Here is a 123,722-nt window from a genome sequence, read left to right on the forward strand (position 1 = left end):
TAGATAGATAGATAGATAGATAGATAGATAGATAGATAGATAGATAGATAGATAGATAGATAGATAGATAGATAGATAGATAGATAGATAGATAGATAGATAGATAGATAGATAGATAGATAGATAGATAGATAGATAGATAGATAGATAGATAGATAGATAGATAGATAGATAGATAGATAGATAGATATGTATAACATCAGTCATCAGACGTTTTCAGTGGCCTGCAGGACAAATCCCTTGAACCTTTGAGAGACATGCTGATATAAGATTTGCAGGATGTTGTTGGTGTCGTTTTTCTGAAAGAAGCAAAATGTTCTATTGTTGGTTTGTCAACATCTGTTGCTTGATATTTAAATATGTGCACGTATGACATTCTCTAAGGATTGGAGTCTGTAGTGTAGTGACTGTTAAAATAAAATCAGTAAATTTGCAACTATGCTTCTCTGGATGACTGATCATCAAAGGAGGAAAAAGCTCTTCAGGCATTCATGCTGACTTCTTGGACCTGAGGTGGGGGGACCGGGGCCTCACTCCACGATCTGGTGACATAACAAGGAAATGTGAGAGCTAAAATGTGTCCTCAGTTTATGTTCTTGGAGGCTCCCTCCCATCAAACAGAGCTGTGCTGCTGCAGCAGGTTCATCCATAGAAACTATAAAACAGCTGTCAGCAGTGTCACAGCTGAGGTTGATGTTCACAGCACATGTGATGGAAGTGTACGATGGGAAAAGGTCTTTCTAGTACTGGTCACGAGTCCATCACCAAGAAAAAGAAATACAGAGGTGTTGATGGGAGGAACTGGTCTCAAACAAGTACATATCCAGCTGCAGTCAACTAATACCAGGAAGACAGCCCGGAAGACAGGTGGAAATGTTTTGAAGTCAGATGACACCAAAGTTAAGCTTCTTTTTAAATTAGGAATCATTGTGTTTAGAGATAAAATGACCCTGAATCAGTATGTGAGACTTTATAGATGGAAACGGTTCAGGGTTTCTGTTCTTCTTCGTTAGTGCTCCAGTCTTCTGTTTTGTTTTAGTATTTCATTTAACGTTCTTCTTTTGTTTTTCATTGCTCTAATTCCCCTTTTTCCAACTGCTCTCAGTTTGTAATGAGCTCACCTGTTTTCTCTCAGTAATTCCTCCTCACAATCCGTGGCTCAGTCAGTTGTCAGGTCCTCCTGTTGTGCCTCGAGTATCCGTGCTCCTGTAAGTTTTATGTTGCGCCAGCAACGTGTTATTATAATTATTATTATTACTATAGCTTTGCTTGCTCTTGGAAATGCCTCTCTAGTCTCATTTGGGTCTTCACTAGTCATCACACCTGACATACAGCACTTGAATCTATTTATGTTGTCTTTGTAGCATGGTGGTGGTGGCTTCATAGTTTGGGGTTCTGAGTCTAAAACAGACATGAAGCGGCAGCAGTCAACTCTGGACTTGGCTCAGCTTAGACTAGTCAAAATCAAACTTTATTTCTCCAAAATGAGGTCCCTCAAAGAGCTATCTATAACAGGTAAGATGTTTATTGTAATTGTTTGTTCTTTATATTTATACTGCTTTGAAATATCTAAACTATAACTTCAATTTAACCTATACATTGAATGACCGTGAGGTTAAAAAAAAGTAATAAAACTTTAACTTTTTTATTGTAAAAACATGAGAATGATCATCTTACTCTAATTCCAAACAGAACAACACAACTTCTGCACAACACGTGAATCCTCAAATACATGTCTGCATCTGGATGTAACCTTCAAGCCTCAGAGCAGTTCCTCCAGCGGTCCTCCCCTACAGGGTGACACATCTATGAAGGTTCCTGAAAGAACATTGAAATCTTGCTGTTGTGTCATGGCTGCCTGCCTTCATGCCCACTGCACTATTTATATCAGAGGAACACAACTGCTGCTGTAGGTACGGTTATAGGAAGGCACATCATAACCCAGCAGCCTCTGCTAATAATACAATACACACTTCATACGCACACTGCACTGATAATGCAGCTATTGGTCCTTAGCGTCCTGCCTCAGTGTGCATCCATCACACTGATGAGCTGACGGGTCCACCGTCCACAGCCAGCCCTCACACACTGATTACATCATGAATGAAGTCCTCACCGCCACAATCGTTTCATAACAACAAATGTGAGCAGCAGGTAACAACAGAGGAAGAAACTGGTACATCAAATGAATAAACAGGAGCGATAAAGGGACAAATGCTGTGATGGGTTGGAGAAAGTAGCTGAAGAAATCAGGCTTCAAACAAAAATATAAAAACGTTTTTACTTTCAACTCTACACCTACTAAACTTTTTAGTTTTCACAGAATGATGTTAAAAATCATGCCACAATCGTTGTCTGAACATAAAAAACCACACAAACTCTTCCAAATATGTTCATTTATTGAACAAATAAGTCTCAGTTTTTGTTTAAATTTTATATAATGATTTATCATCATGAAAATGGAGTTTTACCCTCTAGATCAGGGGTCTGCAACCTGTGGCTCGGAGCCACATGTGGCTCTCTGGTCCCTCTGCAGCAGCTCTTTCAGGCTTTGACCAAAACTAAAATAAAACTGAATCTTATTTAAGTTATTGCCAAAAATGAAAATGGCTAGTTTTAGCAGATTTCCTGTCATTTTTCAAGTTTGTCAAGAATAGTACAAATACAAGGTGTAAAACATGTGGACTACATCATACTAGTAGTAGCTTAAGACACTGTGAGTTGACTTCCAGTCTCACAGCGTGATCTTTCTCTCAAAACCACCAGAATGTTGTGGAATATCTTTAAGACAAGCTGCTGAGAAGGAATATTTGACACTAAGAATAAAAGACAACAAAGTAAATAAAGTATTCAGCTTCTTTCATCTTCCTTGTGCAAATTTAAACTTTTTTCCCAGAAACTTTCAGCTGTTTTGTGCTCCTTTCAGCTTCTTTCTGCTGACGACGACATTTTTCTTGTGCTTCCAACTTCTTTCTGTTAATTTCAGCTTGTCATGCTCCTTTCTGAAAGTTTCAGCTAATACTTAGCTGTTCTATGCTAATTTAGCCTTTTCAGCTAATTGCACATTTTTAGCTCATTTCAGATCTTTCCGCTTCCTTCTAGTAGTTTAAGCTTCTTTCTGCCTTTTCAGCTATTGTTCAGCTACGTTTTGCTAATTTCAACTTTGTTTTAGCTAATTTTCTAATATGTGCTCATTTCTGCTAAATTAAACATAATTTATAATTAAAATATTCAAAAGTCAAATATGTGTTCTTTTGCCTCTCTTCTACTAATTTAGGCTTGTTCTTCCATTTCAGCTACAAATTGTACATTTCAACATGTTTTAGCTAATTTCAGCTGTTTTCCAAGTTCTTCTGCAATAAGCATTTACACCGCATTTCCACAGGAAATGTAATTTCTCTAGTTTTAATTTAAAAATATAACTGGATATCCAACAAACTGGCCTAATTTTATCCAGTCTTTAGCTTTATGCTTTAGGTAGGATACTTACTACTTCAAGAGAACTCACATAAACCTGCAGAGTTCAGTGTTTTCAATTTTATAAAATTGTTAAAAAATAATATGTGTTTTCTTGTTTTATATGAATCTGGTCTTGTCTTTTGTATTAAAATGTAAAAATATGAATAAATGTTAATAATAGTTAGACATTTTTTGTTTTATAATATCACCCTACTGGCCAGGAATGTCATCTCCAACAAACTTGAAGTGGTCCACAGTCCACCAGTTGACAGGACATAGTTGTAGCAGGTTTTGTGGCTCCGAGCATCGTAATTAGTAAGCAAAGTGGAAAAAACTGCTCTTTTTATCGCTAAGGTTGCAGATCCCTGCTCTAGAGTTAAGATTTAAGTTGGCATTCTTGATTTTAAATCAAATATTGAACTTTTCTTCATTCTTCATTCATTCTTCTTTATTCTTCATTATCAGTTCTGTTCAATTCAGTTGATTTTAAATAGTGCCAGTTCATATAATCTCTTTACAAATGCAAAAAGGAGTCCGAATAAAAGCACCAGCTTAGATTAATTTTATTTAATCAAAACACTGTACACTAGTCTGCTAATAGTTTTCATGTCAGGATTTTTATTGCTGTATTTTTCATGTAGAAAGTGATCATATATTTGTTGTTTTCATCTTTTATCATATTTTAGGATTTGATGCATTCGTGTGTTTAAATTAAAGCTAAACGGCAGCATGGTGGACTCTCAGAAAAAAATGTGCTGCTTGGAGATGGTCTTAAACCTTTACCCTTCAGTGTGGTTATCTGTAATCACTTGTTTTGTATTCTCTGCTCCATGTTCAAAATGGTGAACATCAAAACACCAAACTGCCCAGTAGCTGATAGTTCACATAAAAAGCTTCAAGACAATAATTAAGACCAAACAGTTTGTAACGTAACAAAATGCAAAGAATAATATTGTATTTTCCACCATACACGTTGCAGTAGTCCAAATTTGTCTAATAAAGTGGAAAAAACATAAATAAGTCACTTCGCCGTATAAGTCGCATCTATTATGCGTCACCGCTGACAACATGGAAATGTGGGCCAGTGTTGTGCCAAAAATCGAATGGCTGCCAAATGGCAGCTGTGGGAATGTGCACGGGAGGACTTGAACAAGAAATTAACAAGATTAACACTTAAAAACAATTATTTGTTTGCTCAACATTATAGCAAAGGTGTGTCTCAGTTGAACTTTTCCTTAATAAGTGAACTTTAATCGTCAAATCAGCTGCATTTCGCCTGGGCGGCAAAATGCAGCTGATTTCATGTTTGCTCCAGGAGTTCCAGAGCGAGACGAAGGTGGCTTTGTATGGCAAGCCAAGTGTCTCATTAATAGCCACTTTTACCTATTAATGAGACGCTTGGTTTGCCATATTAGTCGAGGGCCCTCTAGTGGCTGAAAATTGTAGTGTTCAATATTTTCCATGTCAGAATGAATGAAATCGTCAGATCTCAGCCAAAAATTGGGTTATAAACATGGGAAAAAACAAATACGTCGCTTCACTGTATAAGTCGCAGTCATGCTGATTTATGCAAAAAACTGTGACTTATACAGCAAAAAATATGGTAGGCTCTTTTAATGTGCCAACAAAACATGTTTATGTATAATAAATAACAAACTATTTATTTTTTCAATGTTTTGCTTATCTTATCCCATTCCAAAGGCGTGTGCTCATTAAACCTTTGCTTTTTACTGAATCCCTCATGAAAAATAAATTTGCTTCAGTGGACTAGAAGAGTAGCAACAGGTTTGTCCTCGGCTGTAAAAAGAACAAAACAGCATAAGCACGGGCCGACTGCAAAGCAGAGACATGTCAACACCGAGGACATCCTCTGTCATTATGACTGTGTCCTCCCTCCTGTTATTATTAACCCACTAGCATAAAGCTAACAATTACAACATGGAACATGACAGTGAATGCACCTTGAAATGATGAATTTACAGCTCGGGCACCAGGATTCACCATCAGCAGCTACGACATCAAAAGCCTTCTTATTTTTGTGTTTCAGGAGTTGATGATTCATAGCTCAAAAACACTAGCTTGAGTTTTGCTCGTGTGTGTGTGTGTGTGTGCGTGTGTGTGTGTGTGTGTGTCCGTGTGTGTGTGTGTGTGTGTGTGTGTGGTCTTATCACCACTGTGCTTTATCAGCATTAGAGCACAACATTTAGATGGGCTGCAGTAACCTGATCCCTGCAGGAGATTGAGCTAAATGTCAGTGAGCCACCTTCAGCTCGTCCGGTTTTACAACAGAGAGGTCCAGAACAGAACAACGGTTCAGAGGCAGAGCAGATCTTAAAAACATCTGCCACACAGCTTCCAGATGTTTACTTCAGCTCTAGAGTTACAGAAACCTTCATCAAAACAAGAACAGGCTGACGAGAACGACACCAAACAGACAAGTCGTCGAGTGTTTTCAGGATCAACATTTGCTCTGATGTGACCAGCTGCACATGACAGGATGATAAACTGATGAGCAGCTGTTTCTCATTTTTAATCTTTGTTAATATAATTTTTAAAAATCCAGGCTAAAAGTATATTGTAGCAGAAAGATTTTCAATTGTTTTATTGCAGCGATTCAAACTCTTGAATTATGGGCCGGACCTGCAGTTTTCAGATAAATACGGGTACTCCAAGTCCTACCTAAATCCATTTTATTATTAATTAAATTATTAATTTAAATTAATAGATATTATTCAATTACAATACGTTGGTTTGTTCTGTCCGTGGTGTCCACCGGCTGATGCTCAGTCATTGCCTGAGATCAACACCAGCTCCCCGGAAAGAAGAAGAACTACATCTTTATTTAAAAATTAAAACTTAGACCTAGTTTTAATACTTATTTCAATATCTTGAATCATTTTTATGTTTAATGTTGACACAGTGTTGTGCAAAAGTTTTAAATCACCTCTGACTTCTTTACTTTTGCCTCTAAGTGTCCCAGATATATTGAAATTTTAAGTGGTTAGAGTTTGCAGTCCTGGGATGGACTTGCGACTTGTCCAGGGTGTCCCCCGCCTCTCGCACAGTGATGGCTGGACATGGGCACCAGTGACCCCCGTGACCCAAAAAGGAAGAAGCGGGTAAAAGATGATGGATGGATGGATGGAGTTTGCAGGCTTTTTAAAGAGTTATTAGCTTCTTTTTTTTTTTTACTTTTACTTCTTTTACATTACACCATGGATAATTTCTATCGAGTGGCTCCAAGAATGCAGTGAACAACTAGAAAAAAAAAACTTTTTTTTTTAAACAAACAAAACAAAAAGCTGATGTGGCAGCACAGTTCACCTGAGGACAAGTGCTAGAGCTAGACGCTGCTGGTGAGTGAAGCTGAGGGACTGAAAGGACGGAGATGACGAGAGAAGGAGAGACACCTGAGCAAACTGACAACTGAGAACAGGTGTAGGGGGCGTGGCAAGGCCGAGGAGCAGAGACCAACTGGAAAAAATATTAATGAGGAAGGTGCCGCTTGTGGCCCGGAGGAAAACACAAAGGCTGATCCAATTCAAACACAAGTAACAGAACTAACACAGAAAATAAAACATAATAACCAAAAGGGAATAAAGCTAAAAATAAACACAACAGAATAACAAAAAGTAGCCTCAAAACAGATCCCAACAATTTCTGCTTCAAAAAAAATAATAAAGGTGGCAGAAACAAGAAGAAGAGCTGCAGAAACTAATAAATCACCTACAGTAGATGAACATTATCTGAAAGCCATGTCTTCAGGAAATAAACAAGTGGGAAAAGGTCCAAAAAAGAGCTGAAACAGAAGCGGAGAGATGCACCATCCTTCAGCTGATTCATCTACTGAAACAGCTAAAAGCTCGGCAAGGTAAGTTTCAGCTATCGGGTCCGTGTGGACCCCTTTGTTTCGTGCTAAAATGCTGTTTTATATGTCAGACTGTTTACTTTGGTTATCTTTATTGGTTCAACTGTAGAAATTGGAATATTTGTGTCTTTGAAACTGGCTGCAAATTGTTGCAAGCTGCAAGCTAAAATTAACAAAGAAGTAGCTAATATTAATAAAAGACTAGGTAGAACCTAAAAGTAGCAAAAGCTGGCTAAAGGCTAACTGTAGCAGAACAGCACACAAAATTTCTCGATTTGTTTCAACGTGGAAAATGTCTGTATATAAAGTTAAATATTTTAAAAAGTATGAAAGTTATAAAAACAACAATGTGGAGCCCAGCCCATGGATGAGCTGATTGTTTACAAATGTAAACAGCTTAAGTAGCACAGCAGACGAGTTAGAGGGCAATAAAACATGAAAAAAGGGGAATCAATAATGCAGGTTCAATTCAACTGGTGGCCCGAGGGCCACAGCAGGTCCACAAGTGAGCTCAGTCTGGCCCACCAATGAATTAATCTGAAATCAAACTAAATTTAAAAATGTAAATTAAATTACAAAATGACAATAATTGTAGGATTCCTGGCCCCTGAGCTGCTGGCTTTAGTAAATGTGTTATTCAGCTGAATTATTGTCTCAAAATGTTCAGGACTGAAAGTGAGTGGAAAAAACAACCAAAGTCCAAAAACAAACCAGGGAAGCCTGAAGATGTTTGATGGAAACCACTTTAGAAGAGCATCAAGATATCAGAGATGACTGCCGTTGGTAAAAATAAGCACCTTTCCCTCCAAGAGTCTTCTCGCTGGCCCGAGCGTCCATTTGTCTACAGACACGTGAGCCCACATGTGCATCAGTGTCCCTGCCTGTCTTCTTTTTGTCCTGACCGTGCACGCTCTCTTCATCACATCTTATTTCCAGCTTGCCGAGCTGCTGGATCCCTCTGCAGTTGTTGCCCTCGCCCACCCCACTCACCTCCCTCTCTTCCTATTCTTCCCCACAGGGCACCCCCTGCCCACCTGTTTGCAGCGAGCCCGTCCAATAGGAAGTGAGAGCCATGGGGAGCGCGCACCAATGAGGCCAGTTTTTCGTCTGTATAAAACTTTTCAGGAAAGTTTGCCGGGTCGCACTTTCTGGAGGAGAGCACCAGCCCAGAGAGAGTGCAGGCGTGGAGGGGGGTCACCAGTTTTTTAATCCCAGTCCCACACTGAAGAAAGTGGTGGGTGAAAACTGCTTTTTTTTTTAATTTAGACTTTTCTAGTCTCAGTTTTATCATCAGCTTCTCAGATTGATGTGAGAGTTTCTGTTTTCCTTCTTTTATCCCTTTCTTCTGAAGCCTCTCCGTTTCTGTGAGAATGGAGAACTCGCACACCAAAGAGTCGGCCGACGTTCTGGCCTACTTTGGGGTCACCGAAGACACCGGCCTGCCGCCTGAGCAGGTGAAGCAGAACCTGGAAAAGTATGGCTACAACGGTGAGGGAGAGCAGGATGGATGGATGGATGGATGGATGGATGGATGGATGGATGGACTTAGTTTGGAATGGATGGATGGACTTAGTTTGGATGAAAGATGTGAGAGAATTGAAGCACAGAGGGATGAAGAGGAGGAAGAGAGAAAAATTGTAGGATTTGAGGACTGTGTGTGTGCGTTTGTGCGTGCATGCGTGCGTACGTGCATGTGTATGTGTGTGTTTAAGGAGTAAATGTGTTGTCCAGTTTCTGGCGACTGATATAGGTTTTAGATTGAGCATTTCTGAAGAAAAGGTGAACTTGTTATCAACAGATGTTTCCAGCAGCACTCTCTCTGCAGAGTGAGGAAGTAAAATGTAAATAAAACTCTAAACTCATTCTGAATCCAACTAGGTTTAAACAAACCAAACATTATCGGCCTCATCTGTTTAGCTTAAAAGCCATTCCCTTCCAAAGCACATGAAGTCTGAAAATAACTGGCGTAAACAGCACAATTTAAGTGAAATGTGGAAAGGTTACGAACAATTACTATCTTACCTGTCGTAGATAGTTCTGTTTGGAGAAATATAGTTAAATGCTGACCAGATTGATGGGCTAACAGCTAGTCTGAGCAAAGTTGAGTCCGACGTGGATTACTGCTGAATTAAAACATCATTAAAAAAATATTCATAACAGTCTGAGTGGACAATAATTTAAAAACCTTAACACCGCAGTGAGTTCTGCAATACGTTGTTTTCCAGTGGAAATGAAACACTTCTACAGGAAGTGACCCAGACTGCACCAGGAGTGCTACAGCTAGCTGCTGCTTCCACTATTTGCGCCAGAAAACAACTAAAATAGACATAAAAGACCGAACAACGTGAAACAGAAGACTGTGTGAAGGTTAATTAAGTATATTTGCTTGAAAAACTATGAGTTTTTTAGAGTGGAGATGTTTTAAATCAGCAGCCATTCTGTTCGGTCTTGGTCTCGCTCGGATTAGCCACCAGCTTGTCAATCCGATCAAAATTTCTCCAAACTGGGTTCGTTCAAAGAGCTATCTACAGCAGGTAAGATATTTACGACTCATAACCCTGACACAGCACCCCCCAGATTAACAGATCTGAACGCCCACGTTTTGTTTTATCACCTTTTTGCTGCGTTAGAACACGACAAACCTGCAGAGGCTTCATTAACTCTCTCTCTCTGTCTCCACCAACAGAGCTGCCAGCAGAGGAGGGTGAGTCCTGTCACGCACCTGCCCGTCACTTACTGCATGTCCATCAAAGTTCATCTCTCAACACCGAGCCTCACGGACACACCTGCTCCACTCACTTCCTGTGTTGACAAGCGACACGGACATTTGTTTAACTCCCGTCATTGGCTTCTTGTTGTGCTGTTTGTGTGACCCAAACTGCTAATAATAGGCTCACATCACACTTTGCTCAAGAAGAGGCTGTTTGTGCCCGTTGATGGGAACAGAGATCACTTTTTAAAATCCCAAAGAGCAAAGTCTCAACTAACGGGACGATATGAGCGTCGTTACCCTGAATTAGTTTGCACGTAGTTTTTTAATAACTTTAGGATTTTAACACCTTCGTACAAACCAGGTGAACACGTATCATTTGATGTTTGCTTTTGTCTCAGGAAAGAGCATCTGGGAGTTGGTGGTGGAGCAGTTTGAGGACCTGTTGGTCAGAATCCTTCTTCTGGCTGCGTGCATCTCCTTTGTGAGTCTTTTGTGCCCATTTGTGTTGACTTAGTACAAGGAAGGCATCAGCAGGGCTTTTATTTTAAAATTCATCTCGTGATGTTTTATTTAGTCTCTGATCTGGAGCGAAACATCATGCTCCCTGATATTTATTAATCTGAGCTCCGTTAGTTTCCCCTCTGAGCTTCCACGTTGAAACATTACAAACTTTGCTAAATCGTGGAATGGTAGAGCTATTTGTTCCCAAAAGAAGCATATTCCAAAGCGATTACTAACCCAAATTCAAGTTTAAGAACGTCAGGGTTCGCCTGCAGAGCTGTAGCTTTATTTTTATACACATACATTTTACCACAGCAACATACAAGCTGGCGTTTGAGCCAGTCTCTTACTGTGCTGCTACTCCTGGAGACTAGCGTGTGACTCAAAATTGTGAGAAAATTGCAAAACAAATAAGAACATTTTCTGTTGCAGTTTTTACATGGCCACAGAAATCACAACCCATGCTTCTCAAGCATGGCTTCAAAGCTGTAATCTAGGCCGGGGGTCTGCAACCTCTAAGCTCAAAAGAGCCATTTGTACACCTTCATTCATTAAATTTAATTAAGTGGGAGCCGAGATGGAAAGGTAGGGCAGCCCACTCAGGACCAAAAAGTCCCAGGTTCAATCCCAAGTCATGCCCACTTGTTGTGGTGTCACATCTTGTATTGTCTCTGAGCAAGACACCCAATCCCCATTTGCTCCCTGGGTGCTTACATAGCTGCCCACTGCAGAGAACCAATTTTGCCATTGTATGGGAACATACAAAGATGACAACACATAGCACTTTGCTTTAAATGTGTCCAGACAACAACCTGCTACAACTGTGGTTATCAACTGGTGGCCCATCAGACACTTTTTGCTGGATGGGGCTTTTGTGGCCAGTAGGGGTGACATTATAAAGCAAAAAATATCTAATGATTTTTAACATTTATTAAAATAAAAGACAAGATTATTTAAAAGACGGGGAGGAAAAAACATTTTTTACAAATTTTTTAATAAAAAAAAATCTATAAACTATGCAGACAGTTCTACATATAAAGAAATAAACCATCAAGTTAAAATATGTGCTACTTCTTGTACTCATTCCAATGTTCACATATTTGCAAAAGAAATGACAGGAAAACTGTTTGAACTCATCCTTTTTTGTTATTTGTAGAACAACAAATCAGTAAGATTCAGTTTTATGTCAGTTTTGGTCAAAGCTTGAGAGAGCTGCTGCAGAGGGACCAAAGAGTCGCGTGTGGTTTCAGAGCTGCAGGTTGCCGACCCCTGATCTAGACCATGAACCATATTTCAACACCTGCCTTGTCCTGAAGTACATGTTTGAAATGAAAAATAGGCAGTTTTACACCTGTATTTTTAAACTAATTAATGGGCACAGTTGTTAGACCTGGACATGCGGGGCTGTAGCTCCAGATGTTTCCCGTCACAATAGAGTTCCTATGCAGCTCTAGTGCTCAACAAATGGAGGTGGGTTAGAGATGCCTGCAAGAATTTTTTTTGAACATGTTCATAGTTCAAGACTGCAAGCTGCTGCGACTCAGTGAGGACCCTTGCAAAAACATTTCAAGACAATTTGGAGGAATCCCTTGCAAAAAAAATTTCAAGACAATTTGGAAGAATCCCTTGCAAACGCCAGATAGTTGTTAAAAGTTTCAGCCCATACTGGCTTTGGCACGAATGTACCTTTGTTCGACGATCCATGCCGTGCAGTAGTAGATGTGCAACCAATTATTTCCATCCTGTGATTCCGGAGTTGATTTTTTTCGACAAATCAGGTTGATATTAGAGCCAAAGTTGTCAGCAAAGACCTCAGCGCTCTGTCCAAGCATTGCTTTCTTCTGACGAGCCGACAAGCTCCACCATTCAAATGGCAGAGCTGAAGGTGCATCACTGAGTACATGTTTCTCAAAGCTGTTGATGGTTTTAAACACGTTGACATATGAATATAATTTAGAAGAAGAAACCTGATCATTAAAAAGACAGATATGTTCTTGGACAAGAAGGGAGCTGTCAGTGAGTGCACGGACACGAGGAAAATACTGAATGAATTTCGGAGAAGCTCTCATTTGTCTGTGTCACTCTTGTCCCTACCGGCTGCGGTTTTATTAAGAAGGACACGTTGCTCACATTGTCTTAATCCTCAATCTTTGCCCCCCGGTCTCCATGCACAGCTGTCACTGTGGCCCTAGAAGGCCTGATGGCTGTGTGTGTTAAAAAGAGAGAGAGAGAGAGAGAGAGAGCAAGACAAAGAGAAAGACAGTGCGCAGGGGCACATATGCATAGCACAAGTTTTATTTTAAGAAAGTCTCAAGCCAGGACGAGAAACTGTATCCTTGGACAAAGGTCAAGGATGACAGGAACGAGGGATGGCTTGTAGCAGCAGGGCACACAAAAAGACAGGGGGCAGAATGGAGGACGGGGGGTGCAAGGATTGAGTTGCACAATGGCTTTTGTTTGTTACAGTGACAAACGAGCAGATTCAGAGTGGTATATGGTTTCACTGAATGCTGCAGATACATGCTCGTCCTATTCATACACACAGGAATGCTGCAGCACGGCGACGTGCTGACAGACTCTGAGCAGATCGATTGTGTCTTTGGAAGAGGAGCAACACAAAGACAGACTGAAGGGAGGCAGCATTTGGGCCTTATCTAAAAGAAAGGGTGAGAAAAGATGAGGGATGTAACAAATGGAAGGAGGATTACGATGCGGAGGGAGACACTGAAGTGCTCATGAGGATAACGGGACGACTCTTACTCTTTTTTCCCCATCTGTGCTTCGCTGACCTGCAACTAATCTGTGTCGGTGTCAACACAGAGCCTTTCCTGAACAGATCTGCCTTTGTACGGAGGGACTCGGTCTCACAGGGGCGCCCACGTGCCGAACTATATGGAGAAGAGGCACTGAGCCACCGATGGATCGCACTTCTCATAAAAACTGACTTGTCGTAATAAATTTATGTTTTAGTTTGCAGTAAAAGATAAAAAGTCACATAGAGGAACAGGTGCAGCATCAATTTAAAGTAAAGAGCTAATATAAGCCATAAAAGACCCACTGTTGGATCCAAATATTACAAAAACAGACTTAAACTAACAGTGACAGTCTATTTAACTCTACCAATACATACATATATTATATTACATATACTGGGTGTGCGCCTGAATGACAACCTTAGCTGGGGCAACAACACCACCAGCCTGATCAAGAAAGCTCATCAGAGACGCTACTTCCTCAGGCGGCTGAGATGAGCTGGACTGTGAAGCTCAGTCCTCACCTCCTTCTACAGGTGTGCAGTGGAGAGCATCCTGTGCTCCAGCATCAACGTGTGGCATGGAGGCTGCACAGCTGCAGAAAGAAAAGCTTTGCAGAGAGTGGTGAAGGCTGCACAGAAGTCTGTTGAAGTCAGTCTCCCCACCATCACAGACATCTACACCTCCAGATGCAGGAAGAGAGCCACCTGCATCATGAAGGACCCCACTCACCCAGCACACACACTTTTTGCCCCGCTCTCCTCAGGAAGTAGATTGAGGAGCATTAATTTGATGTCTGCAGGCCAGTGATTGGCCAGAGAGTGACATCATGAGTTCATCTCCTTCACAAGAATCCAACACAACTTTTTAAAATCCTTGCAACCACAGTATTCATTTTAGTGTTTCTCTTTTTATAAAATATCCATTAAAATGGCAACACTATTCCAGATGTTTCTTTGCGTTTCGGCTGATCTCAGATGGAGTTAGATCAAATGGACTTGATTTACTGGCGAAGAAATAAAAGTGGCATCAACTTAGCCACAGCATTTTTGAAAACAATGGTAAGGAATGTTGAGTGTTTTTGACTTTAGTTCTCTTTTATTTAATTGTTGTTGGTAAGTTTCGAGTGGCTGAGCTGTGACGTCCCGCTTACTGGTACATCAAATAAAGCCACTGACATCGTGAACAACCTGGTCGGGTTGAAATAGAGCAAAGGGTGCTGAGACTGGACGATGCAAAAGCAGCAATGGAGTTTAATCCTGACCAGATTAAAAGAAACAAAAACTAAAGTGGGTTGCCGTCATTTTAACACAACTCTGAACTAGAGATTTTAATTTCAAAACGTTTTGCACATTTGTCAGTTTTATGTCACACGATTAATTCAACAGAAATGTTGGGATGTTCTTGTTGAAAATGTCCCAGGTTGCACATGCAAACTATCATAGCATTCTATAAAAAATACACATGAAATGCAAACCAGGATGTCATGTAAAGTTTATGAAATAGCCGTTGCAGCGTTTCGAGATGACAACAGTCCACTTTTTTTTAAATTATTATTATTTTGGTTAAACGCCGTTTCTCTAAATGGTAGACATTTGAATGTTTGTCTACAACAGGTGGGATTTTATTTCCTCAGGACCACAATTTTCAACCATTTCTTGTACTTGAACTATTAAAAAAAATAGTTTTTTTCTTAAAAAAAATATATATATATATTGCCAAAATTCACTTTTCTTCAAGTCTTGTTAATAATTTATCTCTGGTTGAACTGATACAGACAATTGTTGTTTTAATCAATAATGATCAGTAATTAAAAGTTTTCAGATTACAGTAGTTTGTTACATTTCTAATGAAAGTATCAGACATGTCACGCCAACGTTTCAAACAAAATTTTCAAATAATCCACTGGTGCTTGAAGTATTTAATGGGAATAACTCTGAACTACCACCACACCAGATTTTAGCTCAATACCTGGAAGCTTCCCTGAGTTAAGAGTCATTATTGTGTTGGCTAATATCCATTAGCTGTGACGGCCATCTTAAATTGGGTTAAACCACCTGCAGACGTACATGTAATGATTACTTTCTTTAGAGTTTCATAAAGATTGATTCAATTTTTCATCAAACATTTTGCAAACACACAGATAAATATATGATTGTCCACTTCTCCTGCTGCCATAAAGGACTAATTATCTATGGTTTTGTTCTAAAATAAACTTTGTCTGTGTGTGTGTGTGTGCCAGGTGCTGGCTTGGTTTGAAGAAGGGGAAGAAACCGTCACTGCCTTTGTGGAGCCCTTCGTCATCCTCCTCATCCTCATTGCAAATGCCATTGTTGGAGTGTGGCAGGTCAGTGCTCATACACACACGTGTGCAGACGCACACACACTTGTGCAAAGAGGAACAATTGCGGACACAAGGACACGCGGCGGCCCGTACTCTCTGTATTGTACGCACACACTTAAATAGACTCTCAAACTTAGTAACAGTCACGCACAATAAATCACAAACGCCGTGACCTGCTGGAGCCTCGTGTCCTTCTGCAGAGCACACGCTCCCACCGGAATGACAGGTTTGACATAGGTGCAAGGTGGGAAGGTCAAAGGTTAAAGGCAAGTGGAGGAAAGAGAAAGGCTGACGAGCTGCAGCCTGAAGATTCAAGTAAAATGACAAAAGGACAATCATGCAGATTTGAGGTGTGTGTGGGGGGTGGGACTGATGACGGGGGCTATGTGTGGGGGGGGGGGGGGTGCGTATCAACCATTAGTCATTTGGAAACTATGCACAAGGATTCACACATTGAGGGTATGGAGGAGAGCGGAGAGAGGGAGGGCAGCTGGCATAAGTTGGGCTTTACACTTTGAGGCGGTTGGGGGCAGCCTTGAAGAAACCCCCCCGACTGAACCGAACATCAGTCCACCATCACAGTCTGACGCTTCCACTGGTGGTCGTTTGTAAACTTCAACTCAGACTGGTTCTTTTGTACTAAACCAGTTCATGACAAAAATCACATCGGGGAAAATAAAATGGAACCAGGTCCAGTTCAATTCAGCAGTTGTGAACCAACCCAACCAAAACAGTCTGTGTCAAAATGGACAAAAGACAGAACTGTCATCTAACCACCTCTGCACATTTATTTAAAGATTCAGAACAAGCAGGGGGCAGCAGGTGACAGAAAATCTAACTACACGTGCTCAATGAATGGACAAGCTTCTGTTCCACGAACTGTAGGCTGATGGTTGTATTGTGGTAAAAGTATCATGAAAAGCTGAAACATTGTGGTAAATGGCATGAAACAGGACAGGGGATCAAGCAAAATGTAGTCATTGGCAATTTACACAAAAAACAATGTTACTTATAGGAAATAAAAAAATCCTGGAATAATAATGACCCATCATGAAACTTATTTTTGCAATGGATTTGCTCCATCCTTATCCATCCATCATTATATCATCATGACTACACAACAAACATTGTCAAGTTCACTGAATTATACACATTAGACATAAAAAAAACCTCAGTGTTTTCTGTGTGCATTTTTTGTTTTGTTTCTTGCAACAGGAGCGCAACGCAGAGAGCGCCATTGAGGCCCTGAAAGAGTACGAGCCCGAAATGGGAAAGGTTTACAGAGCAGACAGGAAGAGTGTGCAGAGAATCAAAGCCAGAGAGATCGTTCCTGGGGACGTGGTGGAGGTTTCTGGTAAGATTCTTGCTTTTTAAACTTACTTTTTGTATCTTTACCTCCTGCATTTTGCCTAAAAGTTGTGAAAACGTTCCTAAATGTTCCTGTAGAGGAGGCAGAACAGTGAGTAGATGACTTCCAACAACTCCAAATAATCCCACAGTTAGAACATGAATCAGGTGTGTTGGAGCAGAGAAACAACTAAAACATGCAGGATGGGGTTCCTCAAGGACCAGGATTGAGAACCCCTGAGTTAGAGCACGAGTCCCAAGAGCTGGGTCAGAACCCCTCTGTGGGTCATGAAACACCAAGGCAGGGGTCTTCATTTGAGCTTTACTTCAAATATAAAAGCAGAACTCAGAAATAATGAATGTTGCATGTTTTTACTGTTATTATATTCATTCAGTCTGCATGCACAGCAGTCTTACAACACTGTTTAGTCCGTTTGGCAATTTTAAACAAAAATAATAAGCAAACATTATCAACGTCTGTGATATTAAGCATTTTACTGGGATTTTTTTTTTTAACTGAGGAGACATTATAACAAAAAATGTCTGAAACAAAGTTAATTTTATTAGCTCATGCTGAATAGTTTACAACTTTTATTAAAGATTCACAAATTCTTAACAAATGATTGTTCAGACTAATTAATGACTCCTCTGATTTTACACAAGACAATAACTAAGAAAAACAAGCAGAGATTGTCGTTAGCTTTTTTTAACTCTAAACTTAAAGTTTCAATGTGAAATTAAAATGTTTGTTTATTATATTTATTGAACTATACATGGCTTACACACCTAAACGTGTCCCAGTATTCATTAAAAAACACATTGAAGGTGCCTTCAATGTGTTTTTAAGAGTAGAAAGAAGCTAAAAGTTTAATAATGCTCATTATTTATGCTGCAGTTTGATAAATGAACTGATTTAGTGTCTAAAAAATAGATTTTTACAAATTCCAAGTTTAGGTTTGTTGCAGGTGACCAGTCCAGACCGAAGTTTGGACAAAAAGACCTCATGAATGCATAAACATAAATAACTTTTTGCTCATATTATCAGTGGAACTTTAACATAAAACAGCAGGATGCTTTTCTTTCAGTGTTTTATTAATTAATTAATTAATTAATTAATTTATTTATATTTTGTCCGATCCCTGTGACAAATCACATGGGTTGTTAAGTCCGTGAACATTGACACCAGTCTTTTAGCATTCATCCTGCCCTCAAGGCCAAAAGGTCTCACTTTTAAAACTGAGACCTTGCGGGTCATTTTGACCCAAGGGCAGCAGGAGGATTAAAGCAATCACTTGAGGAAAAGGGGTGTTGAGTGCAGGAGAGAAGAGAAAAAGGCCTTGAAGGCCTTTTATGTGGACTTAGTCCTCTGTTTCTCCCCGTTCCACCTGTTCTTCTCATTTCATGATCTCCCCAAGGCCTCCCTTTCCCTCCAACTCTCACTGCGGTGTCAGCTTTCAACAACAACACCATCCATCCTGAGTGATAAAGCCAGTCAATCAGCCCCGCACCCCTCCATCCGCCGTCCAGCTGTAAAGCTGCTGTCACATTGTTATGAACTGTAAAGCTGCAAAAGAAATAGATCAAATCAAAACGAGTCCATGTGGTTTAAGTGAATAAAGCGTTTGATTTTGTGCCTTTATCTGTGCGCTGTTGTGTGGACAATAGTTGGTGACAAAGTGCCAGCTGACATCAGGATCATCTCCATCAAGTCCACTACTCTGCGTGTGGACCAGTCCATCCTGACAGGTCTGTTTTCAACACAAACAGGAGACCGTGTTTCTGGTGTCTTGTAGTCTTCCCTGACCAATCCACCCAATCTCTCTGTCTGCAGGAGAGTCTGTCAGCGTGATCAAACACACGGATGCTGTCCCAGACCCCCGAGCCGTCAACCAGGACAAAAAGAACATGTTGTTCTCTGTGAGTCTCTGACCAGCCTCCTGCCCTCCTTTACTATCTCTTGACATTTTGATTGCCATCAAATCTGAAGAACTCGTTCAGGCTCCTGTGTGCATCTCCTTTTATTGTACACCTCCAGCTCATTTAATAACCATTACTGCAGCCATTTCATTGTGATTATAGTTATAAAACTGCAGGTTTTATTAATTAAAAGGTCTTTCTGACGTGAACTGATGAAGGATTGTGACAGTTGTTCATCAGAAAGGTGCCATTTAAGCTATTTTTATGTTATAACTAGTGGCGCACTTAGCCTCTATTTGGGGGTGCTCAAACACCCCTAAATTTTAACTCAGCACCCCTGAAAATAAAGAAACCATCATTACAGTTTTGTTAGGAAGCTCATTTCGCAAACCTTAGATTCATCAAAATATTGAATAAGTTTGGAATAAATGATGACAGTCTTAAACGGATCAGTAAAATCTTTTTTTTTTTTTTTTTTTTTGCACAAGTTGGATCCTCAACGCCATCTGTCAATCAATCCAGTAGGCTCGTCAGTAACTGACCAATCAGTGATCTCAATTTGACCCGAAGTGAAACGCCCCTTACCTGCAGGAGCTCCACCCCCTTTTCCTCCAACAACAATGGGTTTCGCATTGCAATGATTTTACACAAAGTGTTTATTAGGTTGTGTAATGAAAAGTGGAGCACTACGTCTGTAGAATCTTAGCCGGCGCTAGCTTAGTGCTACATTACTGCCGGTAGTTGTCAGGGTAGGACGTGTCAGAGAAGCGGCGCGTGCCCTGTTCAAACAAGGAGAGCCGTTGGTCAGGCTACTCTTTGTTGTAAACATAGATGTTTAACAACCCATTAAAATACACCAGTGTGTCCCCGCAACATTATAAATGCTTCTAACGCCAATGGCCACTGCGTTGTTCAAGCCAAGAACCATTCCAAGCACTGGGGACAGACTCTAGAATCGCCCCTGGTCATAACTGCTGCTACTCTCTGCTGTCGAAGGAATTTAGCAGTTCAATGTTATTTTTCTCACCACTAATGGTATTTAAAAGTACATTTTCTTCAGCAGAAAATGCTATAAAAATTTTCTTGCATTTTATGGCATATTAAATTGTCAGGTTGAGTAAAGTGCATCATCTGAGGAAATATTCATAAAGGACCATTTGAAAGTTGTACAATAGGCTGGTTGAGCTGTTTTCTAAAGGATGTCTTCTTGTCTGTAACTTCTAACCAGGGCACCAACATCGCTGCAGGTAAAGCCATCGGCATCGCAGTTGCAACTGGTGTCTCCACTGAGATCGGGAAGATCCGTGACCAGATGGCAGCCACGGAGCAGGAGAAGACCCCTCTGCAACAGAAACTGGATGAGTTTGGAGAGCAGCTTTCCAAGGTAGAGGAACACAAAACCTACCTTATAGTCTTAAAACTAATTTTATATTTTGCTAGAACAAATATATATTTATTTATGCAAGAACACGAAAAGAAATTGTGGAGATACTCATGCTGGGCCACGAGGCAGTAATAAAAAGTTATGTCAAAATGCAGAAGAACAACAAAGCATGGCTGGTTTTACAGCAACAATTGTTAGTTCTTCTTCTGCTATCATATATATTTTATGTTTCAGCGTACCTGTACAGATATCAGTGACAGATTGAAACAAATTGTTGCAGAAAATAAAATAAATAAGTAATAAATAAATAATAACAGCTCTGTTGTTTCTAGTGAATAAGGAAATAGTTGCCGTTTGTTCCCCAAAAACCTTTAAAACCTTTATACATACTAACCCATTACCCATTTTAAATATAACTTTTTTAAAAATAACAGTATCAGAGAAAATAACTAGTACATGTAAACATATGCTCATAGACCCCTCCCAAACAAAATGATGACCCTGTGAATTAATATTAAAAAAAAAAAAATTAAAAACCTATACAAATAAAACTAGACTCATGTCTGGCGTATTTCCTACAGGTTATCTCCCTCATTTGTGTGGCTGTGTGGATAATCAACATTGGCCACTTCAATGACCCTGTCCACGGGGGTTCCTGGATCCGTGGTGCCATCTACTATTTCAAGATTGCTGTGGCTTTGGCTGTGGCTGCCATCCCTGAAGGTAAACCCCAGAGATTAACGTCTGTTTGACGCAGCCCATTGGGTTACCTAACGGTGTTTGAAACTGTTGCTTATCACGTGCAGTCAACTTAACCAGAATCGTCCTGGCTAAATTACAAGAGGATAATTGAACACTTTAAATTAAAATGTGTTCTTTCATCTCTGCTGGGAGTGAGGGTTAGATGTCACAATTCTTTTAGCTTTAGAAGCACAATTTCTAATGTTTGACCTTTCCTCACCATCCCTGAGCAGTGTTGAAAGCATATTGTGCTCTGGTATTTCTTTCCATCACAGGCCTGCCTGCCGTAATCACCACTTGCCTGGCTCTGGGTACACGTCGTATGGCCAAAAAGAACGCCATCGTCAGGAGCCTTCCCTCCGTGGAGACTCTGGGCTGCACCTCCGTCATCTGCTCCGACAAGACAGGCACACTCACCACCAACCAGATGTGTGTCACCAAGGTTGGTCTGATCATCAAACGCCAGCTTTCAACCCAACTCTGAAATGATGAATGGCGACGCAGATCAAATCTGTAAACTGTGTCTTATGATCTGTTTCTCTGCAGATGTTCATCATTGATAAAGTTGACGGTGACAGTGTTGCCCTGAGTCAGTTTGACATTTCAGGCTCAAAGTACACCCCTGAAGGAGAAGTGTAAGTGACAAATCCACACTAAAACACCAAATAACTTTTTTCAGCAATACAATATTTTGATCCAATTTGAGTGCTTAAGTTTAATAAACTTTTTTTTTTTACTTTTCTAATTAGCACAAAGAATAATGCACACATGAAATGCGGACAGTTTGATGGACTGGTTGAGCTGGCGACCATCTGCGCTCTGTGCAACGACTCTTCTCTGGACTACAACGAGGTCAGCAGAGCATTTGCAATGTTCTATGCCGATGACACTTTGGTTTACATGCTGTCGTAGCGTCTTAGTAATACATTTATCTAATAATTTCTTTCTTTCCACGCTATAGTCCAAGGGTATTTATGAGAAAGTGGGGGAGGCCACTGAGACAGCCCTGTGCTGTTTGGTGGAGAAGATGAACGTGTTCAACACTGAAGTGCGTGGTCTGTCCAAGGTCGAAAGAGCTAACACCTGCTGCTCGGTAAGTTCATTAAAACAACTTTGAGCAGGATATGTAAGTTAACAGATCAGTTGTACTTTAAACTAACCCATTCATAACATAGACATTATTTATTTTTGGAAAAGGATCACATTATATAATTATATGAAAAAGCTAGACTTTGTGTAGGTATAAAACCAGCTCTCTGGCGTTTTTCAGTTCCAAAGAGTAATTCGGCATCGTTCAACACATTTTCAGGGTTTTACTCATTGGCCAACTTGATTTTCATGCACTCTATTAATCTTTACATCCCACTCCAGCAGTTGTTATTCTGTTTTTCATTTTCTTTTGTCAGAATTTTTTGATCTGGGAAAGGCGTTTCACTTAACTTGACTGTTTCAGATGCAAGTCGGAAAACTCATAGGCAATAATACTAATACAGGCTATATGATGCAGTATTTGTGACAGACAAGCAAATAATTAGTTTAGAAGCACAGCCAGTTATTTTGGTTTAAAATTTGTAAATCAAAAAATGAAGACTCATTTACATTTTGGCTATAACGCTGTCACAAATAAACTTTATTTACTTTGTTATGGTTAAGCATACTTTGTTGGGACATAAAAGTAAAAAGGAGTAGCATCTCCACCTAGCTTGTAGTAACTCGTGCTACTTGTTTTATCACCAAGCATTCACATTAGCTGTACAGCCTCTCTCCATCAGGATTAGATCCTCTATTTTTAATCTAGAACATATGAGCTGTATGAATTAACTTCTGCAAATTTCAGATTAAATCCACTGCTAACGCGGTGTGCTCAGTTTTTCTCATGATAGACTGATTAACACATAAGACATGATGGTTTATCGACATGTTACCAAGATTGAAAACTTGGGTTTTAGCAGAGGGCGATTTCATCTTATATTTCTTATGACTTTTCTACAGGTCATCAAGCAGCTAATGAGGAAGGAGTTCACCCTGGAGTTTTCCAGAGACAGAAAGTCCATGTCAGTCTACTGCTCACCTGCCAAGTCGGCCAAAGCTCCTGTCGGGAATAAAATGTTTGTCAAAGTAAGGACATAAAAATAAAGAATGGATAAAAAACTAGTAAAGAAACAAATTTGATTCGGAATGTTGAAGCTAACTTTATTGGTGAGAAACTCAAACTGTTGTTTTTTTTACATCATTAGGGTGCTCCTGAAGGTGTCATTGACCGTTGTGAGTATGTTCGCGTTGGCACCAATCGTGTACCACTGACTGCCCCAGTCAAAGACCAGATCATGTCAGTCATCAAGGAATGGGGCACTGGGCGGGACACCCTTCGCTGTTTGGCTCTCGCCACACGTGACACACCTCCGAAGAAGGAGGAGATGAACCTGGAGGACTCCAACCATTTTGTAGAATATGAGGTGGGTGAACTAGAACCAAGTTTTGAAACAGATTTCGCCCAGATTTGCATTTACTATTTTTGTTTCTTATTTCCAGACTGACTTGACCTTCGTTGGTTGTGTTGGCATGCTCGACCCCCCTCGTAAAGAGGTCATGAGCTCCATCGAACTGTGCAAGGCTGCTGGCATCCGTGTCATTATGATCACTGGTGGGTCTACAAGTCCACTCATCACACCTCAAACTAAACTAAAGAGACTAAATCTTTTTCTTTGTGCTCTCTTCCAGGAGACAACAAAGGTACTGCTGTGGCCATTTGCCGACGCATTGGCATCTTCTCTGAGGATGAGGACGTCACTGGGAAGGCCTTCACCGGCCGTGAATTTGATGACCTTTCTCCATACGACCAGAAGAACGCTGTCCGAAAGGCTTGCTGCTTTGCCAGAGTAGAGCCGTCCCACAAGTCAAAGATTGTTGAGTTCTTGCAGGGCTTTGACGAGATTACCGCCATGGTGAGAGAGAAAAAAGGAAAATAGATGTTTGATGAACCAACACCTTAAACGTTAATGAATTAATGATAAGTCTTTTCTGTTCCACTGTCCTTCTATGTTTTGCTAAGACCGGCGACGGAGTGAATGATGCCCCTGCCTTGAAGAAGGCGGAGATTGGCATCGCCATGGGCTCTGGCACTGCCGTTGCCAAGTCTGCCTCTGAGATGGTCCTGGCTGACGACAACTTCTCTTCCATTGTGTCTGCTGTTGAGGAGGGCAGAGCCATCTACAACAACATGAAGCAGTTCATTCGTTACCTCATCTCCTCCAATGTAGGCGAGGTTGTCTGGTGAGCACGTTATACCGCACTTTGCATGAAACACTCAAAAGAAACATTGTTGCCACAGGAAAGAACTCAAGTGACTTGATTTGTCTTTTCCCACTCCTTCAGTATCTTTCTGACAGCTGCCTTGGGTCTGCCAGAGGCTCTGATCCCCGTCCAGCTTCTCTGGGTCAACCTTGTGACTGACGGTCTGCCTGCCACTGCACTCGGCTTCAACCCTCCAGACCTGGACATCATGGGCAAAGCCCCCCGCTCCCCAAAAGAGCCCCTCATTTCAGGCTGGCTCTTCTTCAGATATCTGACCATTGGAGGTAGTCTCTCTCTCTCTCTCTTTTTTTGGGTGGGGGGGGGGTCCCATCCGTTGAAGCATTTAAGGCGATATTCTAATCATTCCTACTGACTTCTGATATCGCTTCCTCCAGGTTATGTTGGTGCTGCAACAGTGGCAGCAGCTGCTTGGTGGTTTTTATATTGTGACGAGGGCCCAGCGGTCACCTTCTACCAGCTGGTTGGTTTTAAAATCATTCCACAACTATTCTCCCATAGACAAACAGAACTGTTGAAATAGTTCAGTGTCAGTCTAGGCACCGTGAGAACTTAATTTGTTTTTGTCCCACCTGTTAGTCTCACTTCATGCAGTGCAGCGAGGAGAACGAGGATTTTGAAGGTATTCGCTGTGAGGTGTTTGAGTCTTCCCCGCCGATGACCATGGCTCTGTCTGTGTTGGTCACCATAGAGATGTGCAACGCTCTGAACAGGTAGGACTGTGCTCTAAACCACGCTGTATACCTGGGGTTCTTGTTGTTCTTTACAGTGTAGCTCATTAACTGGTGCTGTTAGGATCCAGGTGGAAATGTTGTGGAAGTGTGTCACTTCATTCTCCTCGTTTAAAAGTTGCAAGCTGTTTAAGTCTTTATCTTGAAGCGGTTCTGGAGCTGATTATGCTAAAGTTTCAGGTTATTATCTTGATGCATTGCTGCACTTTAGAGGTTAATTCCACAGAACATGTTCTCCAGGCCTCCATTTCTGCAGTCTTTTGTTATTTTAATTTTTCCTCACATATATTTTCACCTCCAAACAGACTTTTCTATGTGGTTTTGGACTTGTTCGTCCTACTTATACCTCCCTTATCCTCCACCCTCAGCTTGTCAGAGAACCAGTCTCTGGTGCGGATGCCCCCCTGGAGCAATGGCTGGCTGATGGGTGCCATGACCCTCTCCATGTCTCTTCACTTCATGATCATCTACGTCGACCCCCTGCCCGTGAGTCCTCAGCTTCAGCAGGAGCGACTCAGACATGTTATATTAGCGATCCACTGTTTCAGACTTTAATTTGAACATTTTAAATGTGAACACGCTGCTCCTCTGATGTGCAGATGATCTTCAAGCTCACTCATCTGAACGTGGAGCAGTGGATGATGGTGCTGAAACTTTCCTTCCCGGTCATCCTTCTGGATGAGCTTCTCAAGTTTGTGGCTCGCACATATCTGGAGGGTGAGCTCAAAGCGTGACCCGTGTACCAAACATTTCCCCATTGTTTTACTGGTTTTAGGCACATTATTATTTTTTTCTTCTTCTTTTAAGTAAAGTAACAAGCAGAGACTTGTGTAATCAATTGTTGCAGCTAAAAAAAACTGAACCAGAGCAAACACTTGTGGTAATCTGGAAGGGATCACGTTTTGTAATTTAACATGAAATTACATGTTAAATGTTGAATATTTCAGCTAAATGAGACAAGTTTTCATCTAGTTTCTACTCGTCAGTGAGTAATGCATTGAATAAAACACAAGTTTTATGCAGCAACATTAAAAAGCTGAAGTGAATTGATGACTGCAAAGAACATGATGTAAAATCGTATTTAAGATGAATGAATGAGGAAATACATGACTTTGTTCTCATTTAACATTTAAACTAGTTTATTAATAAAATGCTACAGATGATGTTGCCTCCCTATTAAATGCTTGTTAACCTCTCCCTCTTGTTTTGTTCCTGTCAGTTTTAATCATCTCCCACCTTCGTTATCTCTAATCTGTTTTACTTTGGTTTCATTTGTCCTCTCCTTGGTTGCTCCTCCTCTCTTTTCCCTTCATGACAATCCAGTCTAAACCCACCCCCCCTCCTCCACACCCCTATAACACAATAAGGTATCTCTCCTGACTCAGGTTAAAGGTTTCCTCTGCATTGTGCATCCATGCCTCTGGATCGGAATGCACAACAGCATTGCACACGTGATGTTTTATTGCTGGATGCAAGAAAATGGTGAATTAATCCCTGAAGTGACCTTAAAATTGGACTAAATCACAGTCAGCATGCTGCTGATGCTTTGCTTTGACATTTACATCCATAAAACCAACAGGGTGCATTTTACTAACAAGCATTATAACAATATTCCTGGACTAGTCCTAAAAATCAAACCTTACTGCGTTCAAACAAACACTGAAGCTTGACTATCGTTTTATCCTTCATGCATCATCAGAAACTAGAAAGAACTAACTAGTTGGACATTTTGGAATAATAATAAAAATCAAACAATCTGGTGTCTGGTCAACAACACACAAGAAGAAAAAGTGGCCTCGGCTAGTTGAGTTATATGGCAGGCCATTTAAACATATAATCAGACAACGCTCCTGTCTCTTGTTTTGCTTTTAGACATTAGTGGCACCCTTTCCATTAAAGACTAGTTTCTTATTGGCCAGAAATAAAAAGACAAATTCCTACTAGTAATAATGTCTACATAACGGACAGTACATTAAAAATATATTTATAGTTTAATAATAACGATCCTTATCCTTTCAGTGATCTTTTTAACACTCGACTGGACGTTTCACAAGTATCCATAATTCTCTGCAATAAGAAGAGCTCAGTTTTTTTCTTCTCCACAATCGTTTAAAACATCCTCTTAAGACAGATTTTCCCTTAAATTTTAATTTTCCCTTCGTGTGTATTGAAGCTACAGATATTCTCAAAATACCCTTCCTGTTTACAGTAAATGAACACTGTGGATACCCTAAACAAAAGTCTTATGAGGAGAAACAGACTTTTCAGACACTTTTAGTCGTTACTAGACTCGATTATTTATTTCACCTGTTTAAAGTTAAAATTATTCCTTTAAAGTTTCAGTTCTTTTTGGACAATTGTGATTACATTGTTGCTAGTCATTACTTCATATTGTTTATCAAAATTAGTTTTCTAGGGAATTTCTTGTACCAGTATTTCAAATTACAGTAAAAAAAATATCTGAAAGTTTTTTTTTTTTTTTTTTGTATCTTGAGGTGGAATTGACAACAAAAACAGCCTTGTAGATTTCAGCAAAATTGTGGACAGAATGAACAAAAATTAGGCACTTCATTTTGGTTTGGAAGAATTATGGATGCTAGCTTTGAAGATGTCTTATATGACTTGCTTGCCGTAAATCTTGGCAGCAAATAACTTGTAATCCCAAGCAGGAAAAAGTAATCCTGATTAAAAACTTCCAATAGTTCTGTGAATTACTGATTAAACAAAATTAGAAAATCTTGATTGAAAGTGGATTATTTTGTTTTTGTTTGCGAGTAAAGCTGTTCAGAACCACCTCAGGGATCAAACCGATCTCAAATCAGTAAAACTCAAACCACCACGTTCTCCACAATGTCCAACTTTATCTAACATCCTCTAAAATGACTCGAATTTTCACCCCAAACCCATTTTAATTATCAGTGGGGCTTTCAGGAGAGAACTGACAAGTCTTTGCTTTGTCCATCCAGGAAAGGTTTAAAGCTCGAGCGCAACAGAGCGTCTGAAGCGAGGCGAGACACAGAGGGCAGAGCGGCGGCGCTCCGAGTCACATGATCAAAACATCAAACACACAAAGCATCTGTAAATACACCCAAAACAAAAGCTGCAAACTTTTTTCTTTGTCTGTGTATGTCCAGAAAATAATATAAAGCTAAGGTATATTAAAGCTTTTCTGTTTATTCTATTCTTTAAAAAAATAAAAAATAAAGATGTGTATTAAAGAAACTGTGAATGCTTAATTATGTAATGTGTCTTGTTCAGTCAACACTCCAGAGTACTGGGCCAGGATTTAAGAACATGTCATAGCCTTTACAGGTATTTATGACCTTAACACTTAGGAAAAATAATGTGCGTTAAAATAAAACAAAAACCGCAGTCATGTAACCCTGAGGTTGCGGGTTTGAGTCCAGGTTTTGTCGGGAAGGACATCTGGTGTAAAACAATTCGCTCGTGGTGGCGACCCCTGAAGAAGCGAGCACCACAAAGAACATTAAAATAAAAAGATGTTCCTCCTTTTATTGCATATTTTGCAATTTGCACCTCATGATGCAAAACCCCCACATTTTAACCTGAAAGTTGTTATAATAAACACAGGAACGTTACCAAAACAAACATCATAACCATAATTACATATATCAAAAATACATAAAAATCCTAATTGAAAACAGTTAATTAGAAGAGTATCTGCACCAGTTTAGTCATTATTGCACTGAGTGCTGTTAGATGTCCGTCACAAAGATGCTGAGGATTACTGATTACATCATAATTATTAACTAGTTACAAAGCAGATTCAAGTGTTGAACAGGTCAGTGTTTTGCTGGAATCACGTCAGTTTTATAAACAAACTGTTTACGTTAGTATTGTACAGGAAGAAACGTGTTACGATGCAATTCAAAAGACAGCTTGAGAAAACTTCATTGGTAATTAAAGATTGCTTTGGTCATTAAAGGGAATGTTCAGAACTTTAGAAGTGGGGGGGTTTCAGTGAAGACAGTATCTTACCTGTAGCTCTTTAAATGACTTTAGTTTGGGGACATAATTAAATTCTCAGAAACAAGTGGATTGTTGAATTCCTTAAACTCCACTTTTAAAGACTTCACAGTACACGGTTTTAAAAGTATTTACATTTTCTTTGATTTCACATTTTATGGTAAATTACACGATTCCTTGCTTGTCTGCAAGCAGAAGCAGCTAGCCGTAGCACTTCCTGTGCAATGACGCAATGCAAAATTGATGGCAGTGTTAAGGTTGTTGTAAAGTGGCAGCTCAAACGAACCGTTAGATCATCAGTCCAGTCAGAATTCAGCTATTTCTCCAAACGAAGGTTGTTCAAAGAGTTATCTACAACAGGTAAGATACTTACTGTTCATAACCTTCCCACAGAATCCATATTCAAAAGGTCTGAACTGCTGTTTTAGGCAACAGTTTATGTGACTTGGATAAAACCGTCCTCTGTGACAAAGTGTCCACGAGTAGATCGAGTCATAACCCAAACTCCAGCAGCAGTGACTCCAATCATCGCTCACTCCAGTCATCGCTCACTCCACCGTCCCTGGATTTTGAGTGGTTAGCTGAGCTCTACTGGTCTCCTTCGAGTTCTTTAATATTGCTTCTTTGGTTCCTAAAACTCACGAGGCATCAGCGGGCTGAGAATCTGCTTCGCTGGCGCCGCCCTCCAGGATTTCCTGGACTTGTTCCAGACTCACAGCCTGTCGAACCAACTCCATCTTCACCTGAAAGAGGAGAGAGGCCACGTGTTTAAATTGATTTCAGGCTCCCGGTGAAGCTTTTCTCCATCGTTTCTTCCTGTACCTGAAGCGACTGGGAGAGCTGGACGAAGTCTCTCTGGACAGCCTGGCTGGTGTCGAGCTGAGAGCGCAGACTGATCACTTGGCTTCGCAGCTCCAGATGCTTTTGGTTTAGAGTTGCCTGACAGCCACACAGACATCGGTGTGAAAACCCACAGAGAGATTAAGCATGGCTGAAGTTGCATCAAATAAAACCTTAGAGCTACGTCTCATAAATTGGGCATTAGTCTAAATTATGTGTTAGAAATTTAATAACGATGAGTTTAAACAGGGTGCAGTCCAATCTATTACATTAGACGATGGTTTAAATACCCTAAAATAATGAAAACTAATCAGTTTTCCATTTTAGATGATAAATTTATCTCTAATTGAGTCTAGCTAACCACAAAGGCCTCCCATACAATCAACACTTCAAATTTGACCAATAGAAGGTGTATAATTTAACATTAAAAGAAGGGTAGATTTACTTTTTCAGCGCTGAGGGCTTTGTTGGTGTTCTGTAGGTGAGTGAGCGCCACCCGCAGGCCGTCCAACTCAGTGCGACAGGCCAGGAGCTGCGACTGGACCTTCTCCGTCTCCGTCCTCAGAGTGGAAAGCTGCACTGTGGACACAATCACATCACAACTTGATGATTTGTCCTGTTCAGAACACATTTGCTTACGTTGGTGTCAGTTTTAATTTCAACAAGGAATAAGATGTCTCCCGACAAAAGACTGGTTTAAAAGGTCAATAAAGTAGAAGTGGTTCACTCACCCTCTAAAACTTCTGCAATCGGCAGCAGCCGGGAAGCATGAAGGGGAATAATGAAGCACTTTCAGTGTTGAAGGCAGCCAACAAAAAAAAACATGCCGTATTTTTATGACTATAAGCGCATTAAGCGAACAAAACAGTCCGATAAGTCAAATTTTATTCAACTCATTCACAATAATCACAAAAAATTGGTTCCAGATCAATAAGCACAACCAGAATTAATACATAAAGGATTTTAAGTGCACCTTTTAGTCCAAAAAATATGGTAATATAAACTAATCCACCGACCGTTCTCCTCCGTCCGAGTGTCCAGCTGCTCCCTCAGGTTGACAATCTCAATGCGAAGGCGCTCCTCACAGTGCGCTCCCTGCAACATCGGATCAAACCGTGTCAAACCGTCTGTACCCGTCATTAAAACTCAGTTATGATTTAGTAAAACAAAAATCTTAAGCTGCATCAAGTCAGTATGTGAGAGGTTTCACTCATTTAAAGATCCCCTAATACCGTATTTTTCGCCATATAAGTTGCGCCTTTTTGTATAAATTTGCAAGTCCTGCGACTTATACACCCAAACGACTAATATACATTTTATTAACACCATATTTATAAACCAATTTTTGGCTGAGATCTGACGATATTCATTTTGACTTGAAAAATATTAAACATTACCATTTGTAGGCACTAGAGGGCCCTCGAGCCATATGGCAAGCCAAGTGTCTCATTAATAGTTAAAGTGACTATTAATGAGACACCTGGAGCAAACGTCAAATCAGCTTCATTTCGCTGCACCGCCCAGGCAAAATGCAACTGATTTGATCATTAATGTGCATTTATTAAGGAAAAAGTTCAACTGAGGCACCTTTGCTATAATGTCCAGCAAACGAACAATTGTTTTTAGGTGGTTATCTTGTTAAATTTCGAAGCAATGCTCAGCGAGTCTTCCCTCTGCGCGCTCCCGCGAATCGATTTTTGAAATGCAGCTGATTTGACCATTAAAGTGCATTTATTAAGGAAAAGTTAAACAGAGACACACCTTTGCTATAATGTTGAGCAAACAAATAATTGTTTTTAAGTGTTAATCTTGTTAAATTCTTTGTCCTCCCGTGCACACTCCTGCAGCTGCCATTTGGCAGCCAACCGATTTTTGACAACACCGGCTCATGTTTCCGGGTTGTCAGCGGCGACTCATAATAGATGCGACTTATACGACAAAGCGACTTATTTTTGTTTTTTTCCCACTTTATTAGACATATTTGGACTGATGCGACTTATACGGCAGCAAGTACGGTACTTAATAGAAACTTAAAGCAAAGGTTTTCACAGGTTTTGTGTTCATGTCTGCATTTCTCCTGTTTCAATCAACCATTTCAACTGTGTTACAATCTATGCAAACACTTTATTTTACAGAACCATATATTTTCATGGCAGCAGCTGTTCTTGAGAGAGGTAAAACAGTAACTGTACATGCAGTGTGGCTGAGAATGATGAGCTGGTGTCTGGTTCGTCCCCGTCCACCTCCTCTCCTTTCAGTTTGGACAAATCACTGCACATTTTCCGCTGAGACAGAGACAACTCTGCCTGGACGCACACACAAAAATAAGATGAATTAAACAAAATTAAAGACATAAGTCTGACGTTAAAAATTTTTTTTTGCATGGGAACAACAAACACAACCACAAAGACAAATGAGCACTGGTGAAAATAATTGTGCTCGAGTGTACGAGGTCTGAAAATAAGATTTTAACATGAATTTGTACATCTTTTTTTTTTTAACTGTGCAATAGTACACAGACACAAGCACGTTTGGTATTTCTCACCTTCACTTTTCAGTATTCACATTCAGTTGGGGGACATGGGACAATATTTGACAATATATAAATTGTCAAAAAGTAACCAGATTTACCTACTGGCAGTCTACATTTTACTATTTAACATGTAAAATCCAGTTTGTTGAACCTGGAACAACTTTATTAGTCTCATTTAGTGTGAAGAAGTGTCTTGTTGCCACTTACCAGCCGGCTCTGGACTGCGTTCTGAGACTGGCTGAAAGATTTCTGCAAATCCTGAAGGAGGGCCTCTGAAGCCTGAACCTGAGACTGGAGCATCGATACCTGAACAAACGATCAAACAGCGATCTGTGTTTACGATTCACTTCATCTAAAACAGAGTAAAAGAGCGCACACTGCGGGCAGAGTAGCCCACCTGTTGGTGTGTGTGGTTCGTCTGCGTGTCCAGTTCTCTCTCCAGCACTTCCTTCTCCGCCTGCAGCCGACTTACTTCCCCTCGCATCTCTGACAGCTTCAAAACAAGCGGCTACCTCGTTACCACACAAACTCAGCAGGAAAAGCTTCAACTGGAGCAAAACGCTCAAAATGTAAAAGTTCAGTGTTTACATATCAGATGAAGCATTCTGAAAGCTAAAGGTTTAAAGTATCCCGACCTGCGCGTTGAGCGAGTCCCAGTCGCTGTGAGTCACGAGCCGGTGTCCAGCCGGCGGCAGGTAAATGGCTTCAGGCACCAGAGTTCCTGTAGAAACCAGAGAGTCCGTATCTTCCTGAGCGAGGAGTTTTCTGGGCAGAGAGGGCGTGTCCAGAGAGAAGGAGGACAGCGAGGCCGAGTCGCAGTGCTGTAGTGAAAAATATCCCTCCGTCGAAAGCGCCGCTGGTTCCCCCTCTGCCGCTGCCTCCAGCTCTGCCGGTCGACTCTGCGTTCTGTGCGTTGACGCTTCGTCCTCCATTAAGCTGTTGACGACCGATGTTGGGGATTCGTTAGTGGAGACGTCTGGATCTACCCTGCCCTTCCTGTTACTGACCTAACAGAAACAAATGATGGGAGTTGAGTCCAAAATACACAAGAGTTGTATATAAAAAAGGAACGCAGGCGCACACTGACCATGTTCTGTCCACTGGATCTCCTCCAGTCCACAGGCTGGGACTGCAGCACAGCGATCCTGGCTTCATACTGAGCTGCTGTCTCTGGAAACAGTAAAGGATTTAAAAATATATACAACTAATTCAATTTTCTAACCTTTGGGAGCTATCACAAAGATTATCTATCAAATAGTTTTCTGGATTCTATAGATTCAACTTTTGCTAAGTTGACGTCTCAAAGAGGATATCCATTATCTGAAGGACCCAAAACACCCAACCTCTGACATGTCAATATGCTCCTTGAGTTTCCCTACAACTATCAGATTGGAGCTACCGCTGACCAACAACCACAGGCTGGTTGGAGACCAAACAGAAGTGGAAGATTTTCAGCAAAAACAAATATATGCTCAAAACCACTTTCTGGATTTTCTGTCTCAGCAAAGAATCTGAAAAGAAAAAAAAAAAAAAAACATTAACGTAGTCTGAGAGGACAGAGCAGAAGAGGGTTAAGTGAAGAGTACTCTAGCCGGATGGATTTGGAGATGAACAAACTATGAGTACTGTATTTTCTGGACTACAAGTCACACATTTTTTTCGTAGTTTGGCCAGTCCTGCGACTTATTCACGTTTTTTTCCATATTCATGACGCAACTTTTGACCGACGCCTTAAATGTTCATTCATATAGACATGAACCAAAGAGTCAACATTACCATTTGCAGCTGCAAAAGGGCCCTCTAGGCTTTTGACAACTATATGTTGTTCCTCTACCTCTAACACCCACTCCCCACAAACATTCACTTAAGAGACAAATAAGAAAAACTTAACACAAGTAAAATGTCCCCAAAAGGCAGAGTTGTTCAGAAGTGACAGAGGATGAAGAATTCAATGAATTCAGTGATGTGGAATGAGATTGGAGAATTTACTGGTAACATGCTTGTCAGACTCGTTGGCTTGTTATGTTAATTAAACCTGTTCAGGATCCCACGTATGTTCTGAGTGTTACTGTTATTTCAGACTAAATGTCTGTTCTTGCACTTTGTGTAATACACTTCTAAATAAATGTGACTTGTACTCCGAAGTGACTTATAGTCCGGAAAATACAGTAAAATTTTTGTGTGACAAGAACTGCAAGACAGCCGATTTAGGATCCAACAATAAGACAAAAATGCAGAAAGAGACGAGCATCAAATAAAAAAAAGCTTAACATCTGGTAAGAAATGAGACGGGTGAGCTTGGAAGAGCCGCTAAGTGTAGAGATCCTTCAAAACAGCCCGTTCTTTCAGTCATGAACAGGATTAAATGGCTTCACGAAGGAATGACATCAGAAGAGAACAAGGACAAAATACCGATGGCAACAACCAAAGAGGAAATGCAGAAAAAGCGTCAAACACTGTTCAAGCTTCAATTCAATAACTTTCCATGGACTATTACTGTAATTTAAACCTTAGAGTTTCAGCAGAACCAGCAAAGTCAAAGTGGGAATCTTCACATGTACTGTCTCTCGGATTTTGTTTGAGCAATGAACAAGTTGATAAAATCTGCTGAAGCAGAATGAAGAAGACCAAATTTTAGAACCAAGATCAACCGTCTATTAGTGCCTTTTTGAATGAACTGAACTTGACCACTGAGTTAGAGTTAAAAGGCAGGTGGATCATATAAAGGACTGAAGAAGTAGACAAGCTAGAATGTTGTAAAACACAAAACTAATGACCTAACTGGCATTAATAAACCAAACAGTAGAGAATAGATTTTAATTTTACATCTCTGAAATGCCAATCCCAACCTGTGAAAAGTCTTGGGAATGACTTTGACAGCAGCTTCAGCCACAGAAACCCGTGAGGAGATGGAAAGCCGGCTAAGAAATGCTGAAAAGACAGACCTTTTACTGGGTAGATTCAAAGCATTGATTTCCCTTTAAGGAATCATTATGATACAAGTTGCCAAATTGAACCATTTCAGACCTGGAAAGGGCATTTACTATCTTTGAAAATGGCTAGGATTAGAGCCCGACTGGTATATCGGTAGGGCCGATATAGGCGTTTGGAGACATATCGGTATAGGTGATAATTGTCCCACTATACGCTGATATAAATACTTTCACCCCTAAAACGCTGGGAACGAGTCATGTCCATGAGGCTCAATGAGAGTAACCTGTATAAATAAAGGTTGAATGAATGTCCTTACTTGCACAAGGTGCAATTGTATAATGTATCCAGCAGAGGGCGCATGTGGACTACTTTCAAGTCATGGCCATGAACTTTAACTCGGCACAGCCAAGCAGGGCACAACTAAAAACTGTGTGTAGTGTATTTTGCTGAACAGAGCATGGCAAGTTTATTTTAAATGATCTATTAAAAAAAAAAAAACTACAATAATAAATTCCCTTCAATCCTCCAACCCGCTTATCATTAGCTACATGCCTCTCAAGTTAGCAAGCTAATGTTTAAATAACCTCGCATATTGTATGTAAAACTTTCTCCAGAACAATAAATCTCATCTCGAGGTAAAATATTTCAGTGTTAGTTACATTATCGTTGTTGTTCTCAATGAAATGCATTGTTTGCCTGAAATCTTTGCTTTTTTTCAAAGAAATAGAAAAACCACTGCAGTTGATACTAATTAGACCTTCACCATACGAGACTGTGTTTAAACAACAAACAGGGATGGGCGTTTCTTTGTTTAAGTTATATTTTTGTAACACACTTGGTAACTATGATGAATAGTGGAGGATAGAAAATGTGAACGCACGTTAGGAAGACAGTTTCAAGACTTCAGGTGTTAAAACAGGTTTAAAAGTAGCTGCTTACTTAGATTCTTGGGGGTGGACAAAGCTAAAAAAAAAATTCAGCCAGTATATTGATTATCAGCATTAACCTTCCCCTCCCAATATTGGTATCGGCGATACTCAAAATTTCCATATCGGTAGGGCTCTAGCTAGGATTACTGAAGGGTTTAAGAAGCATAACCCTGCATGAAAACACTTCTAAACCAAGACTTCCCCACTAAATTTTATTGAGCAATTCTAAGTCTTGCGTAAAAAATAAAAAAAAAAGTGCAACAGCTTAGAAAATCAAGAAACCTATAATTTTCTTGAGCAAGACTGGTAATCGAGACTGGCAGGAAGTACATGATAAAAGGTTCTGTGAAGTTGAGACTCATTAAAATGTCATGGGGGCCTGGTAGGTGTGGTGGCCAGAGATCTGACAACATATTATGTCAGAGTCCATGCGAAACCTCGTCAAACTGGAGCGTATATTGACATGCATGAAACCTAAGCCTGGAAGAGATCAAAGTGTCAGGACTGTCACTGATGAGGCTGGATGGTGCTGACCAGTGAAGGTGGAGACCTGGGAGAAAGTCTCTCTCTGCAAAGTTTACACTGTTGTCTGTATCACATTAAGGATATTTTAAAAAAGTCATTTTAAAAGTAAAAAACTCAAGGGTCAAAGACCATGGAAGAATCCTGCTAAGGTGCAAAGCTAAACCCAGATGAAGATCAAATGTATCATCAGAAAGAAACTTTCTGATGCCCATAAGACTCAAAGCATCTGAATGTCACTGAAAATATACTCCAACACTGCATCAGAAAATTAATTTATAGGACGTGACATCTGAGAATGTTAAAAAAAAAAAAAGTAAAAAGTTGAACTTCTCTCAAGTTTTGTAAAATAAACCAGAAACAAAACTGATAGCCGTTGCTTTAGTTGCAGAAAATTACACAAAACTCATTTAAAGCTTGTTCACATTTCAGTAAAACTGTCAGATCTTACTTCGTGCATACAGTAAGTGGAACATGCACAAGCTTTGCATCAATGTTTATTCATATCAAAACCAGAGCTCTACAATAGTTCGAATGCTATTATGCTGCATATATTATTTTTCTGACTTAAAAAGAAAACCTAACTACTCTGGTGCATATGCATACTGAGAATGACATTTTGCACAATGCAACAACCACCACTGCTGACCTCTGAGAGCCTCCTGCAGGGACTGGATCTCTTGATCACATTGTTTTTGCAGCTCTGCCAGTTCCTCCTGTTTGCTCAGCTCACAGATTGTCGCCACACCCTGCCAGTGCTCGACCTGAGCTTGGCACTCGGCTAGCTGGGCTTGCAGGCTCACCTCTGAAAACAGCACACAGGTTGCAACGTTTATCCCTTCTTTCAGGATGTTTAGATGAGCAGGGATTACACTCAGTTGGACATAAAAGGTTTTGAGCAAGCTGCATAGTTTGTAAGTCTTTTAAAAAACTGCAGTACGGTAATAAAAATAATCTCTATTAAAAAGCACAGAGACTTTTAACTTCTAAAATCTAGTTATATTTTTGATTCATTTAGATTTATGTGAACTATTTAGTGCCTCTGTGTGCTCAGATTTCCACACTAATCTCCACAAATCAGTCCTATATGTGATTGTTAACTTGGTTACATAGATCACAACATTTGTTTTTGTTTGGATTTCTTCACATAAGAGCAATAATACATTCATATCTGAATTTGTACATATGTGTAAATGGGAAAGAGGATCAATCCGAGCTATTTATCTTTACAATAAAAATGCTGCCAGACCTGAAACTAAATTTACATTTTTGAAGTAGACAATGCCAGATTTATTACATTTTTATATGGTTTAACCCAATGAGATACAAAGGAGATCAGCATCAGGAAAAAAAGACTCAAAAAAACTCTGATTCACTCCATGAAAACAATTTCAGCTTCTTATTCAACCAGCAGCACCAAAACCTAAAATATTCAGTTACCAATAAATAAATAAAAGCTGATCACAATTCAGTTTGTGAGGTAACATCTCCAATAAGTGTAAACAGACATACTTGCACTTTCATCATGTCTTTTCAACCATATTCCATTTTTCAATTATCGTTTGTTGTAGCAACTTCAGATGATAAAATTACAAAGATTTTCAATCCATTACATCAACCCAAAATGCCACAGTTTTACTATACCATACCATACCATACCATTTTATTTATAGAGCACTTAAAACAGGGACAAGGCCAACCAAAGTGCTGTACAGACAAAACAACAAGTAACACACAAAGCAAAATACAAAATGAAGTAAATCAGAATATAGACATAAAAATGATGCAGATAATGATGACAAACCAGTGTGGAGCATACAGGTTCAAAACACAGATCATCTGGTGTTGAAAGCTACCGAATAGTAGTGGGGTTTTAAACGGGACTTGAAAACCGAGAGGGAGGGGGCCTGTCTGACAAGCAGAGGTAACTCATTCCAAAGTCTTGGTCCTGCTACAGAGAAGGGCCCTGTCACCTCTGCGCTTAAGACGAGTTCCTGGAACTGTGAGGAGCAACTGGTCCGCTGACCTCAGGGAGCGTGGTGGGACATACGGCTGTAGCAGATCAGAGAGATGGGGGTGCGAAACTGTTCAGTGATTTGTAGACATACAGGAGTATTTATACTAGTAACCGGTGCTCCAACAGGATTTTACCCTAAAGCACAATTTTTAAAATAACTTTATATTTACATAACAAGAGTAGAGTTTAAAGACATGTATGAGATACTTTTTTTAATTGAAAAAAGTTAAATGTCATAATACGTTATATTTAATCTCAAGCCCTTTGATAGAAACTTTCATTTTTCACCACTGCATTGATTTTACAGCAAAACCCAACTATTTCAGCTCGTAAAATTGACTTTATTATTCAAAAGAAGTGCAAAAACAGACAGGAATGGGTTCCAATTCATAGTAAAAAATGCTAATGACACGAATAACCTTTCAATAACATGTCAACTGGGTTATTTTCACTTTTGTTAACGAAACACAGTGTTTCTACTTATAACTCAGCAGATAAACATTTAGCGACACTTTTGGTCGTTTTGCGTTAATAAAAACTTTGAAAACTAAAACTTTATTGACATATTTTACAATAACAACCAGTGTTAAAGCTGTAAACAAGAAAATTAAATGTATTAAAATGAAGTAACAAACCCTAAAAAGTAATTTAAAACTAGTTTAGTTTGAATTTAAAGTTTGAGCTGAAGATTTGGACCGAACCGAGTTGTTAAAGTGTTAGCTTGTGGCTAGCAGCGCCAGTTCATTTCTCCGGTAAATAATGCTAACAGGCCGTTTATCCGTTTCAACACCAACAGGTTTCCCTGAGCAAAAACTTTATGAACACGAACATTTCAACAACAATCGGTTCGTAAAGCGCTCCACGTCGTCGTGCAGTCGCTTGTTGCTGTAAAGCAGATTAAAGTTTAACCTGTGTGTGTTTTATTTTTACTACCTGAGTCTTCCTTTAAGCTCATCCTCTCGTCAGGCAGCTCCATCGGAGCCTGGAGACCGGCGAGAAGAAAAGCGTTCACAAGTCCAGAAAATCCGCATTAGTCATTTTTTGTGTGCAAACACAATGGTTTGGTGTGGAAACCATCAACACTGTGAACTTCAGGAAGCAACTTTCCCCGGTTGAAGCCTGCGGAAAACACGTCAACCTCCTTCCTGTTCACCGAGTGCCAGCAGGCAGACAGGACGAAGTGGGAATTTAATACAAGAGATTAAAAGCCTAAAGTCATTCATTTCTTTATATTTTGCTGACAACAAGCCAAAAATTGTAGTAATTGTTCAAAGTAGTAGATCTCCAGGCCGTCTGAAGGGTTTTTAGTCATTTTCTTTGTACTTTTGCATCACAATTAAAGTTAAAAATTAGTATCTGGGTGCTAACTACTCTAACATCTTTCTGTTAGTGCCTCCAAACCTTTATTTAAAAAAATATGTATCATCAAAGTTCAATTCAATTTTCAATTGAATGCAGTTTATTTTTATAGTGCCAAGTCACAACAGAAGTCATCTCAGGGCACTGCACAGAAACAGTCGTATATAAAAACAAGTTCACAGAAACATTCATGTACATAAAAAGTAAGTTAATACCATTATTTATCTGAGAAACAGACTGCTTTGAGTTTAACGTCATCGCAGACTCTCATCTTGAGCAAGCACAAAGGCGACAGTGAAAAGAAAAAACTCGAGGAAGAAACCTTTAGCAGAACCAGGCTCAGGACAAGTGGTCATCTGCTTCAACCAGCTGGGTTTGAGAGGAACAGATACACAATGGCAGGTCAAGAATCACATGTTAAGATAGAAATAGTATCAAATGGAAACTACTCAATTTTAATAAGTAATTTAAAGAAATAAGGGCAATTTGTCCTCCATTAGTCTAAGTTCATAGCAGCATAACAAGCCAACCCTAACTATAGGATTTATCAAAAAGGAAAGTCTTAAGTCCAGTCTTAAAACTGGACAATGTGTCAGCCTCACGGACAGAAACTGGAAGTTGGTTCCATAAGAGAGGAGCCTGATAACTGAGAGCTTTTCCTCCCATTCTGCTTTTGGAAACTTTACTCTCAGACTGCAGGCTTACTTGCGGTTCCTAAAGTGTTCTGTTGGGAAAATATGGAACAATAAGATCTTGAATATAAGATGGAGCTAGGTTGTTGAGAGCTTTGTAGGTTAGAAGTAAGATTTTGAATTCAGTTCTGAATTTGACAGGGAGCCAGTGGAGAGAAGCTAAAACTGGAGGGATCTGATCTCGCCTACTAACTCCCATGCAAAACATTTCCTCTCTGGGGTCAACAGCTGCATGTATCTTTGTTCATGCTCAATTATCCAGGTAGAAAAATCCAACAAAGTTAAGTCAGGTCCTCTGGACGGTTTCTTTTTGTTGAAACGTTTCGTCCATCATCCAGAAGACTTCATCAGTCCGAGGAGCCACCACAACGAACTCGTCAATTTGTTTGTGGCTCCTCAGTCAGATAAGTCTTTTGGATGAAACATTTCAACAAAAAGAAAATGTCCAGACTTAACTTTGTTGGGTTTAATCTGAAAATACCATTTGTAAATATGTAAATGGACTATAGCGTCTTTCTGTCTCATGAAGACACTCAAAGCGCTTTCCACTACAATCTGTGTCCTCATTTACCCATTCATACAGCACTCTACTAGATCAAAGGGAACTGAACAAATCATTCTAATGAGACTGATCAGAGCTTTATCACATTCATACACCGATGGGAAGCACATCAGAGGCAATGAAGGGTTCAGTGTCTTGCCCAGGGACACTTCAGCATGTGACTGTTGGTGGATTTGAACCCCCAACTCTTGCATTGGAGGACGACTGCTCTAACTCAGCCACAGCTGCTCTGTGGATGTACTAAACCAAAGGAAGGAACATTAAAAGTTCATGTATGTGAAATATTTCCCCTCTGGGGTCAACAGCTGCCCATAGTCACAAGTCTTTGGTTGTCCCTTATTTCTTTGTATTTTGCTTCCATGGAGCAAGACATCCCTCCGCTGCTGCCCTCGTGTTAAAATGACCCAACAGGCCTCAGCAGCAGCGTTAAAGGGGTTGTTGTCAGTATTTATTGGACCTTTCCTGAATGGTTTTTTTTAAGTATTTTCTACGAACACCTACTTTAAAAAAAAAAAAAAAAATTTGTTAAATTCTTGTACTTGCCCATTTCTAGAGAACGTTTTTTTATTAAACCTTTATACATTGATCTTTTTCAAGCATGAAATCCTACCAGTTTCTCCATCTACACACAACTTAGTAAAAAAATAAAAGTACTCTTAGATTTGTTTATTTTTGTCACCAGCCGCCTGTCACAAAGACAATTTGTTACCTAAAGTCAGTGTAATGATAAATCATCACCTTTACAAAATAACATTACCCTCTGGTGGAGGATTACTGGTATTACTGACAAGTGTTTAAGATTTGCAGCTTTGGGTTAAAAGTGCATGAAGGCAACCAACAGGATGCTTCTGGAGAAGAGTAGATATTTTAGTTTTGTGCGCTTTAATTTTAAGTTTGCTGCAGATTCCAGCGAGCAATCATCGCTGCACAAGATTTAAGATGAACTGAATGCAGACAGAGGCTCTGTGGCTCGGGTGCATGGCAGAACTCTGCTCTGATCAAAACAACCACGGACCACCGAGCTACCACAGCCCTCTGCGTGGAGCAGGGAGCTTCCATCTAGGATGCCCAGGGGAGCAGATGGTGGGGGTTGAGGGCCTTGTTTGAGGGCCCAGGGTGGGGCAAATGAGGGTGCTTCACCATTCCCACCCACATTTTAATGTCGGTCTGGGAAGTTAAACCGGCGACCTTCCGATTTTCTCTAACCTCTGTGCCACCACTCAACCTTAAAACACAAGCTAAAAACGAAAATAAGCTAAACCCATAGCCAAAAAGTAGCAAAAGACCAGCTAAAAGCCAACAGTATCACAGAAGCTAAATGTATCAGTAGCTAAAAGTAAAGTATTGAAGGCTCAAAGTTTCAAAAGTCTGGCTAGAAGCAAAACGGTGACTGACATTTACACCCCATTTGAATCAAACTACAGGTAACTGATGAAAACAGAAACTTTAACAAACTAAAAACAAATAAAGGAAAAATTCAAACAAAAGAAAGAAAAACTGGACATAAATAAACCAAACTGACTCGTTTCTCATGACGAGATGATCGTAGTGTAAAAGTCTGGAGTCAGAATGAAGTTACTTGAAAAGCATTTATTCTCTTGTAACGAAAACATAATCTCAATAAAGACAAAGTACAGACAGTCGAGTTGGTCACTGATGCAAGTTCTAATTGTTGACAAACAACCAAACCTGCATGATTCGTGCACATAATTACATATTCATAAACCGACTAATTCATGATAGTTACAGAACTGGAAATCATTGTAGAAAATGCTGGTAAATGTCTTCATACAAAGTGACTCATGGAAATCAGTGCTTCGTGTTAGTATAAATAGTTGGGGAGCTTTTTTTGAAAAGTGGCATTTTCCTGAATTCCTTAGAGTTGAGCAGAGGCACAGGATACAAGTGCTAACAAGAACTAATCCGTAACAATATTCATCTGGTCTGCAGGTAGTGTTTGTAACAGCTTCAACATGGTCCAACAGGTAAACTCTGAAAACGATTTTAATAAAAATTAACAAATGGCTGGCTGGTTTTGTGCGACTTGTCATTTGGTGTAAAACCGTGGCTAATAAAGGTCCCAGATCATGGTGGGAATGTCCATCGTTTTCCTCACAAGTCCATGTCGTGATCGCTGACGCTCTGGCGTAAATATTCTTCATACAGCTTTTTCTACGGGGAGAGAACAGACCATTAGAAGAGCTCATTTCCTGTCAGAACCGTTTCAGGATCGGACACAAACCGCGGTACCTTTTTGCTCTTCACCACCTCCTGAACATATTCGAGCTTCTCCTGAAGCTGCCGCTTCTGTTTGCCCGAAAGAGTCGAGCGAGTCCTGTGAAGAATCAGAGTCACAAAGTTTGTTAAAGTCTGGAGAAAAACATGGAAAACACCCTAAAAACAGAAGGACTGTAATTTATTAGTGCAGCTGCTAAACAACAAACTATTTACAAAAAAATTAAGCAATTCTGAGGGAAAAGCCTTCGGATGCTTCTGTGATCTAAAATGTGTTACTGTGAAAAGCAAAGAGTAAAAGTGGTCTTCATTTATATGGGCTCCTGAAGGACTTTTATGGACCAACAGTTTGACTCCAGGGCTCATGTTTCTGGAAACAGTTTTTTTTTTGTTTTTTTGTTTTTTTTTACATAACGGACATTAAAAGTCACAAGCACCCAGACGCATTCTTTTGGTTTGTTTCCCTTTGTTTTAAATGGTTTTAAATACACAAAACACTAAATGTGTTTTCTATTAACTTTATGCGTATAGGACATTAAAATCCATTTCTTTTCACTAATTTCTTAATGCTCCCTCTGAAACTAAATGTTGAAGTCAACCCACATAAAAGAAGAAATATATATAAAAAAAAAGTTCACTTGGGAAGGACGGTAAAGTTAGGTCAGAGATAAAAACAAAAGTATCACAAATAAAAACGTGTGAGCTTCTGAGCAGACTGACGTCTCCCACCTGAAGGAGAAGCGTGCCAAGATGAGCAGGAGGAAGGACAAAAGGACCAGGCCGCCGCAGACGTAGAGCTGCTGCTCTCCAGTCAGGGACTCGTATACTCTCACTATGGGAGTCTGAGTGAAACAAAGGCACTTATTTTAGGTCCAATGCTTAAATAAACACAAGAGATCAGTACTGAACACTCACCAGGTAGAGTGAGAGGGCCTCAGTGCCTTCATGGCCCAGTGCCATCTCCAGAAGCTCCCGAGACACAGAGCCAAGGATCAGCAGAGCCAACAAAGCCAGAGGGACGCTGAAACCCAGCAGGGTCAGGAAGCAGCTCTTACAACGCGCTCGTCTGTTCTCCAAACTGGTCTGTCTGCAAGATCAAACAGTCGAGGTTATACTCTGATAGAAGCCAGCTTTTGACATTATGAATTAAAAAAAAAAAAAAAAAAAAAAATCAAGGGTGTGTCCATTATTCACCGGTCATTATTGAGTTTATCTGCGACGGCCTCGCCAATGAGCTCACAGTCCCTCTCCAGAGAGTTGAGCGTATTCTGAACCGTCTGGTTGATGGTCTTCTCGATCGTACGACAAACGTCCTCGATCTGGTTCACACAGCGGCTGGGCTACAAACAAAAACACAAAGGAAGGAAGAGGGAATGAACAGACAGCGACTTTAAAACGATCCACGTGGAGCTCCAAGACAGACGAACTCCTACCTTGTTCGGGTTGGGAATGTAGATGGTGGGCATCTCAAACCCACATTTGTTGAGCCCTGGCCGCTTGCAGAGCTCCTGCACAATCTGCATCATTACTCTCTGTGATGCAGAAAGAAGACAGTCATTTTCTCTTGTAGGTATTGAAACATGAATTCATCAACTATCAAAGAAAAAACAATTACAGTCTCAAGGCTCTAATGGACACAACACGGATGATAGTGTTAAACTTAAGTCAGATTGTGAAAACTAGACAGAATTTCTCACAATTTTAATCCACATTTAATTTTCCTAATTGACTTTGACTTTACACTATACTACAGGTGCATCTAAAAAAATTTTAATATTATTAATGGATAAAAATATCCTCTATTTAACTTAAATAAAAGAACCACGCTCGATGGCAGAAGATTTTTAACCAGTTTTACTTGCAAGAACTCATTCAAGACAGATTACATAGAGATACACAATGCATGGAACATGCCATGGAACGTCATTAGGCCTGTCACGATAACAAACTTGGCTGGGCCATTAATTGTCTCAGAAATTATTGCGATAAACAATAATATTGTTTGAAATTTGAGAGTTAGTAATTATTGTCAAATTTATTTCATTTCTTCTTAAATTTGACAATAATTACTAATTATTGTCAAATATAAGAAGAAATGTTGATTAATTTTGTGTGTAGTATCTTTTTTTGACCACTGGATGGCAGTAAAAGATTGTTTGAACCGAAGGATGGATAGTGAGGGAGCCAGCAGTGTGTCCCTCTAAAAAAAAAAATGGGAGGAAGGCCCCTTGACATGATGGCTGGCTCGCCTTCCTTTATTCGGTGCTCAAAATGGCAGGTGCTCAATGTGGTTTGAGCTCTTTAGCATAGCATTTTCACACAAAGCTTTTAATAAAAATAAATCAGTAAAGTTCTCAGCTTCGTTTTGCAGAGAAAAACAACTTTTTAGATGAAGGCACAGGTTTCAACCGTGAATTTTGGAACTACGACAAGACGGATGTTTTTCCCAGAGGTCGGTCTGTTAGCTTAGCTAAGTTAGCTCCTCAGCTTAGCTGCTTTTAACGATCCATAAATGTGATTTTGGCTCGTTAAAATTGATTTTAAAGAGAAAAGAGAAAGGGAGGGGTCAGTGAAGAGCACCAGAGTTGAGCCTTTTGTCGTCCAGTGTCTTCAGTAAAGAGACGCGAGTAAACGATAAAGCCGATAAACAAAAATTATGTTGATAATTTTCATTTATTATGAGATTAATTGATTTATTGTTTATTGTGACAGGCCTAAATGTCATTGAATGTGTCATGGAATAAGCATCAAACAGAGTTTGCTGCAGACTTTTATACAGCCGCAGAGTCTATAAGGCATTCTCCACTCTTCCTACAGACTCTGGGACTTTGATTTCCAAATGATATGAAAATTAACTTTCATCTGAAAATAGGACATTGAGCAACAGTCCAGTTCTTTTTCTCCTCGGCAGGTAAGTTGCTTCTGATGTCTCTGGTTCAGGAGCGGCTGGATTTGAGGAATGAGACACTTGTAGCTCAGGAGTTAACCAGCTGATTAGGGTGTGACACCAATTTACAATACAGAACCACCACACAATATTCTAATTTTCTGAGATGCCTGTTGTTCTGTTCCAACATTAACCAATCACAACTAAAGGTTGTTTCAGTCAGACTGATCTTTGCATTTATTTTTATCAATCTGTGTTTTTTGACATTTCCTTTCATCATTTCACAGTCTGTTTAATGAATCATTCACATTTTTAATTTGTGTTACGAAACAGAAGCACAACCAGATCTGTTTACCTGTCTGTCTGACTCTCCGCCGGCTTCATCAGCTTTGCTCAGATAAAAACGCAGTCGATCGCTGTGTTTTTCATTCAGGCTTTCGACGATGTTGAGCGTGCGCTTGCACAGGGCCTGACCCATGGGGTCAAAGAAGACCAGAATAAGGTCACAAAGGTCACCTGAAAGCAAGTCATGGAACAAGAATGTCAAACTTATTACCATTTCTTTCCCCCTTTTTTAAGCACATAATTTAATGAACTGTGACAAACGGATTCAGCTGAAATGATTGTTTTCTTTGGAAAAGAAAAATAGATGGTTCTGTGCTAAAGAAGATTACTGAGCAGCTCATACTCAAGTGGAGAAAATAGCAGTAGGTACACAAGTGTTTCACATCGACTTCAGCTAAATAAAATATAAAAGAAGTTGCCTTCTTTTTCTTTGGTAACATCAGCGCATCAAACAAACCGCTGCCTAAAATCTAAGTCTTAACATCACAGCAGTCAAAAAGAACAAAAAACTGCAACCCACCAAGCCACAGGATAACTTCGTCCACGTCAAATGGATATTTCATGTCACCATCTACCAAACCTGGGGAATCGGCAAACGTCACCAGGCTGAACCGTTTCTGTCGGGACGTGCAGATCTCTGTGCTCAAATACTCCGTTACACCTAAAAATTAATTCAGAGAGTTAAGAGCATGACAGATAAGCAGTGATCATAATAAGACAATTCATCTTTGTTGATTATAAAAAATAAAACACTTTAACGTCACATAATCAAAATATAATCTAATGCAACAAGAAATACTCGTCTACAAGTTATCCACAGTGTGACTACAACTTAAATCGTTTTGGTACATTATGAGTTCCAGTTGGCGCAGAACTGGAAAAGCAATGAGTGAAAAGTGTCAAGTTGTGTTGTTTTAAGTCTTTAAAATGTGCAGCTAAGAATAGGAATATTCCACCTAATTTCAGATTGGTGTAAGTCTAACTTAAAATGTCTCACCTTTAAACTCTTGCAGAGCCTTGAAGTGAGGATATAAGTGAAGTGTTGCATTTCCCTAAAGAAACCACCAAAACCACATTTTGTCAGAGATTGTGTGCAAAGCAGATGTTCAGTATAGAAAACAAGAAAAATAAATAAAAACATTTTAAATGACAAACTTGGAACAAAAGCAGTTTGAATCCCAGTTTAGTAATTATAACCAATGTTAAAAAAATAATGACGTGCTGCTGTGCTCACCGTGAGAGATTCTCTCTTGCGGCCACTTGTGACAAAACTGAATCCCTGGGTCTCAATGGCCACTCCAGTGCGCTGGATGTGCTCCTCCACGTACCTGAATAACCAAAACAAACAAGTACATAATAAATCAATATAAGTATATCATTGCAAGAGGAAAGAAACCAAAATAAATTTTGACATGCAAAAACAGGAATAAACTCTTGGGGATTGTCAAGATGTGCAGCCAGACTTCTGGTATAGCCCTACAGAACCTCACTGACCTACACAAGAGGTGGTCAGTGAACAAGGCCAGGCTGATTCTGGCAGATCCTGATCACCCACTCCATGGTGAGTTCAGGTTGCTTCCATCTGCACGCAGATATCTGCTGCCCAGATGTATGATGAACAGCGTGAAAAACTCATTTATCCCTGTAGAGATCAGGCTTCTCAAGGAATGATGATTTCTGTACTATTATTTTAATGTCTCAATGTCTTGTCTAGTATGGATGTTTTATGTGCCTACTGACTGTGAAACAAATTGTCCCTTGGGGTAATAAAAGATTCTTGAACTTGGAACAATTTGTACATGCTGTTCAAAACCATAAGCACGAGGGAGATAACTGGAATCTATAGGTCAATAAAGTTTTATATTTCCATCTTGGTGGCTGCAGTTAATGCCATGTTGCAGATAGTTTATTTACCAATTAATGAAGGAACTTTTCCCAGCCGAGTGGTTGCCCATCAGCAGCACTGTGATTTTTTTCCTGGGTGGTAGCAATTTCACACCAACAGATTCAGCCACTTGAATCAATCCTGCAACAAAGGAAACAGAAAACAAAGAATAAAACACTTCATGTACTCATTGTCCCATTTGTTTAAGAGTCAAGCTAAACTAATGAATGAAGAGGGACTAATTTTTGAGAGACAGATTTGAACTTCTCACCAAACAGTGACACAGACTCAAAGATAATTCAAAGGATAATAACAGAGGGTGACTTAACTTTGACAAATCATGCAACGTCAGCCAAGCCACAAAATCCCTGTTAGCTAACACTTAGCCCCCTGCGTTACCGCACCTGGTTAGCAAGCTAACATGTAGTCGATTAAATAAAACTTCAAACCTAAGCTGTATGTTCAGACTGACTGAAGAGTGTGTTTGAACCATTCAGCTCACCGCTCTCTGAATCCATGTACATTTGATGAATATCCCGTAAGATGCGCTCATCACAGGACACACCACCGGCTATACCGTCTGCGTTTGCGGCATTTCGGCTCTTCACCTTTCCCGACATGGTTACACCGTGAGGTAGTCCAAGTGTTTAAAATAAAATACTTGTTAGAGGCGTTTGAAGTCTAGAAGCAGCTTTAGTTTAAGTATAGCGAGTAGCGGGTTTGTCTGTTTGAATCACCCCGGTCTGTTGAAACCCGGTGTTTCAGCCACGTCGCCAGTTAGGACGTCGCGTTTTTGTCGCGCAGGCTCTTGGGAAATGTAGTTTAATGTGAACGCAGCCTCCAGACCAGCATTTTGGAACCAACCACTTTAAAATGAATTAAAAAGAACATAAAGTGGGTTTTCAATATCAAATTACAAAAATTATGATTTAAAAATCAAATCTACTACAGAAAACAATAGCGATAATGCAATAAAAATGTTTAATTATTTTTCTCAGTTGTTTAATTTCAAAGATCCAACAAACCGAGAACTCGATTGTTAAAAAATAAACAAACAAAAAATAAAACCCAGTTGTATGAGTAATAAATATACAGGCAGCCATGTGCTACAACATTAATGTCTAGATCAGGGGTCTGCAACCTTTACGATCAAAAGAGCCATTTCTGCCCCTGTGTTCACTAATTAAATGTGTCCAGAGCCACAATACCTGCTACAACTGGGATTCTCAACTGGTGGCCCACGGAGCACTTTAAGTTTGTTGGAGGGCGCTTTTTGGACAGTAGGGATGATTTTATAAAACTAAAAATATCTAACAATTTTTAACATTTATTAATATTTTTACATTTTAAGACAAAATAAAAGACGTGATTCTTGTAAAGAAGGACAAAATAACATAGATTTTGCCCAGTTTCTAAAAACTAAAACAATAAACTATGCATTATTATGTGATTTTTTAATTGTAGAAAAATTACATAATTCTACTTTGAAGAAATGAAGCGTCAAGTGAAAACGAGTATGTTTTACTCTTTGTAATGTTTCTAGTATTCATATATTGGCTTAATAAATTACAGGAAAACAGCTAAAACTGGCCCTTTTTTGTTGTTGTTGTTGTTATAACAACCAATAAAATTTAGTTTTATTTCAGTTTTGGTCAAAGCTTGAAAGAGCCGCTGCAGAGGGACCAAAGAGCCGCAAGTGGCTCCAGAGCCGCAGGTTGCAGACCCCTGGTCTAGATTTTGGCAGTGGAAGTCATGATGTAAGCTGCTTAAAATGAAAAACTGTTCATTTTATCATTTCAGTTTGCTACTTGTTTTTAACAAGTCACAACCTGCAATCAAACTACTGTACAGTATGTTCAGCTTTAAACTATTCTTTTGAACTTCTCTGTATGTTCTACTCATCTTTACAAATGCACAAACATTTTACTCAGTAACTGTTACTGAGACGCTGTGTGAAGAAAAAAAAAACTAAACTTATTGAAGGATTTAAAACAACTTATTCAAACTAACAAAAAACAGAGTACTAGTTCTGTAATGGTAAAAATCACATAATAGAACAGACTAACTTAACTTTATATGACTACAAATAAATTGAATTTGCTTCAGTAAAATCAAACGTGCATGAATTGTTTTTATTGACATGTGACACAGATTTCTACATCAGACATTTGATTAGATTTTTAAAGACATAGCATTTGGTTAGCACATACATCTGAAGGTTATTGCTTCTATGTTTAAATGTTAGACATACGATAAGACTATTTCTAAAGTAAAACTGGAACAAGAATGGGACTTTATAAATCACTGTACTAATAAATTAATACAACTTAATTTAACCCTCCACCAAAGAAGACATTCTGCCATCAAAAAGTCAGTGCAAGTTTAGGAAACATGTCTGAACTAATTTTGGCATCACACCCTATTTATAGTCACTTTAGTTCAATGAATGAAGTCTTAATAATAATTTAAAAAAAGATATAATCAGTTGACATTGACATTTCGTTTGTATTTTTGTCCTATTTCCCCAAAAACGAAACAAGTAAAATAACTTAAAAACTGCCAGTGTAATTAGAAAAACTCTCTTCCTTCAGGTCCCAACTAACATCATCTACTTCTAAAGTGTTTCTGCAGTAAACGCTGTTCTGGTGATTAAAAGACACTTCAATGCCATCTAATGGAGCTGAAAGTGCGGGTCGAAGAATAACGTCCTACCCTTTCATTGGTGCAGGGATCAAACCTGACATCGCATGAATTTCAAGTCATGCAGGCAAATCTTGTAGGCTGAGACGCCGCAAGAGCAAATAAAGAAGGCTGATTGGATTTGTGCCGCCTCCTTGGGACCGGCTCTAATTTAATTAGAGTTTTTCTTGTAAGAGGTTCCAACTTAATAAGCCCAATTACAGCCAGAATCTTCATCGCTTCCTGTAAGAGCCTCACTGGACACCCTCGGATTGAAAACAAAAATACATATTACTGCAAAAAAAAAATCTAGTTTTGGTCTGGAGATGCTCAGTCTGAAGGAAATACTGTGTAAAACAGTGATAAAGTGCAGGAGGACCAGTCAGACGTTGCTGCTTTCATGTTAAATTATTCTCCTGTTGCTATAATTTCAGCATATATTACACCCAGAATCACATAATTTGTTAATGCATTATAATGCTAATTTAATAAATGCAGATTAAGTGTCTAGTATTACATCAGATTATTATAAATAAGTTAGAGAGGAGGGTTCACATCCGAGTTCATGCTTACTACATACAAACGAGATCTTAAGGCTCTTGTTTGTGCGATTATATCAGATCCATCTTTTGCCTTTGGCTACCAGTGAGCGTTCCTCTCTTTGGCAACCAGCTGCAGGAAATGAGAGTGATTCGCATAGAGAGTGAAGGACGAGTCGATGTCCACCCACTGGACTTGGCCTGCGTCATCACCAGCTTGCAGCGGCAGCTCGCTCACACTGTTACCTGCAACAACACACACATCTCAGCAGTCGCGAAACAACTCGTGTCCGGATTTTTTATTATTATGCAATTGCCTATGCATGTGCGTCCACAGGCGTGTGTTTGTCTGTCTGTTAACAAAATATCTTGTGACCCACTGGATGAATTTTAATGAAATTCTCAAGAAATAATCATTGGATATACATCTACAACTGATTAACGTTTGGAGACAACCTGATTCAAGATGGCCGGCAGAGCTAATTGACATAAAAATGGTAGTTTTACAGATACTAAGCTAAATTTTGATGTAGTAGTAGCCGAGACATACAACACATACACTGATCTGCTTTTATAACTTTGTCGTATAAGGTGGCACAAATATGCATACCAGCACGGAATGCTACTGCCAAGCTTTAGAAAGAAAAGTGAACATGAGGTAAAGCAAACTGCAGGTAGAAAATACCTTCTTCATCATGAAAGTTGACAGCAACTGTCTCCATCCAAGCACTGTCAGTGTTTCTTGGATCGTCGACGTAGCCTTTAAATACCTGAAGGAGAAAAAAGGGAAATTTTACACAAGCTCAAAAGTTATCTCTTAAATTGCTTTTCCATATCATTTTTCAGGCCATTCGATTAACGTTATAAAATAAGAGGTTAAAAAGTCAGAAAAACCATGTATTTTGAAACATTTATTGGAATACACAGGCTGTGAGAGACAGTTGAAGAGATAACTTTAATGTTTTTTAAGGTTATTTTGACTGTGGCTCATTAAGAGAATGATGTAAAGATGCATATAGCATTTGATTGCTTTAAAATAAAAACACAGACAATCTGGACAATACAAAAAAAAAAATGCACGTTTGATGTCTGTATCAGCGACTGACCTGAAACCCTGGAGACTGGAAGAGTTTGGTGACGCGTTTGTGGATTTCTACTTTCTCTGCCTTTGCGACTGAAAGTGAGTTGAGAGCTTCCTCCGAGAACTCCCGCTGCAACGTGCTAGAAACCTGCTCCCCCGGATCCACCATCCCCTGCAAATCCAGCAGACAACGAATGAAAGCACAGGACCATGTGAGCGCTGTCTGGGATTTAATCACTGATTTCTGGTTAAAATCTGGTAAATCTTAGGTCTAAATAGGCCAAACTTCTTTTTGTCCTATTTTTTTCCAAGTAGATTAAATGCAGCCACAACGTGAACAAAGCAGCAGATTTGTTGGCACAGTCATGGAAATGAAAGAAGAGCAAAGTGATTAGTGAGAAACAATTTTATGTCAGAAAATGAAATAGTAGATACAATAAAAGCTAAAAAGCCACAGTGAAAGAGAACGTTTCACAAACAAGAGAAAAACAAGTTTAAATACACCCATATGTCAATAAATTATCCCAAAAAATGTAATTTATTCTGTTATTTATGTTTGCATTTCCCTTCAGTTTATAACTAACAATGTTTTCCCCCTCTTTTCCTTCTTTTGGTCATTTTAAAAAAGTATTTTAACTAAGCAATTGTACTGTAATGAGAGAGGGGAAAAAAAAGAAAAAATAGGCAAAGATGCATCACAAATACAAGAAAGCAATAACGTAAAAAATGCATAAAATTGTAACAATTTTTTTTCTTAATTTAAATATAAATTGTAAAATTACTAAACAATAAAGACAAACATAAATGTAGAGAAATAAAGAGAAAATTGATCAAATAAAATAAAATATTAAAATACCTTATTGTCACATTAATATATGATGGAGGCCTTTTATATACATTTATATTGCTACATGAATAAAGAAGTAAAAGAAACCCACCCCAGGAATGGCCCACTCCCCACAGTCCTTTCTCTTGATGGACACAAACTGCAGAATGGGCAGTTTGGACACTGAGTGATGGATCTTTGCTCCACTTCCATCTACCTTCCACCTGCCAGACAGAAAAATATGTCAACGTTCAGATGTTAATAAGAAAGCACACAAGCAAAAACTGCTTAGAGAAATTTGAAACTTGAAAAAAAGTGAGCATTACCAATATATCCCATACATTTACAGTAAAAATTACCTTGTGACGATGGGATCAGCTGCATGATTGGGTCCCCACCGTCCTAGAAGACCTCTTCCAGTCAACCCTGTGCGTCCGAGAGGATTTCTAAAGAACACAAAGTAAATCTGCAAACTTACATAACATACAGCTTTGAGAAGATAATTAATGAAGATGACAGAATTACTAAGAAAGGTGTAAATGAGCCTCAGGCACTATGTTGCAAACACAAAAACTATTCAGTAAAGATATCCTGATGCATGCTCAATAATCCAGGTAGAAAACTAAAAAAAAGTTCAATCTGGTCCTCTGGAAACTCAAAAAAACAAAACAAAAAAAAGTAGATACGTTTCGTCTCTCATCCAAGAGACTTCCTCAGTCTGAGGAGCTGTATTCAGCTCAGTCTCTTAAATAGCACCGTCTCAGGGTGGATCAACCAGTTTTGCTGCTGACAACCAAAACCAGCTGATCACATGCTCCAGAAGGACCATCAGCCTAACAATGGATCATTAGCACACTGATGGCTGTTTACTGTTCACAGAGAGCTGAGTGATACTAGCAATCACAGCATTGTAAGAGGGGGACAGTTGAACACGGAGGCCTCCACCCCTGTTTAATGATGGACGGTTTCTTTTCACAAAGATGGCCTCCTTTACTCCTCTCTCAAACCATCGTTCCTCTCTGTCCAGGATGTGAACATCTTCATCCCTGAAAGAGTGACCTCTGGCCTGGAGATGAGTGTAGACCGCAGAGTCCTGGCCTGATGATGTTGATCTTCTGTGCTGGCCCATCCTTTTGGCCAGTGGCTGTTTTGTTTCCCCGATTTAAGACTGATCACCCTCCTGACACTGAACAGCATACACAACATTACTCTGTTTGTGTCGGGGGACTGGATCTTTAGGATGAACCAGTCTTTGCCGTAATGTATTTTGGGGTTTAAAAGTCTCTGGGACATTGTGTTTAGAAAATAAACGTCTCAGTTTCTCTGATACTCCCTCAATATATGGAATGACCACTGGTCTGGGTCTGGGTTCCTCCTTTTCACCTGATGGCTGACTGGAGTCCTGTTTGGGTTTCTTCTCTGCTTTCAGGAAGGCCCAGTTAGGATATCCACATTGCTCTAGAGCCTGTCTTGTGTGGGATTTCTCCTTCTGCCTGGCTCTTGAGTTAGTGGGGACGCTGTCTGCTCTGTGGTACAGAGTCCTGATGACTCCTAACTTGTGCTCCAAAGGGTGATGGGAGTCAAACTGCAAATACTGGTCTGTGTGTGTGGGTTTGCAGTACACAGGGTCTTCAGTAAAGAGCATTGAGAGGAACAGCAAATCCTCGTTGTAAGGCTGCTTTAAAGAACAAGTGGCCACAAACTGCTCTGTTGTCCTAATGGTTTTGCACATTAATATTAAAAGACCCATTAGATGTTTACTACGACACTAATAGATAATCATTTATTATTTTAATATGCAGCTCTGTACAGTGCAAAAGCAAATTGAACAATGTCACAGACTTAAAGTGTTATTGATCAGAGGTCATAAAAAAGTGGCAAAATCAACTTTTTATTTTTGTAACTTACAGCGGCTTTCCATTTTCCACTCGATAGCTTCCCTCAAAGCTTGTCCTGTCCACAGCACCATCCACAGTGTTGAACTTTGGGGAGAAAGAGCTGCTAAAAGATAAATTTTCCCCAAAAATGTTATTATTAAACCCCTTCTCATTTTAAACAAAAGTATACAGACACTCTCAGATTTCATTGTTCAACTCCTAGTTTTATCAAAATGCACTCAGCCTGCATTAAAGCTCACCCAATATCAGGATCTGCCCAGACTGGCTTCTTCAGAACTGCAGGGTCTGTGTAGTTGACTGGATCATACTCGGCCCACTTCTGACTCCAGTCCACCTTGTCATCAGGTACAGGGAAGCGCTTGATGCTGGACCCTGGATACAGGGGGCCCCTGGACTTTACATGTGGAGCTTTTGAAGATGGCATTGTCCTGGCACTGGTCGTGTAAAGGCTGCAGTAGCTGGCACTGAAGGGTGTGAGGTTTTCACAAGTTCTGACGGAATCAGGAACTGAACAAGAGAATCCAGGCCTGAGGAAGAAAAAGAAACAGGATGGACGAGCCATTAAAACTCCACATATTTCAAATGTTTTCCTCCATGCAGCTCCGTGGCTCATTTTCCAACAGACATTATCAGCTCCATGCAGACAAATACCTATATTTTATAATACAAGTGTATGAAGCTGAAAAAAACAAAACATAAAATGTACAGCTTAACAGGGTCAGGGTCTGATTTACGTGTACATTTTTAAAGTAAATCCAAAAAAGGTTAAAGACAATAAACATTTACTTTAGAGTAAATGTTCCTTAATATCCATACCTTAATATTCCGGAGGTACAGGTGGTATATGGTAGTCCACAAAGAGTCAACGCCAAACGAATCGTCCCAGTCCAGTTTGGCCTCGAAGCTAGTACCATTACTTGAGTACTGTACTGTAATATGCTAACAACACAGGATCCAGGAAGTGCTTCGCCTTACGTGATGACGTAGGCAAAGGCGCGTCTTTACGATGGCTGCTGAACTCGTTTCCATAGTAACAAATTTTCTCCCCTGTAAAATTTGTTTTAGCTTTTAGCATTACGTCTGCACTTCAATACTATAAACATTTTTTTAAAATAAACTTTACATTAAAATCACTCAAGATCACAAACATGTTTTACGCTAAAAGATGTTAAAAGAGAACCACAGGAATAAAATAAATTTTACAGAGTAAAATGTTTAAACATTTAAACATCGTGGCAATGTACAAAACCGCTTTTCTTGTTGTAAACATGGTAAATACTTTTAGGTGAAGTATTTTAACTTTACGTTAGCTCACGTTTGTGAGCGTATATATGTCTATGTGGGACTCTGTTTACACAATTTCATTCCACCTCATGTACCTACGGTGACCATATACGATACGAATGACAATAAAGAACCTTGAATCCTATGATTGTGAGTGCCTTTCAAGTTTGTGGGAAGCATATTATAATTAGTTTAAAAAAAAAAACAGATATCAGTAAGAAGCTCCCTAGTCAAAAAATAAAATTTCCGACCTTATTAACTTATTTCATAATTACTGGGCTGCCAAATGTATTTATTTAAAAATACATTTTGCCTATCTATAATGAAAATTAATATCTTAAATGTTATTTATAAGAGAAATTGACATTTGAGATAAAAACAATTAAATAGTTTTCTGTAATAGTTTTATTTTATATATCCAAATTAAAAAAATATATATATACAAATATATCTAAGATTATATAAAACGTGGTTGTTGTTGTTGAATTTGTGTGATTATATGTTATAAGGATGTGCCCAACCCCTTGCGGTCTTCAAAATATGCAGCATGTAGAGGCGGCTCATCATGCAGCAGCATACGCCTACTTGTAGCTGCTGCAAACACGAAACCGCCCCGCCCGAACAAGCCATCCTCGTAAACATATCTAACGCTCCGATATTACCCGTAGTTTGGCACGCGCATTACGCTCACCGTTGAGAGAACAAATCCGCGCTCGCGCACGAAAAATCCACTTGGTAGTATAAAGAGACGACCGTTGTCGCTTTGCGCCACACGTTCCGCCCGCGTTAAGCAGCTTCTGTCGGCGGGTTTGAGAGCTCGGTGAGCCGCGGCGGTCCCTCGGTTCGAGCACACTCTGTCTGAGCGGAAGCGGCTCGGGGAGAAGAAATGGAGAATTCTCGCAGGAGTGCGGCGGCCGAGGCCGCGAAATCGGGCAGCGCTCAGGCCGCCGCTGCTGCCTCGGAGGGGGCTGAAGCCAAAGACGGAGCTCCGCGGGATCCCTCAGCGCCGAAACCCCACAGTCGTACGGTGGAGACGGTGAGGGGACAAGTTTTTGACGTGGGCCCTCGCTACACGAACCTATCTTACATTGGAGAGGGGGCATACGGAATGGTGTGGTGAGTACGAGCTATTTGATACAAACCGCTTGTCAAACGTCGTTAACTGTAAAAATGTAATGAAATTAGCCTTAAAGCAGCCTGTTCGTGGTTAGCAGACTAGCTGCTACAGGCGTGGCTACAACTATACAGGAAATGCTAGGAGTGATTCTGCAAGACTATCTGATCAGAAACCTGCAAGATGATGCACTTCACCTCAAATCTACTGAAATATATTTGATGTCCGGCCTCGAGCCCCTCCAGGTGAACGCATCCTGTCTGCTGCAGAGGATGCAAAGAGGGATTTGCCCCTTGTAAGGCCTTTTCCTGCTGTGATGTCCTGCTGTGTAGACCTGTGTCACAGTCAAATAATCGCTGTCCTTGTTCATCCAGATAAGCGGAGTGAATGTTAATTTTTGCCCCCACACATCCATTTCAAACAGGAAACACTGGTTAGTTTCGTATATAAGCTGTGTTTGTCTGATCTTGCTTTATCTGCTGTTTGGTGTTTTACAGGCTTGTTGAGGACTGTTGTGCTGATGTGCAACAAGTATCTTTATGTTGATCTGTAACCAGCAGTTTGTTCTTGTTAGTGTTTAAGTGAGTGAAGGACTTGTGAGAACATGCCCAGTTAAACCAGCCTGTCCTGCACTTAGACACTGTGACCAGGAGCAAAGCTGTGATGTAACGTTGCTGTTTAGAAACTTGGATAACTCTCTTTCTCTGCACAACAAAGCACTTTGATACAACTCGACACTCCGCAGCAGCGCTCCCTTTGGTTTCTGATGCGTCATTTTTGTGTGTAATCTGACAATCGTTTCTTGCTCCTCTCCTCATCAGCTCTGCCACGGACAACCTTGAGCTCAGTCGTGTGGCCATCAAGAAAATCAGCCCGTTTGAGCACCAGACGTACTGCCAGCGCACGCTGAGGGAGATCAAGATCCTGCTGCGTTTCAACCACGAGAACATCATCGGGATCAAAGACATCCTGAGGGCGCGCCACATTGAGGACATGAGAGATGTGTATCCTGTCTTGCTTAACAAGAAATGTTCACACTCGCCTTATTTTGAATTGTTTAAAAAAATTTAAGCTTTATTAAGAGCAGTTTTAACTTTTGAGGGGAGCTCAGCCGTTGCGTCTGTGCACGCAGCTGTAAGAAGCAGCTCGCCGGTCGGTGTTGGCTGAGCTGCCTAATTGTTGCTCGGCTTGGTGCGGCTCGTTCACAGTAGACGTTGTCAGTAATGTGTGGGCACAGCCAGCCTGTGAGTTGCTGTCACCGAGAGCTGCTCTGGCACTTTCTTTGTGAAACGCTGCATTGTTTTCAGAAAAATGGGAAGTATGTGAGCGCTCGTTTTATTTTGTCTCGTTAAGCTCGCCTAGTTTTATTTAAAAGCACCGTGTTGGTGAGGATTTTTTTTTTTAAATTAAGCCCAAAAAGCAAGTTAAGTCTGTGGCGTCATTTAAAAGATGAATCATTGGAGCAGGCGTCGGATGCCCTGATAGAAAATGGCACATTGAACACACGGGTGATTCCCCTTCCTGCTTGTGGATGTTTCACCTTCCGTTTAAGAGATGTGTCATCGTTTATCGGCTGGTTCGTGCGTGTCAGTAGGAAAATGAGCAGATGCAGTGAGAGATCACTTAGCAGAGAGCTGAACGTTGTTGCCTTTTATATCAGGAAGCTGGCCGCTCATGAGCAGAATGGTTTTATGTAAAAGGCAGGAATTCATAGACAGACATACAGATTGTCAGGCTTGGTTTAAAGTGAGACGACAACCTACGTTTATGTGTTTGACAGAAAGTTTACTAAAACTCCAGAGAGGTTTCTCTTAAAGTGTTACTTAAAACAATAACAGGAGTGTTTCCTTCAGTTAATTCGGTCCAGACTTCAAGCAAAACCAACGACGAGACAAAATGAATAAAATGTGAAACATTCAAACATCTCACCTGAGTTCTAATGAGGAAATAATTTGATTTCAGGATTACTGAATAAATATACTAATGTCTTGCTGGTACACCCTGGACCGGTCACGAGTCCATTTGATTTTATTTAGTAAAATGTAGTTAAACATCTGCGAGCAATGACGTGTTCGCTCTCAGTTCACTGTACCCGTCCAAACATCTGTACCGGACCGTCACCGTACAAATTGCATCCCTAATGTTATTAGGTGTAGAATTTTAAGTCTTGTTAAACATACTTTCATTTACGTTAAGCAGTTATCTTTTGTTAAATCATTTTTTTTAATGCATATTAGCCAAATATAAAAAATAAATCAGATTTATATCAACTATCAAGATCACCATTGACCAGTACAAAAAAAAAAACTAGTTTAAGTTGACTTCTAGGAAAAAATGTTTGTTGCTACTCATTGCATTAAAAAAATGGACCAAATCTAAATTATTTTAAGTTGTACAGATGATTAATGATGATTATGTGAAAAATTACCATCTTTATCATCAAAGTCCATGCTCAATAATCCAGGTATACAATCCAACATTTTTCAGTCAGGTCATCTGGACAGTTTCTTTTATTGTGCTGAAATGTTTCGCCTTCGGTCCGGAAGGCTTCATCAGTCAAGGAAACGCACAACAAAACTGATTCTTCCTCCAACAGCTTACTCCAAAGTGGAACAAACCAGTTCTGCTTGTGATAAGATGGTCTCTTTGGTACGCCCCCTCCTCCATTGCCGGCCCTCTTCCTTGTTGACAGTCTTGTCAAACTGGTTGAAAACAACAAAGTCCATACTCAATAATCCAGGTATGCAATCCAATATTTTTCAGTCAGGAGACCATCTTCTCACAAACAGAACTGGTTTGTTCCACTTTGGAGTAAGCTGTTGGGGGAAGAATCAGTTTTGTTGTGTGTTTCCTTGACTGATGAAGCCTTCCGGACCGAAGGCGAAACGTTTCAGCACAAAAAAAAAAAAGATGACATCTTTATCGTGACAGTGTCCACTTCGTTGTTTTTGCCCGAGGCTGCCGACTTCCAGAAATTGAAACGGGGAAACGCAGATCATTACGTTCTTTATATTATTTATAATGTTATTTTTTTTAAAATGCAATGACTTTAATTATTGAGCTGACTATATACAGTCCCAGTTATAAAGATTGAAATTAATTTAATATAAAATTTAGGTTAAATTTTAAATGTTGTGGAAAAGGAATTTGTAAAATTCTATATAAATAAATTGAAATGAATTGCAAATTATAAATGAATATATTTATTATGTCTAGGCAAAAAAAAAAAAAAGCATGAATGTTTTCTTTAAAATTAACGAAAAACGAAGCCATATTTAACGAAACCTTTGTCTTGCAGAAAGAAACAATGTATCAAGATGCATTTTTTTTTTAAGCCAGTGGAGAAAAATAAATATATATATTAAAATCCTGCATCCAATAATTGTACAGTTAATAAAAATGCACCACAGTACAAATTACTACAAACCTACAGTCTGATTTATGTCATAAAAATGAAACGATCATAAAATTTATATCTGTAATTTCAAAATGGATGATTTGTCAGAGCAGGACGGTCACTCAGGTTTTATTTAACTTTGTGGTATTAATTCACTCTGAGTCATGAGTTCATCCTCTGATGATCAGGAATGATCTGTATCTGTTGTTCCTGTGTTCATTTTGTTTAACTGCTCGTTTCTGCGGTCATTTCTTTAGGTTGGCTGGTGCACGATTGGAGGAACAAAATCGTTGCCAAATATTGTTAACGTAACAACCAGCCTCCGTCTTCTCTTAAAGAAATGAAGACGGATGTTGCCGTAATAACAAAACGTATAATTTAATATTTTAATCAAATTCTTTAGTGTTTATACGGAAGCTGTCAGTCTTTTTGTCGTCTGCCTTGACTCGTGCACCTCCCCAGCTACATCGTGCAGACTCTGATGGAGACGGACCTCTACAAGCTGCTGAAGACCCAGAAGCTGAGCAATGACCACATCTGCTACTTCCTCTATCAGATCCTAAGAGGACTCAAGTACATCCACTCGGCCAACGTGCTGCACCGCGACCTCAAGCCCTCCAACCTGCTCATCAACACCACCTGCGACCTCAAGGTAAGGCCTCTACGTTTGTCCTCATCGTTAACATTTACTACCATGATTTGAAAAATTTAATGTTAAAAATTATTCAAACGCATTGAGATTTAAATAAAGTAAACAAAATAATGAACAATCTACATTTTTAATTAAGTTTTCTTGTATGTACTTCTAAAAAAGTAATAATTTTTCTTTGAACCTTTTGGAATTGACAGTTTTTTCTCTGCCTGCTGCTGTAGCACCAGGAAATCCCTTTGTATAATGATGTCAGTGTAGCATGGGATTGTGCTTTTTTTTTTTTTATTTTTTTTTTTTTTATAAAAGGGTTGATTTAGACCAAAAAAATAAAAGTTTAAAACTGGCACTAGTAAACAGAACTAGCTTGTAGCCAGTCCAGGTGATATGTCTATGTATCATTTTGAATCTTCTGAGATGGAAATTTTAAAAATGTAAACAAATTTCTCATTGTAACTCAGTTTGCCAGCACAGGTCACATTTTGTTGAAGTTTACAACAAATGTGGAGGAAACAATAACTGTTTGTCTCTGTCAAGAAAAGCAACTTGTTTGCTGTACAGCTCTGCCTGTATAGAACAAATAAATGTGTGTTGGGTGACGCATGGTGAAATTGTTGGCTTGTAGTGAGAAGTTGCCAGATTGAATCCCAGCAGGGGCCTTTCTGGTGGAGTTTGCATGTTCTCTCTGTGCATGCGTGGGTTTTCTCCGGGTACTCCGGTTTCTTCCCACAGACCAAAAACATGCATGTGAGGCTGATTGGTAACGCTAAATCAGGGGTGCCCACACTTTCAGCATGCGAGCTACTTTTAAAACGACCAAGTCAAAGTGATCTACCTACTATAAGGTCCTGTTTACATGAGAACAACTTCTGGAAACGTTGGTGGTTTTTTTTTCAATGTTTTACTGGGAGTAATAAACAAAATGAGTGAGTTTACATGAAAATGCTGTAGTTCCCATGTCATTTGGGTTGCCAGATAAGAAATTATGAGCTTTAACACTGTGGCTTTGAAATGGTAATATATTGACCTAAACTGCCTATGTGATGAGTAAAGATATTGTAAGATGAGGTGTGTGTTTGTTGAACATGTTCACAGAAAAGGGGGGGGGGGGGGGGGAATAAGACATTTTAGATTTATCTGGCAACCTTGATGCAGGGCTGCATGATCACAGTCGCGTCCAAACTGGTGAACACACTAACGTCTCTTTGGAGCCTGGATTTTATTAGTTTTGCTCCTACGTGCTGAAAAAGGGGGAGTAGCACAAAAAACACTCAGCTCTCTGCCATTTATTATAACTGTTGTTCGTGCAGAAAAACTTTTGATCGCAGCCGCCTGTAGTGTGCATGTGCCACTTCACAATCGTGACCATTTCACACCACCTTGGGGGGGTTCCACCAAAAATTTCCACTCTGGGACCTGGATTCAGAAACCTTGAGTTTTTTGGAGAGAATGAGGGCTGTTGTCCGTAACCTGTCCCAAGGTGTGAGAAGGAACAGTTGTTTGTCTCGTTTGTCTCTCTGTGTCCCTGTGATGGACTAGATGTCCTGTCCCTCGCACAGTGATGGCTGGATAAGGGCACCAGTGAACTCCCCCCTCCAAATCTGGCAATCTGGAAAGGAACAAGCGAGTAAAGATAATAGAGTGGCTTGAAGTTTTGTTGAGAAGAAACTTTATCTTTTTAAGCCTTTCTGTGCAGTCTTTTATGAAGTAAATTGGCTGTAATGTATTTAAACTTTGACCCATTAAGCTTTCTGCTGTACAGCTCCAGTCAGACAAAGCTACAAACCACTTTTTAAGATAAAGTCCAGCCTGCTTTGTGTTCGCCTCAGCAGTGTGTCAGCTGTCATCCAAACCTTTTTAAAAAGAGAAAACGCTCCGTTTAGTTCCTGTAATGAGTCTAGCTGCAGGATATTAGTGATTGATACTTGTGGAAAAATAATTTGCGTCAGTCAAAACAAAAGTGCGTTAAAGCTGGTATAACTTGTTTTAAGTCAGCAGTAGTTAGATATTTATAAGCTCTTAGTCAGATTCTGTTTTTTTTTTTTTTTTTTTTTACAATTTGTAGTTTCGAGCGTAGTAAAAACCTGCCATTTCCTCTTTCCTGTTCCACAACACTGGAGTCTGAAAGTATTTCTATTTTAGCTAAATGCTGTTCATATAGTTTATTCCCACTTCTCCTTTTTAAGTAAACAACCAATAAGCACAATATGTTAAATTGTGCTGAGTATTCAAATACAGGTGAAGAGTTGCACAGCAAACACAAGGCCGCTCAAGACTGAAAGTACCGTTTCAGGTTATTAAAGAAAATGTGTTGCAAAGGTTGCGGTATTATTTTGAAAGCTGATCAGCCAACGGCGTCAAGGCTGGTCATTATTGGAGTACTGTAATCCAAAGCTGTACTTTACTGTGGAGGAACATCTCAAACCATCAGGTGCTGTGGTGTACGACTGACGGCAAGCAGCCATCAATCCCTGGATTAGCTGATCTCATGTGAGCCGTGGCACGTGTGGCCGAGGCTTTCTGATGCATTTCTACTCCAGGAGAGAGGAAAAAAAAACTAAACTACAACATTATTGGTGCTTCACAGTGCAATGTCTTTGTTTCACTCATTAAAATGAAATGCTTACTGATTTTAATTGATACATATAATATAAATGGTCAGGGGTTCACGAGTCTCTGCAACTTTGATTTTGTGTTTGGAAACCAAAGTTTTAGTGTACAGCTCTTCTAGGTTTAGTTTGAAGAGGATGAAGTTTTTTTATTTTAGACTCGCTGTCTCTTCCTCAGATCTGTGACTTTGGCCTGGCACGGATAGCCGATCCCGAACACGACCACACTGGTTTCTTGACAGAGTATGTGGCCACTCGTTGGTACAGAGCTCCAGAGATCATGCTCAACTCGAAGGTACTGGTGGAACTAGCTGATGGGAGGCGTGTTTTTGGACAGACTTGTTACACAGTTTGACTGTATGTGTTTATGTCTCAGGGCTATTCAAAGTCCATTGACATTTGGTCAGTGGGCTGCATCCTGGCTGAGATGTTGTCCAACAAGCCAATCTTTCCTGGGAAGCACTACTTGGACCAGCTCAACCACATACTGGGTAAGAGCCAGTAGTTCTCTTTTAGTCAAGATGTAACAACATTGAGTTGGAGGGTGTAACTCCTCCATGTCTGCAGGCGTTCTTGGCTCACCATCCCAAGAAGATCTAAACTGCATCATTAACACAAAGGCAAGGAACTATCTGCAGTCCCTCGCAGAAAGACCCAGGGTTCCCTGGGATAAGCTCTACCCAAGGGCAGACCGGCAAGGTACATATAACAAATCATAGGATCTTCTTTTTTAAGGAATTCAAAGAAATGGAATAGGTTTATAAATATTGCTGTCAGGGTGGGTGGGGAAAATGTGTTTGGGAAAAGACTCATTTTAATAAGATCTTATCCTAAATTTTGATCTGGAGATGCCAAAAAAAAAACAAGCGGCTTTGACGTTCCAATAATATTTGTGATTTTCTTTAAGAGTTTAGTATCCCTAAAACTATTACTGTATTGTGCTGTCCAGGATCCCGGTATGACAGCAACATTAACAAGTTGTAGCTAAAAATTAAAATACATTTTCTATGAATGTACAATCAGCGCTGAGCGGTGAATGAATTTGTTGAAAATTTCTAAAGAAGCTGAAACTGTGTTTTTTAAAGCTAAAAGAAGCAAAATGGTAGCTAAAAGAAGCAGAATCCTAGCTAAAAGTGAAAAGAAGCGAAGGGCTAGCTACGCTACAAGCTTTAAAGAAACAAAGTGCTAGCTACGAGCCGAAAGAAGCAAAGTGCTAGCTACGAGCCGAAATAAGCAAAGTGCTAGCTACGAGCCGAAAGAAGCAAAGTGCTAGCTACGAGCCGAAAGAAGTAAAATGCTAGCTACATGCCAATGGAAGCGTAAACTTGGTTCTGTTGACAGGGCGGGGCGCCCTCCTTGGATAATAAGAGAAACGCTGCGTTTTGATATATGAATAGTTCAAATAGCACAAAATATGCAGAACTAGTAAACTATAAAATAATAAAACAAAACAAACCTGTAAATCAATAATGTGAATGCTGACTACATTCAATAATAACTATTTAAAACTGTCTGAAAACCTGTCAACTTACTGAAGCTTAAACCTTTTAATTACTGCAGCCCTGGATCTGTTGGACCGCATGTTGACCTTTAATCCCAACAAACGCATCACTGTTGAAGAAGCCTTGGCTCATCGTTACCTGGAGCAGTACTACGATCCTTCAGATGAGGTAACAACACGTTTTACTTCTTCCTGTTATGCTTCTGGACTTAACTCGACTGAACTGTGGTGTACTGTAGAATTTATTTGAACAGTGGGAGAAACGCCCACGTCTTTTTAAAAAGGTGTGCAAATGTTGTACGCAAAATGGCTTCTTTAAGAATTTGTTTTCTGCCCAGGCTCAAGATTTAATCATAAGCCATTCTTTGTTTGTGGAAGCCTCTTAGCAGTGCAGTTGGCATGAAGTTTGATCAGTGAATCCACTTGTGAAAGAATGTGACTTTTAATGGCATCTCAACACTTTAAACCAGTGGTCTTCAATCCTGGTCCACTAGGGCCACTACCCTGCATGTTTTAGATGCTTTCCTGCTCTGCAGCAAGCCTTCCAAGTTCTGCAGAAGCCTTTTAATTACTCATTTGTTCAAACCAGGTGTGTTGAAGCAGAGAAACTTCTAAAACATGCAGGATTGTGGCCCTCAAATACGTGTTTTTAGATACTTCTTAAGAGTCACAACATATATTTGAATGGCAAGCGTACCCCTCGCATACTTAAATAAACATTTCAGGGCTTTAAAAGAGGCTTTCTGTGTAACAATGTATGAACAATATCTTACCTGCTGTAGATAGCTCTTTGAATGGCATCATTGTGGAGAAATAGTTTAATTCTGACCAGATTAACAAGCTAACTATTTTAGGAGGGGCCAAGACAAAACTGGACTGATGCCATCTTGAAACGACTCCAATCTAAAAATAATTAAAATGGTTCTCACAAAGACTATTTTATGAAATCTTTAAATTATTTTAAAAAGTCATAGCTCTTTAGCAGCTGTTGATAATTTTTATTTGTTTGTTTGTTTGTTTGTTTTTAGCCTGTGGCAGAGGAGCCCTTTACGTTCTCCATGGAACTTGATGATCTTCCAAAAGACAAGCTGAAGGAAATGATCTTCAAGGAAACGGCTAAATTCCAGGAGGTCGTATTGATACCTGTGAGACGCTGGTACGTAAGAAATACACAGTCGGCACAACACCATTGTTACAGGCAGGTTACAAACTCAAAAGTGTATTTTAGATGATCATGCTAGGAAAAATATTTTTACAAAAGATCATTTTATGCAAGTGATTTATTCAGGGATGGCTGGAATGGACCGGCGGGGCTAAATCCTTCCTAATATTTACAATAAAGATTTTAAAACGTGTTAAAACTTGTCGTTTTACTTTTTGCTGAAGTCTAAAGCAGCATCGTCCCCAAATACAAGAAAAACACAATTCCTCTAAACGGGCAAATCGGTTTTTACAGCCCAAATTGAGAAGCACAAGTTTTAAGTGATTGACAGCTGTTTGGCCACACCCCCTTGATCTGCTGCTTATTTGGTCTGATGGTGTCCAGCCTACAGACCAAACCTTCAGCCAGTGAGAATAAACAAAGTGACATGTGCATACTTCACACATAGTGGCGAGCATTAGCTTGAATACGGTGGATTATTTCAGGATTCCCAATGATTTGAAAAATCTGGGAAGATTCAGGAAATTTGAATGTTATGATTCAAATATGACCTTTCTGAGAGTTTGACATGTACATTAAGGCTGGTTTTCTAGCGTCATGGAGTCCATGTTCAAGGATTCAAGGTTCTTAATTGTCATTCACATCACATGTGGTACATGAGGTGGAACCAAACTGTGCACAGGGTCCCAGTTACATCCAACAAAAATACAAATTGTAAAGAAAAACGGTAATAAGATTTAAAATATGAACTAAGAAATACGCTAAACTAAGAATACACTAAGCACTAATAGAACAAAACAACGCGCCAAACAGCAGCAGCACGAACATGAGTCTGTGTGAGCAGGTGAGTACAAATGAACACAGCAAGATGAAATAAATCGGCAGCATGAGATCAGCATCATGGATATTCAGCAGCACATATCAACAACCAAGTGACATTTTCACTGTGATTTTTTTCACAGTGATAATCCTGAGTAGGGAGTCTTGAGTCTAACAGCTTCAGGGTAGAAGCTGTTCCTCAGCCAAATGGTTCTGCGCTTAATGCTCCTCAACCTTCTGCCTGAGGGGAGCGGGGCAAAAAGTGTGTGTGCTGGATGAGTGGGGTCCTTCATGATGCAGGTGGCCTCATGATCGTTCTGCTTGTACAGTGTGCATGTATTACTGATTGGCTATAATTCTTTTTAGTATCTGATGGTATTCAATATAATTAATTATTAGGAATTGGTTAAGTAAAATATTTATTTCCATATGCACATCCGGTTGGCTACAGTATACTAGTTCTGAGTGTTTCGTGTGTCTGAAATATCTCCTCAAATTTCAAGATGTACTCGAGGGAAAATCAGGAAAAACTCAGGGAATTTTGTTCTTATGAAATGCTGGAACCCTGTATTTCCTTTCTCATTTGTTTTTTTATCATCTCTTTGAAAGTAAAGAAGCTGGGAACACAATAACCAAACAAAATGTAAATGGAAAAACTGAATATTGTTGCTTTTGTCTTATTTGATTTCAACTAAAGAACGGTCTAACGGTTTTCCCATCCAGCAATCTGCTAAGAAAACACTGATCTAATGATGTGCAGCGAAGTTTGTGGGGTAAATGCACCGTAGCTGTAGAGGAAACGGAGTTCAGATTTATTTTTTTTGAAACGCTGAAAAGAGTCAAAACAACCTGGTCAGCAGAGTCCGAGAGGTTTTCAGTCCACTGCAGAGGATCAAGCTGTCCCTCAGGCAGACTGAATGGACAGGTTGTCTACTTGAGCAGGATTTTATCCAGAATACATTGAAATGGGATTAACCTTTTCTTCTTCCTTTCTGATTTCCAGAAAAGTCGTTGGTGTGAGCTTCTCTTTAAATAAGGTATTTACGTCTTGATCGTGTCTCATGCTCCTGTGTTGTTCATCTAACCTAGCTTTTATTGTTTGTGTCGAGGCGTTTGTTGCAATGTGCTTCAAAGGAGCTGTAATAAAACCACTGCAGAGCTGAACATTGTCTGACTTTGTACGTCTTAGATATGGTGTAAAATTTTTGATTTATTTTGTTATAAATGTTTGCCCTCCAACCTAATTTCACTACCACTGTTAACTATATCATATAGTAAACTGAAGAAAGTGTGGAAATGTTATGTATTTGTATCAACTTTTACACAAAACTAAGACTTGCATTTTTATTGTAAACTAAAAGGCAGTTTTTAAATATGCAAAATTTATCGTTTTCTTTTTGGTCCTCATTGTTTTTATCTGCAGCGTCAAAAATTGACTTAAACTGGCTATGACGTCAAATTGTTGTAATGGTTATGAATGCATTTTTGGAAAGATAATATAATATTAATATGCTGGTGAAGATTCTCAGTCATCCAGGTCATGTAAAAAAAAAAAAAGTTAAACAAAAACAACTGGACTTCTATTCAGAGCAAATGCAAAACAGGACAGTAACAGGAAGTGATGACGAGAGGAGGCCTGCATGTGAACAGAGCATTGAATGGCCAACAGAAGAGAATTTGATGATTCTTTAGATCAGGGCTATTCAACTAAATTGTTCAGGGAGCCACAGTTACTGAAAGCCAAGAGCTCCGGGGCTGAACATTCAGCAGTTATTGTCATTAAGTAAGGTTGTTTTACCATTTAAGACCTAGTTTTATTTAAAAACCAACCCATTGGTGGGCCGAACTGAGCTCACCTGTGGGCCTGATTTGGCCCCCGGACCGCCAGTTGAATAGCACGGTTTTAAATTATTTTAAGTCCCTATCAGAGGGAGACAAAGAAGAGTTCAACGTTAAACAAGAAAATTTCCCTATTTAAAGAGTTTCCCTTTGATGTCACTTCCTGTTTCACTTTAGCCTGTCCAGTTAAAAATATGCCAGTTATGCAACAAAATGGTGAAAGTGATATTATGCAACATTTTGATGTTTTCGCACTTTAAGTGCTGTTAAAGTTGGACAAATGATAAACTACTGAGCTGGAGCAAAGACTGTTTACAGCTTTTCTCTCCTGAATTTCTCCTAATGGTTTTAAACTCGTAATAATACAAACTATTTTTGCAACATTGCAAAAAAATAATAAAGATCCAGATGCTCTTCTTCTTCAAAAAAAATTCCTATGAGGTTTTAACAAACAAAAAATACTTTTGAGTTTAATAGCTTTATGTTTGTTTTAATATGAGAGTTGGTAAAAGGAAACCACAGTTCCCGTGTTGGATAAATAGTTTTAAACTGCTACGGAGTTTTACTACACACTACAATTAAACGAGTAAAAAAAGATTTAAACTGTAGTTTTGATTTTAAGTACAGGATAAGAAAACGTTGCTTTAAAACAGTAGCTCATACGACGTCTTTCTTTTACTAATTATTTATCTTTTCTTTAGGCTTAAGCACTGAAACTGCACAAAGGCTTGAAACAAGAAGACCCCGAACGACACGCTTCAACAAAAGAAAACTGCATCTTCAAGAAACCACAATGTCAAAACAGGAAATATGAACATTTAACAGCTTTTCTTTGCATTCCTGCTGCAAGAGCTAAGTATACATTTGATTATTTTGTGGCTGAGTGTGGCTGTGAAGTCCGTTTTGTCCTTGTTGGACTGGATTAACTTCACTTTCCTTGTTTTTCTTTAAGCTTTGTTCAGTTGGCCTCTTCATCTCTTAAACTCGTCTTTCCTCTCCTCATCGAACCCCTTCTGTTCTGTCGCCGAAGCGTTTGAGCTCTGTTCAAACTACTGTATTAACCAACTCCATAACTCTTATTCCACGTGAATTACTACTCACTTTCTTCTCGTTTAAAAGAATCGAGGGCTAAAAGAGCAGGGATGCTAACAGGGTGTGTGCATGTAAATACAAAATGTAAAAGCTTTTTTTATTGTGATTGTAAAAGTTTTTGTCCGTAAAAGTGGTTTGAGTTGAGTCGAGTTCATTTTTTTTTTTTTTTTGAGCATTTGATTTTCAAACATTCAATGGTTTTAGTGGCATGTTGGCAGGATTTCTTACTGTTGCTCCTTTTTAGTTTTTCAGGACAAAAAAAAAAAGTTATGTTTATATAAAGCATGCATTCCTTAAAATTTTACCAAAGTGGCAGAGTGATGGAAGGGCCTTGGCTGGGGGAGACGTAGGAGATGCTTTTAAAAATCCACCTTAAACATGGTTCTTGTTTTTAGAGCAAACGCTGGAGACTCGTTTAACTTTGAGCACGTTGAATAAACAGAGGCTTTATTGAAAATTTGACCCTAAAAGTCCCATTTCTGTGAACCTTTTTTTGGCGTTTTGTGCAATTTCCTATAAAAAATTAGAAAAATAATTTTCCAGCTGCACCCAAATTATCAGCAAGAAGCAAAGAGCACACAATTATCTCAGAAGCTCCTGTGATTCCGAATGTTTGAAGTAATCTTCTGTACTTTTAGATCCTGATGACGGGTCCGTTAGTAAACTTTGAACTTCTGAGTCCTCGAATACACCTAAAACAAGTCTTGAAACAAAGTGCAAGTTATTCTGGGTGATTTTTTTTCCAGCTTATGAAGTGTTAGAGAAACAAATGCATCCCTCTGACTCATTCGTGCACGATAACCTTGGAGACGTTAATTTAAAAGGAATTCAGTTGTTGTTGCCTGTAGGGATTTTCATGCTGACACACGCCAAGATGTCTGCTCCAGGAGTTATGACAGCCGCCCTGGAAAGCCTCTGTTTTATTTCACCTGCTCGGAGCTCAGTCCAGTTGTATAATCCGTACACGTTGGCTCCTTTCTCTCTGCGTCGTCGTGGTTACCTGTTAAGCAAACAGGGCTGTTTGTTGACCGTGGGTGATGTGGCGCTACAGCTGTGCTCGTTCCTCGTGTGTCTATTATCTCATCAGTCATTAGTCGTCCCTTTTTCTTTTCTTGTTTTGGGTCAGGCTCTACTAAACGCTGTTTGGTGGAGCACCGCTCAAAGGTTCACTTCAGTTTATTATTTTCCTGCTTGGTCAGCGGCGAGGTGAACGGCAGCGGATCACCGTCTCGCAGCGACGCCTGTAGCTGCCGTTCTTTAGCCATAGCCTGCACCGTGGGATTGATGCGAGGCTTTTTGGTGCATGTGCGGTCGTCGTCGTTCGTGCTTCTTGTTCAACCTCTCACCACGCTTTACTGAAAGGGCTGCCTCCTCCTCCGTTTTTGTGCACCCACCTCGCTTTAAAATTGCTTCACTGACTTTGCCGCCACGCTAAGAAAACCCTTTTTCTCTCGGCGCACGTTGGATCATGAACAGGAATCCCATGACTCAATCAGCACGTCTGCACTTTGTCTTTGAAGCCATGCGCCCTGCTCCCCTTCTTTGTCTTGAAATCGTTCCTCCATGTCTTTATATCCTGCTTGTACAGCTTTAAGTTCGTCTGTGTAAGACTGTATCATCCCCATAAAGCCAAGACTGTTCTTCTGTGTTTGCTTTTGCAAGTGCGTGTTGTTTTGTCGCTTTTGTGCTGACACGGCGACACAAGATAGATTCTGGACCTTTCATACGCAGCCACTTGACCTCTTAGTTGCGTTTTTTTTTTTGCTTTCTGTTATCTGCCACCAGACAAACTGGGTAAACCAAAAGAACGTCATTCTGCAAATCTTCCTCACACTCTCGCACACCCTCCGTGTCTTACAGAGGAGTGTGTTGGGGTGTTTGTGACAAGTTGCACTTAAACACCCACGTCTACATTCACACCGAATAAACGAGTCTGACGCCCTGGGTCCAGATTTGTTTTTAAATGGCTGTTCTTATTATTGCTATTGTCGTTATATTGGTGAAATGTTGTATTTTTTTATGTAAAAGGGAGTTTAAAATCTTTTTTTTTTTTTAGTATGTTTTTATTAGATTTTTCTTCTCTTACGAGCATTGTTGGTGTCGGCAGTGTTTTCAATTTTTTTTTCTGACACTTGAATTTTGTTTTCATTTTCCCCTACAAAGTCTTAAAAAGGTTGTTTTTAAAAATGATTTACTGGGATTGTCTAAGATATACGTTCTCTGAAGGTTAAAGTCTGTATATTCTATAGGTATTATGAATTAAACGATTAAAACAGAATTCTATACATGTCAAATTAAATAAAACTTCCTCATACGGTAAAATGTGTTTTTGGTGTTAATTTTTTGTACTGTTTTTGTTTGTTCACACAAAAGTCTTGGGATGTTTTTAAGGTTTGTCTACATCTTGAAAGTCTAAATGAATGGAAGGAAGCCTAAAGATAAACTTGTCCAGAGTTGGATTATATTAAACGGTTAGACATGGCAGGTCATCTTCATTTTAATCCAGGAAAAGTTCAATTAAAGCTAATTAGGGCTGTCATGATAACAAATTTTGCTGGGCGATTAATTGTCTCAGAAATTATTGCGATAAACTATAATATTGTTTGAAATTTAACAATAATGAATTATCAAATTTTAGAAGAAATGTTTTTGTTTGGAGTGTAGTACCTTTTTTGACCACCTGATGGTAGTATAAGACTGTTTGAACCAAAGGATGGATACAACAAAGTCCATGCTCAATAATCCAGGTATACAATCCAACATTTTTCAGTCGTGTCATCTGGACAGTTTCTGGATTGTGTTCCTGGATTATTGAGCATGGACTTTGTTGTTTTCAACCAGTTTGACATGACTGTCAACAAGGAAGAGGGCCGGCAATGGAGGAGGGGGCGTACCAAAAAAAACATCTTGGCACCAACAAAACTGGTTTGTTCCACTTTAGAGTAAGCTGTTGGAGGAAGCATCAGTTTTGTGTGTTTCCTTGACTGATGAAGCCTTCTGGATCGAAGGCGAAACGTTTCAGCACAAAAAAAGAAACCGTCCGGATGACCTGACTGCAAAATATTGCAAAGGATGGATAGTTGAGCAGCGCGTCTAAGAAAAATGGGAGGGAGGGCCCTTGACATGACATGGGCTGACATGGTGACATGGCGGATGCTGGTGATTTGAGCTCTTTAGCATAGCATTTTTCACACAAAGCTTTTAATAAAAAATGGGTAAACAAGTTTTCAGCTTCTTTTTGCAGAGCAAAACAACTTTTTACTCAAAGGCACGGGTTTCAACCGTGAATTTTGGAGCTTGACAAGATGGAGGTTAATTCTTGAGGTCAGCTTGTTAGCTTAGCTCATAGCTTGGCTTCTCAGCTGAGCTGCTTTTAACGATCCAAAAATGTGATTTTTGAATTATTAAAACAGATTTTAAAGCGAGAGGGAGGGGTCAGTGAAGAGCGCCGGAGTTGAGCCTTTTGTCAACCAGTGTCTTCAGTAGAACGAGAGACACGAAGAAACATTAAAGCCAATAAATGAAAATGAGGTTGATAATTTTCATTTATCATGCAATCAATTGATTAATTGGTTTATTGTGACAGGACTAGAGCTAATAATAATATAATAGTTAATAATAACCGCCTGAATAATTTTCCTTTTTTGTTGTAGATTTTGTCTTACACAGAATAATTAATTCAAAATGACATTTTTTTACATAGCTGGGAATCAGGGTTTTCTAAAAATCAAAGAAGTCATTCATCTATTTTTCACCTCATTTGTTGTCAGATCAGGGAGGAAGGAGGTCCAGAAAGAAAACCCAGATGTCCTACTCCCCAGTGAGGATCCTGAGGGGTTTCCCAGACCAGGAGTTTATAATAAAGTATTTTTGAATTGAATATACCGTTCTCCCTCCTGAGAGTTCTGGGTGTTTTCTATAGAGGGTGCAATGTGACAAAATTAAATAAATGCATTCAGGGGTCTCCTCAGTGGAACCCCCTCCAGAGAGGGAGGCCTCCATGGGGAGGAGCAGCAGCTCTCTGAGCTTTTCATCATATCTTTGAACCTGCCCTCGCTACAGAGGAAGCTCATTTCAGCTGCTTGAGTCTGAGATTTTGTTCTTTGCCATGATTTGAGGTGAGGACTGGAATGTAGGCAAACCAGTAGATCTAGAACTTTGTGTTCTGGATCAGACCGGAGCAACACTGTCATTACTCCAGACCTGATCAGTTCATTTATGTCTTGCTTCATTCTGTCATCACTTGTGATCAGGACACCAAGAAACTTGACCTTGAAGTTGGACGTCATCTGCAAAAGGCAGAGAACCTGAGTCGAGAGGAATCAGTTTACTGTATTTAAATGGTAAATTCTGTACTTGTATAGCACCTTCCTATCTTATCAAGATACCCAAAGTACTTTATAGTCTGTGCCTTCCTTTACCCAGTCATACAGCGCTTTTATCACATTCATACACTGATGGGACACACATCGGAGGCAAAGAGGGGTCAGTGTCTTGCAGACTGATAAAATTGAACCCCCAACTCTCCCAGTGGAGGGCGACTGCTCTAACCACTCAGCCACAGCCGCCCATTTATGTGCTAAGGCATTTAAACTTCACAAATCAGTCCGAACCTTCGCCGTTCACCTTCAGAAGTGAATTTTGAGCCACGCAAATACACATTTCCAAAGTCGACGTGTCTCAGCATGGCTGGATCCCCCTCAGAGCTTCCTAGTGCAGAACAACTCTGTGGGGAACCTACATTTAAAAACGTATCCTAACAGAGACTACAGCAGGAACTCTGAAACGGGCTGTATGCGAGTCCGACCCGTGAAGTCTCTTTCATGTGTGTTGATGGTCCAAAGCCGAACGAGACAATGCTGGGGGCGTCAGATGAATAGACTCCTCTGTTCTGGTGTTAACCAGGGCCGCTGCGGCATTTCAGAGCACCGTCTAGTTGTCACAGCGTTGCTGCATTCCAGCTGAACAATGAGCTGCGCTCTGCTGACTTTGACTTTTCGTTGTAGACGCATCACTGCCGTCATGTTGTCTGAGCTTTGAGGAATTTTCTCTAAACTCAAAAAAAAAAAAAAAAATCTGCTCGCACAACCTGCAGAGGGGACTAAGAGGTGTTCGATATGGGCTTCCTGCAGTGGAGCAGGGTGGAAAGAACACGTGTAAAAGTGCAACCATGCCTGCCTCAGGTATGCACAGCAGGTTGAGGAGAGGGAGAGGCCGGACCGAGTGCAGAACGAGTTATGAGCTGGTGCTTCATTAACCTGGGTTTACAGCTCTGATTTCTGCTGTCTACCTGGAATCAGGAGGAGCGACAGTAATATGTGAGAGAAGGCTGGACACATTTCTTGGCTCATAACCAGTTGGTCCTGTTCTTTTTTTTTTTCTTAAGGACTACATTTGTACTGATACAGTTTAGTCACCCTCAGACGGGCTTTCAGATCTGGTTAATTGCTTGGCTTGATTGGCTCGTCACCTCGGTGAGAACTTCCAGAGACACATTTTGCAGGAAAGGATGAGCAGCTTTCTGTATTTTGCCCTCCCGGTGTTGGGAGGATACACTCTCTCCTCGCTGTACCTGCTGAAGAACCCGCACATTCTCCACAGGAAGAAACGCACAGCTTTCTACTGCACTCACATCTCGCACAGAGGAGGTAAGAGGGGCGTCTGCCAGTGGGAAGAATTCCTGATCCAGTTTGTGGGATGTGAAACTTCCAGTCAGCAGCATGTTGAGACATCGTGGAGTCTGAGGGAGGAAGAATCCAGACATAGCAGATCTAATAACGTTCATCAGGCCGTGACGGTTTGCTACGACGAGCGATTAGTGCACAGATCTCTCATGACTTAATGTTTCATATTATAAAAATGGCAGCAGTTAGTTGAGTTCTGAATGCAAACATGTTGACCTCCAGATGTCAAGTGTATGATCGTATCAGAAACTTGGTAGGGCATTTTGAATAATTTGACATTTATGGCTTTGCTGACATGTTTGGTCATTTTTTTTAAAGCAACATTTGTGCAGCTTTCACTGTGTGTTCTGTTCATCAGCTCTCCCCTGCAGCCATCCTCGAAGCTGACTCTTCTCTTTGTTTCCAGGATCCGGAGAGAGGATAGAAAGCACCATGGAGGCATTCACACAGTGAGTGCTTCACTCATGAGGCAAGCTGCTGTAAAATATATAAATAAGATATTGCTCTCAGTTAAAATGGGAAAACTAACACGTTGGAGCAAACTATGAGTTTATTTTAAGTTCATAAATATCACTAACCATCCTTCGAGCAACATACACAGTACCAGTAACTAGAACTGGTCTATAAGCTCTGGAGCCGATTGTGCTGAGTGATAATCTGCCCTAAAGTGTTTCAAGGCCCCTCGAAAAGTAAAAAAAAAAATACAGTACTTCCTGCCTGTGCCTCAGACAAGTCTGGGCAATCTGACAGAATCTTATAAAGGTACAAAAAGTACAAAGGTACAAAGTTCTTTGTTTGCCATTTGTACACAGACCAATAATCCAGGCACGCTGGAATGGAGCAGTGAAAACACTGAGACAACACTAAATAAATAGAATAAAAAGAATAAAGTAGTTTATATCTACACTGTACAGAAAGTAGGTACCGTATATTCCGCCGTAAACGTCGCACCACCCTATAAGTCGCATCAGTCCAAATATGTCTAATAAAGTGGAAAAATCCATAAATGCGTCGCTTCGCCTTATACGTCGCATCTATTGCACGTCACCGCTGACAACCTGGAAATGTGGGCCGGTGTTGTGCCAAAAATCAATTGGCTGCCGAAGGGCAGCCGTGGAAGCGTGCACGGGAGGACTTTTAACAAGGATTTAACAAGATTAACGCTTAAAAACTATTATTTGTTTGCTCGACATTATAGCAAAAGTGTGTCTCTGTTTAACTTTTGCTTAATAAATGCACTTTGACGGTCAACTCAGCTGCATTTTCAAAAGCTGATTCACAGAAACGTAAACGTGCAGAGGGCGACTCGTGCATTTCTTTGAAATTTAACAAGATAACCACGTAAAAACAATTGTTTGCTCGAAATGATATCAAAGGTGTGTTTCTGTTGAACTTTTATTTAATTAATGCTCTTCATTGGTCAAATTGGCTGCATTTTACCAGGGTGGTGCAGCAAAATGAAGCTGATTTGACTGTTATTCCTAATTTGGCAAGCCGATTGTGTCATTAATAGCCATTTTTACTTATTACATGACACAACGGCATGCCATACACTCGAATGCCATCTAGCCCTGAGAATGGTAGTGTTCAATTTTTTCAGTCAGAATGAATGAAAACAGTCGTATCTCAGCCAAAAGTTGGTTTATAAATATGGGAAAAAAATCCATAAACGCGTCGCTTTGGCGTATAAGTTACAGGGCATGCAAATTATGCAAAAATACATGACTTATAGGCTGAAAAATACGGTAATATCTACACCTTCTGTTGTCATTTTATTTTAAGTTTTTCATTTCACCTTTATTAAACCAGGCATAAAAACTAAGACCAAATTCTTATTGACAGTGCTGGCCTGGCAGCACCAACAGGTAATTGTAGGGTCAAGGGAAGGGAAACAATACAGTCGGGTAAAACTATAAAATGTAGAAGTCAATGACAAACAAGGAAATCACAAATTACATTAACAGTTCATTGTCAAAGTTAATGGCCACATTACTAAGCATCAAAACATTTGCAAGTATCTTTTAAAACTGCTTTAAAACATTTTTTTTTTAACTAGAAACTGAGACAAGTGAGGTCAGACCCAAAGTTTTTGGAAGCAGATTCCAGTCAGATGGAGCAACATAGCCAAAGCAAGACATGGTCTTTAGAGTTGTTAACCACAAATACTGAAAGGATCGGGTGTTATACTTTGAAACCAGTGCTGGTAGATTAGTTAAATATGGAGGTGACCAACCCAGCAACGTCTTATAAATGCGGGTCAACCAATGAGTTTCACGACGAGTAGAGAAGGCCATTTAACGAGAGAGTAGAGGTGACGATGTGTATAAGGAGCATTTGTAACAAAACCAGTAGCAGAGTGATAAATTGTGTCCAGCTTACGAAGGACACCATTACAAGCATGTCTGTAAATTCTGTCTCCATAATCCATCAGAGTTAGAATGGTCACATGACAAGTGACGTTGGGTAGTGTAGGGTTCTTATTGCACCAGATTCAGGGGTTTTGTCATCAGTCAGACTGTGGCAGGGGAACAAACTATTAAAAACCTTGTACTGCGGGTGATGATGCTATCAGCTCTATTGTCTCAGGTTGTATGAACATTTACTGTGTCTGATAAGAGAGTGAGTCCTTGATGATTCCTGCTGCTCGTCTTCGACAGCGCTGCTCATACATCGAGTCTAAGGAAGGAAGTTTTGTCCCTGTGATCCACTCCGCAGTCTCTGACTCTTTGCAGCGCCTTCCTTTCTGCTCGTGTGTAGGCCTGTCACGATAACAAATTTTGCTGGGCGATTAATTGTCTCAGAAATTATTGTGATAAACGATAATATTGTTTAAAATTTGACAATAATTAGTAATTATTGTCAAATTTAAGAAGAAACGTTGGTTAATTTGTTTTGTGTGCAGTACCTTTTGGTAGTATAAGACTGAACCGAAGGATGGATAGTGAGGGAGCGAGCAGCGTGTCTCTTTGAGAAAAATGGGAGGGAGGCTCCTTGACGTGACATGGGCTGTCCCTCTTCGGTTTTCAAAATGGTGGACGCTCGGTGTGGTTTGAGCTCTTTAGCATAGCATTTGTCACGCAAAGCTTTTAGTTTAAGTTCTCTGCTTCTTTTTGCAGAGAAAAACAACTTTTTACACGAAGGCACGGGTTTCAACCGTGAATTTTGGAGCTTCGACAAGACGGAGGTCGTTTTCCCCGAGGTCGGCCTGTTAGCTTAGCTCGTAGCTTGGCTGCTTTTAACGATCCAAAAACGCGATTTTGGACGGTTCAAACAGATTTTAAAGAGAAAGGGAGGGGTCAGTGAAGAGCACCGGAGTTGAGCCTTTTGTCATCCAGTGTCTTCAGTAGAAAGAGAGAGACACGAAGAAACGATAAAGCCGATAAATGAAAATGAGGTTGATCATTTTCATTTATCCTGCGATTAATTGATTTATTGTTTATCGCAACAGGCCTACTTGTGTGATGTTCCCATACCAGATGGTGATATCTGTGGGTGAGAGGGTGCTGGTTCAGACCCGCTTTCCTGAGCAGCCTAATGAAGTAAAGCCTTGGCTGGACTTTTTTCACTGAAGCTGTGGTGTTGAGAGACCAGCTCAGGTCCGATGTAACCTGCAGTCCCAAGAATCTGTCTGTCAGCCCTCCTCTAATGATGAGAGGCTGTAATGGAGAGTTCTTCCTGAATCTCTTTTACTCAATAATTTGAGTAAAAGAGATTCACACCTTGTTGTAAAATCTGTCTCAGTAGCATCATCAGCAGAACCTTATTTCACACATGAGATAATAACATTGATATTCTTTCTCGTTTGTTTTTAATCGTCTCCATCTGCAGCGCAGTGGAGCAGGGCACAGACATGCTGGAGATGGACTGTCACCTGACGAAGGACGGACACGTGGTGGTGTCTCACGACCAGAACCTGGAGAGGCAGACTGGACAAGACGCCAACATCCGCTCCCTCAACCTCGAGGTGGGAGAGCCCACCGATTAGCATGAAAACTACGCAGCAGAATATGTTTACTGCAGAACTGCTGTTGTGTTTTTGTAAGAAAAAAAAAAAAAAGCTGGACGTGCTGCTTTTTGTTCACATTTCAAGGATGTTTTTATGGCCAATCTAATCTGAGCTGAAGAACTTTAAAGTTTAAACGGCACGAGCCCTCCAGTGTTCCTCCTCTTTGTTTAATATTCTGGGAAGTGTTTGCTCATGTGCTGGATCACATTTAGGTAAATGTTTGCATTCACTGCTGTCAAAAAAAAAGATAACCGAGCTGAAGCAGCTGAGTTTACCAGGAATACTCCACAGTGCACGTGGATTTTTATTATTTTACTGTAATCATTAATGTCATGGCGATAAAATGTTTGTTTGGCGTTTCTTCTAGGATTTGCCTCTTTATAAGGAGAAACTGGAGGTGACGTTTTATGCAGGTCAGCTCCCTTTTTTTTTTACATTTCTTGATCAATCATTGACTAAAATGTGTTTAATGAAGGTGTGTGTGCATGTGTGTGTGTGCACGCCTCTGATCCTTCAGGTCGCTACAGCAGCGGCACGGACAGGAAGATTGCTCTGCTGGAGGATGTTTTCAGGAAGTTTCCTAAGTTGCCTGTGAGCGTTGAGATTAAAAAGGATGAAGACGTACAGCACAACCTGCTGCTGATCCAAAAGGTGCAGCGACCCTCAGAACAAACAGACGACGACTCTTGCAAGACTTTTTTTCAAAATAAAAGGCAAACTATGAAGCAGCAAATGTTTATTTAGATAATTTCTGCAGGTTTCGGACTTGGTTAAACGATACAACAGAGAAGACATCACTGTGTGGGCCTCTGTGGAGTCCTCGGTCCTCAAGGATTGCCGCAGAATCGTACGTTCACCAGCTGAGGGAGACAAAATCCCCCAAATGACATTTACAGCTTCCTGCAACAGCAACACAGGTTTGCCCTCTTATGGGCTTTCTCACTTCTGCTTTATCACCACTTTTATAATCATTTGTGTTTCTTGTGTGTCTCTTAGCAAAATATCTCATGAACCCCTGAGCAGAATTTAATGAAACGCTCAGGAAGGAACTACTGCATATACATCTACACCTGATTAACTTTTGGATTCATCCTGATTCAAGATGGCCACTGCAGCTACTCAAGCTTAGCAAACAGTAAACTGGCTATAACTCGGTCCATTTTCCAGATATTGAGATACAATTTAGTGTGGTAGTAGCTGAGCGTCATCCTCAACATGTAGTTTGAGTGCTAACAGATTGCATGAATTTTTAGTTTTAAACTTTAGCATGCAAGATGGTGGATAATGGATACTTTTTCAAGGAATGCTCCTTTCTGATTGAAGATCCTTCTTTGTATCAGTGTTTGCATCCATCGTGTGTTTGGTTTTGCTTTTTCTTGTAGAACAGCTCCATGCCCTACAGTTTCTCCATGAATCGAGGCCTTTTGCTTCTGTTGCTCTTCTACACCGGCCTGCTGCCTTTTGTGCCGCTGGGAGAGAGCTTACTGCAGTTTTACCTGACGCGCGTCATCAACAGGTGAGATTAGAGTGTTTTGTTTTTTTTAAACACAAAAAGGCATATTCTGGTAAAATACTCACTGACTTTGACACTTAATGTGGCACCTGTTTACAATATTTTGCTGTTTTTATTCACATGTTGTCTTTTCGTCTCTGAAGGACGTACATTCCTGATGAGGGCATCTTGAAGAACAACCTGGTTGGGTTTTTGTTAGAAAAGTATGTCAGTGGAAAACGTCCGTGTAACTTGAAATTATGAAATTTATGTTGAAATTCAGCAAATACTGGTTTGTTTTTTCCAGCACTCTGTATGATTGTTTTGTTTGCTCATTTTATGGTCGTCTTTTCAGAATCACTATGAGGAGGAGTCTTTTTAAACACCTGGCAGCTCGGGGAATACAGGTTTGAATTTCACCTTCAGCACAGAGCTGTTTCAACTTGAAACAAGAAAAGCAAAACTAGAGAAATTGCATTTCCTATGAAAATGCAGTGTGAATGATTATTGCTGAAAAACAGCTGAAATTAGCTAAAAACGTGCTGAAATGTAGCTGAAATGGAAGAACAAGCCTAAGTTAGAAGAAATAACACGTTTGCTGAATTATATTTAAAAAATCAGAAATTACCATAAAACTTAAGAAACGTGTTTTTTTTTAAAAATGGTTAATTGGCAAAAAAAGTAGCTGAAAATGCATAAAGAAGCTTAAACTACCAGAAGGAAGCAGAAAGAGCTGCAATCAGCCCAAAAATGTGGAATTAACTGAAAAATATTAAATTAACATAAAAACGGCTAAATAGTGGTTGAAATACCAGGAAAAAGCTGAAAGTAGCAGAAATATCTTTAAAGGAGTTTAAATTAAGCTTAAATTGGAAGAGAAAAGTTAAATTAGGATGAAATAATCATTAAAAACTTGAATTTATCTGAAAACAGCTGAAAATACCAGTAGCTAAAAATTGCTAAAAAGGTTGCTGAAAAGGTAGAAGAAGCCTAAATTAGCAGAAGAAATCAGAAAGAATATGTTTTACCAATTAGGCTGAAAGAAGCAGAAATTAGCACAAAAATTTCAAAATTTTCTGAAAACAAGCAGAAATTTGAAAGAGGAAAAAAAATGCTGAAAAGTACCTTTAAAAAAAAAAAAAAAAAAAAAAGGCTTAAATTCCCAAAAGGAAGGGGGGAGAGAGCACATTTTTGCTGAATTAGGCTAAAAAATCTGAAATTAGTGCATAAAATGTGGAATTAGCCCATAAAGCTAAAATTAGCATAAAAACAGTAGCTAAAATAGCAGAAAAGGCTGTAATTTAAATTAGCTGAAAGGAGCATAACAAGCTGAAAGTATCTGAAAGTAGTTAGAAGCTCAAAAATATAGTTAACAGAATCAAGATCACAAACCATCCGAAAAAACATCTGAAAGCAGCTGAAGCAGAACAAAATGTGAAAGGAGCAGTAAAAGGTTGTAAACGGATCTAAAGATTTGAAGGATGGAAAATGAGCTCAATTCATTTTCTATAAGAAAATAGTGGCAGAAAAGACTTAAATAGTTCAAAAGCCAAAGTTGCACCAATAACAAAATAGTACCCTTCTCCAGAACGAGCTGAATGTTTTGATAAATGATTTGTTGAAATGGCACAAAAATTGTGGAACAAGAAAGATGCTGAAAAACGTGTGGAAGAAAAATAGATCTCAATAGTGTGAATGCTTCATAAGAATTCACACAAAAATGTTTCTTAAACAATAATGGAGTCGACAAAGATAAAGACCAGCCTCTTTGATTTCTGGTGTATTTTGCATCGACACAGTAGAAATGGTCTTTTCCAGGTTCTAAAATTATTCATATTGTTATTTATTCAACAAAAAGTGATTCTGAAATGGAAAAGCTGTGCCACGTTCATCCCATGATTCATCAGTTTGGAGTTGGTGTTTTCTGTAGGACTTTCTCACTCTCTCATGGTTGTGGAGGAATTTTGGCCCACTTTTTCTTTAACGTTGCTTCAGTTCCTTGAGGTTTGCTTCTGCGCAGCGTTGCAGTCAGGCTGAGGGCTGGACTTTGACTGAATCATTGCAACACCTTGATTATTCCTGTCGGCTGTTCTGATGTGGGTTTGCCGCTGTGCTTGGGATCGTTGTTTTGTTGCATCATGACCCAGTTCAGTCCAAGATTCAGCTATCAGACAGATGAGCTCACATTTGACTCCAGAATCCTTTAGTAAACAAAGGAGTTTGCTCATCAACTGACAAGGAGCCTATAGCTGCAAAGAAGCCCACATCATCAAACCTCCACCACCGTGCCTGACAGCTGGTATGACGTGTTGCATACAGTTTTTCCATTTTGGCTTTGTTTTTGTTTAATAAGTAATGACAAAGTGGAATCTGTTGTGTTTTTCTACACTTGAACTTGGATGTGAATCATTTTAGAACCTGATAATGACCGTTTATATTTGTCATAAAATTAAACTTAGGAAGCCCTGTCATTAGAAATGATGAAAATGACAGGGTTCGTACAACAAATGCAGGTGGTTTCCCGTGGTGGTTTTCCGAAAACTCATTCAGTAGACACGATACATGCTTGATAATCCAGGTAGATGAATCTAACGAGGTTGAGTCGGCTCCTCTGGATGGATTCTTCTGGTTGAAACGTTTCTTCTTTTATGCAAAGACTTTTTCAGTCTGTAGAGCTGCAAATAAACTCTGTCCTATAAATAGCAGCTTCTCATAGTGGATCAACCAGTTTGCTGGTGACAGACAAAACTAGCTGTTCACATGATGGAGGATCATCAGCCTAACGACCGATTGTTAGTGCCCTGATGGCTGCTTGCTATTCACAGAGAGCTGAGTGATTCACTCATTCAACCTTTGTTTAAACAGGTTAATCCCATTGAGCTTTGGGGACTCATTTACAAGAGAGACCTGATTTTAACAAAGAATGATGATGACAGTGGACAACAAAGGCAACAATAGACAATCATAAAGGATGCGTACAAATTGAGAATAAGTGAAAATAAAATGGTATTTAAAAGAAAGTGTAACAAAAAAAACAGCTAGGTTGTAAGGCGATATAGAAAACTAAAAACAATAACATGTCTGCATTGTTTTTTTCCCAGGAACTTAACAGATGTTAATGATACTACTAGATGAAGATGATACCAGCATTGGAAGAGGGGGACAGTTGAACATGGAGACACCCCCCCCCCCCCCCCCCCGTTTAATGATGGATGAGTTCTCTTCACAAATATGGCCTCCTTTACTCCTCTCAAACCAGAGTTCATTATCCAGGATGTGAACATCTTCATCCCTGAACAAGTGACCGCTGGCCTGGAGATGAGTGTAGACCAGAGTCCTGGCCTGATGATGTTGATCTTCTGTGCTGGTCCATCCTTTTGGCCAGTGGCTGTTTTGTTTCCCCGATGTAAGACTGATCACCCTCCTGACACTGAACAGCATACACAATATTACTCTGTTTGTGCCGGGGGAGTGGATCTTTGGGATGAACCAGTCTTTGCCGTAATGTATTTTGGGGTTTAAAAGCCACTGGGACGTTATGTTTAGAAAATAAACGTCTCAGTTTCTCTGATACTCCCTCAACATACGGAATGACCACTGGTCTGGGTTCCTCCTTTTCAGAGGAAGGCCCAGTTAGGATATCCACATTGCTCTAGAGCCTGTCTTGTGTAGGATTTCTCCTTCTGCCTGGCTCCTGAGCTAGTGGGGACGCTGTCTGCTCTGTGATACAGAGTCCTGATGACTCCTAACTTGTGCTCCAAAGGGTGATGGGAGTCAAACTGCAAATACTGGTCTGTGTGGGTGGGTTTGTGGTACACCTCAGTTTGCAAATGTTCTCCATCTGAAACTGAGACCTCACAGTCCAAGAAAGCCACCCTGCCTCTTTTCAACAAAGAATAATCTGTCCAGAGGACCAGACTCAACCTTGTTCGATCATTCACTAGACATATTTTAAAGCAGCTGCACTGAAGTTGTTGGCAGAAGTTAAAAGTGAAAGTTAAAAATTATACCGCTTTAGCAAAATCCAGAGTTAAAGCGTGAGTGGAATGTCTCAACTTGCTGTGTTATCTGTAATTGTAGGTGCATTTATTTGTTTGCAATGAAGATGAAGACATGAAGGCAGCATTTGATCTGGGAGCTACAGGAGTGATGACCGACTATCCATCTCGCCTCTCAAGCTACCTCTGCAGAAACCGAAGTCAGGAATAATCTCAAAGTCAGATTTACTGTGAAAAGGCATTCGTACAAACACAGACCTTCTTAAGGCAACAATGGACAGTGTTCGATTCATTTCTTCAGCCTTGATGAGATCTGTTGAGATCCTGAACAGCAGAGAACAAAGCTTTCATTCAGCTCGTATACTATGAAGAAACCTTTAATCATTGCTGACACGGTCACTTGCTTACAGGGCGGTCCACACTTTGATCACTTTCTCTGATCACCTTTAATTGAATCAGTACTTAAAGAAACAGATGAGTGCTTTTGTCTGCAGAAAATCACAGGAGTGAATATATAACCAAGTGATAATCGATGAGACTAAATAAACCTTGTTTTGACTGGCTCTAAAGTTTTGCTTTACTGAAAAAAAATACAAGACTGCTACTGTATATGCACACACACTGTGAATGTACTGTATGTAATAAGAATGTCTTTAATCTGTTTTCTTTTTCCCAACTGGTAAAGGTTTACATGTGCAGTGAACCTCACCTGTGCCCTTGGTTTCCCAGGCAGCTCTGGTCAAAGTCCGGCCACGCTGCTGTGATAATAATCGACCAGTCTGTTGGAGAAACAAAGACTCTATTTTTCTGGCCTGGTTAGCTGTGTCAAGCGGCGCGACAGCTGAGGAAAATGAAAAAGCAAAATGAGCTCTTTGGAAATCAAAATTTTGAATACATGAATCTGTAAATGAGTCATTAATACTTTTTATAGGAATGCAAATTGGTTGAAAATACTGGATTTATGTTTTTAGGGAAAACAAGCTTCTTCTTTCTTTTTTTAATTCCCTATTATTTTAGTACTGGAAGGCTGAAACAAATATACATTTAATCAATCTATTCCATACAATATTTTTTATATGGATGTAAGCTTTTCAATTGTAAGCTTTCATTATTTTTGATCACTTATTGATGTTATACATACGCATACATGTCTTTCTTGTAAACGAGGCCCTGAGGCTCAATGGGATTAACCTGTATAAATAAAGGTTGAATTAAAAATAAATGTTATCTATGTTTACTATATTCTAAGTGTGACAAGATTATAAACTAAAGTGTAGCTCAGCTTGTAAAAAAAAAAAAAAAACTATGATTGGTAATTTATAAAAATGTGACCTAGTTGTGAAATGATTTGGATTAAAAATGCCATGCAAACGTGTTGGGGAAGGAAAACTAACTAAATGAAAACTAATCCAGAAAAAAAACTCTGTCCTTGTTAAAAAGATATTCAGCATTTGATGAATCTTGAAAAGTAAATTTCGTTTGGTCTACATGTTTTAGTCTTTCGTATGACTTGTTCTGAACCAACACGAAGCGAAAAGAAGAACTCTTTCACACCATTCCTGAAACTCGACCAAGAAGCATTGCCATAAAAGGTTCATGAGAGCTCGAATCTGATTGGTTGACCCACATTCTAAACACGAGCTCTGATTGGTCAGCGGGGTTTTGTTTTGCACTTTTCGCACTTCCTCCATCTGTGTGTGTTTTCATAAACAAAACATTTTTCTCCCGCCGGAGAAACGTTTTGCTCTCTCTCGTCACCCTGCCAGCTTTGTCGTGTACAAGCGAAGGCCGTGGACGAACTTCGAGGACTCGCTTTTTTTTGGTCTGAACTCTTAAGCAGAAACGGGCTAACTGAAGCTCGACGCTTTTTTTTTTTTTTTTCAACCCATTTTTTTGTCTGAACCGTCAGCGCGTGGTGGTGAGCTGTTGTTCCACCGAGCCGACCTAAACGCTAAACAGCGTCCTACCTGCGTTTTATCGGTTAGTTTTACATTTGTCACTCGTTATAAACTCAGAATTGCTTTGGTGTTGTCAGGTGGGTGAAGATAAACGAGGAAGTTCCTCGCAGTGCTCGTTTTAGCTGCTGTGTTGACACTGCGGGGCTAGCATGCTAGCTGTTTTGCTAACAGATTTATCTGCTAGTTTAGGGTCGATAATGTAAGCAACTTGCAGAACAGGGCACAAACAAACATTGTAGTCGTCAAATTGAACTACCAGCGATATCATGAATTGGTGAAGCAAGCTGTCAGGTGAACCGAGTCCCTGCTGAGACTATTAAAAAAGGTTTACAGCTCATTTGTGTCTATGGCGGAATCTCAGAGTGTGGCAGGCAATGATTATGTTTTTATCAGGGTTTTCAAAGGTTCAAAGCTTTGATTACCACACATACGAAGTGAGCAGGAAGTCACATTTCCTCACAGAAACAAATTGTATTATGCAACACTTACACAAACAACTCTTTTGAGTTTGTGCGGGTAAAACATGGTACTGATTGTGAAATCTTGGGTCTTTTTATGGACATCGAGCAAAAACAAAAGCTATTTTCAGTTCTGACAGTTTGGATTGATGGTTTTACATTGCAGTGGTTGCAACCAATCATGTAACCTGTTTGTCAAAAGCCAGGACTTCCTTAAAGCAGGACTACTCTAGTAGCTTCTCACTTATCTGGCTCTACCACTTACAATAATTATTGTTTTTTTTTTGTCCTATCTGTTTCCCTCTCAGACATGGTGAAGCTAACAAAGGCCAAGACTTTTCAGGCTTACCTGGATTCCTGCCACCGCCGTTACAGCTGTGTGCACTGCCGCGCCCATCTGGCTAACCACGACGATCTCATCTCCAAGGTAAATATGCTACCAGGCTTTGATGATGAGGATCATGTTTGGGTGGCATGTAAACCGCTTCTCAGTTAAGTGCTGGATTAGAGGCAGAAATAATGAGACGTTAAAGTTAAATTTATTTTGGGGGACACATCCTGTTCTCTTCTTGATATTCTGTTTCATCTTTGTCTCCTAGTCTTTCCAAGGCAGTCAAGGACGAGCCTACCTGTTTAACTCTGTGTGAGTATTTAAGTAAAGTTTCACAAAAAATGTTGCTGTTCGTGAGTTTTCAAAGGACACGTCCCTTACATAATCCCATCAGTCAGTTCAGTAAATCTACAGCCTTTATTTTCCCAGCATATTGTGTCTAAAAACAAGTTTATTATCTTTGAAAGTTCCTAGAATTAGAGGTGTTGATACAAATCATGGTGTCAACACGTCATTAGATTTTCTACAAATTGGACCTTGATGGTGGTTCGCTTCACTCGAGTCACGCTCCGCCTGGGTTAGTGGGTCAGTAATAAACACAAGGAAGTGAGTGGATTAAACAGCAAGTCCTAATCTGATACCTGCTTCTGTTTGATCTTTTCACTGTTTTGGGAGCTTTTCCCATTAAAAACAAAACTTGGGACCTTTTATAGAAAAGCTGTTATTGTGGGGGTTTTTTTTAGTATGTAGAAAGCATAGTTTAATTTTTATCAAAACTCCATAATCCAGAGATCATTTGCTCATTTCTGACCATGCATTTTGTTTTTTTTAGGGTCAACGTCGGCTGTGGTCCTGCCGAGGAGAGACTTCTGCTTACAGGACTTCACGCAGTGGCCGACATCTACTGTGAAAACTGTCACACCACTCTGGGTTGGAAATATGTAAGTTGCTGACCCTTCACAAGCTCTGATGTTACGTTTCTGAGTGTTTAAGCCCATATATCTGAAATCTATTAATGTAACTTTACACAAAAGAGGGTGGTTTTCTAAAGTTTAGGTTCATAAATTTAAACCTTTGTACTTGCTTACACCAACTGCAATTTTTTTTTCTTTATTTATGAGGGATATAGCTAAAGACTGCATAATCTGTGTGATTATGATTATGATCACACTTTAAGACTTTTAAAAACTCTGGCATTGTCTTCAAAACTGTGCCAGGTTTCGAAGACTTCCTTTGTCTCAGGAAATCACATTGCTACACGTTTTGTCACCTTTTGTTAAAAACAGTGGTGCCCAATCTTGGTCCTTAACGGCTACTATCCTGCATGATTAGATTTTTTTTTTTCTGCTTTGACACCAATTTAAATAAATGGGTGATTAACAGACTGAAACGCAGGGAAACAAATAAAACATAGTGACCCTCAAGAACCAGGATTGGACACCACTGGTCTAAAATGTTCAGTTTCAGCTTCTGTTTCTTTAAGAAATTAGTTGACTCTAATTGGCCAGAACTATTTGCCTGCGAGGAAGCCAATTGTTTTTGTTTGAGACCTGTCAGCAAAGCTACTTCTAGTCTATTCAAGACCAATTTTACTGTGACAGAAAATAATGGATGGTGTGAACTATGCAGATAATTCGATGCACCATTAAGCTGCCACATTTCTGTCCACATCAGTCCATTTTTGATGTGGCATGTTAGAAAAGGTGAATGAAACGGGAAAATTAAGGGGGAAAACAGTGTCGCATCACCACCGAAACATTTATATAGACACCTAATGTGTTTTTAAAGAAATGCAGCGCATAGAAAAGTCAAAATTAAATCTGATGTTACTTGCATGACTAATTGTCTCCTTGTCTTTGCAGGAACAAGCCTTTGAACTCAGTCAGAAGTACAAAGAGGGGAAGTACATCATTGAGCTTTCCCACATGATAAAGGACAACGGTTGGGACTGAAGAAGGAAAACCTTCTCACTTTTTGACTTTTTAAAGAAAAAGGTTGCATGCCCTCAGATGTTAAAGGGTTTAAGTGTAGCTTCCTCATCCAGCCTTCAAGCCATTGCCGTGCCACACTTTTCACTTCGTACAACTTCGCTAAGAATAGCATGTGATGCCTTATCTTCGTCTGTTCATGCTTTTCCAGCAACACATTTGCTGATATTGTTATTCCAGTTATTAGTTGGTCTGGGACTGAATAGCTGTATGATGTGTGTGTGTGTGTGTGTCTGTGGAAGAGTGGGTGTTGTTACACAAGAGCCACCACTGTGGGTTGGATTTTAAAGCATTTAATGCAGTAATAAACTTTCTAGTGATCACTAAATGCTCTGAAGTGAGGAACAAATGAAAGTTAACGTGATCTTTCACTTCCTGTTTGAGTTTCAGATTCAGTGTCAGGGTTCGTTTAACGGTAAATAGTTTTTAAGTAAACTTTGTGGGGTATGGGAATACATAGAGCAGCAGGCAAGCTCTTTTTTTTTTTTTTTTATGAACAAAATTATATTTTTATTGTACAATCAGTAGTCGGGGTGCTGAATTTATGATTTTAAAGGCCAACAAATATCTCCTGCGAGAAAGATTGAATCTGTAGTTTGGAGTCTTGTTCAGAGGAAAGTTTTTTTTAATTTTATTATTATTTTTAAGATGCTTGTTTGCAGTGTGTGCTGAAGTATCGTGAGCTGGACGATGTTGTGAAGCATTAGTCTGAAGCTGATTCACTTCTAGGACGTTTCACTGCACACCTGAGATGGCTTTGCTTCCATTTAAAGCTGCGATCTACGTTTTATACATTTGCATCCTACCTAACACGGAGCTGCCCGTTCAGACATGTTAGCTTGACTGTGTTTGTGTGGTTAGGATAATGTAGCATATTTATGGTGATTTTTTTTTTAATGTCTGCTTTCATTGAAATGTTTTAATTTTAACCTGGTCTTTCATTAAACTGTTTGCCAGTAATATGTGTGTTGAAGTTGTGTTTTTTCTTTTGCTTTTCTAATAGCTTGGGTATAATATACGCCAAAGCAATTTATAAGGTTACTGTATTTTTTGGAGGGCAGCACGGTGGCGCAACTGGTAGAGCTGCTGCCTCTCAGCGAGCAGGTCCTTGGTTCAAACCCCGGTCCAGGGGCCTTTCTGGGTGGAGTTTGCATGTTCTCTCCGTGCATGCGTGGGTTTTCTCCGGGTACTCTGGTTTCCTCCCACAGACCAAAAACATGCATGTTAGGCTGATTGGTAACTCTAAATTGTCCCTAGGTGTGAGTGAGAGCGTGAATGGTTGTTTGTCTCGTTTGTCTCTATGTGTTCCTGTGATGGACTTGCGACCCGTCCAAGGTGTACCCCTCCCCTCGCACAGTGATTGCTGGACATGGGCACCAGCGACCCCCGTGACCCAAAATGGAATAAACGGGTAAAGATAATGGATGGATGGATGGCTAGTTTTTAAGTTTTGATAGTTTCAAAAAAAAAAATTTAAACGTAATTGTAACTTTTACACAGTTACCCATTCTTAATGCAGCATTTACTTTCAGAACTTTGTGAATAACGATAATGTTCAAATTCTCTGCAACCTCGTGGCTTTTTGCTCCATTTTCATTGTAGTTTCTGAGTGTTTATAATTTGCAGGAAGCCTCTTTGTTTTTGCAGACTGTGCCTCTCCCCGAGCATTTGAACTGTTTTTATTTGTATAGCTCCTACAAGTAGTGATAACCTTTCACAGAGCTTTACACAACATTAGGAGTAACACTATTTGTAAAAGCAAGTAGTCATAAAATGAAGATCGTTAAAAATGTACAAAAGACGGAACTAAATTTATTAATGCTTTAACTTTTACATGCAGACAAGTTTATTTTAGTTGAAACATTTGATCAGGTGCAATACCCAGCTAAGATAATTATTTTCCCATTTGAGCAAAAATGGTTTTGTTTATGTGTAAACAACTTCATTATTTTCTGCTCATGAAGTCAAGATGAGTCAGAAATGATTTATCGATTAATAGATCAACCATAAAAAGACAAAAGAATTGTAAAGATTTGGCCGAAAATTGATTTATATATATATATATATATATATATATATATATGCAGCAAAGCAAGCCTTTGGCATGATAACACCCCTCTCGTGCTTCTATGTAAATGTCTTTTTTTATTTATTCCCTGGCTTTTATTTGTTACCTGTCAACAAACTGATGAATAGTTTACCAAGCAGCCATGCAGGGTGTTCTTGTGTCCACAGAGTAAAATTAATTTTAAAATAGTGTCTGCAAACATTTCTGCACACAACGGTGAAGGAACAGTAGTTCCCTTAGGCTCTGTGTAAAATGTATGTGATGGTTTCAGTATTATTGTATCTGAGCTGTCACAAATAAAATAAAAACTTTAAAGCTTACTTTGAGGTTATCTTGTGCATTGGCATTGGAGTGAACTTCAGAGAATAAAAATCTGAAAACAAACTTCTTTTAAAAAAAAAAAAAGTCATTTCTATCAAATTCTTTTTTCAATCAGTATCTGCTGATGTGACATGTCACTTTACAAAGGTAATTTAAAAAAAAGGCTTAAATTTATGCATGTTTGAAGGAAAATTAAATGATTTTTTTGTGCTGATTTGTCCATAAATCAGCACCAGATGGTGCTGTCTGATCTGTTAAATCAAAGATGCATTGGTGCCACAAACAGAGGGTTTAGGCACATTTAAATACTTCATCATGCAGTCCCATCCAATAGGCCTCATAGTCATTCAGCAGGTCTCAACATGTGTTTATTGTGGAGGAAGTATGAAAATAGATTTCAAAATGTGCTCAGACTGACGGTCACAGAGTCGTGACCTCAGGGACTGTTTGAAGAGATAGAAGACACAGATACAGCCAAGTCTACAGAAAAAATAAAATAAATACAAACTGTGACAAGGTCAACAACATGCCCCAAACATGATGCCATTTTCAAATCTCTCTCACTGAATACTAACGTGATTTAGACTTTTGGTATTTGTAGTAAAATGTGTAAAATGAAGCCTTTAAATATATAAAAATGACAACATTTGTATGGAAACCCTCCTCTCTGTTTTGTTGTTTTACATCCACTTCCTGAAAAAAAGTTCCCACCTCTGTTTAACACTCGTTACATAAACTGCTCGAAGGAAATTTGTTCATTTCTTTAAATTTTCAAGTTTTACAAGGCGTCTGTGTCTGCTCTTCACAGGCCCTTCTATAAATTGTCCCTAACATAAATTCTGCCATATAGTAAAATGTAAGTGTTGGATTTGTTATCAGGTTGAAATGCCTGGTCAGTCTTCACTCGTTGTATTTTTTAAAGTATCTTCCCAATTTTTTATTATTTTAGTTATCTTTTTTATAGTTTAAAATGTTCTTTATGTAGTTTAAGTTTTATTTCTACCTAATAAAACTGTTTTGAATACTTAAAGACCATACAAGGAGTGCTAACACTATAAATAGATCTTAAAAAAGTGATTGTTGCATTTTTATTGACTTTTTATCATTAGTTTCAGCTTTGTCAATTTTACCAAGTTTGCTTTGCAGGCAAAATTTGTTATTAAACACAAAAAGGAGTTTTTAATGCTCTAAAAATTATACTTTTAGCAGATTAGAGTTGATCACATGAATGAGCTGCAGCACTAATGACACATTTATCTGTACATGTGGTAGTCATGTGTGCACATTCCTTTTTTATTTCTGAAAACTGCTGTTTAATCACATGACACAAAGTGAATATGAATATAAAGTTTAAAAAGCCCATGTTTTCTGCCAGTGTATTGATTTTTATTTAAAAAATTATATATATATATATATATATATATATATATATATATATATATATATCGTGTTTGATGAGAACAATTCAGTGCTTTTTTCTGGGATGTAAAGATAAAATAGTTTATCAAGTCCTGTGTAATTTCTGCCATTTTAAAAAAGCTGAAGGTTTTTTGGATACAAGACAAGTTTCAGCATCAGAAGTTCTTTTGTAGAAGCAGCAAAGAACCTAAAGATAAAGATCAGATATTGTGATGTTATGGGCGACCCAAAAAGGAAAAGTTGGTAAAAATGGATGGATGGATGGATGGATGGATGGATGATCATCCATCCATTAATTTTGACCTGATTGATGGCTAGTCTTAGCGGTGCAAAAGGTCTCACTAGGCTACACCTGTTGGGGAAAAGTTAGAGACATAAATTGTGGAAACACAAATTTACACTTAATCACACTGAGTGACACATTTGCATAAACTTCCGGTGAAATTCAGGGGAACAGTTGCTGAACGTTTGCCTCCATATTGATGAAAAAACCCACTACAGTCCACTAAAGTTAGACTCTGCTAAGAAAGATTTGTGTCTTGTTTCAGATGCCAGCGGCAGCCCTGTGACCATTTTGAGAGGCAGCTTGTATTGTGAATGTTTCTAACATGGTCAAAAATCCAGACAAAAGAGGGCGGCCCTATAACTTACGCAAGGAAAGTGCATTTTGAGACATTTTAGAAATTCCCTCACAAAAACATATTTTAACAATTAGCAGCTAACTAGCTGTCTTAGCCTAGCCTAAGAAAGCAAAGTGGATTGTTGCTGCTCTCTTAAAGCAGCTCCACTCTCAGAACTTTCATAGCGGGTCAAACAAATGCGGTTTTGGAAACCTTTACAGTGCCATCAATTTTGCAACACATTATTACATGTTATACAAGAAAAATATGATTGTATTCCTGCAGGAAGAGCTCCAGAAGTGCTACTGCTAGCTGCTGACGGTGCTATTTGTGTTTGCAAATAACCAGAAAATTACTGTATGTACAAATACCCATAAAAAACTAGCAGTGTTGAAAAAATGTATAAAACACTGCTAACCCTTTTAAAAAAGCTATCTACAACAGGTAAGACACTAACTGTGCACAATCTTTCTACAAAACCCCACTTAAAAGATGCTGAACAAGCTTGTTCAATTTAAAAGGCTGTATATTTTTATAACAGCAGATTCTGACACAAAACTTACTGACGGATAAAGAGAGAGACAGGTTTAAGAAACTGAATTGTGGTGTGATATTTCCCTTTATCTGACACCAGGAACACCCATTCCACTGGAGTGTCACCTTGACACAGATAACTAAAGATTATCTTTACAACTTGTTGATTTGCTCTTAGCACCAGTTCTTATACTGGTATATTGTTTTTACTTGTAGTGATAAACAACCGTCGCAATTTGATGTTGAATTTATTGAACATTTCGTACTAATAATTAATCTGACAGCGCGTGCCGTGTAGTGACGACTAGCGTTTCAGCTGCAGTCAGTGCACTTGCAGCAGAACGTACCACAATGGTTCAAGTTCACAAAACCCACTCGCCATATAGTAGTAATATAATATAGTATTTATATATAATATATGTAATAACACTATATAATAACTTGATTTAAGACAGCACTTTATTGTGAAGATTTTAAAAATAAATCAACGAGTCGACGTTAACGTCCGCACCCCTGCGTTTGCCCGAATGGTTCTTTCCGGGATGCTTGGTCACATGACTTTTTCCGTTTCGCCATTTTCCTCCTCTACGCCGGAGCTTGAGCTGGTTGTAACCTCGCTTCGCAGTGTTTAAACCTGTCGAGAGGTGACGGTGGGAAAGGAGACCCACCAGCTCTCTCATTACTCGCATAAAGAAAATAAACTAGCCAGTCTTGTAGCTCCACCGCCCGAGGAGAAGAGCCAGAATGTCGTCTGAGGAGAGCCCCGAGTACTCGCCTTTCTTCGCTGTGATGGGAGCCTCTGCGGCCATGGTCTTCAGCGGTAACTACACCTCCAGCTCCTTCATTTGACACCTCTGTTCTGTTTCAGACCGAGCCGCGTTAGTTAGTTGGAAACAACAGCTGCTTTCACAGAAGCTGCCTCGCTAGGCCGCTCGGGGCTCGCACACCTGCCGGGGAGGGAGAGGCGGAGGGGAGGCTAACCGAAGGCTCCTCGCCGTCGTAGCTTCCTCCCTCCAGGAGCCAGGTTTCATCAAATCAAATCAAATTCAGGATATAATCTTGTAGCTGGTTGGTGACGCATGCTATCACCGAGGTGATAAATCCTGCGTGTCCAAATCAAGTTATTAAAAGCACAAAAAGGTCATCATTAATCAAAGTTGTGATTATTTGTGATTATTGCGGCTACAGAACTGACTCATTTAACTGAGTCCAAAAAAACTTTCATTCATTCATTCAGGGGCGGCTGTGGCTGAGTGGTTAGAACAGTTGTCCCCCCAGTTGGGGGGTTCAATTCCACAAGCAGTCGCATGCTGAAGTGTCCCTGGGCAAGACATTGAACACGTCATTGCCTCCGATGTGTGTCCCATCGATGTATGAATGTGATCCAAAGCACTGATTATTCTTTGTAAGGGTGTAGTAGAGTGCTGTATGAATGGGTAAATGAGGGCACAGATTGTAGTGTAAAGAGCTTTGAGTATCTTGATCAGATAGAAAGGTGCTGTAGAGGTGCAGTCCATTCTCTACGCCACTTGTTGGGGGACATTAAATGATTTCTCCAACCTCTGAGGGGAAACCCAAAGCTTTCACTGTAGTGTCTATAGCCCCAAAGATTAATGCACAATAAGCCCACCAATTCAAGCATAGCACTCAATAAGATGATTTTATTTAGTTTATTTAACTCTGATCCAATTTTTTTTTTCTTTCGGCTGCTCCCTGTGTTAGGGGGTCGCCACAGTGAACGAACTTGCAGGAAGACTTGGCAATTATTTTTATGCCAGATGCCCTTCCTGATGCGACCACCGAGCTACCACAGTCCTCTGTGTGGAGCAGAGAGCTGCTATTTAAGGTGCCCGGAGGAGCAGATGGTGGGGGTTAAGGACCTTGCTCAAGGGCCCAGAGTGGGGCAAATGATAGTGGAGGCAGGTGTGGGTGTTTCACCTATCTCACCCACATTTTTGATGTTGTTTGTACCGGGAGTTGAACCGGCGATCTTCCGATCACAGGCCCACCTTTTCTAACGTCTGTACATTTTATAATTTGACTTTTACATTTAAAATCCTCACCATGCTGCGTGCTTTGCACATTTTCACACACCGTTTTAAAACCATTTGTAACACGGGATTAAATTATAATATTTTCATGGAATTGTCGTGTGGATAAATCCAGCACAACCATAATGTCCGTCTCATAATTTTATTAGTAATTTTTATAGCATTTTTTTTTAATTTTTTATTCTTTTTAAAGGTAGTCTCCTTGATTCACGAGGACTCCTTTTCAAGAGAAACTTGTTTGGGAGCAGATGGTGAGGGTTTAGGGCCTTGCTCAAGGGCCCAGGGTGGGGCAAATAAGGGTGGAGGCAGGTGTGGGCGTTTCACTTTTTCCACCCACATTTTGATGTTGTCCTTCCAGGGAGTCGATCCAGCAACCTTCTGATCACAGGCCCACCTTCTCTAACCTCTGCACCACCACTCCCAACTTTGACTTTTTTTAAAAGATACTTAGAAGTTGAATCAATAAAGAACTACACAAGTAGTTCTAATTACAAAAAAGTAATTTTAATGTGTCGATAATAAAAAAAATAACAAAACTTGTCAGTGCTGTAGTTTTAAGAATTTGATACTTTTTTTTTTCTTCACTATTTAAAATCTCTTTACATTTAATTGCGTTTTGGCCTTGGAAATACCGTAAACTTCTTTTTAGATACAGAAATTAAACAATGTATTATTGTAACACCATAGATATCATCAGCATGTGACAATAAAAGTATATTTTTTGTTTAAATTTGGCTTCTGGTCAGTGTTTTCAATCCACTTTTGTCTGTATTTGACAATAAAATGTATATTTGTGTGCCAAACCGGTCACAAAGTACATCTTTCTCCCTGTATGTGTGTCAAACACATTTATTTTTCAATATTATCTTCCTGTTTGGTCCATCCTGCAGAAAGCTCAGCATGTATTTGTTGTTTATTCATTTACGTTTCGCAAAGACAACACAGACGTTGAACAAAAAAAACACTTTTTTGTAATGCTTTTTAAACCGCTGGTATGGATTTAGCTAAAATTACTGTGAAAGACAATGGAAAAATAAACCGTTACTCTTGATAATTTGGGCAGCACTGCAAAGACTCAGCTATCTAGACTGTTTAATTAATTAGACAAGATCACAAACTGCAGTTTGTCTTCTCTCACAAACTGCAGAGTTGATGAAAAGTTTTCTGGCTCCTGTACAGATTTCCATTTAATTATTCCTTTTCTCGTTTCAATTACACTTTTATATCCAGCACTCACAATGCATGTGAACAGTGTTTTGTTAATCTAGTATTAAACATTAAATCTTGAATTATTTACACAAATAATCTCATTATTTCTATCTGAGTTAGGGTGCATCTCACTTATCAGTGTTCATTTTTCTAGACTTGAACACGTTTAGAAGTGTGTTAATTTACCAGTATTATATTTCTTATTTCAACATAAGGAACCTGAGATTTTGTCATTTGGTCTTAGCAAATAACTACAAGTCATTGCTCTTCATGAATGTTTTCCAGACATCTTTTGTTGGAAATGGAAGATGGCCCGTGAAATACAACCATCAGTGCAAATACTCCAATTAGCTCTTTATGTTTGAATAACCAGACACCCAGCAAGTCACCTGAATGCCTGTCAGGAGAAATGGTTTTAAAACAAAGCTTGGGCTTTTTAGCCTCTATTTTCAAGCTTGACGTCATTCATGTCATCGTTGTTTTATTTCTGCAAAACATTACTTACAAATAATGTAATGTTTTTAGGTATTTAGGTGTCCGAGACATGACAAAATGGCAAATGTTTGAGGGTTTAAAAAATAAAAAAACACAGTCCAAATGGCAAGAAAGATGACAGTCACATCATTTATCTCTGTAATGTTCAAAGTTTGAAACATTTCATGAAGCTTACTTGTAAATCAACCTTAATTATGATTTTTTTTTATTTTAACCTAAGCTCTGCAGACAACAAAGAACAGTGTCAAACACTTGGCTTGCATACATTTCTGTGATTTAAAACAGCGTGGTGGCAGAAGCACAGGCGTGAGAAAAACTGCAGTCTTTTTTTTTTTTTTTGATAAAGAGCCAGGCCTAAACAACAAAGATGATGCTCCCTGGGTTTAATACAGAGTGACTGTATTTGTGCTGATTTTTGTAGATTACAGTTTCACCAGGGATGTGCTGCAGAAGTTATAGCAACAAAATTCATAGCGTAATCAGTCTGTGACATGAAGTATAAGCTTAACAAACTAGCAACAAGAACAGGTATTTTTAATTGCCTCGGAGTGGAGCTATTTATAGTTTATTTTTTTCATTTTGGTGGGCTCATTTCTTTTGGGATGGTTTGTAAGAAAAAATACTTAAAACATTTTGCCTTTTAAGTATTGTCTGTTTTAGAAACTAAGTGATTTAACATCTTGTATACTTGTATCTTGCCTTTCAGTGACGCCCCTAATTGTATAAATAAAGCTGATGTATGGGAAATTCAAATTAACAGTGAATGTCTGCTCTGTCTCGCTCAGCGCTAGGAGCAGCATATGGGACGGCAAAGAGCGGCACGGGCATCGCTGCCATGTCTGTGATGCGGCCAGAGCTCATCATGAAGTCCATCATCCCCGTCGTCATGGCTGGTATCATCGCCATCTACGGGCTGGTGGTAGCTGTGCTGATAGCAAACAACATCTCTGAGACAGTCACTCTGTACAAGTAAGTTAATCCCTTGCTCATTCATTACATCACGCAGACTTGCATCATGAGAATATAAGTTGTCACAGACTAAGAATACAAACCATCCTGTTCCTATCAGGCCTTCAGAGTAGGTTTATAAGGCTAAAGATGAATACAACTTCAGATCAACACTAACTTGTGACATATTTAATTACCGTATTGAAAAATAATGGGGTATTTTTTTTGTAAAAATCTAGTATAGTGCTGTATGAATGGGTAAATGAGGGCACAGATTGTAGTGTAAAGCACTTTGAGTATCTTGATAAGATAAAGGTGCTATACAAGTACATTTACAAGTATAGTTTTATAGCATTTATTAGAATTAAGAGGTCAAGTATCGTCCTAATCTAACACACTGATTAAAGCAGAGATTTCATCTGTTTGGTCTGAAGCATTTAAATGTGTGTTAATGCAGTGCCAAGAAGAAAAGACATCAGCAATAAGCTCTGCTGAACTGTTGCTGTTTGTAGAGTTGCGAAGGGTCACGAGCCCATTTACAAAAGATTTGGAGTTCATGTTTTTATTGTGAGCTTTTTCACAAGTGGGAACATTCAAGTCCACTTACAGTCTAACAGGAGTCAAAGGCTCTGCAAATTCACCTGGAGGGCAGACTGTGCAATACTCAGAGGAAGAAATTAAACTCGAGCTACATTTCAGTCTTTACAGGCCTCAGAAAACAAGTTAAAGGCTTTTTGGAAGGGCCACAAGGAGAAAGTTAAGGTTTGCAAGCCATAAGTTCTGCAGAACCTTGTTCTCTGGAGCTGTTTGCTGCAATGCACAGATAAATGTAGAACTAATTATTTGTAGCTCGTTTATTCTTCAGTCGCATTTTTTGAGTTCTAAGCTCAACAGATGAAGCTTAACAAAGTTTGAATTGTGCAACTGGCCGATAAACTCAACCACAGCAGCAAATCTAGAACAGAATGACTGGAGGGGAAAAAAAAAATCTAATTAAAGAGTTACGATAGTCCAGCCAAAGTCCAGACCTCAGCCTGATTGAGATGATCTGTTAAAAACTTCTGTGCAAAAAAAACACTTCTTGGTGGTGTTTTTATGCAACCTCACTTCAAAAATGTTACTTTTTTTAAGCCAGTGTCTCTTGACTTTGGCAGTTGTGGACTCAGAATAAGAAAATACAATCTGCTGCTGTCTCACTGAATGTGTGTGTGTCCACTGAGCTGTGCCGACTTGTCTTGTGTGGCAATGATTAAAAATCAGTCTGTGTGCACAGCCCTCAAAACTGTGCTCAGCATGCTGCATCCTAGATTGTACCTACTTCGGCCCACTTTAGACCCATTTGACTGTGGTCCCCCTTGTTTATAATTTAATTCCTGGAGTTTCGAAGTGAAGGTAGGCAGATTTGAAAATGATGTATTCTTGGCATGGCTAGATCTGATCATTGGAAGTTGTAGCCTTGGGGCGGGAAAGGGCTCAGCCCGTGGCGACATGACCCGCTCCGAGGACCTGAACAAGTCGTTACTTTTAACTGTGGCGGTACACGTGTCAAATGGTCATTATGAGGAACCTGACAGGAAGATCTGCACCTTTTTTGTGTTTTTTTATTTATTTATTTACAGTAGTCCCTTGTTTATTGCGGGGGTTTGGTTCCAAACCTGCCCGCAGTGAAATTCTGCCAAGTAGCAACGTTATATTCATTTTAGTATTTGTATATATTTTAAGGCTTTAGAAACCCTTCCCACACTATTGCATTGTTCTAAGCTCTTAAACCTACACAGTTTTAACAACATATGTACAGTATTGTATATGTAGCTACTAAATTTTATTCACTAGCTCTGCGGAACACAGAAACGGCTCTTGGTTCTGGTCCAACTGTGTTCTGTTTCTGCAGGCCTAACCTGCAGCGATGAAGCTCACAATCAATGTTCTAAGCTCTTAAACCTACTCATTTTAACAAAATACTTATATGTAGCTACCAAATTTTACTTACTTGCTCTCGGGTTCACCGCTAAGTCTGGAGGTCCGGTTCTGGTCCTGTTCATTGTAGCTTTTGGGGGTCAGACCTTCTGTTGGCTTGTGTGGGACCGTTGGTGGTGAATTGATTCCAAGTCTGGATGAAAAAAGTCCCCATGGGCTATGGAAACGACTCCGGAGCTTTTGGGGCGCGTCTGCGCTTAGAAATCCTCGTGGGCCGGCTACCAGCTCTCAAGATTCACTGATGGGTCTGGAGGTCTGGTTCTGCTCTGGTTCTGTTCCAGTTCATTGGGTTCAGCGCAACTTCTCTGCATCTGCTGGGCACCAATCAGAGCAAAACTTTACCTCTGTTTTTTTTTTTTTTTTTTTTTCCCAGCAGAAGGAAACGGGGCTTCTGGGCAGGGCCCTGTTGCCTTCTGGGAAATGTGGTTGTTATGAGCGGGAATACAATGTAGGCTTACTGAGAGAAAACTAGAAAATGGCAGCGACAGTTTGAAATATTTTATTTTTTCGTTAACTTTTTACTAATACAGTACTGTATCCAGTACTGTCCCAATCACATGAGTAATATTAAAGTTGACAATCATGTGTCCTGTATAATTTTTTTGTACAATGTTAAGGACTATATGTCCACAAACCGCGATAGAGCGAGTCCACGAATTTCGAACCGCCAAGTAGTGAGGGACTACTGCATTTTTAATACACACAATCGATGCACTTTGTATTTTGCGAGTACAAACAGTGTGATGTTACAAATACACATTTTCACACAGTAGTATAAAAACAATTAACTTGGCAATACTGCAGCTCTAGTGCTGTGACAGAAACTAAGATGAGCTGCATTTGAGATGGGTTTGAGATGCTAACAGTGACTCTGTGACTGCTTTGAGAGAACATTTGTTTTAATTCCTATTTAACATGCTCAGAATTCAAACAGGAAGTTGATGCGACTCACGAGGACACAAAGAATGCCCCGTAAACATTTGGACACATTTTGAAGACTTCTTTACAAATACTGTCCACCAGTCAGGGTCCGTGGTTGCAGCCCAGTGTGATACTGGGTAAAGATGAATATGAAAGACCACAAACTGATGCAGCATTATTTTACAAACAAGCTATAATCCCTCCACAGCAATGTAGGAAAATTAAAAATGAGAACATGAATTGCTTTTGATGGTATTTGTACAAACCGTGGACTCCATGGGAACCATTTATCTGCTTATAGTAAAACTTTAAAATGATAAAAGTATCATTTTTACTGTAAACTGTACAACTTCACAAATTTTGCTGTCTGTATTTTCCTTTCTCCCCTCCCCCCCAACCATAAGGAGCTTCCTGCATCTTGGTGCTGGTCTGAGCGTGGGCCTGAGCGGTCTGGCGGCCGGCTTTGCCATCGGCATCGTGGGTGACGCCGGAGTGCGAGGCACCGCTCAGCAGCCTCGGCTTTTTGTGGGCATGATCCTGATCCTGATCTTCGCAGAGGTGCTGGGGCTTTACGGCCTCATCGTGGCCCTCATCCTGTCCACAAAATAAGTGTCTCCATCCAACCCCCCATCTCATTCATCCACATCAGAGCAGCAAGAACAAATAGGAGATTTTCACCTTCTTCCATGACACCCTGTGGATCTGACAGGATGGGATGGCAACAGAAATATGTTGGCGGTCGCCTTTGACCGCTTTGTTCTGAGTAGATGTGATCCATTCCATATTGTTTGAAGCCATCCGGTTGTGTCAGGTCTCGTGCGTGCAGAACGGGCATGAACATGTACTGTTTGTCGTGAGCTGATGTGTGGACAGTCTGCCTGATGTATCGTCTAATCTTAAAATTGTACAGTGATCCAGAGTCCTCCCACCCTCAGTAAATGTAGTAACCAGTCTGTGACGTGCGTGTGAATATCAACGTTTACCCCCTCGGCCCATTCCGCCCCTCCACCTTTGGATTCTCGTCTTTTGTTGGTGGTTTTTACTGGTAATCGTCATTCTTTGTTTTGAGACTGCTGAAAAGTTGTGCACGCTAGTATTTTATTTGTTCATGTTCTTTTCGGGGACCATTCTTGAATTTTTTTGTTTTTTTTCTTCACTGTTGGAAGTTACAAAGATTTTGAAACTGTCTAAATGGAAAACCCTATATACATAAAATATATAAATTATGTGTGTATAGTTAGATTATTTGCACTGTGGGTTATTGTTCTAAGTGCTCAGATCTCTGGATATCGTGTGAATATTAATGAAGAATGTTCACATGGAGCTCACACAGTGTGTGGGTGTGTGTGGGTGGGTGTGTGTGTCAGATATTTGAGTGCAGTATGTGTGTACGTGGATTTATGGTGGATATGACATTTTCAGACACTAGTATTGTTTACCTGTAGTGCTGCTGTCTTTATTTTTTGGGTTGTTCTTTTTTTGTTGTTTAAAGTGAGAGTTTACTGTTCAGCCATGCCTGTCAGATTTCCAAATAAAACTCAACCACCTCCAAAACAACGTGGCTATGCCTGTTTTTATCTTTTTTTTTTTTTAGATTTAGATGCCAACATAATGAGCTGGACTTAACTTGATAATAGATGAGCATTATTTTGGTTAAAATAAAAATGAGCGGGTTTGTATCTCGGTAGGTATGGAGCAAAAGATAACATTTTCTGCGATGGAATAAACGTTGAAGAGCTATTTCGTATAGCCTTCGCCCTTTAAGAGCTGTTGCTGGTGGGTTTATCCCCAAGGCGCTCAACGCTGCACTGAAAACTTTAGTACACGCTCACCTGCTGTGTGGGCCTCTCCCCTGGTCCGTATAAATTCTGGTGAGACGGGGAATCGGCTCCCTTTTTTTTCTTCAGCCAGCTAGCTAGTACTGTCGGGAGAACGAAGAAGGAAAGTTGTCCAGCTTTGACCGGCACAACCTTTGCTAAGGATGCCTGGGTCTCCGCCACGCCAACCTCCTGCCGTCCCGGTGAGCTCTACCTCCCCGAGGAGAAGCAGACGAGCAGCCTTGTTCAAGGTAAGCGCCGAGGAGTACTTTTTCGTGGCGAGCCGCTGGACGACGCCATCGCCTTTTCTAACTTTTTTTCCTTGTGGTAATCAAATGATTTCCTCGAAAAAGGCGATGTTGGTAGCAGCCCCGCTGAATGTTTATTCTGTGGCGGGCGGCTACCCGCTGGACAACGCCACAGCCTTTTCTAACGCGTTTGTCCTGGCGGTAATCAAATGTTTTCATCAAAGGCGATGTTAGCAGCAACCCCGCCGAATGTTTTTCCGTGGGGGGCCGCTACTGGCTGGACGACACCACCTCCTTTTTTAACGTGTTTTTTCTCAAGGTAAATCGGATGATTTCCTCGAAAAAGGCGTTGTTGGCAGCAGCTCCGCTGAATGTTGTTTTTCTGTAGTGGGACGCTATGTGCGGGACAATGCCACCGCCTTCTTTGACGCAGAGTCACACAATGAACCGAATGACTCTTCCGAGAAAGGCGATGCGGAGCTGCCCTTTCCCTCCTGGAGAGCGTAGTGACGGAAGACGAGCGGCCGAGCGGATGCTCAGCAACCTCGGCTCTTCCCACGTCGGCGACCACACAGCTCCCAGCAGTTGGTGCCCTCCTCTCAGAGCTGCCCGACATAATCCAGGAGGATTGAAGAAGGTTGGCTCTGCCCGGGCTCATCGCCCTGACCCCATCTGGCCTCGCTGTCCAGTTGTGACGTCGCACTGCTGGAACGAGGCTGCAGCTGGGCTGGCAAGCTGAAGACAGCCGTCTTCACCTTTGCCTCCGTCTCTAGAGTGGAGGGTTTTACTGATCTGTGTTTTACCCTCCGCCCCCCCCCCCCCCCGGAGCCAAGGCTGGCGGGTGGCACTTGGGGAAAACGCTTCCAGGATGGACCAGCAACCTGTCCCTCCAGGGAAGCGTGACCAGATGGTGACAAGGTCTCCAACCGAGCTCACCAGTGATCATCCCAGACGGCCGCAGTGAACAACGTCGCCCTGCTTGCCTATAGCATCTCGAAGAGGCTGGAAGAAGCAGACCTGCTGGAGGAGACAAAGCTCTCTCTGTAAAGCTGCTGATGACATCTTAAACATGTGTAACCTCTGCAATTTGCCTGTCCCGCATCGCCGCCTGGATGACCATGATCCAGAGGACCACTTGGCTCCACCTCTCGCCATGCATGTCCGAGAGGCTGCAGAAAGACCTGCTGGAGGGTCCCATCACCCCAGAGGCACTGTTCGGGCCAACTTCAGGACCATCCTTGAGGAATTGCAGAGGTCTGAGGAGGTCTCAGACTGTACACCGTCTGGTGACGTCACAGTCCATCTGCCCCTCCGGCTGTTGGAGGGACCGCCTTGGCCAGCAGCAGCACCAGAGGTGCTCCATAGCTGCGGCAGCGATTTCTCAGCGTTGGTGCACGGAGAAAGGTGTAGAGGCCATCTCATGTCCATTAGGTGGCATGCTGTCCTTTCTGCAGCAGCGGATGGACGGAGATCTAGCGTTTAGCACAATTAAGACTTATGCTGCAGCTATTTCTCCCAGTCACGAGGTTTTCGGTGACAGAACAGTTTTTAATCACCTGTTGATGAAGCGTTTCCTGAAAGGTGTACGGAGACGCAGACCGGTGTCACGTCCACTAGCTCCACAGTGCGATCTAATGATGGTCCTGCACGCTCTGATCAAAGCTCCTTCTGAGCCTTTAGATCAGGTTTTACTTACATTTATGTCATTTAAAACAGCCCTGCTGTTAGTTCTGACATCGGCAAAGAGAGTGAGTGTTTGTTTGCACTCTCTGTTACTCCCTCATGTCTCAGAATTCAAGCTGACGGCAGTTCAGCTGTACTGCGTTTTAACCATGCTCTGAAAAGCATCACAAGCTCATTCAGATCGTGAGTGATAACCTTGGATGGGTTTTTATCCTCTTCCTCATAATTCTAAGGAGGAAGCAACATCTCACCACCTCCTGTCCTATGCGCGCATTTTTCATGTTACGTGGTGCACACGGCTGCACTGTGCTGTTTTCAGCATATGTTCGTGCATTACTGGGACAGCTCTTCAGAACATCCTCTACCCACCCAGCGCCTCTCACACTGGTTGTGTGAGGCTATTTCTGAAGCTTACAGTTCATCTGGACTGGACCCTCCAGAGAATCTCAGAGCGCATTCCACCAGTGTTTTCATCCTCCATGGCTCTGCATGGAGGGATGACAGTGGAGGATATTTGTTTGGCGGCTACCTGGTCATCGCCATGTTCAGTTATTCGTTTTTATCTACGTGATGTTTCTACTTTCTCCATGACCCATTCTGTTCTCAGGGTTCTGACAGAATGATTTGTTTCATGGAGCTTTACTTTTGAGCTCACACCTACCTACATGCAGTCGCAGTGTAAGATATTTATTATCAGTCACAAGTTCATGACTGCTGATTTGATCGTTATTAATCGGTGCATCCTGTGGAGCTGTTGGTCTGCTCTGTTCATTGTTACACTGTTACAATTTGTATCCTCCGTTGTTCCTATTCACAGCAGCAGGTCTGCTATCTCAGCCTTTTTCCTCACCAGAGATTTTCTCCGGTGCGCTCCTGCGCATGGAGCACACAATTGCGCAGCACGTAATTACACACACAGAAGGCTGAGTGATGAAATGTTTTTTTTTGTGCAAGCAGGTGCTTCATGTTGTGTCTGAATGGACCCAGTGAGGCATAGACTACTTCCTGCTTCGCCTTTAACCCCACCGCTCTTAAAGGGCGAAGCCTATATGAAATAGAACGTTGGTTACGTACTGTAACCCCAGATTCTATGAGCAGCCTTTAAGCGCGGGGCCTCACTGGTTCCTAAATGGCTGAAGAAAAGCGCTATTTGGGAGCTGATTCCCGGTCTCACCGTAATTTATACGGACCAGGGGAGAGGCCCACACAGCAGGTGGGCGTGGACTAAAGTTTTCAGTGCAGCGCTGAGTGCCTTAGGGATAAACCCACCAGCGACAGCTCTTAAAGGGCTACGCCTATACTCATAGAATCAGGGGTTACAGTACGTAACCAACATTTTTAACCCAACAATATATTTGGCTCAATATTCACATAGAACATGGATTAAAATTAAGAGGAAGCCATGAAGAAGAGAAACATGTTGAGAAATAAATTCTTGAAGCTTAAAAAAAATGACTCTGAACAATTCAGCAGCTTTGATTCTTCATTTAAGATCTTGAGATGAGATTTAATATCCAAAGCAAAAAAAAAAAATCACATAACATTAACCCCAACATAAGAATAGGCATGAAAGAAAAACCAGTTTCATCCATATTAACTAAAAATCCATTGTTTTTGACCCATTATGTATTTATGTATGTATGTATGTTTTATTTATTCATTTCATTTCATCCAAACAACAAATATAATACAATTTAAAGAAAAGAAAAAATATATACAATCACCGAAATAAAATGAAAGGCAGCAGAAGAAGAATGAATTCTTATATCTGCCACTTGTCCCCAAAATATATTCCAAACAAAATTACTATACAAAAGCAAGATGAATTTATAAAAAAAATAAAAAAGTAAAAAATAATTTAAAAAACTTAGCTAAAATATAAGATCAACTGTAAACAATTTTTATGAACTCACATTATACTTAATATTTTTTTTAAAAAAACAAATTTTTATCATCCTCTTGAATATGTACATAGTTTTGGCATTTTTAATATCAACCTCCAGATCATTCCACAATCTAATACCCTGAGATATAGTGGATCGCATCTTCAGACTGACCGATCAACCATACCAGAAAAATTATAAGGCAGCACAGTGGAGTAGTGGTCAGCATAGTTGCCTCACAGAATTAAATCCTGGGTTCAATCCACAGATTGTGTCTTTCTGTGTGGAGTTTGCATGTTCTCATGTTTGCGTGGGTATTCTCCAGGTACTCCTATTTCCTCCCGCAGTCCACATGCATCCGAAGGCTGCCTTCAGGCCCAGACCTCCCTTGAAAAAGAGAGTGATCTCAATGGTATTTGTCTACTTACCAATAAATAAAGTTTATAATCTACTGTGAAACTGAACAAGATGGCTCGAAGGCTCTGTTTTACAGAAGGAATTGGTGTCTTTTTAATCTTAAAGTCCGACACAAAGGAGGTGCAGATCCCTTCCAAAAAATTAGAATATCATGGAAAAGTTGTTTAACTTCCATAATTCCAGTCAAAAAGTTCATCTTTAATAGATGATAGATTCAGGGCCCACAATTTAAACAATTTCAAGTATTTGTTTATTTTTACATAATTTGGGCTTCCAGCTCATGAAACCAGCATTTAAAAAAAATTAGAATACTGCGAAGACATCAGCCCACACTTCTCAGTTTGAGCAGAAAAAAAAGAAATTAGGATCACAACAAATCAATCAAAATATGGTACTTTCAAAACGATATGTTAGTCTTCAATACTTGGTTGGGAATCCCTTTGCCTTAATCACTGCCTTGATGCGACGTGGCATTGACTGGGAGTTATGAAGCCCAGATTTCCTTGATGCTTGCTGTCAGCTCTTCTTTGTTGTTGGGTCTGGTGCCCCTCATTTTCCTCTTGAGAATACTCCATAGATTCTCAATGGGATTTAGGTCCGGCAAGTTGTCTGCCCAGTCAAGCACTGTGGCATGGGCATCAAACCAGGTTTTGGTGCTTCTGGCAGCATGGGCAGGGGCCAGGTCCTGCTGGAAGATGAAATCTGCATCTCCATACAGATCCTCAGCAGAAGGAATCATGAAGTCCTATAAAACATTCTGGTAGACTGTTGCGGTGACCTTGGATTTAAGAAAGCAGAGTTTACCAACACCTGCACCGGACATTACACCCCAAATCATGACTGACTGCGGATATTTCACACTGGACCTCGAGCAGTATGGGTTTTGTTCCTCTTCCTTCTTCCTCCAAATCCTTGGACCTTGATTCTGAATGAAAGGCACACTTTACTTTCATCAGAAAAGAGGACCAAAGAACCCAACAGTTGTAGCCCATCTCCCAGATGTGTCTGAATGTGGTGGTTTTTGAAGATGTGACTCCCGCCTCATTCCACTCTTTCTGGATCTCTGCCAGATTCTGGAGTCTTCTCTGTTTGATAATCCGCTGAAGCCCATTGTCATCTCTTTAGCTGGTGCATCTTCTCCTGCCACTTTTTGCCCTTCCACTAGACTTTCCATTGATGTGCTTGGACACAGCACTCTGTGAACAGCCAGCCTCCTTAGCTATGAACTTTTGTGGCTTACCCATCCTATGGAGGGTATCAATGATGGTCTTCTAGCCAGTTATGTCTGCAGTCGTCCCCATATTGAAATGAATTGAGACAACTGAACCAAACTGAAGCGATTTAATGACACCTGGGGAAACCTGTGCATGTGCTTTGAGTTTAGTAGATGATTAGTGTCACACTCAGTTTAAAACATTCATGCCCTGCAAAATTTGGGCTGATTTCTCCACAGTAATTAATTTTTTGAAATCCTATTTTTGTGGGGTTTCACGATCTGGAAGCCCAAATTATGTAAAAATAAACAAATAAATACTTTAAATAGTTTAAATTGTGGGCCCTGAATCTATCATCTATTAAAAAATAACTTTTTGAATAGAATTATGGAAGTTAAACAACTTTTCCATGATATTCTAATATTTTGGAAAGGGTCTGTAGACTTTGAATAAAGCAAGTTTATTCAAGTGTTGGGTTATGTTGGAAGTGGTCTCCAGCTACAAGTACGTGGGTGTGCACCTGAATGATAACATCAGCTGGGGCAACTACACTATCATGGTGAACTACTGAAGCCACGGAGCTCAAATGTCCAACGTGAAACTAACTTCACCACAGTAACAACACCACCAGCCTGATCAAGAAAGCTCATCAGAGACTCTACTTCCTCAGGCGGCTGAGACGAGCTGGGTTGGGAAGCTCAGTCCTCACTTCCTTCTACAGGTGTGCAGTGGAGAGCATCTGGTGCTCCAGCATCAACGTGTGGCATGGAGGCTGCACAGCTGCAGAAAGAAAAGCTTTGCAGAGAGTGGTGAAGGCTGCACAGAAGACTGTTGGTGTCAGTCTCCCCACCATCACAGACATCTACACCTCCAGATGCAGGAAGAGGACCACCTGCATCATGAAGGACCCCACTCACCCAGCACACACACTTTTTGCCCCGCTCCCCTCAGGAAGGAGGTTGAGGAGCATTAAGTGTAGAACCACTAGAGCGAGGAACAGCTTCTACCCTGAGGTTGTTAGACTCAATCATGAATCCCTAACCAGAGAAATCACTGTAATGCCACTTTGATTGGTGATATGTGACTTTATCTGTGCTGCTGATTTCTTACCCATAAGCTGCTCCCCATCTGCTCACAACAGACTCGTGTTCAAGCTGCTTTTTAATACACCGTATACAGTATTATATTATTACTGTTTAGTGTATATCTTAGATCCTTGTATACTGTTTCTTTTTTATACTTTTAGATTTTTGCTATTGTTGGGTGTAACTGGGACCTTGAGTACACAGTTACGTTCCACCTCATGTACCACATGTGATGCGTTCAAGTTAATTTATAGTTTCTTCGTGCTACAATAGGTTTTATGTTGGACAGCTCAGATCTGTCTGTAGGACCATTAGAAGATGCACAGAGCTGAAAAGACACTGCATGGTTTAATTTATTTTTGTCAAAACATGGAAGATGATATCAGATGAAGCCAAACTCAAACATCTAGGGTGTTGTTGTTACGCCATATTGTTTTACATAGTACAGTGTATACTGTATATCTTTTAGCGTACCGTTTGGTTTTTATTTAGTGTACATACAGGTCCTTCTCAAAAAATTAGCATATTGTGATAAAGGTCATTATTTTCCATAATGTAATGATAAAAATGAAACTTTCATATATTTCGGATTCATTGCACACCAACTGAAATATTTCAGGTCTTTAATTGTTTTAATACTGATGATTATGGCATACAGCTCATGAAAACCCAAAATGCCTGTCCCAAAAAATTAGCATATTTCATCCCACCAATGAAAGACAAGTGTTTTTAATACAAAAAACGCCAACCTTCAAATAATCATGTTCAGTTATGCACTCAATACTTGGTCGGGAATCCTTTTGCATGAATGACTGCTTCAATGCGGCGTGGCATGGAGGCAATCAGCCTGTGGCACTGCTGAGGTGTTATGGAGGCCCAGAATGCTTCGATAGCAGCCTTAAGCTCATCCAGAGTGTTGGGTCTTGTGTCTCTCAACTTTCTCTTCACAATATCCCACAGGTTCTCTATGGGGTTCAGGCCAGGAGAGTGGGCAGGCCAATTGAGCACAGTAATACCATGGTCAGTAAACCATTTACCAGTGGTTTTGGCACTGTGAGCAGGTGCCAGGTCGTGCTGAAAAATGAAATCTTCATCTCCATAAAGCTTTTCAGCAGATGGAAGCATGAAGTGCTCCAAAATCTCCTGATAGCTAGCTGCATTGACCCTGCCCTTGATAAAACACAGTGGACCAACACCAGCAGCTGACATGATACCCCAGTGACTGTGGAAACTTGACACTGGACCTCAAGCAATGTGAATTCTGTGTCTCCTCTCTTCCTCCAGACTCTGGGACCTTGATTTCAAAAGGAAATGCAACATTTACTGTAATCAGAGAACATAACTTTGGACCACTCAGCAGCAGTCCCAGGCAAGATGCTTCTGACGCAGTCTCTTGTTCAAGAGTGGCTTGACCTGGGGAATGCGGCACCTGTAGCCCATTTCCTGCACACGCCTGTGCACGGTGGCTCTGGATGTTTCTACTCCAGACTCAGTCCACTGCTTCCGCAGGTCCCCCAAGGTCTGGAATCGGCCCTTCTCCACAATCCTCCTCAGGGTCCGGTCACCTCTTCTCGTTGTGCAGCGTTTTCTGCCACACTTTTCCCTTCCCACAGACTTCCCACTGAGGTGCCTTGATACAGCACTCTGGGAACAGCCTATTAGTTCAGCAATTTCTTTCTGTGTCTTACCCTCTTGCTTGAGGGTGTCAGTGATGGCCTTCTGGACAGCAGTCAGGTCGGCAGTCTTACCCATGATTGCAGTTTTGAGTAATGAACAAGGCTGGGAGTTTTTAAAAGCCTCAGGAATCTTTTGCAGGTGTTTAGAGTTACGTCATTGATTCAGATGGTTAGGTTAATAGCTTGTTTAGAGAACCTTTTCATGATATGCTAATTTTTTGGGACAGGCATTTTGGGTTTTCACGAGCTGTATGCCATAATCATCAGTATTAAAACAATTAAAGACCTGAAATATTTCAGTTGGTGTGCAATGAATCTGAAATATATGAAAGTTTCATTTTTATCATTACATTATGGAAAATAATGACCTTTATCACAATATGCCAGTTTTTTTAGAAGGACCTGTATATCTTAGATCCTTATTTACTTTTTCTTTTTATACTTCAAATTTTGCTATTTTGGGGTGTAACTGGGACCCTGTGTACATAATTTCGTTCCACCTCATGTACCATATGTGATGGATCGACAATAAAGATACTTGAACTTGAGGACAACACAGTGACTGTTAATCACCACTCATCATGCTGAAAGCACCATCTCTACAGTGAAGCACAAGGGTGGCAGCATCATGTTGTGGGGATTTTTCATCAGCAGGGGCTGGTCAGAGTGAAAGGGAGGATAGATCCATCAAGTATGGATAATCACCAAGCAATATGAGATCGTCCAGGACAATAACCCTAAACACACCACTGAAGCAACGCTCCGGTAGTTTTAGGAGAAACAGTCAAATATCCTGGAAGGGTCCAGACCTCAATCTAATGGAGGATCTCTGGTTTGATTTAAAGATTGCTGAAGTCGAGGAGCACCCACTTAACGTGGAGCCGGAGCAGTTTGGTCCCAAACAGGATGCAATTCTGATTATAGACAAAGATCATGGACCTGAACCTGAATAGACTTGTTGCCAGAACCACAGAACACTGACCTTAAGGGTGGGGGTTGCTTTTTTTTTTTAAGTCATCACAAAAGATGACCAGCCTGCCATGAAGTTTGTACCATTTTACACAAAAAGTCAACAGTAGGTTACTGGTTTAGTCAGTTTTATATATTTGGACATTCCCCACACTCAGGTTTTATTAGTGGTTGAAATTTAGATTTTTATCTAAAATAACCCATAAGATTTTGCCTTCAGTTGACTAACTGGTCCAAGAACAAAAGATGACCCACAAAATTAACATCTCCTCATTAAACTTCATATATTTACTCGTCCATTAGAGCTGATGACATCACAATAAAAACAGACCTACAGAGATTACTGTTTCTTAATGAGAACAGTGGAGAAAACAGACTTTATTATGATGAAACGTTTTATAACTTAATTTACACGTCTGACACAGCCAAAACGATCAGATTTTTCTTTAGCGACTGTACAACTATAGCTTGAAAAAGAAAATATAAGGAATAAACGGTGAGCAGATTAGAGCACAAAACGTTTTCGATTAGACAACTTATTTTTATAACCTTTAAAAAAAAAGATTCAGTTACAGAACAATTTGAACAGAAATACATGGAACAAAGATTCAATAAAATATCTTTGCATAAACAGAAAAACAGAATTGGATTCTGCATAAAAAAAATAAATTTTTAAAATCGGTTAATATAAGATGGGAGCAATGAAAATTTGATCCAGAGTGACACATTTACAGAATATTTTTAATGACAATAAGAAACATTTCTGTTAGCCGAGGACTAAACGATACAAAGTGCATTCCAGTTTGTGTCTCGTAACATTTAAGAGACAGTTTTAGTTTTTTCTTTCTCCAACATTTATAACAAAATCAACTCACTAATAACCAACAAAAGCCAGTAAAGCAGGTAACAGACTACTTTGGTAATGTATTGAGAGCGTTTAGGTAAAAAAAAAAACAACCACCACATATTATGTGCATACAGGACACGGAAGATGTTTTAATCCTTTTCTTCCAAATATACCATCATGACCACCAGAATTTGGCTTTCCGTGACGCCATTGTTACATGAACATTCCTGCGGTCCACACGAGTTGCAACAATCTGTGCTATTCTTTAAAATACATTGTGACGGATAAGGTTTGGATACTGACGTGCGATAAATATAAAGTAGCAAGGTCACGGTGAAGGTGCAGCGGAAGAAAAACACATTTTCCAGTGATGTACTGCTCCCTCGGCTTAACTCGCCCCCGACCGACGCTGGCCGGTCCACAAGGCTGGACGCCACAGTTTGTCACCGCTGAGTGTTAAAACAGACGCGAGGATTGGAGCTGACCCGTCACGTCCAGCGGCACCTCTTCCTCTTACAGGCTTCGGGGTCAGACGTACACCCTTCTGAGTCACTCTCAGAATAAGACGGTCCAGTCGAGGGGGTGACGGTCGAGTGAGAGGACGGCTCAGGCCTGTCCGGGTTCTCTTCTGTGTTGCCTCCGTTCAGACTGAGCACCCACCCCAGTTTGTTGTGGAGCAAGTGACGTAGGCCAGGCGGCAGCGGCAATACGTCCAGCGTGTCTATACAGTCTGGCACCAGGCGGCGAAGGCGAGCGCAGCACAGGTACAGGAGCGAGGTGGGGGCGGAGCACGACCTGATGACCTTCATGCTGCTTTTGGCTGCTGTGGAGCACACCATGGGGTAAAACCTCTTATTGTGTAGCTCTGTGGCTGCAACTCCTGGATGGAGAAGGAGAAACGTGCTCAGTTTGGGTCAGAAAATCACACACACATTACAAGTTACAGTTGTTTAGTTTAATATGAAGCTTTTCAACTTCAGTTTGAGATAACCCACACATAAAGTGGAGAAAACCTTTAGGAGTTTATACTTTTGATGTATAACCCCCCCCCCCCCCACACACACACACACACACACACATACATTTTTGTTTAAATGCAATATGACAAATAATTTAACTGTATTATCAAAGGTTTGCATAAAAAAAAAAACCTCCCATGTTGCATTCTGTTCAGATACTGTTTTATATGAACTACGTAGAAAACTACAAATATATTTTTTAATGATTGTAGCTGCTACTTTTGAACATTACTATTTGGATCTACATTTTAAGAAGTCTGGCACCCTGTGGAGATGAGCGCCATGTTGTCATGAGTTAACCTGAGCCATGTGGACAACAAGGTGCTCGTCAAATGTGATCAATCCACATAAGTTCATTTAATCACAGCTACCATAACTTGAAAAAAAAAACAATTAGACCAATCCGAGGCTTCCACAGCTCTGTTACTATGTAACTAATAAAGCACTAAAGGAACATTTACACTGGACATGGCTTCTTGTTAATGAATAATCAGTTTATTAGATCATAGTTTAAACACCTGCCTGTCAGATATTATGTTTAATGTGAAAGCAGATTAATAACGCTGAAGGATTCATTCATGACTCGGACTCAACAGAAACATGTTCTATATCACTTTCACCTCTCTGTAAGGCTGCGTCAAGTTTGAGCGGACAGCCACGTGAAAACCAGACACCAACTGAACTTTTATTAGAGCACTTTTAAACGTGGCACCAATCACACATTGAACAAAAAAGACCACGTTAAACCTCGGACATAAGAAAAAAAAATGCTTGCTTTAAGAAAATATTGCTGCTGTCCACATCTAGATAATTTATCACCTTAATTGATGTGAACACTTAACTGAATCTTAACACTTGTCTTAATTGACAAGTTACTGCATTAACATCACATATGGCATGTAATAAAAACTAAACCCGAGCGGAACACGTGAACGCAAACAACATCAAAATCTTAAATCTACACTTTTAACAAGTTTCATATAATAATCAGTTTAATTAAATGTTAAAAATAATGTTACCTTGTTTCAACTTTTTCATAAGTTTGAAGCTTTCTGCTCAAACATGGTCAAGCTGGTTTAATTCAGTTTAACAATAAACCGATCGCGGTTTTCCTTTTTTCAACTTCAAACGATCCCCAACTTCCTGTTACTTTTAATTTGCCTGTTTTATTTTTTTATGTTTTTAGTATTTTTAACCTTTCATTTTCAAATATCTGCTCTAGTCACCTTTTAACAAAAAATAAAGCATTAGTGTTTTGTTTAAGGCCTTAAGTATTTCAAGAAATTAAAACAGCCTTGGAGTCCACATATTTTTAACTACACAATGATTGTGGACTTTAATCAGCAGCAGATTCTGTACTAACCAATGCACTTGCGATTCTTGAAGAAAGTCAGAGTGCCGTGCCATGTGTCCAGATGAACTCCGATGATTGATCCTTGTCCAAAACAAGAAGAGAAGTTTATCTTCTTTCCTTTATGATGCAACAAGCCTGCAAAAGGAACATCACTGTTTGTAACCACATCTGTATCAAGCCGATACTGCTGTGTCACATTACTGTTGATCTTACCGGTGTAAGAAAGACCCCAGCTGTCTGCATCTTTCCCCAACAAGCTGCAGAACGTGTGCTTGAATTTGTCTAGATTTACATCAGATGATCCAATTCCAACCATCTATTCAGAAATGAATGTTTAGCCACAGATGAGCTTTTATTTAACTTCTGATTTTAATGGTAGTGGAGGCTTACCATATCTGTTCCGTACACCGGAGATGTCATCTTGATTTCCCAAAAGTGCTGCCCATCAGCCAGCTCCTTGGAGCCGCGGACTGCTGCCGTACCACAGCTGTAGTCGGAATGGAAACTCACTTTGCGATTGTCGCAGCTCAATAAAGTTGCTGTTGATCGTCCGCTTATGTCCCAAGCCCAGTCAAAATCTGAAACATAAGGGGTCATACATTTAGGGCAAGTTGAATGTAACAATTAAATACTGTTCACTTTTAACCAAACACAAATCAACAGATAAAATTATCGTTTTTACTATTTTTGTGGCATCAGACTGTAGTGCGTAAAGACAAAATTAAGAATTTCGATATGGTTGCGTCCTAGTTTACCCTGGTCATCCTCTCCACAGTGGCAGTCTTTAATTTGGTGAAATCCTCGAAAACGAGGGTTGTAACTGGTCTCTGTCTGGTAATCACAGCTGCAGTACGACTCTCCTATAACGGGTATTGCACTGGGGACCTTAGGACTCATCACTCCCGAACAGTCACCCTCAGAATCCGAATCACTGTACTGAGGAAGTCAAAATTCAGGAAGATAAAAACAAAATTAGTAATTAGCGGTAATACGATTGTACCTACACAGCGCATCTTGATTAGAAAAAATGAAGCAAATTGCGTGAACAAATACTTGATGCTTCATATCTCTGTGAGTTTTACTCGTACCTCAAGTCGGTCATAGCTCCATTCTTCAGCTTCAGTGGACAACACAAGAGCCCCGGCGTCGGCATCCCAGTGGAGCCCAGCCCAAACAGATTCCCACGAATCACTGTTTCGGCTTCGTCTCGACATGTTCGCAACAGAGTCTCACAAGATAAAGAAGCTTGAGAACCAGTCGTGGTTTAGTCCAGATGCTTGAAGCAGAGCATCTGTCCAGCTGCTGAAAGTCAAGAATGCAACATGACCGCTCCGAGTCACCGTTAAATCTGCACTGTCACATCAACTGTTTTCTTTTTATTACTGCTTTCAGATTTTTTAGTTTTAGTTTTTGCACTCAGCATGCTCTAATCTAAGAAACCTTTTTTAATCTTGATAATCCTGTTCGTTTGTATCTGAGAAACATTTACTCTCATTTTTCCATCAGTAGTAATTGCAGAAGCCCAGAAACAAAAGTGGAAAAGACACTTATACATAAGACAAGTATATATTATGCATGTATATATTGTATAATAATACAACAAAGCATTTTAATGCAACAATATTTAAAAATATAAACGTTTTGTGAAATGTATTTAAGCACAATAACTTAACTGAAATGTATTTTCTGTACTAGCATTATGTTAAAACAGCTCCTTCTTAAGCTGTATTAAATTTTAAATGATATGTATCACTTAAATTTAGCAGATTTTTAAACCAGGGAAAACCTAAATACCGCAAAATAAAAACAAGACTGGGTGTAATTTGTAACAAAAACTCACGTCCAAGCTGCACAAAATAGAGCCATCTTAATAAATGAAATTTGATATAATCACTGGCATCAACAATAAATAAATAGTTGATGCGCGATGTTTCTCTTAGCCACTTAGCGAGGCTAACGATAGCAGCTAACCACGGCTAACACCACGACTTTAGCTAGTAAATTATTACGTAAAATGTTAAAATAATGTCATAGAATGCCATGTGTCAGTTTAATGCTTCATTTACGTGCATAAACTATCACACAGTAGAGTTAGCAATGTAATGAGCATGTAAAGTAGCAAGACGTACCTGGAGATGCACAAAAAGGTGCTAGCGTAAAGAAGCTAATTGCTGTAGCTGCTAGCAACACTGGCCTGAATGGAAAGGAACGAGATTCGCGTTTCCTGGGTGTCCTGCTGTTTTATTGGCAAATAAAATACAAAATGTAGTCTTCACTGTCTTTAGAGTTAGCTGGTTAAATGACGACTTGTGAATGGGTAGCTGAGCTCGCTTTGTTTTTCCATGACCTACTTTCGGTGAGCGTGACCCGTCGTAAACAAAAACACGCAGCAGTACGTCACTCCTACACCGGAAGTTGACAGCTGCAGCTCTCACATGCTTCATTAAGTATATTTTATTAAGTATCAAAATCTTACATACCGTTTCTGATCTGTAATTATTTTTACTGTGTTTTACATCTTTCTGTTCTCAAGTTTGATGTTTATTTTTTTATTAAACAACTTCTCATTGTTTTGTCTTCAGGAGTATAAATCTTATTTAGAAACAAAAAACTTTTTTTTGCAAAAATATTGGACTTTAGCAAAAAGCAAAGCCACATTGTTTTCTTTAAATAATTATACAGAACCTAATCAAATGACCAGTCAAATTAATTTTCTTATTTCCTTACTTCATATCTTTAAATAAAGATATAAAGGTTTAAATGTATAATCAAATTTATCCAAAAGCAGAATCCAACTTATGTTAAACTGTCATTCCCCCACAACATATAAATATTTAGATAAAAAAAAAACAGTGATCAAAGCCGTTTCTGTAATTTACAAAAAAACGTAGATTTCTTAAATGTTAAAATACTGTAACTGACTTAAAAGGCTAAACAAAGAAAAAATATTTTTATATGATGAGTGAATTGATGTCATGCTTGTAAATTTAAAAAATATTACCAATAACGTTTGTTTATTTAAAAATAATTAAACTAGCAATAAGACTGACGTCTAAAGTCAGAGTCAGTCAGAGTTTCTTTATTGTCATTCGCACCTCATGTGGTACATGTGGTGGAGCGAAATTATGAACACAAGGTCCCAGTTACATCCAACAATAAAATGTATAAGAAAACAGTAATAACATCTAAGATATGAACTAAGAAAAACATCAACTAAATATACACTAAGCACTCATAACATAAAACATTGAACATCAGCACAAACATGAACATGAGTCTGTGAGCAGATGTGCACGCATGAACACATCAACATTGAAACATATCAGCAGCAACATGATGTGGTTTTTCACAGTGATTATTCTAGTTAGAGATTCATGAGTCTAACAGCCTCAGGGTAGAAGCTGTTCCTCAGTCTAGTGGTTCTACACTTAATGCTCCTTAACCTCCTTCCTGAGGGGAGTGGGGCAAAAAGTGAGTGTGCTGGGTGGGTGGGGTCCTTCATGATGCAGGTGGCCCTCTTCCTGCATCTGGAGGTGTAGATGTCTGTGATGGTGGGGAGACTGATTCCAACAGATTTCTGTGCAGCCTTCACCACTCTCTGCAAAGCTTTTCTTTCTGCAGCTGTGCAGCCTCCATGCCACACATTGATGCTCGAGCACAGGATGCTCTCCACTGCACACCTGTAGAAGGAGGTGAGGACTGAGCTTCCCAGACCAGCTCGCCTCAGCCGTCTGAGGAAGTAGAGTCTCTGATGAGCTTTCTTGATCAGGCTGGTGGTGTTGTTGCTCCAGCTGAGGTTGTCATTCATGTGTACACCCAAGTACTTGTAGCTGGAGACCACTTCCACCGCTTCCAAATAACCCGACATTTCATTTAAACGAAGCGTATAAACACAGAAGGTTTTGCTAGAAAAAATTGTCAACTAAAAAGTTCAGATCTTGACTTCTGAACAAGAAACTTGAAATACAATTGAAAAGTTAAAGCTTGAGATTTTATTTTTTAAATTAACTTTCTCTTATCTTTCCTCATGTTCCTCATTAAATGTTTGAACCGCAAACACACATCTCTGTTATCAGTTCATAACTGACAAATGATTTTGAAACTACACTTTAAATTGAACTTGTTCAGATGATTAAGTCCAATCTTTTGGCAGAACTTGTCAACAACCGCTATCAGTGCCAAGTGATCCTGCTGTACACATACTACTTCATCATAAATTATTGTCTCTAGCCATTACTCTTAACCTGATTCTCCTTTTCTGGGTTGAAAGATCACTGTATGTCACTGTGCAGGGGGCAGGATACACCCTGGACTGGTCACAAGTCCATCACAGGGCCACATGGAGAGAAAAGTAACAAATAATCATTCACACATAGGGACAATTTAGAGTTACCAATCAGCCTAACATGAATGTTTTGGGTCTGTGGGATGAAACCGAAAAACCCAGAGAAAACCCATGCATACACGGAGAGAACATACAAACTCCACCCAGAAAGGCCCCAGGCAACAGAGACAACAGGTCTACCAACTAAACCACTGAACCACCTAACCACTCTCTTCTTGTTATATCTCTGTTTTCTTTCGGCTGCTCCCTTCTTCAGGGATCACCACTCCCAAAGACTGGCAACTGTTTTTATGATGGATAAGATAAGATAAGATAAGATAAGATAAGATAAGATAAGATAAGATAAGATAAGATAAGATAAGATAAGGTAACACTTTATTGATCCCACAGGAAATTTTTTGTGCCAGAGTTTCAGTACAAAGGAACATACACAAGGAATCACACAAGATAAATAAAATAACAAAGAATATAAGAATACCAGCAATGAAGGTCTAAAACAGGTCAGGTGCAGACAGAAACATTAAAGTGTTTATTGTAGTACAGGATTAATTTTATTGGCCTAAGTATATAAAGGGGTTGAGGAAGGACTTCCTGCGGCGTTCTGTGGAGCACCTCGGTGGTGTCAGTGTACAGTGTCAGTGTACAGTGTCAGTGTTGCGGTAAGAGTCCAGTGTGGCGTGGCATTTTTAGTTTGATGGAGGATGATGGATGCCTTCTTGACGCAACCACATACCCGCAAGCTACCACAGCCCTCTGTGTGGAGCAGAAAGCTGCCACCTATGGTGCCCAGGGGAGCAGATGTTGGGGGTTAAGGGCATTGCTCAAGGGCCCAGAGTGGGTCAAATGAGGGTGGAGACAGCAGGTGAGGGTGTTTCACCTTTTCCATACAAATTTAGTGCTTAGTACTATTTGTACTATTAGTGCTTAGTGTATTCTTAGTTTAGCGTATTTCTTGGTGCAAACGACAAATAAAGAAACTTTGACTTTGATGTTGTCGGCCCAGGGAGTTGAACAGTCACGCACCCACATACACACATAATATATATATATCAGAGTCAGAGTCAGAGTTTCTTTATTGTCATTCGCACCTCATGTGGTACATGTGGTGGAGCGAAATTATGTACGCAGGGTCCCAGTTACATCCAACAATAAAATGTATAAGAAAAACAGTAATGACATCTAAGATATGAACTAAGAAAAACATCAACTAAATATACACTAAGCACTCATAACATAAAACATTGAACATCAGCACAAACATGAACATGAGTCTGTGAGCAGATGTGCACGCATGAACACATCAACATTGAAACAGATCAGCAGCAACATGAAACAGATCAGCAGCAACATGATATGGTTTTTCACAGTGATTATTCTAGTTAGAGATTCATGAGTCTAACA

At 39.9% G+C, this 123,722-nt stretch overlaps 9 protein-coding genes across 10 annotated transcripts; 5 read left to right on the plus strand and 4 right to left on the minus strand.

Moving 5' to 3' along the window:
• Window positions 1-8,467: 8,467 nt before the first annotated feature.
• Window positions 8,468-28,219, plus strand: atp2a1 (ATPase sarcoplasmic/endoplasmic reticulum Ca2+ transporting 1). The gene is made up of 25 exons (XM_037688921.1): window positions 8,468-8,561; window positions 8,679-8,815; window positions 10,014-10,031; window positions 10,439-10,521; window positions 15,537-15,641; window positions 16,854-16,992; window positions 18,651-18,731; window positions 18,817-18,902; window positions 20,131-20,286; window positions 20,868-21,009; window positions 21,303-21,469; window positions 21,574-21,662; window positions 21,777-21,879; window positions 21,989-22,120; window positions 23,020-23,145; window positions 23,265-23,483; window positions 23,560-23,671; window positions 23,749-23,972; window positions 24,080-24,300; window positions 24,403-24,605; window positions 24,717-24,802; window positions 24,919-25,052; window positions 25,439-25,556; window positions 25,670-25,787; window positions 28,037-28,219. Exons 2-25 carry the CDS (start codon window positions 8,698-8,700, stop codon window positions 28,045-28,047), a joined length of 2,991 nt encoding a protein of 996 aa, XP_037544849.1. The 5' UTR covers window positions 8,468-8,561; window positions 8,679-8,697; the 3' UTR covers window positions 28,048-28,219.
• A 594-nt stretch (window positions 28,220-28,813) lies between these two features.
• Window positions 28,814-39,926, minus strand: rabep2 (rabaptin, RAB GTPase binding effector protein 2). Its single transcript, XM_037689551.1, has 12 exons — window positions 39,766-39,926; window positions 37,465-37,620; window positions 33,518-33,600; window positions 33,066-33,437; window positions 32,828-32,923; window positions 32,638-32,736; window positions 32,090-32,203; window positions 30,914-30,992; window positions 30,629-30,640; window positions 30,343-30,476; window positions 29,880-29,996; window positions 28,814-29,800 (listed from the first exon to the last, which is right to left on the minus strand). The coding sequence occupies exons 1-12, from the start codon at window positions 39,806-39,808 to the stop codon at window positions 29,696-29,698; spliced, it is 1,410 nt and encodes a 469-aa protein (XP_037545479.1). The 5' UTR covers window positions 39,809-39,926; the 3' UTR covers window positions 28,814-29,695.
• A 3,256-nt stretch (window positions 39,927-43,182) lies between these two features.
• On the minus strand, window positions 43,183-49,575 carry si:ch211-11k18.4. Its single transcript, XM_037688922.1, has 12 exons — window positions 49,300-49,575; window positions 48,827-48,938; window positions 48,147-48,240; window positions 47,910-47,964; window positions 47,433-47,573; window positions 46,923-47,083; window positions 45,114-45,212; window positions 44,875-45,020; window positions 44,596-44,767; window positions 44,410-44,522; window positions 43,696-43,780; window positions 43,183-43,617 (listed from the first exon to the last, which is right to left on the minus strand). The coding sequence occupies exons 1-12, from the start codon at window positions 49,415-49,417 to the stop codon at window positions 43,558-43,560; spliced, it is 1,356 nt and encodes a 451-aa protein (XP_037544850.1). The 5' UTR covers window positions 49,418-49,575; the 3' UTR covers window positions 43,183-43,557.
• Window positions 49,576-51,897: 2,322 nt separating this feature from the next.
• Window positions 51,898-56,779, minus strand: nudt9 (nudix (nucleoside diphosphate linked moiety X)-type motif 9). The gene is made up of 8 exons (XM_037688925.1): window positions 56,637-56,779; window positions 56,060-56,347; window positions 55,831-55,923; window positions 54,282-54,368; window positions 54,035-54,146; window positions 53,122-53,268; window positions 52,701-52,785; window positions 51,898-52,261 (listed from the first exon to the last, which is right to left on the minus strand). Exons 1-8 carry the CDS (start codon window positions 56,732-56,734, stop codon window positions 52,116-52,118), a joined length of 1,056 nt encoding a protein of 351 aa, XP_037544853.1. The 5' UTR covers window positions 56,735-56,779; the 3' UTR covers window positions 51,898-52,115.
• A 995-nt stretch (window positions 56,780-57,774) lies between these two features.
• On the plus strand, window positions 57,775-71,058 carry mapk3 (mitogen-activated protein kinase 3). 2 transcript variants are annotated; one of them, XM_037688924.1, is made up of 10 exons: window positions 57,775-58,220; window positions 59,040-59,222; window positions 62,078-62,267; window positions 65,052-65,168; window positions 65,250-65,364; window positions 65,441-65,572; window positions 66,434-66,543; window positions 67,403-67,530; window positions 69,359-69,392; window positions 70,896-71,058. In XM_037688924.1, coding segments are annotated over exons 1-9 (1,206 nt in total). In that variant the 5' UTR covers window positions 57,775-57,990; the 3' UTR covers window positions 69,360-69,392; window positions 70,896-71,058. The 2 variants fall into 2 exon arrangements, with proteins under 2 accessions (XP_037544852.1, XP_037544851.1); XM_037688923.1 differs by lacking the exons at window positions 69,359-69,392; window positions 70,896-71,058 and adding an exon at window positions 69,079-69,153.
• A 5,146-nt stretch (window positions 71,059-76,204) lies between these two features.
• On the plus strand, window positions 76,205-86,859 carry gdpd3a (glycerophosphodiester phosphodiesterase domain containing 3a). Its single transcript, XM_037689552.1, has 10 exons — window positions 76,205-76,934; window positions 77,377-77,419; window positions 80,799-80,934; window positions 81,344-81,389; window positions 81,494-81,627; window positions 81,734-81,823; window positions 82,359-82,492; window positions 82,633-82,692; window positions 82,824-82,875; window positions 86,549-86,859. The coding sequence occupies exons 1-10, from the start codon at window positions 76,796-76,798 to the stop codon at window positions 86,675-86,677; spliced, it is 963 nt and encodes a 320-aa protein (XP_037545480.1). The 5' UTR covers window positions 76,205-76,795; the 3' UTR covers window positions 86,678-86,859.
• A 1,312-nt stretch (window positions 86,860-88,171) lies between these two features.
• Window positions 88,172-91,976, plus strand: ypel3 (yippee-like 3). The gene is made up of 5 exons (XM_037689553.1): window positions 88,172-88,446; window positions 89,191-89,309; window positions 89,482-89,525; window positions 90,046-90,154; window positions 91,076-91,976. Exons 2-5 carry the CDS (start codon window positions 89,193-89,195, stop codon window positions 91,163-91,165), a joined length of 360 nt encoding a protein of 119 aa, XP_037545481.1. The 5' UTR covers window positions 88,172-88,446; window positions 89,191-89,192; the 3' UTR covers window positions 91,166-91,976.
• Window positions 91,977-96,721: 4,745 nt separating this feature from the next.
• atp6v0ca (ATPase H+ transporting V0 subunit ca) lies at window positions 96,722-105,318 on the plus strand. The gene is made up of 3 exons (XM_037689554.1): window positions 96,722-96,983; window positions 100,704-100,887; window positions 104,169-105,318. Exons 1-3 carry the CDS (start codon window positions 96,908-96,910, stop codon window positions 104,371-104,373), a joined length of 465 nt encoding a protein of 154 aa, XP_037545482.1. The 5' UTR covers window positions 96,722-96,907; the 3' UTR covers window positions 104,374-105,318.
• A 10,538-nt stretch (window positions 105,319-115,856) lies between these two features.
• Window positions 115,857-120,124, minus strand: spsb3a (splA/ryanodine receptor domain and SOCS box containing 3a). Its single transcript, XM_037689555.1, has 7 exons — window positions 120,106-120,124; window positions 119,065-119,275; window positions 118,732-118,912; window positions 118,367-118,554; window positions 118,190-118,292; window positions 117,986-118,111; window positions 115,857-116,483 (listed from the first exon to the last, which is right to left on the minus strand). The coding sequence occupies exons 2-7, from the start codon at window positions 119,188-119,190 to the stop codon at window positions 116,092-116,094; spliced, it is 1,116 nt and encodes a 371-aa protein (XP_037545483.1). The 5' UTR covers window positions 119,191-119,275; window positions 120,106-120,124; the 3' UTR covers window positions 115,857-116,091.
• Window positions 120,125-123,722: the final 3,598 nt, after the last annotated feature.

The sequence above is a fragment of the Nematolebias whitei genome, chromosome 15 (genome assembly GCF_014905685.2).
Source record: "Nematolebias whitei isolate Nwh7 chromosome 15, NemWhi1, whole genome shotgun sequence".
NCBI lineage: Eukaryota > Metazoa > Chordata > Actinopteri > Cyprinodontiformes > Rivulidae > Nematolebias > Nematolebias whitei.

Bases quoted from the DNA above. Each gene is read 5' to 3' on its own strand.
- atp2a1 (XM_037688921.1), top strand. From the start codon at position 8,698: ATGGAGAACTCGCACACCAAAGAGTCGGCCGACGTTCTGGCCTACTTT. The intron at 21,880-21,988 runs GTCAGCAGAGCA...TCCACGCTATAG, and splicing joins CTTCTCTGGACTACAACGAG to TCCAAGGGTATTTATGAGAA. The intron at 23,672-23,748 runs GTGGGTCTACAA...GCTCTCTTCCAG, and splicing joins CCGTGTCATTATGATCACTG to GAGACAACAAAGGTACTGCT.
- rabep2 (XM_037689551.1), bottom strand. From the start codon at position 39,808: ATGGAGCTGCCTGACGAGAGGATGAGCTTAAAGGAAGACTCAG. The intron at 30,993-32,089 runs GTACAGTTACTG...CCGATGTTGCAG, and splicing joins CATTCTCAGCCACACTGCAT to GGAGCGCACTGTGAGGAGCG. The intron at 29,997-30,342 runs GTAAATCTACCC...TGTGGCTGTCAG, and splicing joins AAGCCCTCAGCGCTGAAAAA to GCAACTCTAAACCAAAAGCA.
- si:ch211-11k18.4 (XM_037688922.1), bottom strand. From the start codon at position 49,417: ATGTCGGGAAAGGTGAAGAGCCGAAATGCCGCAAACGCAGACGGTATA. The intron at 44,768-44,874 runs GTGAATAATGGA...TTGATCTTGCAG, and splicing joins GATAAACTCAATAATGACCG to ACAGACCAGTTTGGAGAACA. The intron at 43,781-44,409 runs GTGGGAGACGTC...GATTCTTCACAG, and splicing joins TTGGCACGCTTCTCCTTCAG to GACTCGCTCGACTCTTTCGG.
- nudt9 (XM_037688925.1), bottom strand. From the start codon at position 56,734: ATGGTACTAGCTTCGAGGCCAAACTGGACTGGGACGATTCGTTTGGCG. The intron at 54,369-55,830 runs GTAAGTTACAAA...TGTGTTCTTTAG, and splicing joins GTGGAAAATGGAAAGCCGCT to AAATCCTCTCGGACGCACAG. The intron at 53,269-54,034 runs GTGGGTTTCTTT...CTGGATTTGCAG, and splicing joins GGGAGTGGGCCATTCCTGGG to GGGATGGTGGATCCGGGGGA.
- mapk3 (XM_037688923.1), top strand. From the start codon at position 57,991: ATGGAGAATTCTCGCAGGAGTGCGGCGGCCGAGGCCGCGAAATCGGGC. The intron at 59,223-62,077 runs GTATCCTGTCTT...GCACCTCCCCAG, and splicing joins ATTGAGGACATGAGAGATGT to CTACATCGTGCAGACTCTGA. The intron at 67,531-69,078 runs GTACGTAAGAAA...TTTCCCATCCAG, and splicing joins TTGATACCTGTGAGACGCTG to CAATCTGCTAAGAAAACACT.
- gdpd3a (XM_037689552.1), top strand. From the start codon at position 76,796: ATGAGCAGCTTTCTGTATTTTGCCCTCCCGGTGTTGGGAGGATACACT. The intron at 76,935-77,376 runs GTAAGAGGGGCG...CTTTGTTTCCAG, and splicing joins TCACATCTCGCACAGAGGAG to GATCCGGAGAGAGGATAGAA. The intron at 77,420-80,798 runs GTGAGTGCTTCA...CTCCATCTGCAG, and splicing joins ACCATGGAGGCATTCACACA to CGCAGTGGAGCAGGGCACAG.
- ypel3 (XM_037689553.1), top strand. From the start codon at position 89,193: ATGGTGAAGCTAACAAAGGCCAAGACTTTTCAGGCTTACCTGGATTCC. The intron at 89,310-89,481 runs GTAAATATGCTA...TTTGTCTCCTAG, and splicing joins ACGACGATCTCATCTCCAAG to TCTTTCCAAGGCAGTCAAGG. The intron at 89,526-90,045 runs GTGAGTATTTAA...TGTTTTTTTTAG, and splicing joins GCCTACCTGTTTAACTCTGT to GGTCAACGTCGGCTGTGGTC.
- atp6v0ca (XM_037689554.1), top strand. From the start codon at position 96,908: ATGTCGTCTGAGGAGAGCCCCGAGTACTCGCCTTTCTTCGCTGTGATG. The intron at 96,984-100,703 runs GTAACTACACCT...TGTCTCGCTCAG, and splicing joins TGCGGCCATGGTCTTCAGCG to CGCTAGGAGCAGCATATGGG. The intron at 100,888-104,168 runs GTAAGTTAATCC...CCCAACCATAAG, and splicing joins GAGACAGTCACTCTGTACAA to GAGCTTCCTGCATCTTGGTG.
- spsb3a (XM_037689555.1), bottom strand. From the start codon at position 119,190: ATGTCGAGACGAAGCCGAAACAGTGATTCGTGGGAATCTGTTTGGGCT. The intron at 118,913-119,064 runs GTACGAGTAAAA...TGACTTCCTCAG, and splicing joins GGAGCTATGACCGACTTGAG to TACAGTGATTCGGATTCTGA. The intron at 116,484-117,985 runs GTTAGTACAGAA...TTCTCCATCCAG, and splicing joins CAAGAATCGCAAGTGCATTG to GAGTTGCAGCCACAGAGCTA.